General features: G+C 38.4%; 2 protein-coding genes across 2 annotated transcripts; one reads left to right on the forward strand and one right to left on the reverse strand.

Moving 5' to 3' along the window:
• Positions 1-22,319: 22,319 nt before the first annotated feature.
• On the reverse strand, positions 22,320-85,137 carry LOC137650192 (OTU domain-containing protein 7A-like). Its single transcript, XM_068383369.1, has 11 exons — positions 85,003-85,137; positions 80,097-80,179; positions 65,173-66,444; positions 54,366-54,539; positions 39,073-39,240; positions 35,599-35,730; positions 34,459-34,636; positions 32,918-33,044; positions 28,872-29,046; positions 25,350-25,525; positions 22,320-23,814 (listed from the first exon to the last, which is right to left on the reverse strand). The coding sequence occupies exons 2-11, from the start codon at positions 80,170-80,172 to the stop codon at positions 22,567-22,569; spliced, it is 3,726 nt and encodes a 1,241-aa protein (XP_068239470.1). The 5' UTR covers positions 80,173-80,179; positions 85,003-85,137; the 3' UTR covers positions 22,320-22,566.
• Positions 85,138-93,441: 8,304 nt separating this feature from the next.
• On the forward strand, positions 93,442-138,237 carry casp (Fas associated factor casp). Its single transcript, XM_068383370.1, has 16 exons — positions 93,442-93,585; positions 107,422-107,571; positions 110,766-110,909; positions 113,421-113,540; positions 114,620-114,744; positions 115,880-116,069; positions 119,295-119,384; positions 124,233-124,359; positions 124,682-124,827; positions 126,635-126,789; positions 129,007-129,143; positions 129,932-130,101; positions 130,897-130,986; positions 133,187-133,324; positions 136,632-136,709; positions 137,603-138,237. The coding sequence occupies exons 1-16, from the start codon at positions 93,550-93,552 to the stop codon at positions 137,681-137,683; spliced, it is 1,977 nt and encodes a 658-aa protein (XP_068239471.1). The 5' UTR covers positions 93,442-93,549; the 3' UTR covers positions 137,684-138,237.
• Positions 138,238-144,179: the final 5,942 nt, after the last annotated feature.

A 144,179-nucleotide genomic window follows, 5' to 3' on the forward strand; every position in this document is an offset into this window, starting at 1 on the left:
AGACTTTGGGCGGCTTGGGGTCAACCCACCATAGATCTCTTTGCAACCTCGCTGACCAAGAGGCTTCCAATCTATTGCTCTCCAGTCCCAGACCCAGCAGCAATACATATAGATGCCTTCCTCCTAGATTGGTCACACCTAGATCTTTACGCATTCCCACCATTCAAGATTGTCAACAAGGTACTGCAGAAATTCGCCTCTCACGAAGGGACAAGGTTGACGTTAGTTGCTCCCCTCTGGCCCGCGAGAGAATGGTTCACCGAGGTACTTCGATGGCTGGTAGACGTTCCCAGAAGTCTTCCTCTAAGAGTAGACCTTCTACGTCAGCCACACGTAAAGAAGGTACACCAAAGTCTCCACGCTCTTCGTCTGACTGCCTTCAGACTATCGAAAGACTCTCGAGAGCTAGAGGCTTTTCGAAGGAGGCAGCCAGTGCGATTGCTAGACCGAGGAGAGCGTCTACCATTAGAGTTTACCAATCGAAGTGGGAAGTCTTCCGAGACTGGTGCAAGTCAGTTTCCGTATCCTCGTCCAGTACCTCTGTAGCCCAAATAGCTGATTTTCTCTTATACCTGAGAAAAGTTCGCTCCCTTTCAGCTCCTACGATCAAGGGCTACAGAAGCATGTTGGCCTCGGTCTTCCGGCATAGAGGCTTAGATCTTTCCAACAATAAAGATCTGCAAGACCTCCTTAAGTCTTTTGAGACCTCTAAGGAACGTCGTTTGGCTACACCTGGGTGGAATTTAGACGTGGTCCTAAGATTCCTCATGTCAGACAGGTTTGAGCCTTTACATTCAGCCTCCCTGAAAGATCTCACTCTTAAGACACTTTTCCTGGTATGCTTGGCCTCGGCTAAAAGAGTCAGTGAGCTTCATGCCTTCAGCAAAAACATCGGGTTTTCGTCAGAAAAAGCTACTTGTTCTCTGCAGCTTGGTTTCCTAGCCAAGAATGAGCTACCTTCTCGTCCTTGGCCTAAATCTTTCGATATTCCCAGCTTATCGGAGATCGTAGGCAATGAACTAGAAAGAGTATTATGCCCTGTTAGAGCTCTTAAGTTCTACTTAACTCGTACTAAACCTTTACGTGGCCAATCTGAAGCGTTATGGTGTTCGGTTAAGAAACCATCCTTGCCTATGTCAAAGAATGCTTTGTCATATTTTATCAGATTGTTAATACGAGAAGCTCATTCACACTTGAGTTAGGAAGACCGATCTTTGCTTAAGGTTAAGACGCACGAGGTTAGAGCTGTAGCAACTTCCGTGGCCTTTAAGCAAAATAGATCTCTGCAAAGTATCATGGACGCAACCTATTGGAGAAGCAAGTCAGTGTTCGCGTCATTTTACTTGAAAGATGTCCAGACTCTTTACGAGAACTGCTACACACTGGGACCATTCGTAGCAGCGAGTGCAGTAGTGGGTGAGGGCTCAACCACTACAATTCCCTAATTCCATATCCTTTTAATCTGTCTCTTGAAATGTTTTTTAATGTTGTTTTTATGGGTTGTCCGGAAGGCTAAGAAGCCTTTCGCATCCTGGTTGATTTGGCGGGTGGTCAAAGTCATTTCTTGAGAGCGCCCAGATTAGGGGTTTGATGAGGTCCTGTTGTATGGGTTGCAGGCCTTGATACTTCAGCTCCTGGGAGTCTGTCAGCATCCTAAGAGGATCGCTGGGCTCCGTAAGGAAGACGTACTTACAAGGCAGAGTAATCGTCTAAGTCGACTTCCTTACCAGGTACCTATTTATTTTGGTTTTGTTATATTGATAACTGTCAAAATGAAAAAACTCTTAGCTTATACGATGTAAACATATTTAACTCTGGTCTCTACCCACCTCCTTGGGTGTGAATCAGCTATTATATATTCACCGGCTAAGTTAAATATTTAAAAATGATATTTTAATTATAAAATAAATTTTTGAATATACTTACCCGGTGAATATATAAATTAAACGACCCTCCCTTCCTCCCCAATAGAGACGCTTTGGGATGAGAAGAAATTGAAGGTTTTGTTTACATCCGAGAGTGGTATCTGGCCGACAGTTGGCGCTGGTGGGCACACCAGCAACCTGCATAGCGATCGCTCGCGAGTGTTTTATGTATGTGTCTGTCGAGCAACAGAGTTGCAGCTATTATATATTCACCGGGTAAGTATATTCAAAAATTTATTTTATAATTAAAATATCATTTTGCCCGCATTCAGAGCTAAACTATACTAGAGTTACGAGTCAGTTGCAATTTTTCACTTCCGTTTAGGGTTGTCCTTACCTGGTGATTACCAGACTGGGGTTCGAGTACTGCTCAAACTCGTTAGTTCCTCTGGTCACTACAACCTCACCAATTTTGTGGGCTAAGGATTGCGGGTTGGGGGAGCCTATAGGTCTATCTGCTGAGTCATCAGCAGCCCTTGCCTGGCCCTCCTAGGTCCTAGGGCAATTTCACTGTCCCTTGCCTCTGCCATTCATGAGCGGCCTTTAAAACCTTTAAAATTGGCTGTATGCATTTCTTATGAAACTGGTTATCTTTGTCCAGTATGAGATGATCAGTGTATTTTGAACAATCTGTGAACTTTTTCAGGTGTTCTTGATTTTGTATGTGGGATCAAAATTTGGTCACAGGAACTCGCAAAAAAACTTGATCCTAACCTTATAAAAACCTTGAATGTTAAGGTTATAGATATTAAGATTTCTGCAGAAATGTTTCTTCGTAAAGAATGTTAGTGGCGACAGTCCAATAACTTACTAATTTGCATTATCTTGAAGAATCCTGAATTTAAAATCAAGATTACTAGGTTGCTGGTGCTGTGAATTTCTTTTTTCGATAGGTTAAATATTGTTAGAAAACCAATCTGGAGGCTTATTTCAAACTATTTTGAAATGGTTTCCATTAAATACAGACCGAGTCAAGAATTTCAATTTAAGCATTTTAATTTTTTTATTGACCCACTGTTTTTCTTCACTGGCATCCCACCTCCATTAGTGTGTAGGAGTCAGCCAGCAATATGAATATCAGCTGAGATTCCATACTCCCCATTGATTTACAATATCAAGAAATAGGGAATACTTTAAACTTTAATGCAGAACAGAATGTGGTACCGATGTGGTTCCTTATCATTAACTGCTATATAATTTAATTTCTTTACTGGGCGCATGTATCTTTTGAAATGAAAGAAAATGGGAAGCTTTTTGGTAAATTTTTGGGTTGAACATTCATAAATTGAGCTTCTAGAAAAGAAGAAATTTGAACATCAGGAGACTAAAAGAGCGGGCATTACGGCCCGGCCATGAATACATTGAATTCGACTTGCATAAAGTCCAAAGCCCCACACCTTCAACTCTCATAAAATGAATAACGCAACTGTCAATGTCAGACACCAAAGACACAAGCACTATAAGGATGAGAGTAGGTGATGCGGTTGTCTGAAGTGAAGGCAGGCACGTCAGACCTCCTTCACAGCCAGAAGCATTGTGAGTATGCTCTTGATACAAGCAAGATGCATCATGTGCAAGCAATTGCCTAGCAATGCAAAATGACAATCTTTTTTTTTTTTTTGCTGTAAAGAATGAAATCAGAAGTAACCCCATATACAGTATATGACTTGGAAGTTTGTATCTGCATAGGAATAAATGAGATTTTACTAAACTTTACTATAGCGTCAAATAAGCTGATAAAAATTGTAGAAAGCTGATGTTAAATCTTTCTCTTATCAGTTGGGAAACTTCATAATGCCAAAGTTATCTCGCATCTTACAAAGCCATATATAATTAATGGCTCAAAAATAAAATAAGGGAAAAGAACACCTAGTTTGTGGGGATTAGATTTTGGGGATGAGTTTGTGGTGATGAGTTTGTGGGGATGAGTTTGTGGGGATGAGCTTGTGGGGATGAGTTTGTGGGGATGAGCTTGTGGGGATGAGATTTTGGGGATGAGATTGTGGGGATGAGATTTTGGGGATGAGATTTTGGGGATGAGATTTTGGGGATGAGTTTGTGGGGATGAGTTTGTGGGGATGAGATTGTGGGGATGAGATTGTTGGGATGAGATTGTGGGGATGAGAGTTTGGGGATGAGATTGTCGGGATGAGATTTTGGGGATGAGTCATAGGGGATGTTCTTGGCCTTATATTGCTGATATTTAATAAAAACCATGAGGTTCTTTAATACGGCAAACTGAATGTAGTGATGTCTTTATTTTTTACCAAACTCCTTCCTAACTTCAGTTTCATTCAGTATCACTTAATATGCACCATGAGATAACTATTTTGAGTGAGACCCCATTATGGTAACAATACCATCTACTAATACAAAAAACAAGGAAGTAATAAATTCACAATTTTTCCTAAGGAAATAATAAATTCACAGATCTGTTTAAATGTTTCAGTACAATTCATACCAATTTAATTTATGTTTTATACACAACTACATTAAACAATTTTATACACGGTACAATGTTATCCAATGTATAACTGAACATCAAGTAAGTTGAGATTCTTTTGGGGAATGTATTTTATTCAGATAAAGACAAACTTTGAATTTTTTTTCATCAATTACAGCTCTAAGACACATTAGGTCATGCTCTTAATGGCAAGATCTAAAATATGCAAAGACATGACTGAGTTGGTATTTACCAGATTTGATTAATTCTATATGATCACTGATCTTAGCAATTACCAAATACAGAAAAAATATATTTAAGTCATGCATTTTTTTTTTTAAATTTCCAAATGCAAAACTGAAAACTGGATATAAACTAGGAATAATTTATTTTTTTTAAAAATATATAGTTTTTATGGTTGCATAAGAACTGGCAAGGCATACTTAGCATCATATATAAAACTGTCGAGTTCGCTTGCAACCATTACTGCCAAACTCTATTAATTTTTTGTGAATCTTTACAAGTTTTCTGTGACAGCTGTTAAAGCTGAGCTTCGCTTACGTATCTATGGTCACAATAAGGTTCTTCGTTAAAAACTAACACTACACCCTGTAAAAAGTACAGTACTTATTTCTACATGGAAAGACTACTGGAAACTAGGAACAGTCATCAAGAGACAGCAAAATCTCAAACATACTGACTATAAAAGAAGTTGGTACCAAAATTTCCTCTGCAAGTACCACAACTTATGAGTTTCACACTACAGTGCAACAGATTCATTTAGCTAATTTTCCAAAACAACTCTTCTTGGAAATCCAGCACATAAAAGGTAAAATCACAAAATATTTTTCAAAACTATAATCACAAAACAGTACTGTACTCAAACTATTGCTTTAATGTACTGTCAGGTCAAAGATTTCCTCACTATGGAAAAATATAAAATGAGTAATGCAAGATATCATAAATAAGCTTGTTTGTTTCAATATGCAAATGTTATCTGCTCAAGAAACAGAATTCAAATTGGTAATATTTCGATAGAGTCCCACTCCTCCATTACCACTTACTATAGTCCATTTCTTTTAGCGATGCATATTTGCACCGACTCGCGGCGGTGCCCTTTTAGCTCGGAAAAGTTTCCTGATCGCTGATTGGTTAGAATTATTTTGTCCAACCAATCAGCGATCCGGAAACTTTTCCGAGCTGAAAGGGCACCGCCGTGAGTCGGTGCAAATATGCATCGCTAAAAGAAATGGACTATAGTACATAGGAGCTTTTTATTTATTCATTTTTTGGGAGAGCGAAGTGAGCACACATCAGAGCAAGAACCATTAAGTACTATGTCGAAATATTACCGAAATCTAATGGTTTTCCCTACGCCGTGCACTCGCTTTGCTCGCGTAAAAAGAAAAACATCAAGCTCCTATATACTGGCAAGCAGTAATGGCGGGGTGGAACTCTATCAAAATATTAGGCCCTGTCCACACTACCGGGCAGTCCCCGACGGGCAAACAGTGATACCTGACCACAATAGTTAGTAAGATTGAGGGTTAATTACGTCAGAAGCGGGAAAACCACAGACAGGGATCTGGCATCATAAAGTGTTGCCAGATCCCTGCCTTTAGTTTTCCCACTTCTGACATCATCAACCCTCATTTTCACTAACTATTGTGGCCTGGTATCACTGTTTGCCCGTCGGGGAATGCCCGGTAGTGTGGACAGGGCCTTACCTTCAAATTAACATTTGGATAAATCTAATAAGAAACTGACAAACTGACCTTGTGTTTATAATCCTGACAAATCCCTCGATACTTATTCTATAGATACATTTATAACTCTCAATTATAATTCCAAATAAAAAATACATGTAAAAATTTCACTTGATAAAAGCTCTTATCTAGACACATAAATCTGTGCTTTACACATGAAAATAAATATTTTGTACAAGAAATGAGTACAGTAGTAGTACAGTATGGAAGAAAACTGTATTTGAATACAGTTTATATGTATACAAAACTAACCTACTCATAACTGTCACCGAAAGGAAAGAACTATTGCAGAGCAAAAAACATCATGGCAGTTAATGTCATGTGCAACATACAAATTACTATTGCTGATTATTCTGCAGTTTCAGAAAAAAAAAAAGCACACAACTAGAGTACAGTATATTACGTCTTTACCGTAAGTCCTGGAAATAAGATGTCGTTACATCGTAATTATCAATATTCTGTACAGTAGCCTACTATACACTATGTGCTAATTTACAATAAAGTGTAACATGCTAATTACATTGATTTCCCTTCATCCACACTATCATATATATAAAAACTTCATGAAAACAGTATTTTACATTATAGTAAGTATCAACAAATGGCTGCACTTTTAATTCCTAACTTATTCATCTTGAACTAATTGTTATGAAATAGCAACCAGAAGCTAGAAATCTGAGATAATTTTGCAAAATATTTATGTAACATACACAGAAGAATATCATAAACCATGCTTATGAAAATATATTCAAACATGCCCTCAGACTTATATCTATATAAAGCTTTATTTACATAACTTATGTAGAATCATTATAATCTAAACGTGATACGTTTTAAATTATAATCTTTAGAGAAGCTTCCAAATACTGTACTATACATTAATTGTTGCCTAACATCAAACCTCTTAAAACATGTTTTCATGTTATTACAATTCAGCTTAAAAAAAAAAGAACTAATTTTTGCAAATGGGAAACTGATATTTACAAAACTGAGTAAAAAATGTAGCTGTTCATTTGCTAGCGAATGGGTTATCCTGAGTAAGGGGGGAGGTGGTAAAATTCCTAACCTGGCCTCATCTTTACTTTTTAACCCTCTTTACAGAATAAATTTAAAAGCAAACTCAAAAGGAGGGAAGGCACTACTTCATATAAAACATGCCACATCTATAAAATGAAATTTACTCTACAATAACATTGTATACTTATCAAATTCCAACCATGCTCACCAGAGTGAGATGATGACTACTGTAAGCTTGGTAGAGACCAATTGCTTAGAATCTCATCATATGTCAGAACCTGAAATCTAAATAAGTCAGTTTTCAAGTGGACATTCGTCGAGTACTCTGCAGTAACTTTGTAACACTAAACTATTTTGAACACAACTTACCCGGTAGCTATATATATAGCTTACTTCCCCGACGTCAGCTATATATATAACTACCGGGTATGTTCAAAAATTTATTTTATTAATGAAAATATCATTTCAACTGCTTATAAAGATTAATTTGATTCAAAATAAAGAGGGCTTGAGAGGCTCACCATATTTAAAAACTTGCCATTCACTAAGCCAAATAATACATAGTCCCTACCCAACATTAAGGCAGTAGGTACTAAGAGATATGTACTTTAATATTGCAAACACTACAGTGATTTCAAGTCAATCAATGCTAAAGGTCTTATTATACAAGTTAAAAGACAATACATAGCAACAATGTCCAATAACCGTGATATACTCATTAAAAATTCCAAATATGTTTCTATTTCTGAGCTTATAATTTAGAAAAATAAAAAGTAAACTTTGCATATACAGTAGTGTATTACTATAGAACTGGCACTTCTTTAATATTTGTTGTACAAATAAAAAAATCATACAGTAGTGTATTACTATAGAACTGGCACTTCTTTAATATTTGTTGTACAAATAAAAAAATCAATGAACAATGAAAAATATAGGATTTTAAGAACAAAAATCTAATTTTGATAAAATTTATTATTTCTATACTCAATGTTCATATTGCTTCTCTCTCAATGATGTTTCAATGCAGACATCAATCCTATATTAAAAATATCCTGTTTTCTTTCTTTGTTAAATAACCCCCCCCCCCCCAGTTAAATATCGAGTTAAGAAGGTTAACGGCATCTATCTAGGCATGGGTACTTCATAGTTGCTCTACTTTTGTCTCAAATACAAAACCAGAACATTAGCCTCTCAACATCACTTGTCAGTGGAGGAGAGGGGGTATGTTATGAAAATCAAGTGAATAAAGAAATAATGTAGTAAATTCTGTCAATACAATTATGTTTATTCCGTTGAAACTCCAGTGATGTTCATGCTAATGCCCATACTTTGATGGTGGTGGGTTAGTGAAGTAGAAAGATTCAAAACCAGAACATTAGCCTCTCAACATCACTTGTCAGTGGAGGAGAGGAGGTATGTTATGAAAATCGAAGTGAATAAAGAAATAATGTAATAAATTCTGTCAATACCATTCTGTTTATTCCGTTGAAACTCCTTTGATGTTCATGCTAATGCCCATACTTTGATGGTGGTGGGTTAGTGAAGTAGAAAGATAGGAAAGTAACGACCTAGATTGATGAACTTCACCCCTTACTTGCGACTAGTCTCGTTCAAGAGTAACCAATTATGAATTAAAGTAAAATTGTAATTCCTCCAGGTTTCTGATTGGTTTCCAAACATTTCCCCTAAAACTACATACTTATATTAACCCTTTTACCCCCAGGCTATTTGGAAATTTCCAACCTTTAACCCCCAGGGGTTAATTTTTTTCAAGCACATTTTGCAGTATATTTCTTTTAAATTGCTCTAACAGCCTTAATTTTTGTCATAGAGAGGTCAGGTTGGTCTCATTCTCTTGGAAAATGCCTGATGTTTCTCAAAAAATTATAAAAAATATGCAAAAAATAAATTAAATAGTACCAGTACGCCCTTTGGGGGTAAAAGGGTTAATCAACAACTTGAACTTTTTCATTAAGAGAATTAAAAGTACAGTATATCAAACCCAATTTAAGGAAATTTATTAACAATAAATTCCTATTCACACTATATCCCCAACAGTTATCATAGCACCCAATGTATAGTAATTTCCTAAAAAATTAGTTTTCTTTTTGATAAATCTTTGCAAAAACCGACTAGGTACACCAGTACGATGTTGCCAAACATATTTTCTAAAAGAATGATTTCGTCGCGGATTTCTCGGGGACACGAATACCGTGAGACATTCTACCGGGGGGTACTCCTAGGGTGGTGCCTGAGGGGGAGGTTAGAGGGGGACTAGAGATAGTCCCTGCTGGCTAATGGTCGCCCGAGGAGAACGATGTAAATCGTCTCAGTGGAAACCTAAAACCCGCAACTTTAACTTTAACACAGAAATAAAGAGAGGAAGCTGCACTTCACATGAATTGGACCTTCAAATCCTTCACCTGACTTGAATCTTATGATGAGTATCATCTCTGTCACTAAACCCTTGACAAGAGACAACAAAACATTCAAGCAAGAGGCTGCCACAAAGTCCTAAACCCACACACTAATTAGGAACTTTTACTTTAATATTTTAGTCTTGTCTTAATAAAAACTTCAACAGTTCTCTCAGAACAAAGAAATCTGCTCTCAGACATATCACTGCCTTTCCTATCCAAAAAAAGGGTAATATGAGAAAATTGAGGCTAACATCTAGTCTTAAAACAATATCTGGCTCTGATAAGTTGGTAAAGAAATAAAATAATCTTCCCATCTCCATAAAACAAGAAAAATATTTGTCGTCAATCAATGCGTTTAGTTGAAGCTAATGTAAAAATGAAAATTTTTGCTAATGCTAAAATAAGAACCATTTTAGCTGAGAGATTAAAAGAAAGATTTTACCCAACAGAAAACCTATTGAAATGGGATATTACTTTTAGATTCCAATGATGTGTTTCGCAAACCGTAGTTTTTCAATTGTAAAAAACTTGAATATAATGTCAATAAGAAGCAAAGCGGATTAGTCTAAGCCTAGGTACTTGAGCACAGTCTTAAACATGGACTTTAATCCTTTATTGCCTTGATATATAAGAAAACTATCCAAACTATTTCATACTACCGGAACATCCCTTGATTTGCACCAATCTAAATAACCATTCCAAAATCTTGATACAAATTATTGAATAACCGACTTTAAGAACCTAAGACAGACAATCCAGATGACCTAGAAAAACAATGTGGCTCTTAGAACATGGTGGAGAACCCATCCCATTAGCTGAAGAGAGTAGATATTTGGGTGAACTGACCTTGAAACTGGTCGTCTGAAAAGATTAAATTTGTTAAGCAACCTCCGTGGAGACACTGAAAACATAAGCTGCAAAACTATTCACAACCCTTTCTCTATAAACAAAATTCAGCCATATTTCCATTTTCTAAACCCTTGAACTTGCTTAACACAGTTCAAAATGATAGGAAAGGAAGGTTAAACTTGCAATCCTAGATTTGCCCAATCCTGGAACGGTCTCTCCAGCTATCATGTTAGTTCTGAAACTGGTGAGCAAAACATATCTATTTATTGTTGAGTGATGCTGAAAACATGTTTACCTTTGGCCCTCTCCACCAGCTCTGAATCTTCCAAATACCTTAAAGGATGAAAAACCATTTGTGTGGGAGTATCTGTAATTCCTCTTATCCTGGAACAAACAGGTAAATGAATATTTCCCTTAATTTGTCCAAGAATAAGGTGAATCTGGTATCAGCAACAGGGATTCCATGTCTGAAAATAATGCCATGTAATTACACATTACAGAATTCTGACCCTGAAGGACCTAAAACAAGGTTGATTGCTTTCTTTTACCACTTCTCTGATGGAAGATGATCCATACTTGCAACTTAGCCTTCCTAGAAGCATCCATGAAAAGAGATATCTGGAATCATTACTTCCACGGACACTCCCTTGGTTAAATGATGATCATCCCACCATTCAACTAGTTGTAGCTGGCTTTGCATAATTATGTAATGTTTAAATACTAGATGAACTCGAATACACATCAAGACCAGATCAAAGGTCATGTACCAATGCCATCTGAGGTGAAACTGGATAATACTTTAAGTGACTCAAAGAAACGAGATCTTAGTAACCTCGTCCCCATCCAACCAACATATTCAATTCTCTTGATCTTCTGTAACAAGAGGTAAATACCGAATCCTCTTTTCTCACGAAAAGGAACTATCCTTTTTATTCGTATATAAAGAATCCTTTAAGCTGGACTCATGATAAACTTCAAAGTAACCGTCTCCCCCCCCCTTCTCAGTAACCTGCATAACTATACTAGATGACCTAAATCCCTTCTAAAAACATGTTAAAAAAAAGCCAGTTTCCAAAACAACAAAATCCTGTTCCTAAATCTCATTTATTCAAGTCAGGAGCCATCATCCTGATGAATGCAGGAGGATCTGTACTGAGACTGAAGCACAGGGACAGAATAAGAATATCTTCCTATCATTACAAGATGAATGAGTTTTTTAGAATCCCAAAGAATAAGAATGAATAACCTTCTATCTGTTAAGACTTAAAAAACCAAACTCCATTCCTCATTGCCCTCAGACTAATAAATGATTTTCCATCAAAAACTTTTGCGATGACTGTAAGCCTGTTTAGATTTGAAATACGTGAATCAGATGTAAAACCTCCACTAAAGACAAAACTTTTAAAAACATATGCAAATGGCTGAAAGATAATATTGCACATTCAGACACCTGAAAATGGTAAATTAATAAGTAAACTATCATTCACAAAGAGCACTAGAGCAGATACCCCTAACGACCAAACCAAGTCAATCATTTGCCACAGGCATGTGGGCAGTTGGACCTCATATTATTTTGTGGTCTTATCAATCTTTAGCTGGAATATATTTCACACAGTTAAAAATCACTATGTGCTACTTAAAAGGTTAAAGGTGACTGGTTTCAGTTCCGGTTCCATCAGAATAGATGCTCACCAGAACGTCAGCCGGGCAAGCCCAACCCCCACTGTGGTGCCCTACCACAGCAGTAGCCTCCCCAGTAAACAGCTTAACCTCACGGCCCTGGGCGGGGATCGATCTCTTGCCATGCGAAATGCTAGGCAAACACGTTACCACTGTACTAGAATTTGTGAAACAATGATGTTGTACTTGGCATGACAACATACAATTTTAACAACATACTGTACTGTTTCAAAACTCCATGACCCAGATTAGAATGTTAGATTTAATTGTCGTTACACTTTGTTTTAAATTCTAGAAAGACTTATTTAGTTTTATATACTGTATTAAAGCTTAAATACCATGTTTTAAAACTGTCATCAGAATTTTCCTAACAGGATAATATATTACTATAACAAGGGGTCATTATTAATATCTTCTCTGCATAACCAGTGTTAATACATCAGGGAATATTTGCTCAATATCACAAATATTGACAATATACCACTCCTAATTTGTGGTCGCTCAAGGAACAAATCCAATATCAATTATACTCTATTGAATTTTTGATAACAGTTCCTGATGAAGCAAATCTTAAAAGTAACAGTTCTGTCTGTTACCTTAATAACTACCATATATACTTAATAGGCAATTGTGCTGTTCAATTTCACCATTTAGTGTATTCATAAGATATGAACTGTTAACATACATCATATACAAAACAGAATTTTAATAAAATATTTCTATACTCTATGTTCACATTGCTTCTTCTCCAGAAGCTCGGTTTATTAACATTTACCCATTAACATTTATAAAATATTTCCCAATCTCCTTTCCTTTCTAGTGATACATGCTATCGGTGATGTACCAATGTAATGCTTAATGGTTAACCCTTTTACCCCCAGGCTATTTGGAAATTTCTAACCCTTAACCCCCAAGGGTTATTTTTTTTCAAGCACATTTTTTCAAATTGCTCTAACAGCCTTAATTTTCGTCATAGAGAGGTCAGGTTGGTCTCATTCTCTTGGAAAATGCCTGAGGTTTCTCAAAAAATTATAAAAAATACGCAAAAAAATGTTTAAATAGCAGTTTTTTGCAAGGACGTACCGTTACGTCCATGGGGGTAAAGGGGTGAGTTTTGTGAAACGTACCAGTACGTCCGTCCTTTTGGGGCAAAAAGGTTAAGTAGCATACTAAATGTTTCCCATTCTTCAGTTTTGAAGTTAAAAGCATTACTGACTCTCCACACTGATGGAGGACACCAGGGAAGAAAACAGGTTAACAGAAATTTGAAATGTATAATGATTAAATTTCTAGACTTATTCACAATGAAATTAAGGAATTGAGAGGTATATACTGTATAGTTTAGAAACATCTGTCAAAATACTTCAAGGAAAAAGCCACATCAGAACCTACTGTACTTTCTAAACATAATTAAGATACAATAAACACTTATGAAAATCTGGAAAGGGGATGTGTCTTGACAAAACAACAGCAATGGGGAAGTTAAATAATGGGAAACTATATTATTACCATTAACCATTGGATTACTTCATTACTTTCATGGTGGCATGCATATTTCGAAAGGAAAAAAAGGGAAATTTCTTATAATTTTTTTTTTTTGAGTAAGCTGCAATAAACAAAGTTTCTGGACAAGAAACAATATAAACATCAGGGAGGTTCATAGAAATAAATTGCAGAGGGTCCCTACAATAAGAAAAAGCAATTATTTATAAGAAAAAGCAATTATTTATAAGAACAAGCCATTATTTATAAGAAAAAGCAATTGTTTTTAAAAGAGTTTGATGTTATAGTATCAATAGATAAGGCTACAAGGCATATTCCAAACTGTATCTATCTTCTGATACTTACAAGTTGCTATTTCATAACTAACATAATCAAACAATAAGCATACAACAGATTGTATAGCACTGAAATATATAGAAGAAAAAAACGTTAAAACAGCCAATAGCAGCTTACCAATGGTAGAGACTGTCCAACATTGTGCTTTTTAAGCAATGGTGATTTTATAAGGGTAAAAACTAAAAAGATTCATTATTGCAAACTATCCTCGAGTTTGTATATATCCACACAACTATACCTCAGCCGTCACTGCTGGCTTGCGTATCACAGAAATGACAGAAAAACTTGATTTACAACCATGAACTAAACCAAGGATTCTATAAAGCATTGTACAGTATTGTCTATAAACTTTATACTAAACATCCCTTGTTTGTTCTTGTTGAGTCAGAGTAAAAGGCTGAGAAATTTAAATAATACAATTTAAAATAAAAATAAGAATCTACATAAGAGTACTGTACAATATAGTTAGCAATTACTTGTCAAATCAACACTAATATTAAACGGAAATGAGTAACTGTATTAACAATTCTTACACAGCATTGAAAAGAGAAAAGCAGTGCAGAAAAGACTATGATAAAAGTATGCGGTGACTAAAAAGATCTTAAATATATATATGTATATAATATTCATGAGCATCGGGTGCCCTCATTTCATCAACATTGATTATTAAATGTTCGTCTGTATGGATGTGATACTGTATCTAATGAAATAAAGGGCTTTAAAGAAATATAAATTTTCACTGGTTATTGCATTAGTGCTTAAAACATAAAAGTAACAATAAATCACTGTGGACACACACACTCATTCTATTTTTTGAAAATAAAACTTGGTCTATTAAAATCTTTATTCCCAATCTGGCTAATTATCTCTGGCACCATCAATCGGTTAGTTCTTTGTGTATGTTGCATAAGATTTTTCATAATTCTGACTATCTCTTGCATTCGTATCTTCCCAGACTGTACCATCCTGTACTTGCTAAGTATGCAATTAATTATAACAGTCTCTCCTTCATCATTAGACTCGATACTACACAATATCCTAGAACTTTTATTCCAGCTGTGATCAGATTCGGAGAGCGTTTGGGGGGATATTTCGTGCTGCATTGTATTCCTTGTTCTAACCTTTAACAGGAAACTCTTTGGGAAAACACTGAACATTAACCCCAAAATGATCTTGGCTTGGCATTCATTACAAACCTCAATGATTTATGGTTTAACTTTTGCAGTAAAAAGAACTCTCTCTAATACCTGATTCTTGCCCAGGTCATCAAATGTAATATTTTCTGGGGTCTTTCTCCTACTACTTATATACTGTATCTTTTATTCCTATAAATTACCTCTGTTCTATCCTATTCCCCTAAATCTAGAGCTCTCATGTCCAGTCTACAAACTGTGGATACTTTGTACAGGTTATAGAAAATCTTTAATTTATGATATAATCTTTGCAACAATTTTTTAGTGTTTCACCTCCTATAGAAACAGAATTTTAATTTAAAAAATTATTTATATACTAATCTGATATTTATATTGCTTCTCTCTTGAGGAATAGATTTTATCGATGTTTAGCCAAAAAAATAAACAATTCCCATTTTCTTTTTATTCAAAAGTCTTGGACCTCTAGTACAATACTGAGACAATATAGTGGTTAATAGTAATAACCTTGGCGTGGGTATGCTTTGTGATCCACTTTCAAATTTGAAACTATTCCCCTATCCTTTTGATATATATGAATCTCATATGTGTACATTCAAATAAACCATATATATTTTTGATACATTAATGTCTGGATTCTCTTAAAGACCTCGGGATCAGAGCCCCAGGCGAAATCACACAAAGACAAGAGCTTGTGTCCGGCCGGGAATTGAACCCGGGTCGGCAAGCTTGTATAGACAGTGACTAAACCACTATACAAGCTTGCTGACCAGGGTTCGATTCCCGGCCGGACACAAGCTCTTGTCTTTGTGTGATTTCGCCTGGGGCTCTGATCCCGAGGTCGTTAAGCGAATCCAGACATTAATGTATCAAAAATATATATGGCTTATTTGAATATGAAAAACACATTTAAATGTGCAAAATTTATCATATGTGTACATATATAATTTTTTTATTCCATTTATTTCCAAGAAACTCTACTGATGCTCACATAACTGACTTTCACACGCTGGTGGTGGTGGGCAGTGGAGGAAGGAGATAGGAATTTTAAAAAACCTAAAATCATAAACTAATCTATTACTTGCCTCATAGTATAGTAACTCAGTAAAATAATTCATCACTTATTTATATACTTTAGCCAACACTGTGTATTCAGAATTTACACAATTAACTAATATAACAAATTTCTATCAGACCAGCAGCTACTACAGCACCTAATGCCTACCAATCTTGATTACAAAACCAGGATTCTTTAAGATAATGCTTGGCGAATACCGATTTGGTACTCAAAAGAAAGACTCCAATAAAAATTAGGAAAGGTAGATGTACTTCTAATATCAGGAACCCTAACCTTCTAGTTTTCCATGTGTCCTGGATCAAATTCCTCTTGAGCGTCTGTGACTAAACCTATAAGAAAATAGGACATAGCATTTTTGGATAGAAGACAATTTGAAATCCTAACTCTAATAAATAAATTATGAACATTACCTACTGCCAATTTCTGTAGTTTTGACCTAAAAATACTTAACAGCTGTCCAGGAAAAAGAAACCGTATTCTCTGACGTAAACACTAACTTCCTTTTCTAAAGAAGGAATATAAAAGAAATGAGGCAAAACTGTCTTAAAATCATTCTTGGGTCTGAATATAGGCAAAACGTACAATTCAAGATATTGCTTGTAGTTCACCAACATGTTTAGCTGATGCTAATGCCAACAGGAAAGAAAAAAGTCTTAGCTGTGAGAATCTTAACTGAAAGATCTTCCGAAGGTTCAAAATGCAAACCTTTTAAATATTGTAATGTGATATCCAGATTCCAAGATACTGCTCCGAGTACCAGACATTTATTCATCATCCAAAGGCCTAAATACATCTGCAATAATATATAACACAGATAAACCCAATCATAGATGCTTGAGTGTAGTACAGTATTAAGCATGGATCTTTAACCCTTAATATCTGAAATGGAGTTTCTTTTCATAAAAAGAAAAAAAAAAATCCAACATTATCCTAACTAGTCCTAGTCACTGACACATTCCTTGACTAGCACCAAGTAAAATAAACAATCCAATTTTTTTTCATACAGATTATTTGTAGACAGTCTTTTGGAACCTAAGAAAAACATTCTAGAGGACTTGATAAACCTCTTGCCTCAGAGAATATGATGGACAGTCTTCATGCAGTTAGATGTAGTGAGCTTGAGTTTGGACACAACACCCTCGAAAGTGATTGTCGAGAAGATTGGTTTTGAATTGTAACCTCCTCTGATACTCCAACAATAGAGACCACAGATTTCTTCCATGTCATCATTAACAACTACTTCAAAGACGGCAAATACAACTCAATTTTCTCCATTTGTTATTAGAATGATTCAGGTTCAACAAGTGTGGCTGTTCAGGTTACTTGAACAGTTGGGAATCCTGGTTAATTTGAACATTTGAACAACTCTCTTCTGGTTCCAACGTGGAAGATTCTGTATCAAGGGAATGGTTTCAACCTTGATACTGCAGCCAAAGCCATTGCTTTACTTGATAAGTCTTTAGCCAGGAATCATAAGATTTTTTTTTAGTTTTAGGGGTAAACGTCAATATAAACCAAGCATCCAGAGAGAAGCCATGTAAACATGAGGTTAGTATAGAAATAAAGAATTCTATTATTTAGATTCCATTTACATATATATATATATATATATATATATATGTGTGTGTGAGTGTGTGCGCGCGTGCGTAAGACATTGGATAACTTTTGAAACTAACACTTTGATCATCCTTGTGTTACTCATACTTCAATTAATGATGAACCAGTTTCTAAATATATGTATATTTTTTTTAAAGAAAAAAATTAAAAATAATTTCCCAGTTTTGATTAAAATCAAAAATTGCTTCAAAATAACGGTAAAGAGCTATCACATCATAATATATGTTGCTTGCCAAGACAAAAATTTTTACTTTCTTCAAATTAGTAAATCGTCACCCTCATAAACTAACTGCCTAAGTCATTTTTTCCACTTGTTGCGAAATAAAAAAAAAACCTTCTCCTTTCCTATTCTTTATATCATTGTATTGAGCTTCAATTAACAAATTTTAATTCACAAATTCTTCTGTTAAGAATTTTTGAATTGAAGCTCAACACAATGATATAAAGAATTAGGAAATGAGGTGGTTTTTTTTTTTATTTCCCAACAAGTGGAGAAAATGACTTAGGCAGTTAGTTTATGAGGGTGACGAAATTCACATTTAGCAAAACTAACAAGCTTAAATGTATTGTTGTTCTATATTGTATTAGCATTGTCCTTAGAATTCTTTAGCGTTTGATATAATTATTGTAGTTTGGACACCATGCTTTTCATAAAGCAAATATTCATGCAAGTCCACTCCAGCCTGAACATTAAAATACCTCTTCAATTCTTTGCATATAACTATTTAATTGTTACTTCCAAGTATCTTACCTGTTTCCTCTCTTGGTACAGTTTTATAGCAACAGGAAACGTAAGTTTTAAACAACAACTAATGATATTAAACCTCATAAGGAGTCAGCCACTAATGACAAACTGCAGTTACGACAGTGATCATACGAACGTGAGTCACAACATAAAAAGGCAATCATTAAGGCACAACCCACAATATTTCACAATGAATTTGCATGTAAAATCATCATATTTACATATGAAAATAAACCTTTACACAATCACTACCTTTTGAGATTCAATAGAACAATTTTACGTTTCACGGGACAGTACTTGGAAAATAATCCCAATGGAATCCTATTATGGATACTGTTGGGAACTATTTAATATCCTTACATGGATTGAATTCTACCAATAGTTTATCAATACATTTTAAATCTTCTATGTATTAATTTTGCCAATGAATAACCAAATATGAATTACTAACAGTACAGTCCATTCAAAACAAACAAAAGCACAGGGATAAACTTACTCGTTAAAGAAGCACTCACTCGATAACTGGCATAATTTATGATGATGTACGAGTGATAATACCGAAAGACTAAGTTTCTTCAGAGCCAGAAATCTCAAGTTGAGAACTTCATAATATGGAACATGATTACAATATTTAGCCAGAGATGAGGGCAGTAGAACAAACTTTAAAAGTAGCACCTCCTAACCTTAATAGAAACCAATCAACTTCTTTGAGATCAAATTACTATACCACCCAACTATATTTGACCACAGAGCTCAAAATTTTATTTCAAAATTAATAACAAATGAAAAATATATAACATACAAAACCAATGTTACAGAAAAATCTTCCAACATCCCATTCTCGACATCAAAATGAAGAAACATTTAAAATAAACTAGCATGATTTTTCAGCTTCCATTTCAGTATTAATTACCTTACCCAGAGATTCCCTAAACAGCATATCTTGTACTTTTGAATGTAGTTATAGGTATATTGCCAAAGGCAGGGAAATGTAATAAAAAAAAAAAAATGTGCATGCAAGCAATCCTTGATAATCACTTCTTACTACCTATAAAAGATTCTAGTCTCCAAAATTTCTTAAATGTGCTTTTCAAGCATAAGTTCCTCATGTATTACTTTTACTTTGATCATTGATGCATTTGTGGCTTTTACTCTTAAAAAAAACCATTTCTCTAATTTCTTTATAATGTACTGTTTGAGTTGCATTTCCCAAGAAAAAAAAATCATATGGCTCCATCTAATTTCATTTAGTAACTACTTTTTCTGCCATTAATCCATGGCTTTCTGCAACGAAATACCAATTCAACAATTGAGATTGAATGGCATATAAAGGGCTATGGAAAAGTAACAAGAAAAGGAAAAATGAAAACAAGAAATATAAAGATATTGGTTGATATAGGATCGATCTGCTGTAGAGCTTTTCATTTACATTAATAATACCAGTAATGTGGCAAAGTGCTGTGTTGCTCAGAGGGTGCATACTGATAGACTCCCTTACATCCCTGTAAAACACCAAATGATTTGCAATGCAAAAGGCCTCTTGTTCCTGCTAGCGAATGAGAGTATAAAAACCCACTCCTACGCATTATTACTTGGTAGGAGCGTAGAGAGGAAAGGTCCCTTTTTTTTCATTAGTTTATGTCGGCTACCCCCAAAAATTGGGGGAAATGCCTTGGTATATAGATAGACAGACTAGTGTATTCCTGCTGTTGTGGTAAAGTACAGTACATAGTTTGAGGGTATCTGGATCACAATCCCGACTGCCGTATAATTTTGACAACCACAAACCCAACACGCCAGGTTACCAACATACCCAAAATCCAGACAACCATTATCCCGAAATATTATTTTTTTTTCTATAGTTGACCCAAACGAAAGTAGCAGGTGAGAGGTTGAATGTTTTGTGTCGAATCTTAAAATTTTGGTTGTTTTACCCAAATTAGTCCTGACACATCCATGCCCCACCATTATTTCCTCCCATTGGGTGGTCAGTACATTACTTCATGAAATTAGGACTTACTCGCATGCAAAACGCAGAAGGTGGGAAAACGTCACTGGAAGAGCTCATATTGGACTTTATAGCAAAATTGAGAAGGTGCGAAAGGAGCAGCAAGTCTATATCAAATTGAATGCGCTCATCAAGATAAAACCTAATGAATTTCTTGATTTCTTTTCCGTCAATTTAAAAAAAAAACAGTTAAACACTTTTAATTAAAGTGTCATCTGGTGTTTCATTTAGTTTTGAAGCTATTTTTTGTTACGTATACATTTATCACAACTTTTGTTTTGTTGCTGTCACTACTTCATTTATCACTAGTTTTTACTATTTTTATTATTATTACATGTCCATGTGTTTAAAGCTATTTATCAACTGAATTATGTAAATACTTTGATGAACTTGTAAACCTGGATGAGAGTAGTTATGAGTGGGCTAGTTAGTATGCTAACTAGCTCCTTTTGGTATAAAAACTTGTCAATAAATTTTTTGAAACGTGAAATTCAAATATCTAAAAAAAATAAATTGATTATTTCCCCTTTTGGAATTTGTTTTTCCCTCCCTCCTCTAAATTCTAGTACATATGCACTAAAAGAAGAAAAAATAATCCTGCACTTTAATTTTTTTCTCTCTCAAGTTAATTACTAAAGATATGATCCTCTCCCTCTCTCTCTCTCTCTCTCAAGGAAATTGAAGATGATGATGATGATTATCTCAGTAGGATCAAGGCAATGGCCAAAATTGACCATGGCTGGACATGGTGACGTCAGTGCGCTAATGACGCTTAATTTGAGAAACTGTCTAATTGCTGAACCATGGCTGTTAAGAAAAAGACAAATTGTCGGGATTTTGGGTATGTCAGTAACCTGGCACGTCGGGATTCCGGCTATCGGGTTTATGGCTTTCTGAATTCTGTCCAGATCCCAGTTTGAGGAATTTCATTTTCATACACAAAATGCTGGTTAATAACTATATTAAAAACAAATTCTTTTAGCTGCCTCCTTAGAGTTTCCCTTGTGTGGCTAACATGACTTCTACCAAGAAGCTTCAATGAACCTTTCAATTAAATTCAACTTCAAATCTGTGCTGGCTCTTGATTTCTTAGGTTGTCTTGAGTGGATTGCTGTTAAGCATCACAAAAGAGGCTTCAGCCTCTCGAGGAGACCTTGTACAGCACCTTCAGAGCTAATCCACTGATGACAACCTTTTGAAGGTACATGGTAAGATAACGTAAGAGTGGAAAAAGTACTGAAATCCAACCAAATGATCAACCAATAACCTTTACCCAACAGAAAAAAATACATTGTTGAAAGTGCGAATGGAAATTTTTTTGCAAACCATCAAGAACTAATAAGGATCAAAGGAAGCCAATCAGCATAAAACCTACCAGAAACAATTAATGCCACCTTTCCGTTATAGATTTGCAGTAGATTACCATAACCCTGTCTTGGTCAATCTTATTCCTTTAATTTTTAGCTCACCCAGCTGCCTAGGACTTTACTTAATATTGTAAAATTAGTATTACCTGAAGATAGGCATGAAATAATTGCAGAAGTAGTTGTTTGTGAGCCTGAACACCGTGGCAGTAATTAATGTTTTTAATCTGATTTCATCTATGGCATTAACAAAAAATAGAAATTTCTGAGAAATAATACCCCTTGATAAAATATACCACAAATGCATATCATCAGTCAATAAAATATATATAATTAATATATATATATATATATATATTATATATATATATATATATATATATATATATATATATATATATATATATATATATATTAATAACACAAATAGTTTTCCTCTGCGAAATTCAAGGCACACTTATCCTTGACTATAGGATATATGTGATAAAATGACATAATAAAGATAAAGCATTAAAAATACCTCACCTATCATGGCACTATGACTAGATCACCTTACATAAAATTAAATTCAATAGATTCACAAACATCAAAAATGCCAACTAAGCAAATTAAAATAGAATTGATAGCAGCCATAATATTTTATACAACGCTTGTCAAAATTTATTTATAACTGTACAGATTTAATCTGTTGCACCATGACACTCTTTGGACTAATACGTATTGATGCATGTTCTTGATAGCACTGTGAACAGTATCCACCGGCATTGGTGCTACCGTAAAATCGGCAGTCTCGCGTTAAGCATGGCTGACTAGGACTCTCCGATCTCATATCACCCCTTACACAAACTGACACATCGTCATCAACAGCAACTGGAGTGAAAGTATCTGGAATTTCATTAGCCATTGTTGTTGTAATAATTGAAGGGGATGCAATAGCCGTGGCTGTAACGACCACAGAGGCCTGGCTCTCTACCACATCTGTCTCGTTACGATGAGCATTACTCTGGGCGCCGCATAGTGATTTTACGTTATTGCAATTGGGGCCAGTTGAGTTGTCACTGTAAAATGTTGAATTTGACAGATATATCGTACCATCTTTTTTAGTTGATAAAGGTTTTATGACAGGAATTTTATTAGCATCCATCACTGAATTTGCATCTAACTTTGCATAAAACTTAGACTTTCCTGCTCCATATTGTGCTCCATCTATTCTGTGTTGAGCTTTGGGCGAGCCGAGATTACTCGAAGTTTGCCTTTTATACTCCTGCTCTTCCTCTCTTTGCTTAGCATAACACGAAGAGCACATGTAAGCAGTGAGCGCAGTGCCGTACATGCTGCAACCAGGATTTATACATTCTACTGGTCCTTCCATTTCAACTTGATGTTCTAACTGTTCTAGTTCGAGCTGTATCATTTCCTCCTCTTGTCTTTTACGCATTTCTGCGTCTTTCTCAAACCTTCGACGGGCGGTGTTGAGATAGTTACGTACCATTTCTTCCTGGTACGCGTGTCGCTTTTCAGTGTGAATCAAGGCAGATAATATGAAACTCTGAGCAGATGACATTTTTAGCAAATGATTATTCTTGGATAAATGACAAGTTTTAACATAGTCATCTTTCTTTTTAAAAGAACCCGCTCTACCAAGTTTAGACAAAGTTCCAAAGTTCTTTTTAATTTTCTTTGACATAGTCTTACCTATGCTTCCAAACTGTTTAGCAACTGTCTGCAACTGTTTTGAGGCTTTACTCTTACTTGTAAAGATACCTGCAGTACCATCTGGATATGGGGGGCCCTCATCAGAATCAAAACTGGATTCGGAAGATTTCTTCTCAATTTCAGGATGATAATTTTCTGGTGACTCTACATCTTCAACAGACTGACAAGCTTCTAGGTAACCCGGAGGAATAGGAACCTGGAAGAAGAAAATTGTCACATATTCCAATACTTCTGTATCTAAAAGACCGCTAATAAAACATAAACATTATCCAAGTTTATAAATATTTAAAATCATATTACTGTATAAAGAATAACAATGCTCATTTAAATAACACAACCCAATAACACTGATTGTATAGTACAGTAACACTGATTGTATAGTACAGTAGTCTGTAATCAGCTTTAGACAGTTTGACCTGATAAAAAAAATTGGCATTCTCAGCTAGGCTGAGGGGCTGGAGTTGTGAACTTGAGGGGTATTCCTCAAATATCCATAAAAAACAATTTGATTGGAATATACAATTACTTTAACGTAGTCTGCACTTGGAAATTAAGAATCTTACAATCCAACAGTGGGTTTAAGCATTTTAAATTTATCCGTATTTAATTCATAATCATACAACTTTGTTATTTAAAAAACGAAACTATTTTTCTATAACAAAAATATGTATAAAATGAAAAACTTTTGAATGAAAATTAATTATTTCAATATATACCTGGATTTATGTGCTACTCCTTTAAAGAAGGGAAGAGCTTAATAATTACTGAATACTTAAAAAATATATACAAATGGTAAGAAGATTCGATTAATACCTCAGAAAAACAAATATTCCTGTAAAAAAAACACAGATGCCACTAAGGCAATTGCCTTCAGTGAGAATTATGTATATATATTTATATATATATATTTATATATATATATTCATCCTCTTCATCATCAAATTCCTAAATACTTAAAGGAGTCTACCTCATTAATCCTTTCTCCTTCCAATAATATTTCATCTTCCATTACATACTTGAGTAAAATTCAAATGGAAATATACTGTACACACCCTAGCCACAAAATACATAGAAATAAATCATGTCACGAGAGAAAAAGTAAGGGACATCAGTCAGGCTCGTAATTCAGTAAATCTGATTCACTGGCATGGGATTTCTCCTTAGACCCTCCTATCTTCCCTTGCCCTTTGGTATACAGAATGTGGGTGGCAGTGTAGCAATCCCACTGAGTTTTTGGGAAATGACATAACAAGAGAATACAGAATGTGGGTGGCAGTGTAGCAATCCCACTCAGTTTTTGGGAAATGACATAACAGGAGAAAATTTTATAATTCTTTGAGATAATATCAAGTTGGTCCTTGCAGTTAATAGTCTTTTATATTAACGGGAAAATACATTGAAATATTATACTGTCTGGAGGCAACTGTAAGGTGTCTAACTTGCCGTAAAATCCTCAATTGTTACAATACATCAGAAGACATTACCACAAAGTATTGGTCAAGTTACATCATAATTAAAAGAAAACTTAATAACAAAGCAATATGAATGTGACTATATACAGAACAATAATAGAGAGATGAACAAAACAAAAAAAATGAAAAATGTTATCATGGCCATATACTGTATACTCCAAGCTATTGTTGTAGAGAAATCAATCACCTAAATTATAGAAGGATCTAATTTGCATTCCCAAGTAAGCTAAAATACTGAACAACAGATAAAAGTACTAACCTGAGAAACGTCAAGGTACTCATTCAGAAGTCCAATTTTATCATGATTAGTGATGGTGAGTTTCTGTATCACAGCAGGATTTTGGTCATCATGACCCCAGACAAAGTCTTCACCGGGATCAATAACGAACTGGATAGGCAACAATTCATGGTAACAGTCTGTCACAGGAATCATAGCTGCAAAATACAATGCAATTAAAGGGTAATAAAGGCCTCCTTACTTATTTTATAAAATATTCTTATATTAACCCTTTTACCCCCAGGCTATTTGTAAATTTCCAACCCTTAACCCCCAGGAAGTTATTTTTTTCCCAGCACATTTTGCAGTATATTTTTTTTAAATTGCTCTAATAGCCTTAATTTTTGTCAAAGAGAGGTTAGGTTGGTCTCATTTTCTTGGAAAATGCCTGAATTTTCTCAAAAAAATTATCAAAAATATGAAAAGAAATTTTATAGCATTTTCTTGCAAGGACGTACCGGTACGTCCATGGGGGTAAAGGGATGGCTTTTGTGAAACGTACCAGTACGTCCTTTGGGGGTAAAAGGGTTAAATTAGTTTTGTTTGATTTGTTTCATCAAAGTCTCTAATGATTGAATGTACACCATAATTCTTGACACTAATGGTCTGAAGTTCACCTGCTTGCAAAAGAAAATCCAGGATATATTTAAGAGCCATCTGTACTGTATTGCTCTTTTATTTATGTCTACCATGGTACTTGCTCCAATTTTGGAAGGTAGCCAACATAGAAAAAAAAAAAATTGTTTTCTCATTGTTCCTTTTTGCCTGACAGGGACTCGGCCGAGTTTAGTTGGTACTGCTAGGGTGCCACAGCCCACCCTCCTCTGCTTTCCATCACAAATGAAGCTTCATATGCTAACTCCCATACTGCCACTACCTCAGCCGTCACCAAGGTAGCAGCAGGGCCTATCGGAACTGCCTCACAATTCCTTAGTCTTCACTTCTATTCCTAACATGCTCTTTTACCTCTCTCACATCTATCTTCCTGTTACCTAGGGTTTTCTTCACTCCATCCATCCCCTCAAACCTTGGTCTTCCTCTTGCAATTCTCCCATCAACTCTTGCATTCATCACCTTCTTCAGCAGATGACCTTTTTCCATCCTTACTATATGGCCAAACCACCTAAATACATTCATATCCACTCTAGCTGCTCATTCATTTCTCACACTCATTCTCACCTCACTTCTTCGTTCTTAACCTATCCAATCGAGATACACAAGCCAAATTTTTTAGACACTTCATCTCGAACACATTCAATTTCTGTCTCTCCATCACTTTCATTCCCCACAATTCCGATCCATACGTCACAGTTGGTACAATCACTTTCTCAAACAGAACTTTCTTAATTTCATTCCTAACCCCCTATTCTTTACCACTCCCTTCACTGCCCCCAACACTTTATATCCTCTATCTCAAATCAACACAGCTTCTCCTCATTGTCTGCAACCAATACAGTATCATCTGCAAACAACAACTGATTCGCCTTCCACTCATGATCACTCTCGTCTATCAGTTTCCATCCTCGACCAAGCACTACAGTATTCACCTCTTACAGTTCCATCAACAACCAAATTGAAAAACTATAGCGAAATCTCATATCCATATCTCAGCCCCACTCTCACTGGAAACCACTCACTCACTTCATTCCCTACCCTAACACATGCTTTATTGCCTATGTATAAGCTCTTCGCTGCTTGCAACAACCTTCCACAAATTCCATATAACCTCACCACATTCTACTTTGTTTCTCTATCACCTTTATCATAACTTTAGTGGTTTCAGTAATAGATTATTATTAACATTATTACTAGCTAAGCTACAATTCTAGTTGGAAAAGCAGGATGCTATAAGCCCAAAGGCTCTATCTGAAAAAAAATAGCCCAGTGAGGAAAGGAAATAAATGAACTACAAGATTTATGTCACCCTGTTCAACATAAAAACATTCACCGCAAGTTTGAACTTTTGAAGTTCCACCGAATCAACTACCTGATTAGGAAGATCCTTCCACAACTTGGTCACAGCTCGAATAAAACTTCATGATGGAGAAGGCATGAATATTAGAATTAACTGCATACCTAGTATTATGAATAGGATGGTACTGACCAAGATATTTAATGCAAAGAATGGTCAGAATTATGAAAAATCTTATGCAACACGCATAATAAACTAACTGAACGCAGCACCAGAGATTAATATCTAGATCAGGAAGAAGAGATTCAGCAGCTGAAGTCCAGACAGGTGAACAATACTCGAAACAAGGCAGAATGAAAGAATTAAAACACTTCTTTAGAATAGATTGACCACCGAAAATCTTAAAAGACTCTCAATACGCCAAGTTTTTGTGCACTTGAAGAAACAAACCTAATGTGTTTCTCAAAAATAAATTGTAATGAAGAATCACACCTAAAGTTTTAAAAGTCATACACTGTTAAAAAAACATTATCAATCCTGAGATCTGGATGTTGAGGAGCTACTGTCCTCATTCTACTTACAATTATACTTTGAGTTTTCTTAGGGTTCAACTTCATGACCCATAATTTGCACCATGCACTAGCTTTACCTAGATCTCTATTAAGGGATTCAGTAATCCCAGATATATATACAGGAGATGGAATTGATGCTTGTTTTCTAGGCCAAACCACATGTTACGTATATATTGTATGAAAAGTAATTGGTCCAGAACACTACCCTGAGGAACCCCAGATATTACATTCCTATAATCACTATGGTGCCCATCAACAACTTTGCAATCTATTACTTAAAAATTCAATAATGATGCTAAGAAAAGACCCACCCACTCCCAACTGTTCGAATTTGAAAACAAGAGCCTTAAGATTAACACGGTCACAGGCCAATCATATAAACTTCCTGACCACAATCAAGGGATATCTGTACAGCACTGGAGATTGTAAGGGCATCACATACTCCATGGCCTTTACGAAAGCTAAATTGCAAACTAAGGAAAAGATGAATACAGTACCTTCAGCAAACATATCAATTTTAACAAAAATTAAAATCTTACAGCCTATACACCAGTTTCCCTAATTTCATATGCAACATCAAAATATAACTTTATTGGTTCCACAGCTCAAAAACTGCATTCACTGCCTTAATATACAGGTAATGGTAGGGTTTATAACTGTACTAAAATCATTCTAAAATGTTACATTTCAATAGGTCAAGGTAAAAAAATCAGTTAACCCTTTTACCCTCAAAGGACGTACTGGTACGTTTCACAAAACTCATCCCTTTACCCCCAGGGACGTACAGGTACGTCCTTGCAAAAAACTGCTATTTAAATTTTATTTTTGCATTTTTTTGATAATTTTTTGAGAAACTTCAGGCATTTTCCAAGAGAATGAGACCAACCTAACCTCTCTATGATGAAAATTAAGGCTGTTAGAGCAATTTAAAAAAAAATATACTGCAAAATGTTCTTGAAAAAAATAACCCCTGGGGGTTAAGGGTTGGAAATTTCCAAATAGCTTAGTGCTTCAACTCACCTGGAAGCTGATTACCACTGCAGTCTTGTTGACTTTCCATCACAACCAGGGCTGAGAAATGTGCTGCATCGTAAGTCAGAAGTAACGGTGATCGCTGACATTCCCTTGGTGGACACTCCAATGGAAGGTAAATACCACCAAATGGAATAGGTGCCAGTGGTTCTCCACTTACATCCTAAAGAAAGGTTTGTTTTCTTAATAAGATCACTTTAAAAATAATACTGTACTTAATCAACCAAATACAGTGAATAGTATATTAATCTTTTGATTCATGACTGAACATTATAAATACATTACACTTTTGCTTAGAATTATACAATAATTTTCAATACATTCTTAATCTGAATCATCAGTAATACAGCACTCTGCATAAATTAACAATACTGCACTGTATAAACAATGATATTTTGAAAATATATGTTAATCAGTAAAATATTTGCCTTTAACTACTATTCACTAGAAATACTTATTTTACAAATTAAAGTAAAATTTGCCGTGTACTGAACATGATTTTAATGTCGTTACTAAAATGAAGTTAGATGAACTATAAAGTTATTGTATGATAATTTAAAGAGCATGAGCATGAATAATGGTGAAGAAAATACTCTCCTATTTTTTGGTGGAACCTCACTGAGAAAATTACATAATACTGTAACATAAAATAGGAATATAAAAATGTAGTGCTGTTCAACTTCTAAATGTTCACGTTGTCACTAAATGAAAAGAAATCCATCATACTAGGGGGGCATGTTCCAAATGTATCATTTGCGACTCCAAAATCAATTATAAATACTTTTCAAAATTAACTAAGACAAATAACAGCATAGATAAAAATTCAAAGTTCATACTTAAGTTTGCATTACAGTAATCAATAAAGAAAGGGAGTATAAGACAGTTAAGTGAAGTTAATTTCATCCCATTATGATCATTATTGAAATCTCCAGTACTGTATAAACTCTTAAAACTAGCTTTGGTTATTTGGGTCCATGTCATGAGTAGCAATTTTTCTAAAAATTATTTCAGATCAACCTTGATAAAATCATTAGCTCAGTACAAACATGACAAATTTTTAAAAGTAATTTGTATTTTTCCTACCTATACAAAAATGAGTCCTTTATATACGAGAATGATAAACGTGAAGCTGGAATACGACAGTTAAAACTTCACAATGAGGTTTGGGTAGCTTTCCTGCCAAGGGCGGGAAAACTTCGACCTCTCTACTTGCTCACTGAGTAGTCACTTTGACTGCAACTGGACTTTCTAGAGGGTTAGTGATGACAGGAAAGTACGAATAAAGGACTCGGGTGTGAAAAGTTAGGAAAATTACAAATTACTTTAAAAAATTTATTTGTTCTTACACAGATACAAACCATCACCCTTTACATCGGAAACTTATCCTTAAGCGAGAGGATTTTCCCTTTCCCTTCCATATCTAACTGGCTGGAAAACTAATCCTGGGATTTCTAAACTAGGACCTTGCAGGTAGTGAAAGTTCAAGTTCATTCTTAAACATAGTGCACCAGTGGTGTGACTATACCAGCGGGTCAACACCCTATGCAATAAAGGGCATTGAGCAGAAAACCTCTGTGTCATACTGCTGAGGCATATATATACTAATAGGTTTGTCTGGTCCCAACTAAGTCACAGTAGTATCCAATGGGTTTGAGTTAACACCATATAGCATATGAAAAATAAGGTGTTTGCCTGGTCACTGCACTCTCCCCCTTGTAAGGAAGTGTTTGGAATGACACTTCTATGTCATGTCATAGAAAAGCTACCAGTAAGGCGGGGCTTGCCTGCAGGCAAATCGATTCCGCTGACATAGTTTCTGATGTTATTGATCGAGACTTGAACTCTCTTATCGGGCTATTGGCCAAGGAGGGTTGCTGTCTAGTGAAAAGTGTCTCTTCCATAAATCTGAATGTAATAATGCTCTAGACCTAATGAAAAAGTTGTCTAATACAATATGGGGTGCAAAGAGATCAATTTCACTGATGATCTATAAAGCATTAGTGTTACCGGGAATATATTATGATCAGGATTTGAAGCTACTTTAAAGTCTTTAGATACAACACACACTCAAGGTCTAAGACTTTGCAGGGGAACCTTTAGATGTTCCCCCAAATATCTCAGTGCTAGGTGATATTGTGGAAGCCCCCTGGGACCTACATTGAGATTTTGTACTCATACAAAGTGCACCAAAGAGCCTCTCCACCCATTCTCCAAGAAAGATTCTCTTCAACCCCAGTGGTACATTTATAAATAATTGTGAACCACCATTCCCAATAAGAGAAAATAGGCTATTACACACAAGGAACAAAGGGAGTGCGGGTCCACATCGGGCTTGGACAAGAAAGCCCCACACGACTTCCCGGCCTTAGGCCCAGGACAACGGCGGGTATGCTCCATAACACACTATCACAGTACCACCAGAGACAGGAACGTAGCGGAAAATGATAAGAGAAAACTAATAAACACAAGGGAAAACACGAGGATTTAAGTTATAAGCGCGAAAGCACGATGGAAAGCACAACGGACCACGGGAAAACACACGTGGAACACAAGAGTCGGAGACACAAAGGGTCGTACTGAGATACGGAGAGCGTCGAGATGATATCACGATGCGACCAGAGAACTTACTGAAGGTCAAGACCCAAGCTAACATAAGGCCTGCCTCGAGACTGCCCTCAGGGCACGTATCCTTCCGCCTAGGCCTACCATTACAGAAAACGGAAGTAGGATAAACTACACAAAACTCTGGTCGGTTGAGAGGAGGTTCCAGGTAACTCCTAAGAAAATAGTTCGAGGTAAGTCCCTGTGTTGGAACAAATAGGCTATTACAATCTACAAACATCAGAGTGAACCTTATTGAACCCCCTTATTCAACAGCCCTTGGGAGGTAATTACATTACTTTTCACTATACAAACCCGAGTACTCTGCTCCAGTATGTATCTGTATAGGAATCATTTACATTCTTTTCACTATCTAACCTGTTTCTTTGCTTCGGGATTTATTCTTGTAGGAAAAAAAAGTGAGGGTTAGAAGTGGCACTGCCATGGAAGAGCATGAAGTGAGAGAGTGTACAGCACATGAATTATTAGTAAGTATTGAATTAATAATTTTATCTTAAAAATTAGGTTTACAGAATTCAATAGTGAAAATCAATTAGATAAAGTTGGGGACTTCAGCAAAATGGGAACAGGATAGATAGCAGGTAATGTGGGGAAGTCAGCTGCTGATGATCTGGGTAATATTATTATTATTATCATTATTACTTGCTAAGCTACAACCCTAGTTGGAATAGCAGAATGCTATAATCCAGGGGCCCCATCAGGAAAAATAGCTCAGTGAGAGAGGAAACAAGGAAAAATTAAATATTTTAAGAACAGCAACAACATCTAAATAAATACTTCAATATAAACTATAAAAACTTTAACAAAACAAGAATAAGAGAAATTAAATAGACTGGTGTGCCCGAGTGTACCCTCAAGCAAGAGAACTCTAATCCAAGACAGTGGAAGACCATGGTACAGAGGCTATAGCACTACCCATGACTAGAGAACAATGGTTTGATTTTGGAGTGTCCTTCTCCTAGAAGAGCTGCTTATCTTAGCTAAAGAGTCTCTTCTACCCTTACCAAAAGGAATGTAGCCACTGAACAATTAGAGTGCAGTAATTAACCCCTTGGGTGAGGAAGAATTGTTTGGTAATCTCAGTGTTGTCAGGTGTATGAGGACAGAGGAGAATCTGTAAAGAATATGCCAAACTATTCGGTGTATGTGTAGGCAAAGGGAAAGTGAACCGTAACCAAAGAAGGATCCAATGTAATACTGTCTGGCCAGTCCAAGGACCCTATAACTCTCTAGCGGTAGTATCTCAACGGGTGGCTGGTGCCCTGGCATATGCAAGGGTAACAGGCTAACTATACTGTTTCTTTTCAAACTAGGAATTGAGTGTCACTGATTTCACTGAGCAAGAAGTTTGGCTGATTGTAAGTATTAGGTATGTGAGAGATAATGTTGAAACAGTCTTTTCTATGGCATACCTTCAATGTCACATCTGCCACTACAATGATTGGACGACGCAATACATGAGCTAAAGCAAGAACATGTATTTCCTCAAGGCTTTCATATACTCGCCCAGTGCAGTCATCCCCTTGATTTGTGAGGAACCTGCGAACACAAGAAAGCATAAACTTTTAATATAATGCATACTGTATTATAGAACGTAGAAAATAGCTTTACTCATAGTTCAGTACTTACATACCATAGACTTAAGAGTACTATCAAATAAAATCTTTAAAGCAAATTGTCTGATTAATTCTTGTGAGTTGGCATCATAACAACTATAGTCCATTTCTTTTAGCGATGCATATTTGCACCGACTCGCGGCGGTGCCCTTTTAGCTCGAAAAAGTTTCGTGATCGCTGATTGGTTGGAATTATCTCGTCCAACCAATCAGCGATCCGGAAACTTTTCCGGGCTAAAAGGGCACTGCTGCGAGTCGGTGCAAATCTGCATCGCTAAAAGAAATTGACTATAGTAATATTTTGGCTCTGAAGGAAGACAAAGCGGACAAAATCATTTTTCCCCAAGGTTACACTGACAGATAGGGTTTGTAGCCCACTTAATGTGGTTAGCTGAAGCTAAAACCAACAAGAAAAGGATTTTAGTCGTGAGATCTTCAAAAGAAATATTTCAACTTAAAAATTTGGCACTTCTATATTATTATCAAAAGGGAGGAGATCAACTCTTTCAGAGCTGGCCTGATTAAATTTGGGAAGAAAGAATATTATTCAGTATATTAAAGCTAATAGATGAATAAAGAAAAAATATATGGTAAATGTGAGGTAAAAAATATAAATGAGAGAAAAATTTATGATAAATATAAATTTAAATCTTATCTATAAAGGCTATGTTTCTTGAAAATCTTTAGATCTTAAAAACAGAAATTCCCAGAGTCCAATAAAATGTCAAAAAACTTCCCAAAACATAAATAGATCTCTCTTTTCAAAACATTAATCACTAAAAATATGTTGTATGTTTAAAACAGTGTCGCACTCGCAGCACATGGTTTCAGCAACTATGTTATTAATTGCCAATACAGTCCCACTTAAAACACTACCCTAGGAGACACTAAAGCCAAGGTTGTACGATTCAGAATAAACATTCTCTTACACTAAAGCCAAGGTTGTACGATTCAGAATAAAAACACACTTTACAAGTTTGAAAGGTTCTTCCAACAATAAAATTTATAATAAAAATAGGGAGGTGGCCTCGAAAATCATTATGATATAAGGATTTTAGGACTGAATGCATCTAAGCAGTCATATGCCTTCTGAATGTCAAAAAATATAGCTACTGGGATTTGGTTTTGTTCAAAATCTCTACATATGCAATTTCCCAATATGAAAGAGAGATCAAGGTAAATCACTTTGATTGTGAGGCAAATTGCGATGCTAATTATATGTTATTACGACGTAAACACCATTTCCAATTATAATTTACCATTTTTTTTAGTAACTATCAGGCAATGAACATATTATCATAATAGAGTACAGGAACTTAAAACTGAAAAAAAGCTTACCCATTACTTAGCCTTTTAGATACTGGAGTAGGATCAATATTATTTTTTGCACTTCCATTTAAGTGGTTTCCTTCTTTCCCAGCAACATTGTCATCTTGACCACCACGTGGTGCACTTGATGCAAGTCTAAGAACGTTGGCCCATTCTGTGTCCCATTCCTCGTTACTATACACTAAGCCTGAAATAACATATACATACAGTAACTGGTAGTAACATCTAATACAAAATCTAATCAGTACACTATTTTAAAACTTACACAAATTATACAAATGTAAAAAATCTAATGACAAAGAAATTAAGAACACAAAAGATTGTATCTTCCAAATAATTTAATAAAATACTACAAATTGTACACGAGTTATAAAACATGTAAAATTCATTATAATCTCAAACTTTTATCATAATTCTGCATAATATCAGGCACTACAAATTCCTTGTTTACGATTGACTCCCTATTTGTAAAGACAAACTACTTATAAAGCAAAATCCAAAATATTAAATGAAGTATTATTTCTATGAATGTCTACAGGTGTCCATGCTGTTGCTCTAAAAGCTTTATTTCATTGCTGATTACCACTAAAACTAAAATATTTCTTGTTTCCTTGCCTTTCAAAAGACTTTTAAAAGATGTCTCTAGTGAAGTAATGAGATAATCTAGAAGTTAATGGCAATAACCGATCAAACCTATCCATAATATTGTTGGAACAAAGATTTTAAGTCCAAAATTTCCTTATTTCCTTTCCTCACTAGGCTATTTTTCCTTGTTGAAGCCCTTGGGCTTATAGCATCTTGCTTTTCCAATTAGGGTTGTAGCTAGGGTAGTAATAATAATAATGCTAGAGTCAATCTCGTTGAATATGCAGATTTTATGATTATTAACTATCCATTCAACCCTGGATCCATTTGTGTCAACATTAACACAATTTCCATCCCAGAGTGATTTATGGGCACTTAAGTCTCTAAATAAAGGAAATCTTCTTGCTTATTTACAAATTCTTTGGCTATTTTTTGCAAATTATAGTTGGATTATAGTTGAATGTATACTATTATAAATGTTAAAGGCGTTATCATTCTATTGTACTTAAATTCCTGACAATTGAATTTTGGAAGTGTTGAAAAATTACTGCAATAATTTCCTACCGGTTTCTCTATTTTGTTGTGCAACTTGCCATCGCCAGCGTCTCCAAAGTGGACGGCTATACTGACTCCTAGTCAAAAATTCATGAAGGGCTTTCCTGAGTGTAAGCAATCGGTCATGGAATCCCCACATTCCTGCAAAGTAAGACTAAATTAACAAACACATCACATAATGCACTAAAATTACAAGGAACGAGATGTCCAAAAAGCTATAAGATTATCATCAAAATGGAGAAGATTAACCAGGCAAATGATTCAAACTTGACTGTTACAGAGCTGACACAAATGAATTCTGTAAGGAATACATAAAGCAAAATTTAGATTAGATTTAAGTGATATATGAAATAAATTAAAGATAAAAGTCTGCCATAAATAGAATTCAAATTCTATCTATTAAACCTATTCTTTTTGAAAACATTAAATCAATTTAAAAAAACAACTCAAAATCCGATGAAATGTCAGACGTATTCATCTGATCGAATAATGAATTTGCCTTGTAAAAATTGCATTTGGAAAAAAAATGTCAAACGGTTAAAATTTCACAATTACTCCACTTGCAAACTACTATATCTCACGAGTTGGGCACATTAAAAAGCCTGGGGTGAATTCTGTATGACAAAAAGAAATTTAACTGTAGTGACTTTTCTATCTAGTCTGATGATTCCCCACAGAGAAACAAATGGTTTGATGTTTCAATTAGCTGTTTTCTGATTCATTATTCCACGTGGATTATCACTTTGTTACTATGAAATGCATTATTCCATCCATCCATATACCAAAGGCACTTCCCCCAATTTTGGGGGGTATGCATTATTATGGTTGCATTAATCTTAATAGGGAGTTTAATGCCAAGTTGTAAATGCAATTCTAATTAGCAACATCATCTCATTTTTCATTACCATCAACTCAGATGGGGACCTGAATACAAAACAGTTCAGTAGCTCTTTAAGTAACCTTAAACAGCTTTTATGGTACTTCTTGGATCAGAATACATGGCAAAATCACAAATTTTAAGTAATTTGTATTTTTCCTAACAGTACTTACCTCGAAGTACTTTCTTAGGAGTATCTGGGATCTCCTCCCATCTGACCAGAGTTTTGTATAGTTTACCCTAAACCCATTTTCTATGAGGGGTAACCTCAGGCGGAGTGATACGTGCCCTGAGGCTAACCCCAGGTCAGAGAGCATGCCTGCTCAGGTCTCGACCTCCAGTAAGTTCTCTGGTCGCGTCGCGATATCATCTCGCCGCTCTTCTAATCCCAGTGTGACTTTGTGTGTCCCCGACCCTTTGTGTCTCACGCGGTACCCACGTGATCCCATTGTGCTTTCTCTTTGTGCTTTCCCTGTGCGTGCTTGTGTCTCGTAGTGCTTTCTCCTACACCATGGAGCATCCTCGCCGTTGTCCTGGGCCTATGGCCGGTAAATCTAGGATTCAACCTGTCTTCAATTGTTTTACCAATGGTAGTTCATATGCAAGCACGGACATTTCAGTAGCTAATGAGATGAGACTTACAGTATTTTGTGTGCGCATACTGCAGTACACCCAGCACCAATTAAACATTTGGAGCCATCAATATATATATACTATAATAACCTATCCTTTGAATACTATGATGATATGAAGTAAAATAGTATTTCTTTGATAAATGAAAAAGATGGAGGCATATTCTTGCTTTCATCATGATCCACAATAGAGGGAAAAAAAGATAGGTGATTAAGGTTCATTATAACATCTACAATAATCTTACTGGGAATGGAGGTTCATGATTGTTTAAAAATACATCAATTTGGTTGAAGAGCTTCTTTGTTGGAGAATTGGTGGATCGGATCTTCAAAGTACAGTACTGTACTTGGCATTGTTACAAAATCTCAATGTAAGGACAAAGATAACACCCATTTTACTAGCTTTAGATCCTGATCCATAATATCGTCGTCGTCGGCGCCCACTCGTGTCCGAGTATTGGGTTCTGTCGTTAGCCATCAGCCTCCTGAGAAAGTGATGAAGAAGGGTGGAGGAAACGACTGAATGCCAGTAGCTGGGTATATTGTTTTGGGTGGTCGTGGCTTTGCAACGGCCACGCACACACACTTGGCCCACACTGTTTTTACCGCGGCTCAAGACATATGAGACAGGCGGCTTCTCCGATGTTGGTTGCATCGGGCTGCCAGGTTCTTGTTATGTCAAGGCCCGCCTTGTTGCCTGCCCGACAGGCATTGCCCTCTTCCGCCAGCGCTGGGAAGCTCCGCCGTTGGGGTCTTGTTTGGTTTGATTTTGCAGTTTTCCTTCTCCTAGCCTTTGAAGTAGAGGGGCTTGAGTGTCTCAATGATGGGCTGGGCAATGGCAGTGGGGTAGTTTATCCTCCCTGGCAGGCTCAACCATACCGCTAAGGCCAGTTCTGAGAGACCAGACCAAGACTGGACCCTATATCCATAATATAGGTCTATCATAATCTATACTGGATAAGAACAATGCTTCATAAATCATCAATAAAGTTGATCTAGCACTAAATATTGTAGGAGATAATTTTATCGTTGAGACCATTACTAAATTTAGATTTGATATAGGCTAAGACATACAGTATTCTTTTCAATTAAGGTGGGTATTGTATTGAACATAAGTTCGAAAAATTTTATCTTATCCTGGACTTAGATTTGAGAGTTATCCACTGGGAGATTTTAGTTTTGTTTTCATTAATTATTCTTGTATAACATTATTCCTTGAGTTTTTTTTCTGCAGGAAGTCTGAAGAAAACAGATGCAGTCTAAATTATTTACTTGGGAGGTTCATATTGCTTCTTCTTTAGAAGCTCGGTTTATTGACAGCTAACCACCTTTTTTTTTTTTTTTAATAAGCACATGCCTATAGTAAAATAATGAGACACTCCAAGTATCTTATTGTTAATTCAATCTCTCTGTCGTGTCACTTGGATAAACTATCTATTCTCGAGATTCCAGATTGTAATATGTTTTAGTGCATTTTAAGATGTCTTTCTCTGGATTTGCTAGCTATTACTGCATAGGGATAGTACTGATGGTAGCATCCTTGCCTGGTGATCGCCAGACTGGGGTTAAAATCCTGCTCAAACTTGTTAGTTCCTTTGGTCGCTGCAACCTCACCATCCTTGTGAGCTAAGGATATGGGGTTTGGGAGAGTCTATAGGTCCATCTGCTAGGTTATCAGCAGCCATTTCCTGGCCCTCATTGGTCCTAGCTTGAGTGGAGATGGGGCTTGGGCGCTGATCACTGATCATACGTAATATGGTCATTCTCTAGGGCATTGTCCTGCTTGATTGGGCAATGTCCCTGTCCCTTGCCTCTGCCATTCATGAGCAGCCTTTAAACCTTTACTAATACAGTAGTCAAATTCAAGGCAAAAATCCATGAATTTATTCATGCTCATGGTTTGAATATTGCAATAAATTCACACAGAGTTCTAAGTCCTAATTGAAACTTTAGACAAGGTAAACTTATACACACCCAAAGAAGCAGCATGTAAGAGGCAATTGCCATCACCCGTTGTTGCCAAAGGCCATAACCTTTGTGATGCACCTATTAATGCCCACCAATTTAGACGACCAGCCCCTTCTAGAGAAACTAGGGTTGAGGTTTCGATCAGATCTCGCTCCAAAAATAGACGAAATTCATCTGAAAAATAAAAGTAAACTTTAAAAATAGATATGAACATGCACACAATATGGGATATGCAATGAGCTTCACATTACTAATTATATATAGTGTTAACCCTCGATTTTCACAGGGTTAAGTACAGAGACCACTAGGAAGATCAAAATACTCCATAATTCTGGTGCCCTACTGTCACTTGACTCATCACCATCCTCACCACTGACTGCTCGTATCACCCTCAGTAACTCAAAAGAGTGTTTTTACTTAGTTAATTCACTATACTCTAGTTTATATTCTTGTACTTGTAAAGTACAGTAATGTACAATCTCTTATTTTGACACCCTCTCCTTAATAAATGCTTTTCAACTATCTATAACACTAAATAAAACACTACATTTCATTTCCCTTATAGTTTCATTTCTAATACTGTCTTGACATTTAACTCCAAATATTCTTCTGAGGGCTTTGTTCTCAAATCTACTAAATCTGTTGGACATTGTTTTATTGTCATACCACAACTCATGTCCATACAGTAACACCAATCTCACTAAAATGATATTTTAATTATAAAATAAATTTTTTAATATACTTAACCGGTGAATATATAATAGCTGCTACTCAGCGGCTCGACAGAAAACACACTCAAAAAACTCGCGAGCGATCGCTATGAAGGTTGCGGGTGTGCCCACCAGCGCCAACTATCGGCCAGATACCACTCTTGCATGTAAACAAACCCTTCAATTCTTCTCGTCCCGCTGCGTCTCTATTGGGGAGGAAGGGAGGGCCTTTAATTTATATATTCACCGGGTAAGTATATTCAAAAATTTATTTTATAATTAAAATATCATTTTTAAATATTTAACTTAGCCGGTGAATATATAATAGCTGATTCACACCCAAGGCGGTGGGTAGAGACCAGAGTTAATTAAGTTTACAGCGTATAAGCTAAGAGTTTTTGACAGTTATCAATATAACAAAACCAAAATATATAGGTACCTGGTAAGGAAGTTGACTTAGACGATTACTCTGCCTTGTAAGTCTGTCTTCCTCACGAAGCCCAGCGATCCTCTTAGGATGCTGAAAGACTCCCAGGAGCTGAAGTATAAAGGGTTGCAACCCATACTAACAGGACCTCATCAAACCCCTAATCTGGGCGCTCTCAAGAAATGACTTTGACCACCCGCCAAATCAACCAGGATGCGAAAGGCTTCTTAGCCTTCCGTACAGCCCAAAAAACAATATTAAAAAACATTTCAAGAGACAGATTAAAAAGGATATTGGAATTAGGGTAATGTAGTGGTAGAACCCTCACCCACTACTGCACTCGCTGCAACGAATGGACCCAGTGTGTAGCAGTCCTCGTAAAGAGTCTGGACATCTTTTAAGTAAAATGACGCGAACACTGACTTGCTTCTCCAAAAAGTCGCGTCCATAATACTTTGCAGAGATTTATTTTGCTTGAAGGCCACGGAGGTTGCTATAGCTCTAACTTCGTGCATCTTAACCTTAAGCAAACATCGGTCTTTCTCATTCAAGTGAGAATGAGCTTCTCGTATTAAAAAATCTGATAAAATATGACAAAGCATTCTTTGACATAGGCAATGATGGTTTCTTAACTGAGCACCATAATGCCTCAGATTTACCTCGTAATGACTTAGTACGAGCTAAATAGAACTTAAGAGCTCTAACAGGACATAATACTCTTTCCAGTTCGTTGCCTACGATCTCTGATAAGCAAGGAATATCAAAAGATTTAGGCCAAGGACGAGAAGGCAGTTCATTTTTTGGCCAGGAAACCAAGTTGAAGTGAACAAGTGGCTTTTTCTGTAGAAAAAACCGATGTTCTTACTGAAGGCATGAAGTTCACTGACCCTTTTAGCCGAAGCCAAGCACACTAGGAAAAGTGTCTTGAGGGTGAGATCCTTCAGGGAGGCTGAATGTAATGGCTCAAACCTGTCTGACATGAGGAACCTTATGACCACGTCTAAGTTCCATCCAGGAGTTGCCAAACGACGTTCCTTAGAGGTCTCGAAAGACTTAAGGAGATCTTAGAGATCTTTATTGTTGGAAAGATCTAAGCCTCTATGTCGAAAGACCGAAGCCAACATGCTCCTGTAGCCCTTAATCGTGGGAGCTGAAAGGGAGCGAACCTTTCTCAGATGTAAAAGAAAATCTGCGATTTGGGCTACAGAGGTACTGGACGAGGACACAGATGCTGACTTGCACCAGTCTCAAAAGACTTCCCACTTCGACTGGTATACTCTAATGGTAGAAGCTCTCCTCGCTCTTGCAATCGCACTGGCTGCCTCCTTCGAAAAGCCTCGAGCTCTTGAGAGTCTTTCGATAGTCTGAAGGAAGTCAGACGAAGAGCGGGGAGGCTTTGATGGACATTCTTTACGTGGGGCTGACGTAACAGATCTACCCTTAGAGGAAGACTTCTTGGAAAGTCTACCAGCCATTGAAGTACCTCGGTGAACCACTCTCTCGCAGGCCAGAGGGTAGCAACCAACGTCAACCTTGTCCCTTCGTGAGAGGCGAACTTCTGCAGTACCTTGTTGACTATCTTGAATGGTGGGAATGCATATAAGTCCAGAAGAGACCAATCCAGTAGAAACGCGTCTATGTGGATTGCTTCTGTATCTAGGACTGGAGAGCAATAGATTGGTAACCTTTTGGTCAACGAGAAGGCAAAGAGGTCTATGGTGGGTTGACCCCAAGTAGCCCAAAGACTCTTGCCCACGTCCTTGTGGAGGGTCCATTCCGTGGGTATCACCTGACCCCTCCGACTGAGACAGTCTGCCAAGACGTTCAAGTCCCCCTGGATGAATCTCGTCAACAGGGAGATGCCTCGATTTCTTGACCATAAGAGAAGGTCCCTTGCGATCTCGAGAAGCGTGAAGGAGTGTGTGCCTCCTTGCTTGGAGATGTACGCCAAAGTTGTGGTGATGTCTGAGTTGACCTCTACCACTTAGTTTCGAAGAAGCTTTCGAATATCATCAAGGCCAAGTGGACTGCTAATAGCTCCTTGCCGTTGATGTGCATGCTCTTCTGACTTGAGGTCCACAGACCCGAGCATTCCCGACCGTCCAGGGTCGCACCCCAACCCAAATTCGACGCGTCTGAGAACAACACGTGGTTTGGGTTCTTGACTGCTAGGGATAGTCCCTCTCTCAGACTGATATTGCTGTCCCACCATTTCAGGCATGCCTTTACTGGTTCGGAGACTGGGAATGATACCGTCTCTAACGTCTTGTCCTAGTTCCAGTGAGAGGCTAGATGGAACCGGATAGGCAGAAGGTGTAGTCTCCCTAGTGAGACAAACTGCTCCAGGGATGAGAGAGTCCCTACGAGACTGTTCCAACTCCTGACTGAACAAACGTTTTCTTTTCAGCATTAGTTGGACTTCGAGCAGGGCTTGTTCTATTCGGTGGCAGATGGAAAAGCCCGAAAAAAAACTGGACTGCGAATCTCCATCCCCAAATATAGAATAATCTGGGATGGGATCAGTTGGGACTTTTAGGTTGACCAAAAGTCCCAACTCCCTGGCCAGACTCAACGTCCAATGTAGATCCTGCAGACAGCGAAGACTGGACGATGCTCTGAGAAGCCAGTCGTCCAAGTACAGGGAGGCTCGGATCCCCGATAGATGGAGGGATTTTGCCACATTCCTCATGAGCCTCGTAAACACGAGAGGAGCAGGACTGAGGCCAAAGCACAGGGCTCGAAACTGGTACCCCACATTCCTGTAAACAAACCTCAGAAACGGTTGGGAATCCGGGTGTATAGGAATGTGGAAGTATGCCTCCTGAAGGTCGAGAGAGACCATCCAGTCGCCTTCTATAAATGCTGTCAAGACAGCCTGGTAGACTTCATCGTGAAGTTTGTCTTGACAATGAACACATTGAGCGCACTTGCCTCTTACATACTCCTGCAGTGAACATGGCTGCCAGATCATTGGAGCCATCCCTGAGGGACTTGTTCCTGCAGAGAACGTGGCTGTTCTTAGTTATTATTAGATATAGAATAAATAAGGTTTTCACAGAAACACTTTCGTAAGTTCTTAAGCCATATAATAAGTGAAAATAATCAAAACAAACGTAATACACTGGCGGAGCTGTGAACAGTGGCGGGCTACGGGAAAGACTGCTTGCAATAATACCAGATAATTAAAATATGAAATGCATGCCACATGAGATAATATAAATGCTACATAGTATTCCCTAAGCTCCAATAAACGAGAATACTTGCATACATGTATTCCTAACACAACATATATGCTGAATGTGTATTAGCAATAAAGGTACATATAACAATGATACAGTAATCATATATATGGAAATAATTATAATGATAATCCATCACCTCCCCCTCCCCTTTGCGTTCAATGAGCTATATGAACGGGTATGGCGTCTCGGTGAACGCCGATACTCAGCTTGAGTGCCACTTTGCTGTTGTTGACTAGTATCAGGGACAACATCCTTCTTCTTTGGAGATTGCTGTGTCTCGTCAGGCAAATGTGAAGGAGAATGAGGTACAGGGCGTAAGAAACGGCGGTTACGCCATAATATTCTTCCTGAGGGTAACTTCACGTGGTAGTCTCGTGACCTACCGATGCCCATAATAATGCCAGTCTTATCCCATCGCTTGGAGATAGGGTCTTGGATACGGACATTATCATTGAGTTTGAGTGGTTCCAAAGGGTGTGCATGGCTGTCGTACCTTATTTTGGCTGCTTCTGTATGTGATGCTACACGAAGGTCATATTCATTTGCTTTTTCTTGCCATTCCTGCTTGAATGATGATGCATGGGCTGGGATGCATGATCGAAGGGCTTGGCCATATAATATCTGCGCTGGAGAAAGGCCAGCATAGTTAGGAGTATTCCGTATTTCCAATAATCCTTTGTCGAAATCTTCGGTGTCGATGTTCCCAGAAGGTGCTACTTTTAGGATAAAATGTTTGACCTTCTTCACGGCTGCTTTGGCATGGCCATTACTTTGGGGATAGTAAGGTGTGGATATCACATGTTGAACACCCCATCGGGTAAGAAAATTCTTGAATTCTGAGCTGGTGAACTGAGGTCCACCATCTGTCCTCAGCCCTACTGGAACACCTAAGTCTCGGAAGATGTGACTGAAGTGTCGTGTTGTTACTTCCGCTGTAGTATTGGTACCAAATTTTACAACTACAGGCCATCCAGATAGTCTGTCAACATACACCAGGAAAGATTTCCCAGCAACACTGAAGAAATCAGCCGATACTGATTCGAAGGGACGAGAGGGGTTTTCGTTGCATAATAGTGGTTCCTGCTGTTGGCTTGGCTGCATTATCTGACATGGCTCACAGGCATGGACAGTATTTGCTATGTCTGAATTAATACCAGGCCAATATACAGTCTGCTTAGCCCGACGCTTAGTCGCCTCCACTCCACAATGGCTGTCATGAAGGCGTCTTAAAATGCTGCGTCGCATAGCTAAGGGAATTACTATTCGGCTACCATACAGAACAAGGTCATCATCGGTATATAAATCCTCCCTTATTTTCCAATAGGGTAGTAGGTCATTGTGGAGATTGTAACGGTGACTGGGGAATCCGTTGGCAACGTTCTGGAGGAGTCTTGTGTACGAGGGGTCCTCACGTGCTGCGGTGCGAATCTCTTCCAAGATAAGATCTTGTGTATCTGATGTCTTCGCTTCTGAAATTGCATCCACAGTCTTGGCTACAACACTCCTGAGGGAAAGATGGGTTTCACTATTTAACATATCATCTTCAGGCGTTGGGTGGCTCACCGGGGAACGTGAAAGGGCATCAGGGATGCAATGTTCCTTGCCTTTACGCCATACTGCAGTGAAGATATAGGGTGAAATTTTCTCTTTCAGACGCTGAATACGTGTGTTTTCTATTGCATCCAATGTATATGTATTCAAGATGGGTATCAGGGGTCTATGGTCAGTCACCAATGTGAAATGGGGCAATCCAAGTAAGTAATGGCGACATTTATTCATAGCCCAAACTGAAGCTAAACATTCTAGCTCAATGGTGGCCCACCTAGTTTCTGCATCGGCCAAAAATCTTGAACCACACTGGACCATACGGAAACGGCCTTCTCCATGGTCTTGTAGAAGTGCGTATCCTAAACCATATAAACGAGAAGCATCCGTTTGTAGTACGGTGGGGCAGGTAGGGTCGAAATGAGCCAGCACAGGTGGCTGAGAGAGAGCCTTTTTAACACTGGCAAATGCGGCATCATGATCTGCTGTCCAAGTGAAGGATCTCTTAGGGCTCATCAGCGGCCGAAGCGGATCTGCTGCAGCTGCAAGATTGGGTGAAAATTCTGTTAATTGGTTAGTAAGGCCCATGAATGACCTTAAATCTGTCAGATTTGCTGGCTTTGGAAACTCTGATATAGCTCGAACTTTCTCCTTGTCGGCTGCAATTCCATTTTCAGATAACGTATACCCACAAAAAGATACAGTAGGGCTAGCAATAACAAACTTTTCTGCATTTAAAGTGATACCATGAGTTCTACAGCGAGACAAAACTTTGTTGAGCCTGCATAAGTGAGAATAATAATCCTTATCATATACAAGGATATCATCCACAACCTTGACACAATGTTGGATGCCTTGAAGAGCGATATCACCTCTCCTGCAGTAGGCATCTCCTGAAGCGCTGAATCCCATGGGTGAACGACGATAGCGATACCGACCGTAGAGCGTGATGAATGTTGTAAGAGCTTGGTCTTCCTCTGCTAGTGGGATCTGCCAGTACCCACACAATGCATCCATGGTGGAGAAATACCTTGAATTAGGATCAATACTCCTGATTGCACTAAATGGTGATGGTGAAGGATGTGCAGGCCTTAAAACCTGTGAATTTAACTTGCTTAAATCTGTGGTGACACGAACACCACCTGTAGGTTTGGCCACGACCACTAAGGGGTGACACCATGGGGATGGTTGATCCCCAACAGGTTCAACGATGCCTTGTGCTACCATTGTCTCCAACTCGGTCTTAACGTCCTCTTGAAAAGCTAGTGGTATAAGACGCGGAGTGTAGATAGCAAAGGGTTTCACATCCTCTTTCAGGTGAATACGCATAGGTGGTCCAGTCATTGGCTTGAGTTGTGCTCCTTGATGAAACTGCTCCTTCGTCATTAGCACATCGCTATATTCCTTTAGAAAGTATTGCCTGGCTTCCTCAGGTGAGGATGTGGCTGGAGGCGGAGGAACGGACATTTGTTCACATGTATTAAGTTGGCTGACTGGGACCTGACTGGTTCCTGCTGAAGTCCTGCTAAGTTTCCTCTCTTGCATTTGACGTGGGAAGTCCCAGGGAATGATCCTTAGGTGGCGGAGGGCATCATAACACAGTAATGGTGTTGGGAGAGAACTAAGAACATCAATATACCCCTTGTATGAGATATCACCATAAGTCATGACGGCCTCCATTGATCCCAAGACGTTACCTTCCATGGGTGATCCATCGGCGTTGGAAAACTGCAACTCAGGGGGCGGAGACAATTCCTTGACATCAACACCTAATGCTTGTAAGTGTTGCACTCCAAAAACAGTGGTATCTGCACCGGTATCAGGGATAACGTTGATCTTCCCTGATTTACTGCCATATGTGACCTGTAAATTGATAGGTGGTGAGGGACAACTTAGGGGACGTAAATTAACTGAACGAATGGCTGGAGAAGATATCTTGACGGTGTTCAATTTGGTTTCCTTTAAATCTTTCGACTCCCTTAGTCCCTTTGACTTTTTCTGTGCACAACAAACATCATAGTGGCCAAATTTATGGCAAATTCGGCACTCCTTAGCCAATGCTGGACATGCGGCAGTATATGGGAAATGGCCAGTTTTAGCACAGTTCCTGCACTTGTGGGATACTGCCTTACATGTGTCACTATTATGCTGTTGACCACAATTCTTGCATCTGCTACTTGAAGGAGTTTTCTCTTGCTGATGAATTTTCTTAGGTTGCTCCGGTTTAGCAAATGCCTTCTTTAACTTCTTGTAGTTTGACACGGCACGCACTGAAGTCTGTGGAGCTTTAAGCTCTGTCGTTGTCTTCTTTGCAGCCTCAAAAGCCCTGCAAGTCAGCTTCACTTCCTCAAGTGTTGTTGTTGTAGGCATACTAATGAGCTTCTTGGTGAGTTCTTCATTCCTTATGCCAACCAAAATAGCATGTTTCATTTGGGCCTCCACACAGTTAACGCCTTTACATAAATCAACCTCCTCTGAGAGCTGTTGTAAACGAACGAAAAAATCTGTTAATGACTCGCCTTCTGCTTGCTTGCATTGAGTAAAAGCTAACCGACGAAGTGCTTCATTCTGCTGACCCTTTATATAAGTTTCGATATGAAATAAAACATCATCCAAAAGCATAGTTGAGTCTGGTGGAATACCCAAATTGTGTTCTAATAAGCGTCTCATCTCAACACTGAGACATGCCCTTAGCTGTATCAACTGCTTAGGTTGAGGTAAATTATCCAAATCTACCATAACAGCATAATCCTTCCATCTCTGCTTCCATTCTGTGTATTGCCTATAAGTAACATCATGGGTTAATGGTGGAGGCAAATTTACTGTCACCTTAGGTGTCTGCACAGCTGAATTAGGCACTTGGAGAACACTTGCAGACGATGGTGCTGGGGTAAGGGGCCCTATACCACTTGCTTAGGGTAGGGTATGCCTGGGACCAGTCATAGCTTCAATTAATGCTTTGAATTCTTCCTGATGTCTGACATTGTCTTCTTTTCTTCTTTCTTCATCCTGTTTTCTTCTTTCTTCATCTTTTTTATCCATGTATTCAAACATTTTGCTGATTAAATCCATGGTTGAAGGGGTTGATGAAGGAGAAATAGATCTTGAATGCGTTGGAGATGACGTCATGTCAGTTGGGGTTGGGGATGATGGGGGAGAAACCTCAGAAGTCTTTGGTCTCCTTCCTTTATCGTGTTTCGGCGGCATAAATAGAAAAATCTCACGAAATCAAAGAGAAAATATCACTCAATGCCGTCAGTGGTAACGTCACAATGACGTCACAAACGGTAGCCAATCACCGAGTACAATAGCTCGAGGCAACAGAGCTATGCTGTATCTGGTAACACTGTGACTGCCGCGGCTGTTGCATGCACAGCGAGTGCCGTTAGTCTCCCCTCGAACGCAGCTGAGTATGAATGTGACGCTCTTGTTCCGGCCTCTGCATATGGCCGACGCACATTAGCTCTAATCTCAGATTGCTAAAATAAACACAGCCCTATATAGAGTCACTGTAATCACAAAACAAAGTCACTGCCAGTGTATACATCCAAACAAAGTTATGGTTCACAACTGCTAACGAACTTGGTTACGATGAACACAAACACTTCTTGCATTGTCCAGGCCGGTTGGATAAGTTCACTAAATGATCAAAATTCACTTATGGCAAATCAATCACTGCGCCATCTTAGTTATTATTAGATATAGAATAAATAAGGTTTTCACAGAAACACTTTCGTAAGTTCTTAAGCCATATAATAAGTGAAAATAATCAAAACAAACGTAATACATTGGCGGAGCTGTGAACAGTGGCGGGCTACGGGAAAGACTGCTTGCAATAATACCAGATAATTAAAATATGAAATGCATGCCACATGAGATAATATAAATGCTACATAGTATTCCCTAAGCTCCAATAAACGAGAATACTTGCATACATGTATTCCTAACACAACATATATGCTGAATGTGTATTAGCAATAAAGGTACATATAACAATGATACAGTAATCATATATATGGAAATAATTATAATGATAATCCATCAGCTGTCAGATCATTGGTGCCATCCCTGAAAGCCTTGTTTATGCGTGACATAATTGTACAGCAAAACTTCAAACGCTCGAAAATAGCTCTGAAGTTGACCATAAAATCTTGGAGCGTCTCATGGCCAGGCGCCAGGGAGAGTCTATGAGGTTTGAGAAGTCTATCTGGGCAGAGGCAGGAACTCCCAAGCCGAGAACTTCTCTCGTGTCATATCAGACTCTCGCTCTATAAGCCAGCTTAAAAGTAGGGAAAGCAAAGGCTGTCTCCCCCAAACTCCTCCTGGTGATAAACCAGTCGCCTAGCAAACATAAAGCTCTCTTAGAAGAGCGAGAGAGCACTAGCTTATAAAACAACGGCTTCGAAGTAGCTAGGCCTAGTGTAAACTCTGACGTTTAGGCGAACGAGGAGCAGCAGTTACAAAAAGATCCGGACAAAGATCCTTAAAAATCAGCATGATTTATTTAAAGTCCATAGAGGGCTAAGCAGCTTTAGGCTCCTCTCCGTCTGACAGAGTCTTCAAGGGAATATCAGTAGGAGGGGGAACAGCAACTTCCTCATCTGAAGGAACCTTGTCCGACAATAGCCGAGTCTCAAGCAAGGGAGAGACCTACCGTGGTGGCAATGCTTTACAAGCAGAGTCCACACGCACTGGTGCATTAGTAGCGGACCAGGACGCAACGTCATGTAACTGCTTAACAGTCTGTGAACTGTCAACAACAACAGGTGCGGGAGGACGCTCGGCGTCCACTCGAGACTGTTTTGACTGCCTAGTCTGAGCAGTCAAAACAACTCTAGACTGCGGTAGTTGACGCTCAGCGTCAAAACAAGTCAACTCCGCTGGTTGGCGAACGTCCTGAACGTCAACAGGAGCATTAGGAAGCGACCTAACGTCCAAATGCGGCTGAAAATCAACACATGACCGCATCGAGTGAGGCTCTACATATCGTGACTGACGTGACTTAGCTACGCCAACGTCAACAGGACGCACAAAGGTTCGTTTGGGCGGCTGAAGGCCAGGATCTCGATGAGATAAACGGCTAGGATCAACGTGAACATTATCGGCAGAATAGTCTTCCATAAGGGAGGCAAGCTTATTCTGCATGTCTTGCCGTACAACCCATTTAGGATCAACGGGAATGGTTGCGGTAAGAGACGAGGGTAACGTCTGTGACTGCAAAACCTTGCCTACAAAAAGACTTTCGGAGCCTGTGTTACGCTTTTGTTTAGGCGGCGAGCAGTCTTCCGATGACTGCATAGGGTCAGAGCTGTCCTAATAGTTAAAACCAGGACGCTGGACCTGTCCTGAAAGGACTGACTTTCGCTTAAAGGGCCTCGAAACCTTGTTCCACGGTTTCTTATGCGAAAAGCCTTCGGATGACGAGGAGAAAATCGTCTCTCTCGCCTTATGGTAGGGGTGATCTTGGTGAGATACGCCTGATACCATAGAGGGAACGTCTGTTCGCTGATCAAGGCCTCTCGAACCCATAAGTCGTACGACATTACTTCTCCCCTGGGCTTGGGAGCTTGCAAGAGGTCTCGGACTAGGCGAACGACAGGCACGAACAGACGAACCCTCGGTCGCAACACTGATAACACTTTGCGCAATATCACTTTATCACTACGATTTTCTGTTTTGCACTTATTTCACTGAAATCGAATTTTTTAACAATTCACATTAGGTATGAATAAAACTGATTTCTACCTGAAGCACGCAATTCTACCCTCATCAAAAGGTTATAATTGCGAAATCAGTCGTATAATGTAAGCACATTAATACAAGCAAAAAACAGTAAACATATTTTAAGATAAAAAGATCAGTGGCTGGGAAAGAGACTAAACACTAGTTCATTCAAAACTACGTTTTCAATCTCTCACCATACAGTGCCTTGGGACGAGAATAAAAACTAAAAACATTTTATCCTTTCTCCCCGTACAGAGACTAGGGACGAGAGTAACTCGAGAACAACGTTACTCGCTTGGGACGAGAATAAAGATCGGAACGTTCTCTCTCCTCTCTCTCTCTCCGTCTCTATCTCTCTCTCTCTCTCTCTCTCTTGATTTCGCACCGAAGAGAAGAGCCCACTTACGTTTCGTCAATAAACAGGTTATTTGACCAAAGGAAAAAACTGAAAGGTTTTTCAATTAAAAAGTTCCTTTAAAATAGAATTTAAAACATTTAAGCTTTGAAAGAAGAATGAACAAAACGTCAGAATCGATTTACTCTTTCTGCAAAGTGAAACCGTGATACTCTCTCTCTCTATCGTAACGATAGAGCGCAAACTGCGTAGCATAAATAAACTAAACGTTAGTTCATCTTTGAAACAGTACGAAGACTATTCAAAGAAAATCTTTCATAAAATATCTACTAAAAAATATTCATTTAATAAGTTTTAAATCATTAGCTCTGTAAAAGTTATTTACGATTGAAAGGGCTCAACGTTGTTTAACTTCGGTTTCCAAGTTAGGACCGCCTACTCTCAGGAAAGGTCGCATATAAACAAATCATTAAAATTTATCTTGATGTTTATTATAAATGGAAAGCTAATCGAAGAGGCCTAATAAAGGCGGTTGAGATATAAAATATATAGAGGAAAATCTATAATTAATTTATAACGTGATAAGATAATTGCTAAAAGCCTAAAACACACTTCCGTACTAAGGGAAGGGTCGGCCATTTAAAAGTCAAAGAAAGTCCAAAAAACAATCCAAAGTCATCAAAAATTAAATCTATCCAAAAACGAGTTCAAGATTTAAGTTGAAGATAAAACACCTGCACTGCGAAAGCTTAAACCAAAATGAAGTACTTCACCAAATATGTTGAGAAAACTCCAGGTTCTACAGCGAGTAATGATACGTCTTGTCGTCAAGGTCGACAGAGAAGAATTGAAGGGTTTGTTTACACGCAAGAGTGGTATCTGGCCGATAGTTGGCGCTGGTGGGCACACCCGCAACCTTCATAGCGATCGCTCGCGAGTTTTTTGAGTGTGTTTTCTGTCGAGCCGCTGAGTAGCAGCTATTATATATTCACCGGCTAAGTTAAATATTTAAAACTGATATATAGTCTGATTTTTATATGTAATTTCAGGCGATTTGATTTTCAAATTTTACTTGACCTACACATTAATTGATTTGCTTTTTTCAATCTTTCCCTAAACTCTAATGCTAAAGACCCTGTATCGGAGATCCTAGCTACTAAATACTTAAATGATTCTACCTCATTAATCCTTTCTCCTTCTAATGATATTTCATATTCCATTGCATACTCCGTTCTCATCATCATCTGTCTTTCTTCTATTTAACTTCAGCCCAACCTCATGTGATATTTCATGCATTCTGGTAAGAAAGCATTGCAAATCCTGTGGTGTTCTTCTAACAAGGACAGCATCATCAGCGTACTCTAGGTCTGCTAAATTCCTATCACCAATCCAGTCCAATCCTTCTCCACCATCTCTGATTGTTCTACGCATTACAAAATCCATGAGGAGGATAAACATTTGTGACAACACATTCCTTTGGAGTACTCCACTATTCACTGGAAATTCATTTCATAAGACTCCATTGACATTAACTTTGCACTTGCTATGCTCAAGAACAGACTTAATCAAATTTACATATTTAAGAGGAATTCCATAATAACGCAGGACTCGCCACAAAATTGGCCGGTGCACACTATCAAAGCTTTTTCATAGTCCACAAATGCCATCAAAAGGGGACCTCTACATTCTATGCATTGCTGTACAATATGTCTCAAAATTAAAATTTGGTCAGTGCAACTTCTATCTTTTCTAAATCCTGCTTGTTCATCTCTCAGCTTTTCATAAATCTTTCTCTTCAGTCTCTTTAGAATAAGCATACTATATATTTTCATAACAACTGATGTAAGTGTTATACCTCTGTAATTATTGCAATCAGTCAGGTCTCCATTTTTTGCTATTTTTACCAACACTCCAAAATCCCATTCATCAGGTATTACCTCTTCATGCCACATTTTAGAAAATAAATCTTGTAAGTAGTTCTAGGAGTCACTTCATTTTCGGCCAGTATCATTTCAGCAGTTATTCCATCGTATCCAGGGGCTTTCCATCTCTTTAGTTTTTTTTAGGATAGCTTTGACTTCAAACACATTGAATTCATTCATGGGAACATCAAGGTCTTCTTCAGCTTCAGGTATATCAATCAAATTATTCCCTTTAGATCTCCTATTCCTAACCTCACTAAAGTGTTCCATCCAACGTTGCCTTTCTTCATCTTCTGTTGCTATAACAGAGCCATCTCTCATTTTGATGGGTATATGCTGCTGCTTCTTTGCCCCAGTTGAGATTTCATTAATAATTCTATGAGCAATTTTTACATCATAGCCACTCCCTGAATTCATAGCTTTGTCAGCCTCATCTGCTTTACTGTCTAAATAATCTCTCCAGTCATTCCTGGCTTTTCTTTTGACCTCACCATCAATACCTGAAACAAATCCAAGCAGTACAACATTCAAGTGTGGTACTAGGCACATGCATGACCCATGCAGGGGCAGGAAGGAAGGTTCAGAACAAACAGGTCCTTCTATAGAAGCGGAGTAATGGATTGTCGCGCAGCCAGTATTCCTCAGTCATCCTTGTTAGTTTTTCTTCTTACTCGTGAGAATGGGAGAATGAGTTGTAAGTTGTGCTTGGTCAATAGAGGCAATCCCATTTTTTTAGGAATACGACCATCTGTTGCCCCACACCCAGTCCAAGATTAACACAGTATCTTAGCCTTTCCACCTAACAATGCTACTGAGAGCGAGATATAATCTATCCCACAGCACAGTACAGTAGTACAGTTACTCGGTGAACTTTGCACTAGTCAGCACACATACTAGAAATATCACAAATTTTTAAGTAATTTGTATTTTTCCTAACATACTTATCTAGAACTACCTTCTTAGGAGTTACTGGTAACTCTACCTAACCGACCAGCTTTTTGTATAGTTTACCCTCTTTCCATTTTCTAAGGGGTCAACCTCAGGCAGTGTGATATGTGCCCTGAGACGACCCGGAGTCGGGAAGCATGCTAGCTCAGGTCGTCGACTCGTCAGTAAGTTTCTGGTCGCGACGTGACCTAAGGGTTCTTATACACATGAAGTGAGCTGCCAGTTTCTTTGCTTTTCTACCAATTCTATAGAAGGCTGATGTGTTTGTTATACTGTATTGCGCAACACAGGAAATGGGCCATAATCTATCTAAGTATTGAGTTTGTGGTGAAACAACAAGACAATAATTACTGTACTGAAAATATATAACCTTGAATGGATGATAATGAACAAAGTTTCTGAACACAAAACAACAAAAATACTAACCAGAATATATACTAAGGTCCGGAAGAGTAAATGTGAATATGGGGGTTTCTATGAAAAATGGCGTTTTGCTGGAATCTATTGCTTCCCAAATTTCTTGCGCAAATTCTGTTCGCACTTTAGAAACAATATTCACGTTGTCCGTAGCTTTGGAGATACCCCGGTTCAGTTTCTTATCTGAAACAGCAATAAAATAAAGCATGAGTATCTGATTTTGAGAACATAATATCTATCACAACTATTAGCATAAATTAAACAGCCATAACCAATGAGTCCCATTATTACTGTCCACAAGGTAATCACACATATAGTGAGATACTGTACATATCCTTATATCCATTACCAGTGGGACCACAAGGGTTTTGGGTATCTAATCCTTGTTACTTGGAACATAGCCCAAGCAAGTCAAACACATAGCTTAAGCAGGTCTAAAACATGAACCAAGCAAGTTTGCATCAAGTAAAAATTAGCTTACAACATGAACAATGTTGCATCAAGTAAAAATTAGCTTACAACATAAACAATGTTGCATCAAGTAAAAATTAGCTTACAACATAAACAGGATTTTAAAAATAAAATCTATTTGAACACTTACCCAAATTTCATTGTGTTAAAATTTAACAAATGCATCTTGGATGACAAACTCCAAAATTCAGGAGGAAAAAATGATTTTTTAATTATAAAATAAATTTTTGAATATACTTACCCGGTGAATATATAATAGCTGCAACTCTGCGGCTCGACAGAAAACACACTCAAAAAACTCGCGAGCGATCGCTATGAAGGTTGCGGGTGTGCCCACCAGCGCCAACTGTCGGCCAGATACCACTCTTGCATGTAAACAAACCCTTCAATTCTTCTCGTCCCGCTGCGTCTCTATTGGGGAGGAAGGGAGGGTCATTTAATTTATATATTCACCGGGTAAGTATATTCAAAAATTTATTTTATAATTAAAATATCATTTTTAAATATTTAACTTAGCCGGTGAATATATAATAGCTGATTCACACCCAAGGCGGTGGGTAGAGACCAGAGTTAATTAAGTTTACAGCGTATAAGCTAAGAGTTTTTTCATTTTGACAGTTATCAATATAACAAAACCAAAATATATAGGTACCTGGTAAGGAAGTTGACTTAGACGATTACTCTGCCTTGTAAGTCTGTCTTCCTCACGGAGCCCAGCGATCCTCTTAGGATGCTGAAAGACTCCCAGGAGCTGAAGTATCAAGGGTTGCAACCCATACAACAGGACCTCATCAAACCCCTAATCTGGGCGCTCTCAAGAAATGACTTTGACCACCCGCCAAATCAACCAGGATGCGAAAGGCTTCTTAGCCTTCCGAACAACCCATAAAACAATATTAAAAACATTTCAAGAGACAGATTAAAAGGATATTGGAATTAGGGAAGTGTAGTGGTAGAACCCTCACCCACTACTGCACTCGCTGCAACGAATGGACCCAGTGTGTAGCAGTCCTCGTAAAGAGTCTGGACATCTTTTAAGTAAAATGACGCGAACACTGACTTGCTTCTCCAAAAAGTCGCGTCCATAATACTTTGCAGAGATTTATTTTGCTTGAAGGCCACGGAGGTTGCTATATCTCTAATTTCGTGCGTCTTAACCTTAAGCAAACATCGGTCTTTCTCATTCAAGTGAGAATGAGCTTCTCGTATTAAAAAAATCTGATAAAATATGACAAAGCATTCTTTGACATAGGCAATGAAGGTTTCTTAACTGAGCACCATAATGCCTCAGATTTCCCTCGTAATGACTTAGTACGAGCTAAATCGAACTTAAGAGCTCTAACAGGACATAATACTCTTTCCAGTTCGTTGCCTACGATCTCTGATAAGCAATGAATATCAAAAGATTTAGGCCAAGGACGAGAAGGCAGTTCATTTTTGGCCAGGAAACCAAGTTGAAGTGAACAAGTGGCTTTTTTCTGTAGAAAAGCCGATGTTCTTACTGAAGGCATGAAGTTCACTGACCCTTTTAGCCGAAGCCAAGCACACTAGGAAAAGTGTCTTGAGGGTGAGATCCTTCAGGGAGGCTGAATGTAATGGCTCAAACCTGTCTGACATGAGGAACCTTAGGACCACGTCTAAGTTCCATCCAGGAGTTGCCAAACGACGTTCCTTAGAGGTCTCGAAAGACTTAAGGAGATCTTGGAGATCTTTATTGTTGGAAAGATCTAAGCCTCTATGTCGAAAGACCGAAGCCAACATGCTCCTGTAGCCCTTAATCGTGGGAGCTGAAAGGGAGTGAACCTTTCTCAGATGTAAAAGAAAATCTGCGATTTGGGCTACAGAGGTACTGGACGAGGACACAGATGCTGACTTGCACCAGTCTCGAAAGACTTCCCACTTCGACTGGTATACTCTAATGGTAGAAGCTCTCCTAGCTCTTGCAATCGCACTGGCTGCCTCCTTCGAAAAGCCTCTAGCTCTTGAGAGTCTTTCGATAGTCTGAAGGAAGTCAGACGAAGAGCGGGGAGGCTTTGATGGACATTCTTTACGTGGGGCTGACGTAACAGATCTACCGTTAGAGGAAGACATCTTGGAAAGTCTACCAGCCATTGAAGTACCTCGGTGCACCACTCTCTCGCGGGCCAGAGGGTAGCAACCAACGTCAACCTTGTCCCTTCGTGAGAGGCGAACTTCTGCAGTACCTTGTTGACTATCTTGAATGGTGGGAATGCATATAAGTCCAGAAAAGACCAATCCAGTAGAAACGCGTCTATGTAGATTGCTTCTGTATCTAGGACTGGAGAGCAATAGATTGGTAACCTTTTGGTCAACGAGGAGGCAAAGAGGTCTATGGTGGGTTGACCCCAAGTAGCCCAAAGACTCTTGCCCACGTCCTTGTGGAGGGTCCATTCCGTGGGTATCACCTGACCCCTCCGACTGAGACAGTCTGCCAAGACGTTCAAGTCCCCCTGGATGAATCTCGTCAACAGGGAGATGCCTCGATTTCTTAACCATAAGAGAAGGTCCCTTGCGATCTCGAGCAGCGTGAAGGAGTGTGTGCCTCCTTGCTTGGAGATGTACGCCAAAGTTGTGGTGTTGTCTGAGTTGCCTCTACCACTAAGTTTCGAAGAAGCCTTCTAATATCATCAAGGCCAAGTGGACTGCTAATAGCTCCTTGCCGTTGATGTGCATGCTCTTCTGACTTGAGGTCCACAGACCCGAGCATTCCCGACCGTCCAGGGTCGCACCCCAACCCAAATCCGACGCGTCTGAGGACAACACGTGGTTTGGGTTCTTGACTGCTAGGGATAGTCCCTCTCTCAGACTGATATTGCTGTCCCACCATTTCAGGCATGCCTTTACTGGTTTGGAGACTGGGAATGATACCGTCTCTAATGTCTTGTCCTAGTTCCAGTGAGAGGCTAGATGGAACCGGAGAGGCAGAAGGTGTAGTCTCCCTAGTGAGACAAACTGCTCCAGGGATGAGAGACTCCCTACGAGACTGTTCCAACTCCTGACTGAATAAACGTTTCGTTTCAGCATTAGTTGGACTTCGAGCAGGGCTTGACTGCGAATCTCCATCCCCAAATATAGAATAATCTGGGATGGGACTGATGGAGGGATTTTGCCACATTCCTCATGAGCCTCGTAAACACGAGAGGCGCAGGACTGAGGCCAAAGCACAGGGCTCGAAACTGGTACCCCACATTCCTGTAAACAAACCTCAGAAACGGTTGGGAATCCGGGTGTATAGGAATGTGGAAGTATGCCTCCTGAAGGTCGAGAGAAACCATCCAGTCGCCTTCCATAAATGCTGTCAAGACAGCCTGGTAGACTTCATCGTGAAGTTTGTCTTGACGATGAACACATTGAGCGCACTTGCCTCTTACGTACTCCTGCAGTGAACATGGCTGCCAAATCATTGGAGCCATCCCTGAGGGACTTGTTCCTGCAGAGAACGTGGCTGTCAGATCATTGGAGCCATCCCTGAAAGCCTTGTTTATGCATGACATAATTGTACAGCAAAACTTCAAAGGCTCGAAAATAGCTGTGAAGTCGACCTGTAAAATCTTGGAGCATCTCATGGCCAGGCGCCAGGGAGAGTCTATGAGGTTTGAGAAGTCTATCTGGGCAGAGGCAGGAACTCCCAAGCCGAGAACTTCTCTCGTGTCATATCAGACTCTCGCTCTATAAGCCAGTTTAAAAGAAGGGAAAGCAAAGGCTGTCTCCCCCAAACTCCTCCTGGTGATAAACCAGTCGCCTAGCAAACGTAAAGCTCTCTTAGAAGAGCGAGAGAGCACTAGCTTATAAAACAACGGCTTCGAAGTAGCTAGGCCTAGTGTAAGCTCTGACGTTTAGGCGAACGAGGAGCAGCAGTTACAAAAAGATCCGGACAAAGATCCTTAAAAATCAGCATGATTTATTTAAAGTCCATAGAGGGCTAAGCAGCTTTAGGCTCCTCTCCGTCTGACAGAGTCCTCAAGGGAATATCAGTAGGAGGGGGAACAGCAACTTCCTCATCTGAAGGAACCTTGTCCGACAATAGCCGAGTCTCAAGCAAGGGAGAGACCTACCGTGGTGGCAATGCTTTACAAGCAGAGTCCACACGCACTGGTGCATTAGTAGCGGACCAGGACGCAACGTCATGTAACTGCTTGACAGTCTGTGAACTGTCAACAACAACAGGTGCGTGAGGACGCACAGCGTCCACTCGAGACCGCTTTGACCGCCTAGACTGAGCAGTCAAAACAACTCTAGAATGCGGAGGTTGACGCTCAGCGTCAAAACAAGTCAACTCCGATTGTTGGCGAACGTCCTGAACGTCAACAGGAGCATCAGCAAGTGGCCTAACGTCCAAATGTGGCTGAAAATCCACACGAGACCGCATCGAGTGTGGTTCTAAACAACCTGACTGACGTGACTTGGCTACGCCAACGTCAACAGGACGCACAAAGGAATGTTAGGGTGGCTGAAGGCCAGGATCTCGATGAGATAAACGGCTAGGCTCAACGGACTTATCGGCAGAATAGTCTTCCATAAGGGAGGCAAGCTTATTCTGCATGTCTTGCCGTACAACCCATTTAGGATCAACGGGAATGGTTGCGGTAAGAGACGAGGGTAACGTCTGTGACCGCAAAACCTTGCCTACAAAAAGACTCGGAGTCTGTGTTACGCTTTTGTTAGGCGGCGAGCAGTCTTCCGATGACTGCATAGGGTCAGAGCTGTCCTAATAGTTAAAACCAGGACGCTGGACCTGTCCTGAAAGGACTGACTTTCGCTTAAAGGGCCTCGAAACCTTGTTCCACGGTTTCTTATGCGAAAAGCCTACGGATGGCGAGGAGAAACAACGTCTCTCTCGTCTTATGGTAGGGGTAATCTTGGTAAGATACACCTGATACCATACAGGGAACGTCTGTTCGCTGATCAAGGCCTCTCGAACCCATAAGTCGTACGACATTACTTCTCCCCTGGGCTTGGGAGCTTGCAAGAGGTCCCGGACTAGGCGAACGACAGGCACGAACAGACGAACCCTCGGTCGCAACACTGATAACACTTTGCGCAATATCACTTTATCACTACGATTTTCTGTTTTGCACTTATTTCACTGAAATCGAATTTTTTAACAATTCACATTAGGTATGAATAAAACTGATTTCTACCTGAAGCACGCAATTCTACCCTCATCAAAAGGTTGTAATTGCGAAATCAGTCGTATAATGTAAGCACATTAATACCAGCAAAAAACAGTAAACATATTTTAAGATAAAAAAATCAGTGGCTGGGGAAGAGACTAAACACTAGTTCATTCAAAACTACGTTTTCAATCTCTCACCGTACAGTGCCTTGGGACGAGAATAAAAAACTAAAAACGTTTTATCCTTTCTCCCCGTACAGAGACTAGGGACGAGAGTAACTCGAGAACAACGTTACTCGCTTGGGACGAGATAAAGATCGGAACGTTCTCTCTCCTCTCTCTCTCTCCGTCTCTATCTCTCTCTCTCTCTCTCTCTCTCTTGATTTCGCACCGAAGAGAAGAGCCCACTTACCTTTCGTCAATAAACAGGTTATTTGACCAAAGGAAAAAACTGAAAGGTTTTTCAATTAAAAGTTCCTTTAAAATAGTCTTTAAAACATTTAAGCTTTGAAAGAAAAAAGAACAAAACGTCAGAATCGATTTACTCTTTCTGCAAAGTGAAACCGTGATACTCTCTCTCTCTATCGTAACGATAGAGCGCAAACTGCGTAGCATAAATAAACTAAACGTTAGTTCATCTTTGAAACAGTACGAAGACTATTCAAAGAAAAAAAAACTATCATAAAATATTTACTAAAAATATTTCATTTAATAAGTTTTAAATCATTAGCTCTGTAAAAGTTATTTACGATTGAAAAGGGCTCAACGTTGTTTAACTTCGGTTTCCAAGTTAGGACCGCCTACTCTCAGGAAAGGTCGCATATAAACAAATCATTAAAATTTATTTTGATGTTTATTATAAATGGAAAGCTAATCGAAGAGGCCTAATAAAGGCGGTTGAGATATAAAATATATAGAGGAAAATCTATAATTAATTTATAACGTGATAAGATAATTGCTAAAAGCCTAAACACACTTCCGTACTGAGGGAAGGGTCGGCCATTTAAAAGTCAAGGAAAGTCCAAAAAACAATCCAAAGTCATCAAAAATTAAATCTATCCAAAAACGAGTTCAAGATTTAAGTTGAAGATAAAACACCTGTACTGCGAAAGCTCAAACCAAAATGAAGTACTTCACCAAATATGTTAAGAAAACTCCAGGTTCTACAGCGAGTATGAATACGTCTTGTCGTCAACGTCGACAGAGAAGAATTGAAGGGTTTGTTTACATGCTTTGTTTACATGCAAGAGTGGTATCTGGCCGACAGTTGGCGCTGGTGGGCACACCCGCAACCTTCATAGCGATCGCTCGCGAGTTTTTTGAGTGTGTTTTCTGTCGAGCCGCAGAGTTGCAGCTATTATATATTCACCGGCTAAGTTAAATATTTAAAAATATAACATTTAACCTAATTGTAAAAATAAATAAAGAGATGTAAATCTATTATAGATAGAAATTTAAATCTTATCTATTAAACCTATGCTTCTTGAAAAATGTTGAAATCTTAAAATCAGAAACATTCTCATAAAATGTCAATGTTTTCTAAGCAAACCATAAATCTATGTCTTCTAAATACTCTACATTAACAAAACAAGTCGTGTCACCCCTATAGCACAAGGGAACTATCTCAAGAGGTGTGCTCCTTATAAACTGATGGGTCATTCTCGAAATGAACTATTTGAAATCTTGCTAAAATCACTTCCGTCCTTTAGTCTTTCTGTTCTGATGATTCTCGTGGACAAACTATTGGTTTAATTTGTTTCAATTTATTATTCTATAATTCAATATTCCATATACAGTATCTTGTTATTTTGTTACTGTAAACTGCTTTACTATAACATAATCCTTAACCCTTTTACCCCCAGGCTATTTGGAACTTTCCAACCCTTAACCCCCAGGAGTTATTTTTTTTCAAGCACATTTTGCAGTATATTTTAATTAAATTGCTCTAACAGCCTTAATTTTCATCATAGAGAGGTCAGGTTGGTCTCATTCTCTTGGAAAATGCCTGAAGTTTCTCAAAAAATTATCAAAAATAAGCAAAAAAAAAAAAATGTAAATAGCATTTTTTGCAAGGACGTACTGGTACGTCCATGGGGGTAAAGGGATGAGTTTTGTGAAACGTATCAGTACATCCTGTGGGGGTAAAAGGGTTAATAGGGAGTTTAACACCTAGTTGGGATAATTAAAATTTTTTTTGCTAATTTAGCAGTAATCTACTTTTTAAATTTCAATATTGGGCAAAAACAAAGCATATTTCTATACTGTACTTACCCCTTGAGAATAGAATTTGTTAAGGAGCTCTTTGATTTGTAATACCAGTTGGTTCTCATGTTTAAAAGTTTAAAGACCCCTCATAAATGGCAGAGGCAAGGGACAGGGACACTGCCCAACCACCCTCTACACCCAAGCTAGGACAAAGGAGGGCCTGTCAATGGCTGCTGATGACTCGGCAGATATACCTTTGGGCTCACCCAAACAAACCCACCCTTAGCTCACAAGGATGGTGAGATTGCAGCGACCAAAGGAACTAACGAGTTTGAGGGGGACTCGAAGCCCAGTCTGGCGTTCACCAGTCAGGACGTTACCATATCGGCCACCACAACCCTATGCGTAACCTTTGAGGATTTCTAGGGCACTCCTCGAAACAGAATGACAAATTTATGATTCAACCTCTCTTCCATTGTTTCAACAATGTTAATCGCTATTCAAATGGCTTATAGTTCAGATGTAAATACTGATGCTCATGAAGAGAGAGACATTTTTTCTGAAGATGATATAGCACAACCAGCACCCATTGAGTATTTACAGCTCTCAGTATAAAGAGAATCATAAGGTCCTTTGAATATGTTCTAAGGCATGTTATTTATTTTTGTTATTACGATTATTAGCTAAGCTACAACCCTAGTTCAAAAAGCAAGATGTTGTAAGCCCAAGGGCTCCAACAGGGAAAAATAGCCCAGGAAAGGAAATAAGGAAATAAATAAACGATATAAGAAATGAACAATTGAAATGAAATATTTTAAAAACCTTAACAAAATTAAAACATATCTCATATATAAACTATAAAAGGACTTATGTCAGCCTGTTCAACTTGAAAACATTTGCTGCAAGTTTGAACTTTTGAAGTTCTACTGATTCAACTACCAGATTAGGAAAATCATTCCACAACTTGGTCACAGCTGGAATAAAACTTCTAGAATACTGTGTAGTATTGCGCCTCATGACGGAGAAAACGCCCGACTTATGGTGACTCGAAGTATAATTGTATTTCTTTGGTAAGAAAATAAGTTAGGAGCATACTGTCATATTCATGATCCACAATGGAGGAAAACAAAAGTAATTAGTGATAATTATCTGGGTTCATAAAATCAATGATCATTGAGGCCAACTGGAGAATGATTAAAAAAAATCACAAATTTTTAAGTAATTTGTATTTTTCCTAACATACTTACCTCGAACTACTTTCTTAGGAGTATCTGGGAGACCAGAATTTTGTGTAGTTTACCCTATTCCCGTTTTCTATGGGGGTTAACCTCAGGCGGAGTGATACGCGCCCTGAGGCGACCCGGGGTCGGAGAGCATGCTTGCTTAGGTCGTGCTCCTCGGTAAGTTTCTGATCGCGACGTGATTACCATCTCGCCGCGCTCTCCTGTCCCAGTGCGACCCTTTGTGTCTACCACGCGTTACCCACGTGTTCACGTTACCCGAGAGAGATTGCCAAGACTAAGGAAGTCAATCAGTTGATGCCTAACAGTCAGGGGAATCAAGCAATCCTTACAGAAGGGTTGGGGAATGCCAGTCATCAAGAACTCGTGTCTTAAATGTGTCCAATTCTTAGGTGAAAGACGGCAGTTTCCCATCTTCTAGGCATATCATTCTATTTCCATAGAGGTATAGCATTTGTGATCTTCTTCTGATCCACAGGATTCCAGTACTGTGGCCAAACATCACCAAGGGATTTTTGTATATGAAGCAAAAAGTCAATACACGAAAGTCGACATCTTCCAGGAAGTAATTTGTCTGCTGCCTCTTTTGCTAAATTTTCTGCCTTTTTATTTCTGCTGCTTCCTCCGATGCCTTAGATGACCGCGGAGGTAGCAGCAGTAGGGGATTCAGCATTATGAAGCTTCATCTGTTTTGGATAACGGGGGAGGGTGGGCTGTAGCACCCTAGCAGTACCAGCTGAACTCAGTTGAGTCCCTTGTTAGGCTGGGAGGAATGTAGAGAGTAGAGGTCCCCTTTTTTGTTTTTGTTTCATTTGTTGATGTCGGCTACCCCCCAAAATTAGGGGAAGTGCCTTGGTATATGTATGTACAGTATGTATTTCTGTACACCCACATGGGCTGGAACCTATCAAAACTTTACTTCCTTGCCTGCAGTGCTACAAATATACAGCCACTCTAAAATTTAAAAACTAAAGGGTTGGTTAGATTAAAAAGTCAATGCCTGCGAGATACTTTTTAACACTAAAAAGAGGAAAATTAAATTCTTTCACTATTGCTATTTTTTCAATAGCAATCAGGATAGCATACAGCTATGCTGTAAAGATAAATGATGCTAAAGGGAGAGCACATTTACAATTGAAAGAATTATACACCCATAAAATTCTCATAACGGTTATTTAAAACCCAATACTTTCCCTGAGCAGAAAGGCTAACTAAACAAAAAAGTATTAAATTATGATGCAATAAAAAGTATCTACTTCTCGTCTAGAGCTGCAACAAAGAAAACTAAAGAATGGGAAACTGCAAGCGTTATACTTACCATTAACCACTAGTTTGTCTCATTAGTTTACTGGAATTATGTATTTTTTGAAAGGAGAGAAAATGGACATTTTTTTTTAATTTTTGGGGTAAATGTCAATAAAATAATCTTCTGGAGAAGAAGCAATATGAACATTAGGGAAGGTTCATAGAAATAAAAATAAGGCTAAAGCAGAGAAATAATGCAGCTAAAAACTACTAACAATTTTTCAAACAGTCAAATAATATAACTATAGGCAATTTCTTTTAGCGATGCAGATTTGCACCGACTCGCAGCGGTGCCCTTTTAGCTCGGAAAAGTTTCCTGATCGCAGATTGGTTGGACGAGATAATTCTAACCAATCAGCGATCAGGAAAATTTTCCGAGCTAAAAGGGCACCGCTGCGAGTCGGTGCAAATCTGCCTCATTAAAAGAAATGGACTATAGTTTTGTGGAAATACTTACAATAGTCATACTCCTCTAGGTCAACAGCATCTGTTTTCCGTAATAGGGGCTTGGCAGGAGAACACGGTGCAGAGAGAGAAGGTCCAGCGTTCGATGCACAAAGCTGGGACATTTCTGGTCGCACTGCATGATCTACACTGTCTTCTAATTTAACAGACTTTTTAATATCTTGTTCAGCAGTACCTGTTCCTTTGCTACTTTTAACTACTACTCGACGACAATCACATGTACAATTAGTATCTTTTACACTAACACTGTTGAGGTATTCCCTCGACACTCCTAAGCTCGTATTTATAGGCAATTTAGTATCTTTAACAGATGATGGATCATTGTTGCTTGAATAAATAATGACACCTGATGGACCAGTGGAAGGCACAGCTGTTAATGAGTATGGTGATGAGTCTTTGGAAGCTGACAGCACATTTGAGGAAGATAATGAATATGACGAAGTACATGTACTGTTATTCGTTGTCTGAATGGGGATGGGCAGGGTTCCTGAGTGGTTGTTCAAAGATGATGGAGAGTAGTCATCGATGTAGATATTATTATTTTTACTAGGGTTATTATTAGGGTTATTTACACTTATTATACAGCTACTATTTATGGTAATTTGTGAAAGAGAAGAGATGGCATCATGAGATGAAAAGGAAGATTTCGTAGTGCTGTCAGGTACAGTACTATTCTGGCTGTCTATTAAGTTAACAGAGGTACCCCTGACTTTTTCAATGAGAAGAGCATTCTTCATATTGCCACTTTGAGATTTGGATAAACCTCTATTTATGTTAGGCACAGAAGCTGTTGGTGGGGAAACACAATGGGAGGAGTAATCAGACACTGGACAAGAATTATGAGCTTGTGTGAGCGAGCCACAAGTTTTCTGTATGGGGGGTAAACTACCTCTAGAAGTATTCATTCCTTTCTGATTTAATGACTCTACCAGCACATTTGCTAAAGGGATAAAATCTGGTCCCACAGGCGGTAATGGATGAGATGACGCTGCTTGTCCATCATGATACAAGTTGGAAAGTGTTCCAACCTTCCTCGCTCTAGGAGGTGGAAGAGGAGCCAACTTGGAACCCGCATGTCGACCTTCACCTTTATGTCTGTCTGGATTGGGCTTCAGGTCTAGTATAGGTTTCGGTGCAACTGGAGGCTTGACTGAACAACTAGGGTTTGAAGGGACAGGTCTAAGTTGTCCTGAGAGATGGAAGGAAGAGGGCCCCCGTAGCACCATATACATCTGCACAGCAGTCCTCACATCCCAATTTGCCCCTACGAGAAATCAACACATTAAAACATGAAATAAAATCTAGGTAATACGCTGTAAACATGAAATAAGTCTAATTAATGCATTGTAAACATGAAATAAATCTAGGTAATGCAATGTAAACATGAAATAAATCTAGGTAATGCACTGTAAACATGAAATAAGTCTAGGTAATGCACTGTAAACATGAAATAAATCTAGGTAATGCACTGTAAACATGAAATAAGTCTAGGTAATGCACTGTAAACATGAAATAAATCTAGGTAATGCACTGTAAACATGAAATAAATCTAGGTAATGCAACGTAAACATGAAATAAGTCTAGGTAATGCACTGTAAACATGAAATAAATCTAGGTAATGCAATGTAAACATGAAATAAGTCTAGTTAATGCACTGTTAACATGAAATAAGTCTAAGTAATGCACTGTTAACATGAAATAAGTTTAGTTAATGCACTATAAACATGAAATAAATCTAGGTAATGCACTGTAAACATGAAATAAGTCTAGGTAATGCAATGTAAACATGAAATAAGTCTAGGTGATGCACTGCTTGCATTATCAAAAAAGTGTTTACAAGTATTTGATCAAGAGTGCTTTGAAAAGTTCATTGCAGACACATAACTATAACTCACAGGAAATCAAGCATAAAAGTTTCTACCTAAGATGGAATTTGAATCTCCACCCTTGCCTAACAAATAAAATGTTCTCTAACTTCTAAATTCCTACCTAACCTTACTTGAAAAGACAATGTTCTTTATCTCGATTACAATTAACCAACAAAGCAGTGGTGTGATGAATAAATTACAACTTGGCTGGTTAACTCCCAACTGAATCCAATTTAAAAATGGTTTTATGAATATAAAATTAATGTTATGTACTATACGTCGTGCTCCAAAATGCAAAAGCAAGTAGATATTCATGAGAATGCACTGGAAGAAAGACTATAAAATTTTAATTGAAAAAAAAAAAAATCATTAGATTTGCATTTCAGAGTAATCAAAAACCAAGCTAATCCAAATAAATCAACAACAGAGGCAATTTTATATTGAGAAATCTAATTTTCAAAGTAATTACTTGTTCATAGCTATACAAACCTGAGTTTTAAATAGGAGTATGATTTAAGTAAAAGCTGAAATTACAATTAAATCATCAATGAGGTACAGTAGAGACAAACTCCTTGCAAAAAAAAAAAAAAAAAAAAAATATAAAAAAATTTCATAAAGTTTCTGACTCTGACCAGATCTCCGTGACTTGTCCGAAAGGGGTCTCCTTCTAGGCTCAGAACTCCTGTGAGACAAGCTTGAGTCAGACTCCAAGGAAATTCGACGAGTAGCCCTGACTGGAACAGTCGGGGGCTGTGGCGGTGGTGGAGCCACACCCAAGGACTTTTGCAGGGTAGTCAAGAAGGTACTGACCCATGCAGGGAACTCAGTACCCTTTGAAGAGTCCTGGGTTTCCCTTGAGAATCCAAGAGGAGGAAAACTTCTCCAAGGAAGAACCCTAGAGGGAGCCTGCCCAGACATAGGAGAGATACTCTGCGGCAACAGATGCTCCTTCGTCAAACGAAGAGGACGGTCCGGGCTAATAGGCACATTAGCACAACTATGAGGAGGCTCCTTAAACCCTTTTGAAAAATCGCAAAATTGCGAGATTCACACGCAAAATCGAGTTTCGCATTACAATGGCCACGATTCACGAGTAGAAGTGCTCGTAACACGAGCACTAGGAGCCATACTGGACAGAGGAAGCTTGGGGTATTCCTGTTGCTTTACAGGATCACCTATGCCAGGCGTAGTCGGCAATGAGGGCCTCTGAGTAGGGGCAACTCTAAGGGTTGGCAAACAAGTCATGGAAGAAGGCATTGTTAAGTGTTGCGTAAGCGAACACTGCGCAAAAACACCCCAGCCAGCAAAGGGCACTGAAGGGGCCTTAGCTGGACGTTTGTCTGTAGAATCAATTTCGGTCCGAGGTCATTTAGGAGAGGGACAGGTTGAGGGACGACGTGCTGATGGACTGCGTGTACGCTTACCTCTTCCTCTAGACAAGGAACGTAAAGACCTTGATCGTGAACACAAGATTTGCTATCGTGAACGTACTGTTCGTGATCGGAGCGTCTAGCTCTCAATCGAGAACAGCGTAAAAGTGATGAGTGCCTAGTTCGCGTACGTGAGAGTTGGCCTCGTGATCAGGAACGTTGTCCTCGCGAACGGCGCCCTCGTGAGCGTGAACGTTGCCCTTATGAACAGGAGCTTCGTCCTCGCAAATGAAAGCATCGTCCTTGTAATCTATCCCTGGACCTAGGTCTAGGATCAGTTGCTCATGATCGTGAAGAACGAGATCGCGAGACTTTGCCTTGAGAAGAGGAACGCCTCCGAGGACAGCGTTGAGACCGTCGGTCTCATGAGTGTGAAGCTCTAGAGCAAGAACGCCTTCTGGACGAAGAGCTTGGGATCACGATGAACTACGATCCTGATGATCTTCAGATTGTCGCAAACGACAATCAGGAGAAGTGTTCCGAAGGACGAGAAGATGGAGAAACTCGTCCCCGCACGCAACTGGGGGAAGGAGTACTGGTTTCTTGAAGATCATCACCTACAGCTGAAGTATTCCTGCAGGGACAAAATAGATGACTGAAGGTTAATGGACGACAATGTCTCAGGATGGCGAGTAGGATCTTTGTCAGCAGGAGGCCGTTGGAGGGGCGAACTAAAGCAATCGCCTCGTCCGCATGTACAAGGTCCAGGAGAGGGCGACAACTCGATAGTCCCTCAGAATAGTGCGAACGAGAAGGAGCTTCAGAAAGAGGTTTGGGGGTGCGATAGGAAGCAGAACACGCTTTCTTTGCCCCTGAGGGAGAAAGATCACACTTAGCATTCTTCTTCCTGAGCTGTCCAAACTTCTCCCATAGGGAGGCAGGTCACTCCCTACATTCTACACTGGGGGAACCCTACTCGTAACGATGCTCTTTACACAAAGGACACAGAGAGTGCGGGTCGGTACCCAGCGATGACATAAAGGTACCGCACGTAGCACCCTCGCGCCCAGGACAGATCCGCACGAAAGCGATCAGAAGCAAGCAAACCTGAAAAGAGAAAGAACGATTACAATGTCCAAGGACAGCCTTAGGAGAAGAGAGAGGAGACTTCCGCTCTCTACCGAGCCCCCAAAAAGAGTAACGTAGCTCACAGCTGTGAGAGTACATGTAGAGTCGGCTGGGTGCCCCCTAGCCACACCCGGCCTGACCGCTCAAGCAGTTAGGCAGAGTTGCCACCTCGCACTTTTAGTCTAATGGCTACCTTCCAGCTTTGCCAAAAGATAATCCATATAAATGACTACAGGTTTGTTAGTATGGGAACAAACCTTACCGGCCGTTGCAGCTATGCTGAAGTCATACTCCTATCAAAAGGTCGAAGGTTTATATTACGTATAAAAACAAATGCAATAGGCTACGGTACCAATGTACTCAAAATTACAGTTCTCATCCTAAATGCAATGTTTTATAGAAGCTTAACCCTTTTATCCCCAAAGGACGTACTGGTACGTTTCACAAAAGTCATCCCTTTACCCCCCATGGACGTACTGGTACGTCCTTGCAAAAAAATGCTATAAAAATTTCTTTTTTCATATTTTTGATAATTTTTTGAGAAAATTCAGGCATTTTCCAAGAGAATGAGACCAACCTGACCTCTCTATGACAAAAATTAAGGCTGTTAGAGCAATTTAAAAAAAATATACTGCAAAATGTGCTGGGAAAAAAAAAAAACCCTGGGGGTTAAGGGTTGGAAATTTCCAAAAAGCCTGGGGGTAAAAGGGTTAAATGGATGAGGTTAACCCAGTTAAGTATAATAGTCATCTCAAAGAGGATTGTTACACAAAGTGAAAACTCCCCCACACTGTCCTGTACATTCAAAGTTTGACCTGCAGACTCACAAGATGTTTGCATGATGGATAGCAATTAAATAATTCAAAAATTAAAAACTTGTAAACATAATGCTAATCATAACCCTTTTACCCCCAAAGAACGTACTGGTACGTTTCACAAAGCTCATCCCTTTACGGCCATGGACGTACCGGTACGTCTTTGCAAAAAAATGCTATAAAAGAAATTTTTTTATATGTTTGATAATTTTTTGAAAAAATTCAGGCATTTTCCAAGAGAATGAGACCAACCTGACCTCTCTATGACAAAAATTAAGGCTGTTAGAGCAATTTAAAAAAATGTTATTTTCATTAGTAAAATAAATTTTTGAATATACAGTGATACCTCGGTACTCGACCATAATCCGTTCGAGATCCGTGTTCGACCTCCGATTTGTTCGAGTACCGAATTTTTTTTCCCCATAAGAAATAATGGTATATATTCTATTCCGTTCCCAAGCACTCGAACAGGCCCAAAATATTAATAAAACGTGTACCTAAACAACAATAATTATCTAAATGTGTATGAAATTGGTCAGAAAATCCTATAAAACAATTTTAAACCATTTACTGTACTAAAATAAAACAATTTTAAACCATTTTCTGTACTGTAGTGAACATACCTTTGAGCAGCGGTTCGATGGCATACAGGGATGGATGTGGAGAGGATGGAAGGGGGAGGTTACTGCTTGGAAGGAGAGTCCCCTTCCATGATGTGGCGGGGTAGTTCTCCTTCAGGAGTTGTTTCTCTCTCCAATGAAAGGGTGGGCAGATCTATTTCAGGGGTTTCTTCTCTTCTTTGTCTCTTCTTTGGAGGAGAAACAGGCTTTGATGTAGCAGCTTTCTTTTCTTTTGTGAAAAACTGGTCTATTGTTAATTGTTTCTTCCTCCTCTGCAGTATTCTTCGAAAATGATACATGACACTATCATTAAACATATGCACTGCCCGGTTTGCTACTGCAATTTCTGGGTGGTATTTTTCAGCAAAAGCCTGCACATCTGCCCACTTGGAACAAATTTCATTGATGAGAGAACTTGGAACATCCTCCCTTACCTCATCCTCTTCTGAAGATTCCTGCTCCACAATCAGATCCTGCTGCTGTTGTTGTTGCAGGTGCAACAATTCCTCCACAGTCAACTCGGTAGAATGGCTTTCTACAAGCTCATCAATATCCTCCTTGTCGACCTCAAGCCCCAAACTCCTGCCCATGACAACAATTTCCTCAACGACATCAGTGTCATCAGAAATTACAGGGGTAGCAGTGCTTGGACCCGCCTCTGGTTGGAAACCTTCAAACTCCCTCTCTGTGACACATGATGGCCACAGCTTACGCCAGGCAGAGTTCAATGTCCTATAGGTCACACCTCGCCAAGCTTGGTCAATCATGTTAACAGAGTTGAGGATGCTGAAGTGTTCCTTCCAGAATTCCTTTAGGGTCAACTTCGTGTCACTGGTCACTTCAAAACACTTTCTGAAAAGGGCCTTGGTATAGAGTTTTTTGAAGTTTGAAATGACCTGTTGGTCCATGGGCTGGAGTATGGGAGTAGTATTGGGGGGCAAGAATTTGATTTTGATAAAGCTGTATTCTTCTTTCAAGTCATCCTCGAGACCTGGAGGATGTGCAGGAGCATTGTCCATAACCAGAAGACATTTCATTGGCAAGCTCTTTTCAATGAGGTAAGCCTTAACCTGGGGGGCAAACACTTCGTTTATCCACTCAGTAAAGAATTGTCTTGTGACCCAAGATTTAGTGTTCGAGCGCCACATAACTGGTAGTGCACTTTTACAAATATTATTTCGTTTGAACACCCGGGGGTTGTCCGAGTGGTACACTAACAAGGGTTTGATCTTGCAATCGCCACTTGCATTTGCACACAGCAACAATGTTAGCCTATCTTTCATTGGCTTGTGACCTGGCATCTTCGTCTCGTCCTTGGTAATGTACGTATTGGCTGGCATTTTCTTCCAAAATAACCCAGTCTCATCACAATTAAAGACTTGTTGTGCGATCAAATTTTGTTCATTTATGTACCGATCGAATTCCCCCACGTATTTATCGGCTGCAATTTGATCCGAACTAGCTGCCTCCCCATGCCTAGTAACACGATGAATACCTGTTCTATTACGAAACTTTTCAAACCAACCCCTGCTCGCTTTAAATGTAAATGAATCACTTTCACTGGTACTCGGACTTTTCTTCACTAATTCTTCATAGATATGCAACGCTTTTTCACAAATGAACGCTTCACTAACACTTTCCCCGGCCAACTGTTTTTCTTTAATAAATATTAAAAGCAACTTTTCCATCTCCTCAATCACTTGTGGCCTTTGCTTAGTTACCGCCGTAACTCCCGTTGCAACATTCGCCTTCTTAATCATTTCTTTATGCTTTAAAAACGTAGAAATGGTCGACTTCGCCATTCCGTATTCTACCGCTAAATCGGACACTCGTACACCATTCTCATATTTCGCTATAATTTCCTTCTTCAACTCGATCGTTGTTCGCACTGTTTTCCTCTTCTCCTTCCCCTTAACACTCATTACTTTCTTGGGACTCATTATGAAAGCTAAAAAAGCAATTAAAAGCACTGAAAATCACTAAATCACAACGAATGCTGATCGCGCGTTGTCTGAGTGACGCTCTCGAGAGAACTGATGCTTCCCGAACAAGCGAGAGTGGCCGAGATGGCGCGATCATCACAAAGCCCATGCGGTCGTCACGTGTTCGGCTGGTCGAGTACCGAATTTTTGGTCGAGCACCGCAGCAAAAATTTCTCGAAAATTTTGGTCGAACTCCGAATTGTTCGAGTATAGAGTCGTTCGACTACCGAGGTATCACTGTACTTACCCGATAATCATGTAGCTGTCAACTCCGTTGCCCGACAGAATTCTACGGAAGGGATACGCCAGCGATCGCTATACAAGAGGGGGGTGTACTCACAAGCGCCACCTGTGGCCAGGTACTGCAGTACTTCTTGTTGACACCACTTCAATTTTTCCTCGGTCCACTGGTTCTATGGGGAGGAAGGGTGGGTCAATTAAATCATGATTATCGGGTAAGTATATTCAAAAATTTATTTTACTAATGAAAATAACATTTTTCAATATTAAACTTACCCGATAATCATGTAGCTGATTCACACCCAGGGAGGTGGGTGAAAACCAGTGTACATGTATATCAAGAAGCTAAGTGTCCCGTATTTCATATTATCAGTTATTCAAAATAACAATGAAATTACAAGTACCTGGTAAGGAAGTCGACTTGAGCCATTACTCTGCCTTAAATAAGTTCGTCTTCCTTACTGAGCGCAGCGTTCCTCTTAGGAGGCTGAACAACTCTAAGGTGCTGAAGTATCAAGGGCTGCAACCCATACTAAAGGACCTCATCACAACCTTTAACCTCGGCGCTTCTCAAGAAAGAATTGACCACCCGCCAAATCAACAAGGATGTGGAAGGCTTCTTAGCCGACCGTAAAACCCATAAAAAGTATTCAAGAGAAAGGTTAAAAGGTTATGGGATTATGGGAATGTAGTGGCTGAGCCCTCGCCTACTACTGCATTCGTTGCTACGAATGGTCCCAGGGTGTAGCAGTACTCGTAAAGAGACTGGACATCTTTGAGATAGAATGATGCGAACACTGACTTGCTTCTCCAATAGGTTGCATCCATAACACTCTGCAGAGAATGGCTCTGTTTGAAGGCCACTGAAGTAGCCACAGCTCTCACTTCATGTGTCCTTACCTTCAGCAAAGCAAGGTCTTCTTCCTTCAGATGAGAATGTGCTTCTCTAATCAGAAGCCTGAATAGTAAGAAACTGAGTTCTTAGAACTTGGAAAAGAAGGTTTCTTGATAGCACACCATAAGGCTTCTGATTGTCCTCGTAAAGGTTAAGACCTTTTTAGATAGTACCTAAGAGCTCTAACTGGGCAAAGTACTCTCTCCAGTTCATTCCCCACCAAGTTGGACAGGCTTGGGATCTCGAACGACTTAGGCCAAGGACGTGAAGGAAGCTCGTTTAGCAAAAACCGAGCTGCAAGGAACATGTAGCCGTTTCAGATGTGAAAACAATGATCCTGCTGAAGGTGTGGATCTCACTTACTCTTTTAGCTGTTGTCAAGCACACGAGGAAAAGAGTTTTTAATGTGAGGTCCTAAAAAGAGGCTGATTGGAGAGGTTCAAATCTTGATGACATAAGGAACCTTAGGACCACGTCTAGATTCCAGCCTGGAGTGGACAACCGACGTTCCTTTGAGGTCTCAAAAGACCTAGGGAGGTCCTGTAGATCTTTGTTGGTGGAAAGATCCAAGCCTCTGTGGCGGAAAACCGCTGCCAACATACTTCTGTAACCCTTGATCATAGAAGCTGAAAGGGATCTTACTTTCCTTAGATATAACAGGAAGTCAGCAATCTGGGTTACAGTGGTACTGGTTGAGGAAACTGCATTGGTCTTGTACCAGCTACGGAAGACTTCCCCTTGAGACTGATAGATTCTGAGAGTGGATGTTCTCCTTGCTTTGGCAATCGCTCTGGCTGCCTCCTTCGAAAAGCCCCTAGCTCTTGAGAGTCTTTCGAAAGTCTGAAGGCAGTCAGACGAAGAGCGTGGAGGTTTGGGTGTACCTTCTTTACGTGAGGTAGACGTAGAAGGTTCACTCCTAGAGGAAGAGTCCTGGGAATGTCGACCAGCCATTGCAGTACCTCTAAGAACCATTCTCTCGCGGGCCAGAGCGGAGCCAACCAACGTCAGCCGTGTCCCTTTGCGAGAGGAGAACTTCTGAAGTACCCTGTTGACAATCTTGAACGGCGGGAATGCATACAGGTCGAGATGGAACCAATCCAGCAGAAAAGCATCCACGTGAACTGCTGCTGGGTCTGGAATCGGAGAACAATACAACAGGAGTCTCTAGGTTATCGAGGTAGCGAACAGATCTATGGTTGGCTGACCCCACAGGGCCCAAAGTCTGCTGCAAACATTCTTGTGAAGGGTCCACTCTGTGGGGATGACCTGACCCTTCCGGCTGAGGTGATCTGCCATGACATTCATACCGCCCTGAATGAACCTCGTTACCAGCGTGAGCTTTCGATCTTTAGACCAGATGAGGAGGTCCCTTGCGATCTAGAACAACTTCACGAAAGAGTCCCTCCCTGCTTGAAGATGTAAGCCAGGGCTGTGGTGTTGTCACAGTCCACCTCCACCACTTTGTTAAGCTGGAGGGACTTGAAGTTTATCAAGGCCAGAAGAACCGCCAACAACTCCTTGCAATTGATGTGAAGTGTCCTTTGTTCCTGATTCCATGTTCCCGAGCATTCCTGTCCGTCCAAAGTCGCACCCCAGCCCGTGTCTGATGCGTCCGAGAGGAGAAGGCGGTCGGGTTTCTGAACAGCCAAAGGTAGACCTCCTTGAAAAGAAAGCTGTTCTTACACCACGCGAGAGAAGACCTCCTCTCTTCGGAAACAGGAACTGAGACCGTCTCTAGCGTCATGTCCTTTATCCAGTGAGCAGCTAGATGATACTGAAGGGGGGGAGGTGGAGTCTCCCTAACACGATGAACAGGGCCAGCGATGAAAGTGTCCCTGTTAGACTCATCCACTACCTGACTGAGCATCGGTTCCTTCTCAGCATGCTCTGGATGCATTCTAGGGCTTGGAAGATCCTTGGGGCCGACGGAAAAGCTCGAAAAGCTCGACTCTGAAGATCCATACCCAGGGAGACAATGGTCTGGGATGGGACGAGCTGAGACTCCTCAAAATTGACCAGGAGGCCCAGTTCCTTGGTCAGATCCATAGTCCATCTGAGAATCTCCAGACAGCGACGACTTGTGGGAGCTCTTAAAAGCCAGTCGTCTGACGGAGCCGGACACAAGATCATGGTACTGCTGCACAGTCTGTGAACTGTCAACCATGGGGAAGCGAGGAAGTACAGTGACAACCCGAAGCTGTCTAGACTGTCTGGGTCGTACAGACAACTCCTTATCGGGTTGCTGAGGTTGCCGCACTGCGTCACAACAAGTCACTTCTGCTGGTTGTTGAACGTCTTCCCAGTGACACACTGACTCCGTAAACAAAAAAATCCTCTAACAAGGACCAAGCTTGGACTGCATGTCTTGCAACACAGCTCAAGGTCTATGGGAGCAGGTGTGGTAACAGACGGGGTTAGCGACTGAAGTGGAACCATTACCTTCCCTGGGAGCATGTTATGCTTATATAAAAGTCCATAGGAGGCTACGCAGCTAAAGGCTCCTCTCCAAATGACAGAGTCCTCAAGGGAATATCAGAAGGAGGGAGAAAAGCACTTTCTCATCTACAGGGACCATATCCGAGAAAAGCTAAGTTCTCTCAGTGAGGGTTTCACTGGTGCAAAAGCAGCAGACTAGAAGGCAACGTTATGAAACTGCTTGACAGTCTAGTGAGTTGGCAACAACCAAAGATGTGTGACTGAGAAGCATGCGGTAAGGTATGCAGAGCATGTTGTAAGCAGAGCATGCTGTATGCAGAGCATGCTGTATGCAGAGCATGCTGTATGTAGAGCATGCTGTAAGGTAAGCAGAGCGTGTTGCATGGCGTGTAACATTTCTCAGAAATTCCATGACCAGTGCTAGAGTGAGTAATATCGCATTACCGTCCATTGAAAGTGCACGTGCCGAGGGAAATGATTTAGACTGTTTTGTTGATGAATTTGATAGCCGGCATGATAATCGTAGAATTAAGCTACACTAAATGTACTATAATCTACTTCACCTCAGGAAAGGGAAACTCGCCCTGTTGGCAACACTGCATTACTTCATGCATGCTTGCATGGGGTTTAATATCAACATAATATTTACCTTACATTCATAACTCATGATTCATTTTTGTTTTGAAGATATTTTTGCCATATTTTGCGATTTTGTTAAAAATATATTGCAAGGAATACATATATATTTTTATATAAGTAATACAAATAACCTCCATTATCATAATGTTTGTGTAGGCATACATGTATATGATTACAAATGCAAGTTATGAAAGTAATGAGGTGTTATTATTGTCATTTGTTATTCCCAAGTTGAATGGGAAGAGGCTCAAGTTGAGGAGAAAGTGGCAGATGCATGCGTTGAGGTGGCTGACTCATAGCATGAGGTTGCTGCCTCAAGAGTTGCGCTTGCTGTAAGGGTTGCGGATGCGCAGTAGCAGGTTCCTGAGGAACGAGTTAAGGTTCCTGAGGTGTGAGCTGCGAGAGTTGAGGTAGCGGCTGCGCAGAACGCAGTTCTTGTCTCGCGAGTTGAGGTTCCTGAGGTGCTAGCCTAAGGAGTTGAGGCTCTTGCCTTGAGGAGGGTTGAGGTCGCTGCAGCGAGTGCTGAGGTGGCTGCCTCATTGATGGAAGAGGTTGTCGTACCTCAAGAGATTGTTGCCTCGCTGGTGGAACCGCAAGCGGAAGCGGAGGAAGTAAGGCATAAGATTCCTGCTCCCATTGCTGAGGTTGCCTTAAGGAAGGCGGAGGTTGCTGCACACCGCTGGTAACTGGCAACTCAGTACGCGGTAAGGTATCCTGAGGAACCTCAACATCGTACGCCTGGCAGACTGGACTGCGGTGAGGCGGAGCGATCGCAGGAGGAGGTGTAACCTTCTCAGCCTGACACTCACGCATTAAGACCGCAAGCTGTGACTGCATGGACTGCAGCAAAGTCATCTTGGGGTCGGCAGACGCTAAGGTCTGCTGAGGCAAAGCCTTAACAGAAGATGAGGTCTGTTGCGGCATCACCTTACCTCTCTTAGGAGGTGTGCAGTCACCTGATGACTGCGGAGAGTCAGAGCTAACCCAATGACTGCATCCGGGTTGTTGAACTCTAGAGGTCTGGACTTTACGTTTAAGAGGTCTTGAGACCTGAGTCCAGCGTTATCTCCCCGAAATTTCTTCTGCAGACGAGTAAAATAAGGGCTCAATCGTCTGCGGGTGGGAGTGACGGTCTCTGTAAGACACGCCCGCAACCACCGAGGATACTTCTGTGCGCCGATCAAGGCCTGCCGAACCCTTTTGCCCTTCGACATTGCTTCTCCCCTGGGCTTGGGAGCTTGCAAGAGGTCCCGGACTGGGAGGACGACTGGCACGCAAGAAGTACCCTCACGCACAACACTGACACACTTTGCGCTAATCACTTATCACTTTTGAATTTCTGTTTGCACTTATTTCACTGAACTCGAAACTTTAAGTGGTTTGTACCTGAAACACGCAATTCTATCCTTCTTTAAAAGTTAGTAATTGCGAAAACAGAATTACAATGTAACAGAAAAATCTAATGAAAGATAAATAATTCAGTGGCTGGAAAGAGACTAAACACTAGATCAAATAAACTACGTTTAAAATCTCTCACCGCATAAAGCTTGAGAACAAGAATAAACTCTAGAAACGTTTACCTTCTTCCCCTAAAGAGACTAGGGAGAAGAGCAAAAACGATAACAACGTTACTCGCTTGAACGAAACGTTTATCCAGCTCTCTCTCCCTCCGTCTCTATCTCTCTCTCTCTCTCTCTCTTGACTTAGAACCTGAGAGAAGAGCCCAATCATATATACTCGTTAAAACATATTATTGTTAAAGGAAAAAAACTGAAAGATTTCCCAAATAAAAAGTTCCTTTATTAGAATTAAAACCATTAAGCTAAGAAAGAATGAACAAAACGTTATAAACGGTTTACTCTTACTGCAACGTGACACCGTGAAAATTCTCTCTCTATCGTAACGATAGAGCGCAAGTTGAACGTTCTGAACGTCAACAACTGCAGAGACAAAACAAAACGTTAGTTCAACTTTGAAACAGTACGAGACTATCAAAGAAATTCTTTCAAAAACATTAAAATAGCATAATATGTTAACAGGTAAAACCGAAATGACGGGCTCAATGTTAATTAACTTCGGTACAAGAAAAGACCGCCTACTATTAGGAAAGGTCGAATATAAACAAATATAAAAATTAATTTAATAATTTTATAAAAAAAGGAAGTTAATCGAAGAGGCCTATAAATGGCGGAGAGATATAAAATAAATCTATAACTTTTGTGAGCAAAATTAAGAAAGAGAGTCTATACTCTCTTAGACACCAACACTTCCGTCTAAGGGAAGGGTCGGCCATTTAAAGGTGAAAGAGAGTTCATACTCTCTTCGTCACCATAATTAATCAAATTAATTCCAAAAACTAGCTAAGCTAATAATAAAACTTCCTGAATAGCGAAAGCTGAAATCTTAGAGCAATACTTCACCAAAAACCGTGAACAAGACTCCAAAATTATAAGCGTATCCATGAACGTCTTGCCGGAAGCACGAAAGAGGAAAAATTGAAGTGGTGTCAACAAGAAGTACTGCAGTACCTGGCCACAGGTGGCGCTTGTGAGTACACCCCCCTCTTGTATAGCGATCGCTGGCGTATCCCTTCTGTAGAATTCTGTCGGGCAACGGAGTTGACAGCTACATGATTATCGGGTAAGTTTAATATTGAAAAAAAAATTATACTGCAAAATGTGCTGGGGAAAATATAACCCCTTGGGGGTTAAGGGTTGGAAATTTCCAAAGAGCCTGGGGGTAAAAGGGTTAAATGAATAGTAAATTTTCTAAATAAAACATCTATTTATCATCAAATAAATAGTATTGTATAAAGGAAATGTGTTTTGAGTGAAACATATATACAGTAAAATATGAAACAAAATTAAAAGCAATTTGCATAAAATATCAAGCATGCTAAAATTCTATAGCATCGGATACATACTCTGTAGAATCTGTCGGGCGAGGATAGGCTCAGCAGGTGTGTGGGAGATGAACTCCCTCACCTTTTCTTCCTCCATCTTACACCTGTTAAATAAATTACTTGTATAGTAAAGGGTATTCAAAACACAATACATAATATATGAGAGAGAGAGAGAGAGAGAGAGAGAGAGAGAGAGAGAGAGAGAGAGAGAGAGACCATTAAAATTATCTGAGAGAGATTTACTTATAAAATCATAACAAAAAAGGAACAATTTTAATCCAAATATATTATCATTATGTAAAAGTCAATTGCACAACATTGACAATGTTAGAATGTAAAAGTGTCCCTTGTCCCATATGGCAATTATTCTTATGTGAAATTCTTATTGTTTTACAATAACGCAGTTCACCTATCTCTCCCTCAGTATATTGCAAAATTGTAAAGTTATATGGCAAATTTATGTCAAATTCTTATAGTTTTACAATAACGCAGTTTACCTATCGCTCCCTCAGTATATCGCAAAATTGTAAAGTTATATGGCAATTATATGTCAAATTCTTATTGTTTTACATTAGCACAGTTCACCTATCTCTACCTTAGTATATTGCAAAATTATAAAATGTTATATGTAAATCTATATGGTGGACCTGCTTCATATCAGGGGTTTCTGAGGGCAGATAAGATTTAGATTTTTCATATTTTAATCATATAATTTCCCTGTTAAAGGCTAGAAGAGAGAATCCAATATGACCTGATTACCAAGGAAATATTATTAGCCCTGCTCTAAGGCCTGTGTATCAACGAGCAAAACACAGGCTCATTTTGTATAAGGGAGACCCAAAAGTTCAGGTTCATTTGAACTTTCCACAACACCTCAGTAGTTGAAAGTCATCTACTATGAGTACTGTAACAGGCAGCATACTAGAAAGGATCAGTGTATACAAAAAATACTCCACTCTACTGTACTAAGCTAGGGAGAAAGGAGGGTTTTCGGACTACATAGCACTTCTGCCATAATAAATTCATCCTTTGTCAAAATGACAAATTTTTTCCTTAACCCTTTTACCCCCAAAGGACGTATTGGTACGTTTCACAAAAGCCATCTCTTTACCCCTATGGACATACCGGTACGTCCTTGCAAAAAAATGCTATAAAAAATGTTGTTTTCATATTTTTGATAATCTTTTGAGAAAATTCAGGCATTTTCCAAGAGAATGAGACCAACCTGACCTCTCTATGACAAAAATTAAGGCTGTTAGAGCAATTTAAAAAAAATATACTGCAAAATGTGCTGGGAAAAAAATAACCCCTTGGGGGTTAAGGGTTGGAAATTTCCAAATAGCCTGGGGGTAAAAGGGTTAACAATACGAACCTGAATCTGTTACTATAGGAGATAGATATCAGCAAAGCTGGAACACAGTAGTTAAAACTTTAATGACGTGTAAACAACCGGCTAGGTAGTCCACCTGTCGGGTCTCCCCGCTGGCTCACTGACAACTCGCTAAAGATACAAACGGGGCGTACTTGGGAGTTAATGTTATCGGGCAAGTTTGAGAAATGGACTCAGGTTTGTATAGTTAAGGAAAATAAAAATTATTTCTAAAATTTACCATTTTTTCCAACATAAATACTGACCCTTGATAAATAATGGTAAAACTAACCTTTTCTTCTCTATAAATTATTCTCTGGGATGCAAAATAAATCCACAAAGAATTACAAAAAAAAAAAAAAAAAAAAAAAACTGGCATCCTATTCCCATAAAATATTTATTTCACTCTTGCTTACACTTTATAAACCATACATTCGTATTTTTGTATATACCTTGCGATCTAAGTAGGGGGTATGGGGGCCTTGCCTGCAGACTAGGTCTGTGACCTGGTCAGGTTTGTGACCTGGGAAGGGGGGTTTGGGGTGTCTCACCCCTGGTTAGGTCTCTGACCTTGGAACTACTAGGTTAGGTTAGGTGGGGTGAGTTAGGTTCTCTGACTTTCAATGAATTTCGTAAGTGTTTGATAATGACGTTTTTTTTTCTTTTTTTCCCCCACTCAAAGTCCCAGGTTCCCACCTTTGTCCCTCGGGAAGGGGGGAATAATGGGAGAACGGTTTACTGGCTGTGAAAATGAAGGTCAAATTTGTTGAAAGCACAATATTTACTGTAGGAAAAGTAGTTTTTTCTATTGGAAATGTAGTTCCGTGTTGTTCTATAATTTTACCCTTTCCTCTAGGTAAGGGTAGAAGAGACTCTTTAGCTATGGTAAGCAGCTTTTCAGGGAGAATAACGCTCCAAAATCAAACCATTGTTCTCTGGTCTTGGGTAGTGCCATAGCCTCCGTCACTGTCTTGGGTTAGAGTTCTCCTGCTTGAGGATACACTTGGACACACTATTCTATCTATTTTCTTTCCTCACAGGGGTATTTTTCTTTTCCAACTACTGTTGTGGCTTGGCTAGAATTCATAATATTTTTCATTTTCTGTTAGGAATATTGCGCTTAAAGATATATTTACCTTTTCATACGCTTGTTTTCTTTACTCGGGTTAACCTATCTCTGAAACTAATAATACATTGCATCATAACGGGGGTGGGGGGATTGCAGATAGGTACTGTATTATTACCATGGGATGTATGTATGATAGCGGCCACCTGTGAGTATGATGACGGCTGAATAAGAATACGGCAGTGTACGAGGGGTCACAGGCGGCGTTAGCCCCCCCGATAGGTAAGTAAGAACAAGGCTTGTAGGTTAAGGTGGGGGGGGGAGTTAAGGTTAGACTCAACTTTTTTTAATGGAGCACAATTGCACTGACTCGTAGGGGTGCCCTTATTATTATTATTATTATTACTTACTAAGCTACAACCCTAGTTGGAAAAGCAGTATGCTATAAGCCCAGGGGCTCCAACAGGGAAAATAGCTCAGTGCGGAAAGGAAAAAAGGAAAATAAAATATTCTAAGAAGAGTAACAACAATAAATATCTCCAATATAAACTATAAAAACTTTAACAAAACAAGAGGAAGAGAAATAAGATAGGAGAGTGTGCTCGAGTGTACCCTCAAGCAAGAGAACTCTAACCCAAGACAGTGAAAGGCCATGGTACAGAGGCTATGGCACTACCCAAGACTAGAGAACAGTGGTTTGATTTTGGAGTGTCCTTCTCCTAGAAGAGCGGCTTACCATAGCTAAAGAGTCTCTTCTACCCTTACCAAGAGGAAAGTGGCACTGAACAATTACAGTGCAGTAACCCCTTGGGTGATGAAAGAGTTTCCTGCTAGCTGATTGGTTAGAATTATTTTGTCCAACCAATCAGCGATTAGGAAACTAATTGAAAAAAATTGACTATACTGATGTCCATTTTTAATGCACGGTGCAGGAAATGGCCGCTGATATACAAAGGCTCCACTATCATTATTAGCCTATAAACAAAGAGGAGTCTTGGGTAAGAACATATCTCTTTTCTAATCCTATCATCTTGTTAAGCAACTTTATAATTTGAAAATTACAGGTTCTGAGAGTTATCAATGCCTAAAACAGTTCAAAATACAAAATAAAATACACCTACGACACATCTTTCGTTAGTTATTCATAGTTACCAGCTGACCTTTGCCTCAAGTAACCTGAATTGTGCTTTGCCTCGATTGATTGATTGATTTCAAGTTTTCAGGTATCCTGACATCTAAGGTCATTGCCGCCGACTTTGCCTCGAGTAACCTTAATTGAGTTTTGCCTTGAATGGGTGTATGTATGATAGCAGCCACCTGTATGTATTATTATGTCTAACTTAGAATACGGTAGTGTAAGGGGGGTCGCAGAGGTCACTAGTCCCCTGTTAAGCAAGTAGGAAAGGACACGGCTTGTAGGTTAGGTTAGGGGGGGAAAAATTTGGGATGGCTGATGTCCATTTTTAATCAACGTGTGAGTGTGACGGTCTGAACGATCCCCCGGTCTCAGAATTCTCCTTGACATTGTATAATTGTTATTTTACGCCATTAGCTCGCTTCGCTCGCATGAAAATAAAACATCAAGCTCGTATGTACTGGCAAGCGGTAATGTTGAGCTCCGCACGCTAACATTACAGGAAAATAAAACATCAACCTCGTATGCACTGGCAAACGGTAATGTTCGCACATGCGCAGATCATCAAGGAGAATTCTGAGACCGGGGGATCGTTCAGACCATCACAGTGAGGAACTGGCCGCTGATATACAAAGGCTCCAAGCTGTGTTTCGAGTAACCTAAATTGACCTTTGCCTCACATAACCTGAATTGAGATTCACCTCGAGTAACCTGAATTGACCTTTGCCTCGCATAACCTGAATTAAGATTCACCTCGAGTAACCTGAATTGACCTTTGCCTCGCATAACCTGAATTAAGATTCACCTCGAGTAACCTGAATTGACCTTTGCCTCGCATAACCTGAATTAAGATTCACCTCGAGTAACCTGAATTGACCTTTGCCTCGAGTAACCTAAATTGAGCTTTGTTTGAGTAACCTAAATTGACCTTTGCCTCGAGTAACCTAAATTGAGCTTTGTTTGAGTAACCTAAATTGACCTTTGCCTCACAACCTGAATTGAGATTCACCTCGAGTAACCTAAATTGACCTTTGCCTCGAGTAACCTAAATTGAGCTTTAACCTAAATTGACCTTTACCTTGAGATTACTCTAGGGTAGCCTGAGATTACGTCAACGCCCTTTACAAAGCTTTAGCGTGAATCTGATCGTTAGTTTAATATATTATTGCATAATAAACAGCCATTACAATTCAAATAACACATGTGACGCAGTTAAATTTGCTGCGCTGTCACAATTCCAGTAACAGGAATAGGAATCGGGATCTATTGTTCAAGAAATCCAGGACAAGGCCATGCATATACAAGGGTCCTGGGCGAAAAAGGAAATACGGCAATGTAAATCTCGTGTTGCATATACCTTTAATAAGGCGTCTTCGATGGATTGAGCACCTGATAACGAAGAATTAGGTCATAGTCGTTGAACAATGTCGAAGTAAGAGACATCAATTACGACTTTTGTCTCGCATCAGCTGATTCCTTATTGTCAGCCATGTTTACAAATTCTTCTTCTTCTTCTTCAATTGGACCGTTTTCGATTATATATCTTTAGAATATCGATTATTTTTCATATTATTTTTATTTTTATGAAGGAAAGAAACACTTTCATTTATCTATAATATTTTACTCATGAAAAATGATATTTGTATCATTCTTTAAGAATATCATGGGGAGTGTGAAGGGATTAAGAGGAGCGTTCCAGTAATGAAATCGTGTTCTGGTTGTATTGCTACAATGAAGTTGAGTATTTGCAATAAAATACATTATTTAAATTTAAAGTATCATGATAAATCACCCCCATTATAAAATATATATTAATTTTGTGAAAACAGTTTAAGAATAATGAGAGTAACTTCTATTTGCGTATTCCAGGAGCTGGCAGCTCCTATAAAGTTCACGTGGCTAATTTAGAATGAAGTTGCCTTTTTTTAGCACTACAAGTAATTGGGAATGAAGCTGCCTTTACTTAGCTTTAAAAGAAATACCAATGCTCTCTCTCTCTCTCTCTCTCTCTCTCTCTCTCTCTCTCTCTCTCTCTCTCTCTCTCTCTCTCTCTCTCTCTCTCTCTCTCAAAACTTAATTTTACAAGGCCGTGTCCTTGGTTTAATTTTATCTCTAAATATATTAGCATAGCATCTTGCTTTCCCAACTGGGGTTGTAGCTTAGCAAGTAATAATAATAATAATAATAATAATAATAATAATAATAATAATAATAATAATAATAATTGGAGTGTCAAAAGGTAAAATTTTTTCATGCATCCAGCCATACTAGATTCCTAGACGATATGACTAATTATTATTATTATTATTATTATTATTATTATTATTATTATCATTAGCCAAGCTACAACCCTAGTTGAAAAAGCAAGATGCTATAAGCCCAAGGGCTCCAACAGAGAAAAATAGCTCTGTGAGGAAAGGGAAGGAAATAAATAAGCGATGAGAAAAAAAATTAACAATAAATTAATCTAATTTATAAATATGACTAAAAGATCTTAGGAATTTTGCGTATCACATTCTATAGTTTGTGTTAATTATCGAATCCACATTATCAAAACACTGAGAGAACAAGAAAGTCTTAAGTTTCTTCTGGAATTACTATATTCAGTCTTTCGGGTATCCAGTGGGAGTTTGTATGATTTTGGGCCACGTATTTGAAATTTCTAATTGTCTACATTAGACAAATATCTTATCTTCAATCATTTTAAAACAGCTGTAACTTATCTCTGATAAATATAGCATTCTTCTTTTCCAACTAGGGTTGTACTAGCTTAGCAATTGATATATATATATATATATATATATATATATATATATATATATATATATATATATATATATATATATATATATATATATATACATATATATATATATATATATATAAATATATATACATATATATATATATATATATATATATATATATATATATATATATATATATATATATCCATATATATATATATATATATATATATATATATATATATATATATATATATATATATATATATGTACACACACATATGTATGTATGTATATATATATATATATATATATATATATATATATATATATATATATATATATATATATATATATATATCATCAGCCGTTACTAGTCCACTGCAGGACAAAGGCCTGCCTCAGACATGTCCTTCCACTCGCGTCTGTTTATGGTCTTTTTGTTTTAACATATACCCGCAAATTTTCTTAGTTCGTCAATCCATCGTCTTCTCTTCCTTTCCCATGATTCTTTTGTAATCTCTAGGGACCCATTCTGTTATTCTTAATGTCCTTTTTTTTGTCTTTTAGCATTTTTCCCACCATTATTCTTTCCATAGTTGTAATTAGTTTATATTCTAAGGCTATTGTAAGTCTCCAAGTTTCTGATGCATAACTTGGAATTGGTAGGACCATCTGATAATGTTTTTGTTCTTTGGAGAAAATAGCATTTCACTTTTCATAATTTAATTTTGTTTTCCAAAAACTCTCCTTCCTATGCTTAGAGAGAGAGAGAGAGAGAGAGAGAGAGAGAGAGAGAGAGAGAGAGAGAGAGAGAGAGAGAGAGAGAGAGAGACTTATTATAACGATAAACAAGAGCAGAACGACAAAAATAAAAATATTTGTGAATCATCATCATCATCTGAGAGAGAGAGAGAGAGAGAGAGAGAGAGAGAGAGAGAGAGAGAGAGAGAGAGAGAGAGAGAGAGAGACTTATTATAACGATAAACAAGAGCAGAACGACAAAAATAAAAATATTTGTAAATCAGCATCATCTGAGAGAGAGAGAGAGAGAGAGAGAGAGAGAGAGAGAGAGAGAGAGAGAGAGAGAGAGAGACTTATCATAACGATCAACAAGAGCAGAACGACGAAAATAAAAATATTTGTGAATCATCATCATCATCTCCTCCCACGCTTATTGACGCAAAGGGCCTCGGTTAGATTTCGCCAGTCGTCTTGATTTGAGCTTTTAATTCAATACTTCACTCATCTTCTCCCACTTCCAGCATCATAATTCTCAGCCATGTAGGCCTGGGACTTCCAACTCTTATAATGCCTTGTGGAGCCCAGTTAAAAGTTTGGTGAACTAATCTCTCTCAGGAGTGCGAAGAGCATGCCCAAAACATCTCCATCTACCCCTCACCATGATCTCGGTATTATGAAAATTGCAGGAAGTTAATAAAGGCATGGTTGAAATATGAAATGCGCTTCCTTATCCCAGAAGGAACCAATCGGAAATCCCAAAATGGTAAAAATCAAGAATTTGGGGAGTGTTCTCGTACTGATGTAGGAGGATAATACACGGAAGAATGTGTCTAAAAGGCAGATGATTGAACTTACCTTTTAATGACAGTAGTTAATATAAAATAACACGAAATAGGAACGCATCCAACCAATAACAGAAGTGACACACTTACCACCGTTTACACTTACAACTACGTGATATTAACAGCTTCCACCTGCCACCTTTCGTAATGTTGTCGCCTACCATTTTGGGGAATCCAATCACATAAGAGGGAGGGATGACGTCACTCGCATTCGCCAATAACAACTGCCACGATAAATTAACGGCGTTATAGCTCACTTTACGAATTAGTCTATGAACCACCTACTGTGCTCGGTTCCTTCCGCCAAGGAAGCTACGTCGGTTGAGGGGAGGGAATGTGAATGCAAGCAAACTTTAAAGGATGCGTAGAGAGGAATCGAAATCACAAGCTGATCTTCCAGTGTTTGAATATATAGGCCTATGTTGTGGAATGATCTTCCTAATCGGGTGGTTGAATCAGTAGAACTTCAAAAGTTCAAAGTTGGAGCAAATGCTTTTTTGTTGACCAGGCAGACATGAGTCTTTTTATAGTTTATTTATGACATATTTGTTTTTGATGTTGTTAATAGTTTATATATGACATGTCTGTTTTGACGTTGTTACTTGTTTTAGAATGATTTATTGTTAATTTGTTCTCTTCATTTATTTATTTCCTTATTTCCTTTCCTCACTGGGCTATTTTTCCCTGTTGGAGCCCCTGGGCTAGTGGCATCTTGCTTTTCCAACTAGGGTTGTGGCTTGGATAGTAATAATAATAATAATAATGTGTAGAAATCACGAAAGCTGACACGGGATGAATATAAAATGTATTATAGCCACGAAAGGAAAAATAAAAGAGACTTGATTGGAGTTAGTACTTTCATCCACTCAGGACATTATCAGTGAGTTTGATAATGTCCTGACTGGATGAAAGTACTAACTCCAATCAAGTCTCTTTCATTTTTCCTTTCGTGGCTATAATACATATAGGCCTATATACATGAGGCTTGGCACTTCCTTAACCTAAAATAACTCGACATAGAACTACTTGTTCTATTTGAAGTATTTTATGGAGATCTGAAAAAAAGATAGTTATTTTTACAATAGTATATGAATCCGTACCCCTAAACCAAATACATTTTGGGTAGCGAGTAAGCAACACTGGCTAGACAGCACTACATTGAATCCTTCTCTTTGGTTACGGTTCATTTTCCTTTTCCATACATATACACCGAAAAGTCTGGCCTATTCTTTATACTCCTGTTCTCATACACCTGACAATACTGAGATTACCATTTTTTTTTCTCTCAAGGGGTTAATACAATTGCACTGTAATTATTCAGTGGCTACTTTCCTCTTGGTAAGGGTAAAGGAGAGACTTTAGCTATGGTAAGCAGCTTTTATAGGAGAAGGACACTCCAAAATCAAACCATTGTTCTCTTGTCTTGGGTAGTGGCATAGCCTCTGTACCATGGTCTACCACTGTCTTGGGTTAGAGTACTCTTGCTTGAGGGTACACTTGGGCACACTATTCTATCTAATTTCTCTTCCTCTTTTTTGTTAAAGTTTTTATAGTTTATATAGGAAATATTTATTTATTCTAATGTTACTGATCATAAAATATTTTATTTTTCCTAATTACCTTTCCTCACTGGGCAATTTCCTTGTTGGAGCCCCTGGGCTTATAGCATCCTGCTTTTCCAACTAGGGTTGTAGCTTAGAAATTAATAATAATAATAATAATAACAACAACCTATTGAAGCCCTTCTCACTCAAATTCGTATAAGATCTCTTGTCCCTCAATGCGTCAAGAAGTAAAGAAAATTGCAAAAGAATTCAGGGTCCCCTTTCCCTATCCCTTCTTTGGCTCCAGTTCAAATGCCTCGGTGCACTTGGGCACATTATTCTCTCTTGTTTCTCTTCCTCTTGTTATTTCGGAGTTTTTTTTCTTCTTGTTATTTACAAGTTTTTATAGCTTATATATGAAATATTTTTATTTTATTGCTATTATTGTTCTTAAACTTCTTTTGTGATTTTTCCTTATTTCCTTTCCTCACTGGGCTATTTTCCCTGTTCGGGCCCTTGGGCTGATAGCTTCCTGCTTTTCCAACTAGGATTGTAGCTTAGCAAATAATAATAATAATAATAATAATAATAATAATACAGAGGCTATGGCACAACCCACGACTAGAGAACAATGGTTTGATTTTGGAGTGTCCTTCTCCCAGAAGAGCTGCTTACCATAGCTAAAGAGTCTCTTCTACCCTTACCAGGAGGAAAGTGGTCACTGAACAATTACAGTTCAGTATTTAACCCGTTGGGTGAAGAAGAATTGTTTGGTAATCTCAGTGTTGTCAGACGTATGAGGACAGAGGAGAGTATGTAAAGAATAGGCTAGACTATTTGGTGTGTGTGTATGTGTGTGTGTAGGCAAAGGGAAAATGAACCGTAACCAGAGAGAGGGACCCAATGTAATACTGTCTGGCCAGTGAAAAGACCCCACAACACTCTAGCAGTAGTATCTCAACGGGTGGCTGATGCCCTGACCAACCTATTACCTTATTGTTAATGTTTAACAATAAACTTCCATAAAGCACAGTGGAGTTCTTATAAAATGGAGTAGGCCTATGCGTAATCACACTTAGGTTTGCACTAGAAAATCGTTCAACTCTACAGTTATATTTATTTCCATTAAGCATAGCTTAAATATGTAGGCCTATAACATCTGATTAAATAAACAGTAACTGACGAATCAAGACATTAACAGAAAACGGGACATGTAACTGGCAGGTATTTCATTTTAATTATATAAGAGCAAAATTAAACGAGAAAACTTTTAACGGGTCTCCTACCTAAACATTTTAGAGGACACACAACACTATCATCATCATCTCCTCCTAGGCCTATTGGCGCAAAGGGCCCTGGTTAGATTTCACCAGTCGTCTCTATCTTGAGCTTTTAATTCAATACTTCTTCATTCATCATCTCCTAATTCGCGCTTCATAGTCCTCAGTCATGTAGGCCTGGGTCTTCCAAGTCTTCTAGTGCCTTGTGGCACTCCCAAAAGAGAAATTAGTTTACCAAACGTTCAGCTGGGCTCCACACACAACACTAGAATTAATAACAATTTAAGTCGTAATATATAGGTTACATTTTTTTAAAGAGTGAATTTGATAAGAACAGTTTCATTTTTTTTTTGGTAAAATACGGTAAAATATGTAGAGAAATATATCTAAAGAAATAAGATTCAATTTTTATCTTTCCAGAAATGCAGTCTATCATGAGTAGGGAACAGCTCTATAGCCTATAGACAAATAGGACAGAAAACTCAAACTAAAACTAGAAATAAGACGGAGTTTATGATGATTGAAAGGAAAAACGCATAAGAAACTTGGGTGACATCCAAATATATATAAACAACTCGATCCCGATATCTAGAAAAGTTTCCAACTTCAGGTGTCTCTCTCGACTGTGAATTATCCCAGTGTTCAAGTGAATAATATATTAAAACCGCTGAATATCATCTTAGAAACATTGATTTTATGAAGAAGTATCTAACTGAATATTCTGTAAAGACTGTGTTATTACCAAGGTGGATAACTACAACAATTTATCCAAAATAAATGATAAAACATAATAAACAGAGGGGCAAGACGACAACTCATATACGAATCGAATAACAGTGGTTGCTTCATAAAACTAAAATAAAGTTTAAGATATGTGCAATGACTCATCAAGTTACAAGAACCGGACGTCCAAAAATATCTAAGAGAATGATATAGTTCGTGCAACGCTGCAACCGAATCATATAGACATGAGAATAGTTACAGATGGTTTTAAATGATTGAGACCAAGATGTATGTCTTAAATAGATTCTGAGGCTTTCAAATATGCGTACCCAAGTATATATATATATATATATATATATATATATATATATATATATATATATATATATATATATATATATATATATATATACAGATGGTTTTAAATGATTGAGACCAAGATGTATGTCTTAAATAGATTCTGAGGCTTTCAAATATGCGTACCCAAGACTAATATATATATATATATATATATATATATATATATATATATATATATATATATATATATATATATATATATATATATATATATATATATATATATATATATATAGATAGATAGGCCTCTCTCTCTCTCTCTCTCTCTCTCTCTCTCCCTCTCTCTCTCTCTCTCTCTCTCTCTCTCTCTCTCTCTCTCTCTCTCTCTCTCTCTCTCTCTCTCTCTCTCTCTCTCTCTCTCTCTATATATATATATATAATATATATATATATATATATATATATATATATATATATATATATCAAGCTCTCTCAGTAAACATTTAAAAGACTGAAGATATTAAGTCTTTATTGTTTTCATAGTGGTTTAATAAATGTGGATTGACAATAAAAAAATCAAGTATACAGTGATACGCAATATACCCAAGAATGTATAATATAATATTGTATGTCCTGTAATGCGTAGGGTTCCTTTGTATGACAGGACTCCCTAGGGACCCAGCCCTTGAAGTAGAGTAATATTCACTGGCCCTTTGTGTCTTACGACGCACTTGTATTAGACTTGTAAGGTACAGCATTAGCATGACTTGAATATTGAAACCAATAAATATAATATACTTATTATACCATTGCCAATTAATAAGGTGTATAATACATTATCCTTTAACTTTTGTAGTGGAGGAAATATACGATTTTATTTATGAAACACCTTAAAATCTGTCAAAATTACCATTGTACAAATGAAATTAAGGACATGACGTCACGTTTTTGTGAAAACATTCAGGACAAAGTACACGTCCGATTACGCTATTGATTTAGAATGACTGATTAGATTTTAACCCTTACGCTTAACTCGGTCCTTCAGCTCATCAGACTAACATATATATTATTAATTTTTTTCTTGACGAATTTAAAAACATTTATTTGCGGAAATATTCTTAAAAAAACATTGTTAGATATTTATGAAAACTATCAGAACAAAGTACGCATCCGATTATGTTACTGCATTAGAATAGCAGATTAGATATTAATCCTTACACTTTACTTTGACATCTAAATTATCAAAATAAATAAAATATATGTTAATTAATTTTATAAAAAGACTTTTATTTGAAGAAATACTAATAAAAAACCTGGTTAGAAAACTGAAAAACTAAGTTGAAGCCAAAGTCGACGTTAGATCGGACTCCGAAGGAGCCAGCTGGTGAGGAAGACTCGAACTATACCAACAGTGTTGCTAGATATGTAGATTTATCCCTAGATTTGGGAATTTTGAATGTCAGATGGAGATATTCTGTACAAATTTCCATGAAGGAGAAACAAAAGATAAGTAAAACTTTATATCGTTGCAATTAGTTTACTTGAACTTATATGAAGTATAGTGAGTCATTTCTATATTAGTAAAGCCTACATGATCGGAGGTAAAATATATTTGAGGAAATGGGGATATTTTGGGGTTGTTTCTGGGGATATTTTTATCATAAGTTTTGGGGATTTTTACACTACCCCATCTGGCAACACTGACCACCAAACTAAGACAAACAATGGCCAACAGGGATGAAATCTTAGCCAATTTCCAAGTATGTATACTGATGTTTCTGGAAATCGTGTTATAATAGACACTATTTCTAATTTTTCATCATGCAGTAGCAATTTTGTGTATATTTCGTAGATCGTCTGTCAAAGAATTAAGGCTAATTCAAGTCTGTCCAAAAGTTGGGGATCATTTACGGAATTTTGGGGGAACTTGGATATAAATGACATTTGGAAATCCAATAGTTGGATTTTGTTGAGTGAATTCCCACTGGGAAGTTAACGTGTATTACGTAGGCTGGTAGACCTAGGTACAAATCTAGGCAAAGAAAATCCATCATAATTGTGTTAGGGTAAGGTTAGGCTAGGCTAACCAATGTTGTTTTATTATACATTAACACAATTTTTCCAAAACAGGTTTTTACCAACTTATTTCAATTAATCATTACTAGTACATTATCCTGTCTCATAACCATCAATTGCTGTATAATAATAACCGAGATAATCGGATTCTAAGTTTGTACGATTGATAACACCGGTGTGACAGTCTGAACGATCCCCCAGTCTTAGAATTCTCCTTGATAATCTGCGCATGCGCGAACATTACCGTTTGCTAGTGCATACGAGGTTTACGTTTTATTTTCCTGTAATGTTAGCGTGCGCAGCTCAACATTACCGCTTGCCAGTACATACGAGCTTGATGTTTTATTTTCATGCGAGCGAAGCGAGCTAATGGCGGAAAAGAACCATTACACAATGTCAAGGAGAATTCTGAGACCGGGGGATTGCTCAGACCGTCACACCTGAACGCTTTTGCGTAATTTGTCAGTGTATGGAGAGCATTGTCTCGTAACCGTAAACGAATACAGATAATGTTTAATCGTGAACATAGAGAGCATACGGCAGAGCTTAGCAATAAATCATTAACAATTGAGTTAGGAGGTATTTATAATACAATGGGTAAAATTATAATTATGGACAGGGAAACAATTTGAACAGAATTATATGTTTTTCGGATACAGATATATTTATGTATATTAGATTTAGGGTTGTATTGTAGTGTATTACAGGGCCATGTCGAAATCACACCCTTTAATACAATACAAATTTACCAAATTTATTATTTATTTGCAACAAAAATTAGTGTTTTTAATTAAGGAAACGGTCGTTTTTCTATAGGGAAAAGTTGATATATACTGGGAAAGTTTTCCCTGTCCATAAGTATAATAAAACCATACAATGAATAGTTATGAACGACTTCCTAGAAAATGAGATTGAAAGTCACGTTTTCTATGTATCTGGAAGTCTTGGCAAACAGTCTCCAGAGTTTTGACAGTTCCATTGCAGTACTATTACTCGGTTTTGTGTATGGTGATTTCTTTTATTATGATGACTGGATTTTTATGATGAAGACTGGGGGATGTATGTATGATAGCGGCCACCTGTATGTATTATTATGTCTAACTTAGAATACGGCAGTGTAAGGTGGGTCGCAGGGGCCGTTCCCTTCTCCCCCCCTCCCCCTGTTAGGTAAGTAGTTAAGGACATGGCTTGTAGGTTAGGTTAGGAGGGAAAGTTTAGGTTAGTTGATGTCCATTTTTAATGAGCATGTGAGGAACTGGCCGCTGATATACAAAGGCTCCAAGACTGGCAGAAACAACAAAGTATAAAATATTTAATTTGAATATCATGCAATTAGACATACATTGTTATGGTAGTTGACCAACCATGACTCAGAATCTATGGAGATCCGCTTGAAATCCTTAAAAATAACGTTCAAACCTATAATTACACCATATTCCTTTTTTTTAAAAGCCATGAAAGATATTAACACTAAAAATTTACCTAATATTGGGGCAAACACCGGTAACACAATGGATTTTGACCATATTCCTGTTTTTCAAAGCCATAAAAGGTATTTTTGAACATATTAAAAATTTACCAAATATTGGGGCAAACACCAGTGACAAAATGGGTTTATTGGGCCAATAGTAAAAACGAGTGATTTTTAGCAATGATGATGGTCAGAAAGGCATAAGAAACAGAAGATATAACCAATTGGAAAAATGCATGGTTCATGTATGTGGCTGCAATTTATATTATCATAATTATCTATGGATCACATCGTGCCCCTTTAATGGTTTTTGCTCCGCCATGGCTTGCTACGCTCGCAAAATTAACTCTATCTCGTTGCTCCACTGTTTTGGAAAGCGGAATATGGATGTGCAGTGCACGCCAATCACTTGGGTCACTATTCTGGAGATTTTTTTAAAAATTTCACATGATTAACAATAGCTATACAGCATACAGACCAGAGGGCGTTTTTCAACATAATGACTTACCGAAACGGAGGAAGTTCCACTAAATTTCAAAATAGATTGTACTTCCCATTTGGAGACGTCTTCTTGTGACGGTAGACAAGCTGGAACTGAAGTGGAGGCTGAAAGAAAAATTACTTGCAAAATATCTGGGAATTTTTGCATAAATATTTGGATGCTCTTAAAGGTTTAAAGGCTGCTCATGAATGTCAGAGGCAAGGGTGAGTGACATGACATTGACCATACTACATATGATCAGCATCCAAGCCTCTTCTCCACCCAGGCTAGGACCAAGAAGAGCCAGGAAATGGCTGCTGATGACTCAGCAGACAGACCTTTATGCTCCCCCAAGGATGGTGGGCATCCGTACCTCACAATGATGGTGAGGATTCATCGACCCATAGAACTAACAATTTTTGAGCGGGACTCGGACCCCAGTCTGGTGATCACCAGTCAGGGACGTTACCACATCGGATACCAGAACCCTTTAACCCTTTTACCCCCAAAGGACGTACTGGTACGTTTCACAAAACTCATCCCTTTACCCCCATGGACGTACTGGTACGTCCTTGCAAAAAAAATATTTAAAATTTTTTTGGCATATTTTTGAAATTTTTTTTTAGAAAATTCAGGCATTTTTCAAGAGAATGAGACCAACCTGACCTCTCTATGACAAAAATTAAGGCTGTTAGAGCAATTTAAAAAAAATATACTGTACTGCAAAATGTGCTTGCAAAAAAAAAAAAATAAAAAATAACCCCCGGGGGTTAAGGGTTGGAAATTTCCAAATAGCCTGGGGGTAAAAGGGTTAATTGGTTAAAAGGCCAGGGAATAATTACATCATAAAGAAAACAGAACAGCTGGCAAGAGCGAATGCAAACAATGCATGCGTAATAACCCACCATCAGTCTCCCAAATGTAAACAATGGACTTAACGTCAGAATTAGACTTCATTATTATCGTTATCACTTGCTAAGCTATAATCTTAGTTGGAAAAGCAGGATGTTCTATGCCCAAGGGCTCCAACAGGGAAAAATAGCCAAGAGAGGAAAGGAAATGAGGAAATAAACTACAAGAGAAGTAATGAACAATTAAGATAAAATATTTTAAGAATAATATTATAATAAATCTTTCATATATAAATTTATCAACTTAAAAGAATACAAGATGAGAAATATTATGCCCGATTGTACACTCAAGCAAGAGAATTCAACCCAAGACAGTTGAAGACCATGGTACTGAAGCTATGACACTACCCAAGACTAGAGAACAATGGTTATATTTTGGAGTGTCCTAAAAAAGCTACATACCATAGCTAAAGAACTCTTCTAGCCTTAAAACCCGCCTTCAGTCTCCCAAATGTAAATTATAGACTCCATATTTTGATTGACTGATATGCAAGTTATTATGCCCCAGTCCGCATTAAACATGGAGAAAAATGTCAAACTAGCCAGCACTCGTCCATTTCTTGTAGCGAATTCCAGTTTAGCTAGTAATTAAAGTATCAGATATTAACCTTTTTACCCCCAAAGGACGTACTGGTACGTTTCACAAAAGCCATCCCTTTACCCCCATGGACGTACCGGTACGTCCTTGCAAAAAAATGCTATAAAAATTATTTTTTTTCATATTTTTGATAATTTTTTAAGAAAATTCAGGCCTTTTCCAAGAGAATGAGACCAACCTGACCTCTCTATGACAAAAATTAAGGCTGTTAGAGCAATTTGAAAAAAATATACTGCAAAATGTGCTGGGAAAAAAAATAACCCCCTGGGGGTTAAGGGTTGGAAATTTCCAAATAGCCTGGGGGTAAAAAAAAGGGTTAACCACAGTAGAGGTTAGAATGAATTAGTTTAGGTATACTGTATGCCCACAAACTGTTTTTGGTAATGAATTAGTGTAAATATACTGTATACTCATGAACCATTCGTGGTAAAGACTTTGTGTGAATATACTGTATACGCGTAAACTTCGTGGTAATCATGGTGAAATACAGTACTGTACTGTTTTTCAATATTAAACTTAGCCGGTGATCATATAGCTGTCAGCTCTGCTGCCCGACAGAAAAACCTAAGGACAAAATACGCCAGCGATCGCTATACAGGTGGGGGTGTACATCAACAGCGCCATCTGTCGAGCAGGTACTCAAGTACTCCATGTCAACACAGAACCAATTTTCTCTCTGTCGTGCCACTGGCAAGACCTACTAAATACGCTGTCACTAACTGGATTTGTTTTCACAACTATTTGGTGAAGTACACTATTCTAGTTTTGAGCTTTCGCTATGCAGGGGTTTTATCTTCATCTCAAAATCTTGAACTCGTTTTGGATAGATTTAATTATGGTGACAAAGAGAGTATGAACTCTCTTTCACTTTTAAATGGCCGACCCTTCCCTTAGACGGAAGTGTGTTTAGGTTTTTAGTAATTTTGCTTAACACGTTATAGATCTATATATTTTATATCTCTCCGCCTTTATTAGGCCTCTTCGATTAACTTTCCATTTATTATAAACATATAAAAATAAATTTTTATGTTTTGTTTATATGCGACCTTTCCTGATAGTAGGCGGTCCTAACTTGGAACCGAAGTTAATCAACGTTGAGCCCGTTATATCGTATTTAGCCTTTAAAGAATTTAAAACTTTTTAAATTTAATGTTTTATGAAAGAATTTCTTTGATAGTCTTCGTACTGTTTTCAAAGATGAACTAACGTTTAGTTTTTTTAGACTACGCAGTTGTTGACGTTCAGGACGTTCTACATGCGCTCTATCGTTACGATAGAGAGAGAGTGTATCACGGTTTCACGTTGCAGTAAGAGTAAATCGATTCTGACGTTTCGTTCATTCTTTCTTAACTTAAATGGTTTAAATTCTATATTAAAGGAACTTTTTATTTGGAAAACCTTTCAGTTTTTTCCTTTAGCCAAATAACATGTTTTTTTGACGATATATAATTGGGCTCTTCTCTCAGGTGCGAAATCAAGAGAGAAAGAGAGAGAGAGAGATAGAGACGGAGGGAGAGAGAGGAGAAAAAAACGTTCCGTTCAAGCGGGTAACGTTGTTCTCGTGTTACTCTCCTCCCTAGTCGCTGTACGGGGAAGAAGGTAAAACGTTTCTAGGGTTTTATTCTTGTCCCCAGGCTATGTGCGGTGAGAGATTGTAAACGTAGTTTAATTGAACTAGTGTTTAGTCTCTTTCCCAGCCACTGAATTCTTTATCTTTATATGTTTTCTGTTTTTGCTAGTATTAATGAGCTGCATTATACGACTGTTTTCGCAATTACTACCTTTTAATGAAGGGTAGAATTGCGTGTTTCAGGTAGAAATCAGTAAAAGTTTCGATTTCAGTGAAATAAGTGCAAAACAGAAAATCGAAGTGATAAAGTGATATGCGCAAAGTGTTACAGTGTTGCGTCCGAGGGTTCGTCTGTTCGTGCCTGTCGTTCACCTAGTCCGGGACCTCTTGCAAGCTCCCAAGCCCAGGGGAGAAGTAATGTCGAACGACTTTTGGGTTCGTCAGGCCTTGATCAACGAACAGACGTTTCCCACACAAAGACGAGAGAGCCCATTTACTTCTCGTCTGCGGAAGAGCTTTCTCGTAAGAAACCATGGACCAAGGTCTCGCAGCTTATTAAGCGCAAGTCCAACGGCCCAGTTGTAGCCACTGGGTCAGTTCGGACTCGCTGCAGTCTTCCGACGACTGCTCACCTCCTAAGAGAGGCAAAGCGGTACCGCAACAGGCAGTAACACCGTCTGTTGCCGCACCTGCTACTGTAGACCCTAAGTGGTCTTTGCTACAGTCTATGCAGACACAGTTAGCATCTTTTATGCAGGAGTATCGTGCGGAGAAGGTTGACGCTGCACCCGTTAGCCTACAACCAACCAAGGTTGTGCGTACAGTAGACGCTGACGCTACCTGCTCCCGCACTCCGCCTGTGAGAGTTCCACCACCCATGCGCAGTGTACCCTGCCAGCCGCACGTTGACGTTCACAGACGCACGCTACCCTCCGTTGACGTTCGCGAGTTACCACAACAACAGGAGGGTGGAGTTAAGTTGCTTTGTTTTGACGCTGTGCGTCAACCTCCGCATTCTAGAGTTGTTTTGACTGCTCAGTATAGACAGTCAAAGCAGTCTCGAGTGAGCACTGTATGTCCTCACGCTCCTGTTGTGGTTGACAGTTCAGTTGTTGACAGTTCACAGTCTATCAAGCAGTTACAGGACTTTAATTAAATCATGATGATTTTTTAAGGATCTTCGTCCGGACCTTGTAACTGCTGCTCCTCGTTCGCCTAAACGTCAGAACTTACACTAGGCCTAGCTACTTCGAAGCCGTTGTTGTTAAGCTAGTGCTCTCTCGCTCTCCTAGAGAGCGTTACGTTGGCTAGGCGACTGGTTTTTGCACCAGGAGGAGTTTTAGGGATACAGCCTTTGATTTCCCTTCTTTTAAACTGGCTTATAGAGCGAGAGTCTGATAGGACACGAGAGAAGTTCTCGGCTTGGAAGTTCATGCCTCTGCCCAAATAGACTTCTCAATTCTGGTAGACTCACCCTGGCGCCTAGCCAGGAGACGCTCCAAGTTGTTTACAGGTCAACTTCTCAACTTTTGTCGAGCCTTTGAAGTTTTGCTGTACTATTATGTCACACATAACAAGGCTTCCAGGGATGGTAAATGGTTCCGCCTCAGTCGCTAACCCCGTCTGTTGCCACACCTGCAGTCCAAGCTTGTGTCCTTGATAGAGGACTTAAATGCGGAGAAGTACCTTCTGGCCAACAACCTTCCAACCGGTTGGTTGTGCGCCCTGTTGCGCTGAGGTATCCTACTCGCGTCTGCCAGTTGAGGTGGTTCCTCCACCGATGCGACCCAGTGTGGGTTGCCAGTCGCACGTTGACGTTAAGTGACGCTCGGAGGTGGTTGTTGACGTTCAGTGTGTCACTAGGAAGACGTTCAACAACCAGCAGAGGTGACTTGTTGTGACGCAGTGCGTCAACCTCAGCAACCCGGTAGGGTGTTGACTGCACAACCCAGCAGTCTAGACAGTTTCGGGTTGACGCTGTACTTCCTCGCGCACCCATGGTTGTTGACAGTTCACAGACTGTGCAGCAGTGCCATGATCTTGCGTCCGGCTCCGTCACGCATCCACCAGTGCGACCGGATTCAGCGAGTCAGACGTTGCCCACTCCGTTGCCGTTTCCTCATCAGTTTCGGATGAGGAACCCTCTGATGAGGACGTTGCTGAACAAGACGATCAGCCCCCAGCCCTGCTATCCATCCAGAAGATGCTGAAGAAGGAACGCTGCCCAGTCAGGCTGTGGATGAGTCTGGTAGGGACACTGTCATCCGTGGATCAATTTGTGTCACTAGGAAGACTACACCTCCGTCCTCTTCTATACCATCTAGCTTTTCACTGGAAAAAGGACAAGACGCTAGAAGCGGTCTCGATCCCGGTTTCCGGAAAGTTAAAGTCTTGTCTGACTTGGTGAAAGGACTATATTAACCTTAGAGAGGGTCTTCCCCTGACTGTTCAGACTACCAACCACGTTCTCTTCTCGGACGCATCGGACGTAGGCTGGGGTGCGACATTAGACGGTAGGGAATGCTCGGGATTATGGAACTCGAGTCAAAGGACAATGCATTTCAACTGCAAGGAGCTACTGGCAGTACGTCTGACCTGGAAAAGCTTCAGGTCTCTCCTTCAAGGCAAAGTGGTGGAGGTGAACTCGGACAACACCACGGCTTTGGCGTACATCTCCAAGCAAGGAGGGACCTACTCTCTGACATTGTACGAGATCGCAAGGGACCTCCTCACCTGGTCAAAAGGTCTAGACATTTTAATAGTAACGAGGTTCATCCAAGACAACTTGAATGTCATGGCAGATTGTCTCAGTCGGAAGGGACAAATAATTCCAACAGAATGGACCCTCCACAAGGATGTATGCAAGAGCCTTTGGGCCACCTGGGGCCAGCCAACCATAGATCTCTTCGCAACCTCGATGACCAAGAGGCTCCCAATATTTTGCTCACCAATCCCGGACCCAGCAGCAGTTCATATAGATGCCTTTCTACTAGATTGGTCACATCTAGATCTATATGCATTCCCTCCGTTCAAGATTGTCAACAAGGTACTGCAGAAGTTCGCCTCTCACGAAGGGACAAGGTTGACGCTAGTTGCTTCCCTCTGGCCCGCGAGAGAATGGCTCACCGAGGTACTTCGATGGCTAGTAGACGTTCCCAGAACTCTTCCCCTAAGGGTGGACCTTCTACGTCAGCCACGCGTAAAGAAGGTACACCAAGGCCTCCACGCTCTTCGTCTGACTGCCTTCAGACTATCGAAAGACTCTCGAGAGCTAGAGACTTTTCGAAGGAGGCAGCCAGAGCGATTGCTAGAGCAAGGAGAACATCCACCCTTAGAGTCTACCAATCGAAGTGGGAAATCTTCCGAAACTGGTGCAAGTCAGTATCCGTATCCTCGACCAGTACCTCTGTAACTCAAATAGCTGACTTTCTCTTATATCTGAGGAAAGAACGATCTCTTTCAGCTCCCACTATCAAGGGTTACAGAAGCATGTTGGCATCAGTCTTCCGTCACAGAGGCTTAGATCTTTCCAACAATAAAGATCTACAGGACGAAGGAGCGTCGTTTGGTTACACCTGGTTGGAATTTAGACGTGGTACTAAGATTCCTTATGTCAGACAGGTTCGAACCGCAACAATCAGCCTCCCTGAAAGATCTCACCTTAAAGACTCTTTTCCTGATATGCTTAGCCACAGCTAGAAGAGTCAGTGAGATTCATGCCTTCAGCAAGAACATCGGATTCTCATCCAAAACGGCTACATGTTCTACAACTTGGTTTTCTAGCCAAACACGAGCTGCCTTCTCGGCCTTGACCAATATCGTTCGATATTCCAAACTTATCGCATGGTTGGAAATGAACTAGAAAGAGTCTTATGTCCTGTAAGAGCTCTTGAGTTCTATTTAAAAACCTTTACGAGGCCCGTCTGAAGCTTTATGGTGTTCAGTTAAGAATCCATCTTTGCCTATGTCAAAGAATGCTTTATCCTATTTTATCAGACTGTTATTACGAGAAGCTCATTCCCATCTGAATGAGGAAGACCAAGCTTTGCTGAAGGTAAGGACACACGAAGTTAGAGCTGTCGCAACTTCCGTGGCCGTTAAACAAAATAGATCTCTGCAAAGTATAATCGACGCAACCTATTGGAAAAGCAAATCAGTGTTCGCGTCTTTTTATCTTAAGAATGTCCAGTCTCTTTACGAGAACTGCTACACTCTGGGACCATTCGTAGCAACGAGTGCAGTAGTGGGTGAGGGCTCAACCACTACAATTCCCTAATTCCATAACCTTTTTAATCTTTCTCTTGAAATGTTTTATTATTGATTTTGGGTTGTCCGGAAGGCTAAGAAGCCTTTCGCATCCTACTTGATTTGGCGGGTGGTCAAAGTCATTTCTTGAGAAGCGCCTAGATTAGAGGTTTTGATGAGGTCCTTTAGTATGGGTTGCAACCCTTGATACTTCAGCTCCTAGGAGTCGCTCAGCATCCTATGAGGATCGCGAGGCTCAGTAAGGAAGACGTACTTAAAAAGGCAGAGTAATTGTTCAAGTCGACTTCCTTACCAGGTACTTATTGATTTTATGTTTGTTATTTTGAATAACTGCTAAAATGAAATACAAAATACTTAGCTCTTAATGTAACACATAATGCTGGTCTCTACCCACCCCCCTGGGTGTGAATCAGCTATATGATCACCGGCTAAGTTTAATATTGAAAAATGTTATTTTCATTAGTAAAATAAATTTTTGAATATACTTACCCGGTGATCATAAATTAAAGGACCCTCCCTTCCTCCCCAATAGAGACCCAGTGGGCAGAGGAGAAAATTGGTTCTGTGTTGACATGGAGTACTTGAGTACCTGCTCGACAGATGGCGCTGTTGATGTACACCCCCACCTGTATAGCGATCGCTGGCGTATTTTGTCCTTAGGTTTTTCTGCCGGGCAGCAGAGCTGACAGCTATATGATCATCGGGTAAGTATATTCAAAAATTTATTTTACTAAGGAAAATAACATTTTTTCATATTTTTTATATTTTTTTTAAGAAAATTCAGGCATTTTCCAAGAGAATGAGACCAACCTGTTCTCCCTATCACAAAAATTAAGGCTGTTAGAGCAATTTGAAAAAAATATACTGCAAAATGTGCTGGGGAAAAAAATAACCCCAGGGGGTTAAGGGTTGGAAATTTCCAAATAGCCTGGGGGTAAAAGGGTTAACCACAGTAGAGGTTAGAATGAACTAGTTTAGGTATACTGTATGCCCACAAACTGTTTTTGGTAATGAATTAGTGTAAATATACTGTATACCCATGAACCATTCGTGGTAAAGACTTAGTGTGAATATACTGTATATGAGCAAACTTTGTGGCAATCATGGTGAAATACCGTACTGTACTGTTTTGATACGTGTCCATTTGTATCAGTTCTGAAAATTTATTTGTTCTGGAAATTCATAGGGGGCTGAATGTACTTTGTTTGGACAGGCATAAGCTTTCTTAATACTTGTTCATTTAATTTTCTTTATGGGGGAAAAGTTGCCCATAATTTTCTGAAACACAATATGAAGCCAGTTTTACAGTGTATGAAATATTGTGATGTAGTGTTATAGTACCTTGCCATTAATAAAGCTGATTGAGAAGCAAACACAGGGTTGAGACTTAGTTGTACGGTAATCTGAAGATATGGAAATGCAAGGGTGGTGTCGCAGCAGGGCATAACCCCCTGGTAGGTTTGTAGGTAAGTTATGTAAGTTGGGGGAACCTTAGGTTAGATGGTGTTCTTGTCTTTGTTTCCATTTTAGAATGGGGATTTTCAATCATATATTTAGAAATTTTACACCTGGTCTGCTCCAATCAACTATGTAGGCACGTAGTGAGGACGTCTTTTCCCTAAATTTAAAATTCCCAAAGTATCTGGGAAAGAATTATCCAAACTCTCTGGAACATGAAAATACATCTAAAAACTTATTTCACTAGGGAACAACATGATGATTTTGGCTCTCCTCCTACCTAGAAATTATAAGTGTCGATTTGCAGATATGCCACTTTTAGCATCAAACGTAACTTGAGTTTCTCAATTTCCTTTTCAATGTTTATTGGTTAAGCTCGGAAGCAGCTTTTGTTGTGACCAGATTGAAGAATTATTTTGGGTCTCACAACGTTGTACGGTTGCGTTTTGGACCAACCAGCGCTTCAGTGATTTGATTCTAGCATTTACGCTCTCTCTCTGCTTTTGGTCACAATGACGTTCAGTCGTCCGTTATCGACTTCCCTCCAGTACTTTGTGTGGTACTTTTCCTTAATCTCAGAATGAGCGTTAAACCTCAAGTGTTTATACAAACCTGGAATGGTCTTGAAGGTTGCCCTTTTAGCATCTGCATGAGCCGAGTGAAAATTGATCCTTGTCCTTTGTGTGCTACGTGTTGTGGAAAGAGATACAGAGTGGACTCCCCTTGTGATATTTGGCGGGAGTAGTCGCTCTCCCAATGGGAGGAGTTTAACAGCCGTAGGAAAAAGAAAGGTAAACGGAATCGTTCCTCTTCGACAGCTCCCTCAAAGGGAGGCAAGTAGCTGAAGCCTTTTTCCAGCCCTGAACTTTCTTTGTCTGATCCTTTGTTATCGTAGTTTCCCAAGAAGCTTATAACAAAAGATGGCGACTGACATTACGGACATGAGTTTATTGATGTAGTGTACCCTGCCTCCATAGTGAGATCAAGAATACTACTAGTGATCACAACCCTTCAGCATCTGCTTTTATTCAAACTAAGGATGATACCTCGGTGGAAGTGCCGCTGATATCACAAGAATGTGAGAATCATGCTCGTTTTCCATCTCCTTCAACGAGTGTGTTAAGGTCCTACGAGCGAGCAGTTATTTATTTCAGATGGGAGTGTGGGTTCAGGGAAACTTCTCTTTGGTTCCAGAAGTTTCCCTTATTCAGTACAGGTAATGCACTTACTGTATACTGTATCCACAATGTAACCCCCTCTAAACGCACTTCTCGTCATTCTATTGCTGTAAACTGTGTGCGTCCTCATATGCCTCCTATAGCCTTGGATGATTCTTATTCCCTTTCAAGCCTCGCAGGCTTTTGCTCGACGTCACCCACTCAAGGGGATGGAGGAAGGTCTCTTTAGGCTTCGTCCCTAATTTTGTGGCTAAGACTCGGAACTCATTGACATTGTATCTGAATTTTTTCGCTTTTCAGATTTCAAGCCTATGTGGGGTAACCAAGGACCCTGATCAAACTCTACTGTGTCCTGTTAGATCGTTGAGGTGCTACCTGAAGTGTATTAGGTCTTCCAGGCCTCACCTGTGGTAATTGTTCATTAGCCCAGGAAGAGCAAAGAAGAAAATTTACAAGATCATTTCCTTCTGGCTCCGTGAAGTAATTTCCCGTTCCTTGGAATCTTCCGTGGAAGGAAGGACTCGAGTGAAAGCCCATGACATTGCTGACCCCCTACCGGCAGATAACTACCCTGCCAATTATTAGTAAAAGACTCTGGTTTCTATAGTTAAGAAAAATATAAATTATCTTGCAATTTCATCATTTTATCCTTCCGAATTTATTCAGACCAGCTCTGTAAGTCAAGTTGGTCTCATTAAGCAAGGTAATCTCCACCCATCTTGGTTCATTTAAATTATTTCAGTTGTTATTGAATTATGAAAATCCAAAAGGATGACGGGGGTCCTGATCATCAAATGAGTTGCTGATATTTACGTTTATCTCTTTAACCCTTTTACCCCCAAAGGACGTACTGGTACGTTTCACAAAACCCATTCCTTTACCCCCATGGACGTACCGGTACGTCCTTGCAAAAAAATGCTATAAAATTTTTTTTTTTCATATTTTTGATAATTTTTTGAGAAACCTCAGGCATTTTTCAAGAGAATGAGACCAACCTGATCTCTCTATGACAAAAGTTAAGGCTGTTAGAGCAATTTAAAAAAAATATACTGCAAAATGTGCTGGGAAAAAAAATAACCCCCTGGGGGTTAAGGGTTGGAAATTTCCAAATAGCCTGGGGGTAAAAGTGTTAACCCTTTTAACCCCAGGCTATTTGGAAATTTCCAACCCTTAACCCCCAGGGGGTTATTTTTTTTCCAGCACATTTTGCAGTATATTTTATTTAAATTGCTCTAACAGCCTTAATTTTTGTCATAGAGAGGTCAGGTTGGTCTTATTCTCTTGGAAAATGCCTGAATTTTCTCAAAAAAATAAAAAAAAAAATGAATTTTTTTTTTTTTTACAATATGTTTTTGCAAGGACGTACAGGTACGTCCATGGGGGTAAATGGATGGCTTTTGTGAAATGTACCAGTACATCCTTTGGGGGTAAAAGGGTTAATAATATTGCTTCGGGTATGTGCTGTCAGGTGGATTGATAAATGGTTTTAAATTTGCTGTACTCCGATGTCTGGATTGTAGTAAGCATCGTACATTGTAATGTACAGTATATTCTTATATTTTGCATTCAGTTGTAATTATCTTACAGGCTTGCTCGGGCATAGAAGATGTGGGTGAAGCATTTATGCATTTGGAGGCGGCCAACTGGAATATGTTGGAGGCACTTCAGATGGTGATGCCCCAGGAGGCAACTCCTGCCATAACTGCACCTCTACCACCCCTGCAGTCTATATCACAGGTTAGTAGTTTTGCCCCTTTTTGGAAAATCTTTGAAACCTCTGATATGTTTTGATGTGCCTGGTATTCAAAAATATTTTAATCATGTTTATCAGTATCTAAGAATGGTTTAGACTTTAGTAATGATTTTTCTATTTGATATATACGTTTGCGTCAACGTCATCATAACTCAAAAATAGCTATTTTTCATGAGAGCCATTTTAATCAATTAAAACGCTCTCAAATTAATGTATGTCGTTAGGACATTTAGCGCCTCAAGCGATCAATATTTTAGCTACAATTATGACACTTTTGCCAAAAAAATTAGCATTTGAAGATGAATATGTCTACATGGATAACTCAAAAATAAATTTTTTTTGGTTATGACGTCGTTGTCGCAAGCGAGCGATATGTACTGTGATTATTACCAATTGCCGGTTCAAATAAAAACTTTAGTATATTAGAGAGGCTTTTAGCAAAATAATCTTGGAGTCACTGGAGTTTTTAAAGTACTGTATAGTTGTATTTTAGTTAGGCTTCACACCATAACCAAAGTTTATAATGGGCTTGTGTTTTCTCTTGAAGTATGCTATGTTTTTAAAAATCTGGAAGTGTTATAATGAAGTCCACCGTTCACTGTGGATTTGGGAACTTTGAAATACAACATAAAAAATTTTTTTTAGGACAAAATTAATTTTTTTGCTACACGAATACTAACCTTCGTCTTTTAATAGGGAGTGAGATTTCAGTGAATCTGGAAACTGCTATTAAAATTATAACGAGGTATTGATAGCATCCTGCTTTTCCAACTTGGGTTGTAGCTTAGCCAGTAATGATAATGGTAATAATAATCGGGGAATTGAGTCGATGGAACTTTTAAATTCAAGCTTGCAGCGAATGTTTTAACATTGAACAGGCTGACATAGATCATCTCATAGTCTAGATATGTCATCAGTTATAACATTGTTACTGGTCTTAAGGAATTTTATATTAGTTATTCATTACTTATGTAGTTTTATTTATTTCCTTATTTCCTATCCTCACTGACCTATGTTTCCCTTCTGGAACCCTTAGGCTTATAGCATCCTATTTTTCCAACTAGAGTTGTATCTTAGCTAATAGTAATACAATAAAAGTAATCCATGAGAGGAACAGTGGAGACATGAGTCTTTTTATAGTTTATAAATGACATATTTGTTTTTGATGTTGTTAATAGTTTATATATGACATACAGGTATCTGTTTTGACGTTGTTACTTTTTTTAGAATGATTTATTGTTAATTTGTTCTCTTCATTTATTTATTTCCTTATTTCCTTTCCACACTGGGCTATTTTTCCCTATTGGGGCCCCTGGGCTTATAGCATCTTGCTTTTCCAACTAGGTTTGTAGCTTGGATAGGAATGATAATAATAATAAAATGCACTAAAAATCCTAACTCTTGAGGACGGGGCTGTTTCAGGCGGATGCGTCACAGAGATAAGATAGTGACCTCTTGACAAGCTTCATTTGTTGCTATTAACCACTAAATTATTTCATTACTTTACTAGAGGCATAAATCTATTAAGAGGAAAATGGGAATCTCTCTCTCTCTCTATCTCTCTCTCTCTCTCTCTCTCTCTCTCTCTCACACTAGAGGCATAAATCTATTAAGAGGAAAATGGGAATCTCTCTCTCTCTCTCTCTCTCTCTCTCTCTCTCATAAATCTTACTAGAGGCATAAATCCATTAAGAGGAAAATGGGAATCTCTCTCTCTCTCTCTCTCTCTCTCTCTCTCTCTCATATAAATCTTACTAGAGTCATAAATCCATTAAGAGGAAAATGGGAATCTCTCTCTCTCTCTCTCTCTCTCTCTCCGCATCTAATAAAACTAGGCTGGTTAAAAATGAAAGAGAAATACAGATATGATGTATGTATTTTAATCTTTAAGATTTTAAGAGGTATTTTACCAGAGTGGCTATATAATCTTCAGACTGTAAACTCCATTACCAGACAGGCTAACAATTTGTTCGAAAGGAGAGTTCGAACTGATATGGGATCGAGAGAGATGACAGTGAGGGGTCCCCATTTTTGGAACAGTATACCAGTCTCTTTAAAGGAAACTAATTCGTTACCGTCTTTTAAATACAAATTAAAGAAACATCTTTTAAATGGTATTTGATCTTTATATTATATCTAACATTTAACATTTTAGCTACTTATATTTATATCTATATTTAAAAATGTTTTAATGTGTTAGTTTAATTTTACCTTTGAGCTTTAAAGATTTTTATGATGTTTTATGGTTTTCAATGTTTTAACAACTTATATTTCTATCAAAACTTTTAACGTTTTTGGAACAGTATACCAGGGTCTTTAAAGGAAACTAATTCGTTACCGTCTTTTAAATACAAATTAAAGAAACATCTTTTAAATGCTATTTTGATCTTTATATTATATCAAATATTTAATATTTTAGCTACTAATATTTATATCTATATTTAAAAATGTTTTAATGTGTTAGTTTAATCTTATCTTTGAGCTTTAAAGATTTTTATGATGTTTTATGGTTTTCAATGTTTTAACAACTTATATTTCTATCAATACTTTTAATGTTCTAATAATATTGTTTTTTTTATGCTCTTAACGTTTTAAATGCATATGTTTTTATCAATACTTTTAGAACTATTATATATTTTGTTTTTCTCCTGACTTTTATAAGACTCGTGATTATAGTTTTAAATGCTTTTTTTTTATTATTATTATTTTGAGTACGTATATTTTTATCAATACTTTTAAAACTTTTATATTATGTTTAGTTTCTCTGTGTACTTGATGCTATGTATTATCCTTAACATGGATATTAATACCCAATGTATAAATTGGAAATAAAGAATTATTATTATTATTATTATTATATTACTCTCTCTCTCTCTCTCTCTCTCTCTCTCTCTCTCTCTCTCTCTCTCTCTCTCTCTCTCTCATATAAATCTATTAAAAGGAAAGAAAACGGGAATTTCCTTTTAGTTTTATGGGTATGTGTCGATAAAACCAAGCTTAGAGAAGCCATATGAACATAAGGGTAGGTTTATAGAAATAATGTTTTGATTTTTTACCTTCGTGAGTACACTGTAATATTTCTTGGTATCCTTTAGGTAAATGATTAATATGCTTGATTATATGAAAGAAAATAATTTTAACTTTTTAATTCTTTTATTTTTATTTTATCTCTTTGTAGCCTGAAATTATAAGTGTAGATTCGTCTCCCGAATTATTGATACCACCTCCAATTCCACCACTCCCAGCAGCTGTTCCCTCTACATCAGCTTTATCTCATTCCTCTTCATCTAATACTACCCCAGTCATGGATGTAAATATACAGGTGAGAAGAACTTTTATACAGGAGTATTTTTTAAAGGTAAGTTATTACTTTTTATATTATTAATGGAGAGCAGAGCAGCCTTTACGTAGTTAACTTTGCAATATATTATTCATCAAACAGTCTTGGTCACCTACAGAGAATTGTAATAATTCCATAAGAAAAAATAGAAGTTTGGACTATGTTAGTTTTGGACTTTCTGCTAAAAAAAAAAAAAAACTCAAAAGAAATAATGTTTAAGAGTAATGGAAGGAAGAAAAACCAAGAAATAAATCTCACTTTGGGTAACACTCAAATCTAATTCAAAGATAAGGTAAACTTTTTGTGTTTAATATTTGATTCGCACCTCAATGGGAAAGGGCTTGTATCTCATATCAAATCTATATGTAATAATTTTCTAAACTTATTGAATAAGTTATCTAATACAATATAGGGTCCAATGAGATAAACTTTACTGATGATCTGTAAAGCATTAGTGTTATCAAGAATAAGTAATGGTAGCTCAAATATGGATCAAGATCTGAAGCCACTTTGAATTCCTAAGATCTGAAGCCACTTTGAATTCCTAAGATCCAATACTCATTTGGGGTCTGAGACTTTGTGATTAAATCTTTAGATCTTCCCCCAAATATCCGTGTATCATGTGAAAGTGAGGAATCACCCTTATCTTTACATTGGAATCTTGTATCAACGTGAAGTGCATTGAAGACCCTGTCCACCAATTCTCTTAACCCTTTTACCCCCAGGCTATTTAGAAATTTCCAACCCTTAACCCCCAAGGGGTTATATTTTTTCAAGCACATTTTGCAGTATATACTTTTTAAATTGCTCTAACAGCCTTAATTTTCGTCATAGAGAGGTCAGGTTGGTCTCATTCTCCTGGAAAATGCCCAAAGTTTCTAAAAAAATTGCAAAAAAAATATTTAAATAGCATTTTTTTGCAAGGACGTACCGGTACGTCCATGGGGGTAATGGGATGAGTTTTGTGAAACGTACCAGTACGTCCTTTTGGGGGTAAAAGGGTCAACAAAGAAGTTCTTGTTCAACCATAGTGATGTACTTATAAACAATCATGAACCACCATTCTCCATAAGGACAAAGAGGCTATTATAAATACAAAGATGAGAATGTACATGATTCAACAATCTCTCCTCCATCTTGTATCATAAAGAAAAGAAAAAATATGCTCCCATTTTTTTTATATATCCAAGAAGTATAGCTATGCTCCGAGTCACCGTAAACAACATGCCGTGGAACGTATTCGAAGGAAAGGACCTCATTATGCTATATATACTGATGGCTCTAAGTTTCCAAGCGGTGCTGACTTTGCCACAGTCCTCAACCAAAATAAGTCGGTTCTCATTATCCATTGAAGCATCAGTATTTAAATCTGATATGCAATTTTACTATGCAATTGACATTACTGAAACTGTTGAAAATGGGGAATATCTTAAGTTTGTCATCTATACTGAGATCCTAAAAGGTTATTCTTATAAGAACCAACTAATATTGAAAATCAAAGAGCTCCTTGAATTTTATAAACAAAAGGGTTAATGTTGAAATATGTTGGATTCCAGCCGATGATGGTGCCATTGTTGATAATGTAAAAAATGATGTTGCTGCAAATTTAGCAATATATTTACCACAAAATGGCATTAAACTTTCTGTCTTAAAGCATTTTATTGTAAGAAAATGGCGAAAAAGTGTGGAATTGTGAATCAGAAAATACATACATACATATACCAAGGCACTTCCCCCAATTTTGGGGGGTAGCCGACATCAACAAATGAAACAAATCAAAAAGGGGACCTCTACTCTTTACGTTCCTCCCAGAAAATATTAAAGCAAATAAAACAAATCTTTCCTTCATGGGAATCATCAAACCAGAGGGATAGAAGGATGGAGGTAATAAAAGTATCCTGTGGCTTTTTAAAGTTCACACCTTATGAAACTCTCCGAAGTGCAGTCAATGTGTCATTATTTTAACCATCCAACAAATATTTTGTGAATGTACTGTTTTTTAAAACTGGGATTTATGTTTTGGAAAGTAAGAAAATTTCAACTTACATATTGTCTGATTCTGAGTATTTTTCTGTTTTTAAGATTTTAAAGTTAGAGAAGTACAAGGTTAATAGATAAATTTAGATTTATATTTTATTTTTAGTAAGATTTGATTTTTATATTTTATCTCTCAAATTTATTCATGCCAGCTATGTAGAAATCAAGTTTTACTCATTGTGCCAGTAAATCTCCATCCTTTAATGATAATGCAATGTTATGATGTCCCTCCCCTAACTATATAAAGTAATTGAAGATTAAATTCTAAGTGGGTACATTCTTATTCAGTTGGTTCTTAGGAGTTCCATTGCACTGTACATTGATGTGATGAATGTGGAAACCTTTTGTTTCTTTACTACATGAAATTCATTTTTAAAAAGGTTGTGTTGGCATGAAACATCGAGGGATTTTACAATTTGTTGCGACTTCTTAACCACAGCTAGTTTTGCATTTTAGGTTTTATGTGATGGGGCATCAGAAGGAAGCTCTTTCCCACTAGAGCTACCCAGTTCAACGTCAGTCAGTGAGCTCCGTACAATGCTTCACCAACTTGTTGGTATCACACCTTGTAACCAGGTAATAAGAAGTTTTGATTTTGTAAAATTTTCGTCTTAACCCTTTAACCCTCAGGCTATTTGGAAATTTCCAACTCTTAACCCCCAGGGAGTTATTTTTTTCCCAGCACATTTTGCAGTATATATTTTTTAAATTACTCTAACAGCCTTAATTTTTGTCATAGAGAGGTCAGGTTGGTCTCATTCTCTTGGAAAATGCCTGAATTTTCTCAAAAAATTATCAAAATTATAAAAAAAAAAATTTTTATAGCCTTTTTTTGCAAGGACGTACCGGTACGTCCATGGGGGTAAAGGGATGGGTTTTGTGAAACGTACCAGTACGTCCTTTGGGGGTAAAAGGGTTAACACTCAAGTAGTAAGAGTTTATTGTTATTTTAGGGAAAGAGATATTCCCTTCCAATTAATTATTTTTGCCTAAGTGAAGAGTCAAGAAGAATGCGTACAGGAGCTTAATGAATTTCCATCCTTTGAACGAGAGAATACTTTGACGTTCCAGCTTTGCCGAAAGTAAATAGCTAAAGGTTTGTATTGTTAAGAAAAGTACAAACTATGTCCAAATATGTCATGTTATGAACAATTAAAATAAAATATTTTAAGAACAGTAACAACATTAAAACAGTTCTTTCATATATGAACTATAAAAAGAGACTTATGTCTGGCTGTTCAAAATAAAAACATTCCCTGTGAGTTTAAAGTTTTGGAGTTTAATAGATTCAACTACCTGAATAGGAAGATCATTCCACAACTTGGTCACAGCTGGAGTAAAACTTTTAGAATACTGTGTAGTATTGAGCCTTATGATGGAGGAGGCATATCTATTAGAATTAACTATCAGGACATAAGAAGTTTGGGGGCAGTACATGTGGTTTAAATTGACGCCAAAGAGGAAAAAGTTTATTTTCTATTTCAAAGTAAAAAATAGGACACTCCGGGATGAAAAGCATTTCATTATTGAGGAGTCAGTATCGAAACAATGTATATTAGCATAAGAATTCTGTTTCTTGCTCTTCCTTATTTTGTTCTATGTTGTAATTTGAATAGTGTTCTATTATTCCCTTATATATTTCATATATTTTCTAGATCTTGGAGGGTTTTAAGAAGCCAGTTGAAGACAGTACAGTTATTACTCCCGCTCTCCTTCCTGAATCCCGAACTCTAACCTTAAATGCTCAAGCTGCAGTCACATTCGATAAATTTTATGAAAGGTAAGAAAACTCTTATTTGTTTAAATTTTAGGCCTTTGAATTTAGCATAAACCGTATTAACCCTTTTACCCCCAGGCTTTTTGGAAATTTCCAACCCTTAACCCCCAGAGTTTTTTTTTTTCAAGCACGTTTTGCTGTATATTTTTTTTAAATTGCTCTAACAGCCTTAATTTTCATCATAGAGAGGTCAGGTTGGTCTCATTCTCTTAGAAAATGCCTGAAGTTTCTCAAAAAATTATCAAAAATATTAAAAAAAAAACTTGAGTAGCAGTTTTTTGCAAGAACGTACCAGTACGTCCATGGGGATAAAGGGATGAGTTTTGTGAAACGTACCAGTACGTTCTTTTGGGGGTAAAAGGGTTAATAGATGAGGTTTGTATCTCTAAACAAAATGTAAGTGAATGATGCTTAAAGGATTTTATAGTATTTTCATCAGAAAATTAGTATTCTGATTCATAATACAGTACAAAGATTTCTAAACTCCCTCATTTTACCAGTAATAAACAAATTTTTCCTCTTCATTTTAGCAGCAGTAAACAAATGTGTTCATTTGACCATTACATAATGTTATGGGATGACTGATACCCATTGATTGAGATATAAATCCCTATTATTTCAAAGATTCTAAAGCCAGAATTCAAATGCCATAATGTTTTCGAAGTGCAAGTTTCTTGACAAGAAAAAGAAAAATACAATATCAAGTTTGTTATTTCATATTAGAACCTTTGTAGCTAGCCTTTTATGAAGGGTTGTGGTCCTTAGATACTTTTGTTCTTTAGTTGCATTTCAAAGGTTTTGAAGAGTTACATTAACCCTTTTACCCCCAGGCTATTTGGAAATTTCCAACCCTTAACCCACAGGGGTTATTTTTTTTCAAGCACATTTTGCAGTATATTTTTTTTAAATTGCTCTAACAGCCTTAATTTTCATCATAGAGAGGTCAGGTTGGTCTCATTCTCTTGTAAAATGCCTGAAGTTTCTCTAAAAATTATCAAAAATATTAAAAAAAAATTTCAATAGCAGTTTTTTGCAAGGACGTACCGGTACATGCATGTGGGTAAGGGGTTGAGTTTTGTGAAACGTACCAGTACGTCCTTTGGGGGTAAAAGGGTTAATGTTTTAATAATTTTTTCAGAATTAATGGAGCACATGATGATGACTACCTTCTACTAATACATGATGAAACTAATAGTAAAGATTATAGCCTGAGGTTTCCGGGTAGTAAAAGAATACGCGAGATTAAGACCGACATTCACGGCTTGACTAACATAGCTGTGAGACATCAACAATGGACAGGCTGGCCTCCTAATGTGGATGAAGAGAAAGTGAGTGTTGTTTGGGTTTTCTCTTAGTCTTAGATATGTAACATGATTTCTATTGTCCCATTCAAACAACTGGGTCACAGTTAGACAACGGGTTGTTGTGGCCTGATTAGTAATGTCTCTGCCTGGTGATCGCCAGTTGGGGGTTCGAGTCCTGCTCAAACTCGTTAGTGCCATTAGTGTCTGCAACCTTACCATCCTTGTGAGCTAAGGTTGGGGGGTTTGGGGGAGCCTATATGTCTATCTGCTCCCTGGTCCTAGCTTGGATGGAGAGGAGGCTTGGGCGCTGATCATATACTATATGGTCAGTCTCTAGGGCATTGTCCTGCTTGCCATGGCAATGCCACTGTCCCTTTCCTCTGCCATTCATGAGCGACCTTTAAACCTTTAAACTGTGTTGCACATACCTGGTCCTGGATGTGATTTCTCTCACTCTTCCTTGTAACCCCATTAGTTCAGTTACTTTTTTTTGTCTTTGGGAATTTCCTGTCATGTTTACTTTGCAGTGTCTTCATAATTTTATTCCTGCTTTTATTTTTATTTCATATCCAGTTAGTTGTAATATAGTTAAAGTAAATAGATTTTTTATAGTTTGTAATCAGGAGAGTGGTGTATTGCTTTACCCACTAAGTCACTGTAAGTAGTATTCCAGATTCTTCATATTTGTACTTTTTTCAATTAGCAGGTTTTTAATTTTAATCTTTTCATTCATTTATAACTTTTCGTAGTGAGTTTTTTTGTTTGGTCTGGCTATTGTCATATTTCAAGGTTAATGATTATATTTTTCTTTTTGTAAATCTGATTTTTACATTTTGTTAGTAAATCAAACTAAAAATTTGCCCTCTATCTACTGTATAGTGTGTTGGTATTACATTTTTATTATTTTTCTTTGTTTTAATTGTCGCTTATGTCTCGTTAGTGATTTATACTTGTGTTATTATAGACTTGAGACCATATGGGGTGTGCAGTTCTTATAGTGTTGTGTAATTGCTTTTCGTTTTCCTTCTGGCATGTGACCTGCTGATTACCGTTACTTATCACGTTTATAGGGTCTGCATAGGTAAGATAATAGTTTGTATATATCTTCACTGGACAAAGGCCCGATCTGCTATTATATGCCATATCGAGGCAAAATCATTCTCAACTCTCATACAAGATGTGCTGCGGCCTTCCGCACATCTCTTCTATCTTTGCCTGCCTCTCCTATGTCCTCGGACAATTCTTCCTAAAGCTGTACCACTTGTTGGCTGTTTAGCAACAATGAGGAAGAAGGAACTTCGCTCACATTCCCACAGTCTCGGCATCATTTGATGGTTTGCTTTCTAACTTGGACATTGCTCATTCTTCCTGACTCCCATGCATGATATTTTATCTACATCCTTGTCAGTTCTATCTACTTTCTAGAAATCTCCCCTGTTGTAAATTTTGCTACTTCTCCAGAAGCTCGGTTTATTTAACCATTACCCATAAAATTTTTTCAATTTTCTTCCCTTAGTAAGCACATGCACTTAGTAAAGGAATGGGTATTCTAGCGGTAAGTAGGAACTGATGTGCCATACCGGCTGCTGACCAGTCTTACTCAAGATTGTTTACTCAATACTATGTATAAGAAGTCTCCCCTTGATGTTTTTTTTTTAACCATTACTACATGGGAGTGTGTACAGGAATTGATTCTGGAAGTCCAATATTCACATTCCCTTGGTATATTGTGGTGTGGGCAATACTTTGATTTAAAGTAAGTTTTCCCCACGATACCTCGCATGTGGTAGTACTTTGTAACTGCTACTGACCAAATTATCAGTGCAAAGTTGTAAAGGGAACTTGTTGTTAGCTCAGGGGAAAGCCAGGGAAAACTAGGGTAATTGATTGCAGCGCGGATGACTACAAGGACAATCCTCTACCTTTAGATAATTCACATAATCTGCCAACTTTCATTAATTGAGCTTTTTAAGCTATTGACATTGCTAGCTTACTTTGTTAAAGTTCAGTCCAGTGAATTCTCTCTGGTCCCACCCGCTACGTTGCCAACCTAACCTTAGCCTCATAGTTAAGTCTAGTTTTCAAGGTGTTTCAGTAAAAGTTCTGATTGTAGTTTTGGCTAAATGGATCTCTTCAATGTACTTGGATGCGTGTGAGATGATTAAGCCTACATACGTTTTAAAAGCCAGCAGAACATCTTGCCCATTGTGGTGAGCTTGCATCTTGGCAACTTGAAAAAGTCGCTAGTCTTTTGAGTCGAGTAGAATGAACATCTGGTGATTTCAACACCAAGCTGCTCCAGCTTCAGCTTGTAAAGCATGGTCAAGTCAGCAAGCTTGAAAATGAGTGGATGTGTAAGTCACAGCATTTTTCTTCTCCCAAATGTAGGTAACTAATTCGGAGAAAGCAAATAGATATGCTTTGTTGCAGTGCTCCTTTAGGTATGCACGTTCTTGGTGATACCATCCACCAGGTAAACGGTAATAATTTACTGTTTCTGGACATTTTCTTCTATTCTCTTATTCAATTGCATTGTCGTTGGTTCTCTAAGCTCTGCTCCTTTGATCTGATAAAAGAAACATTCTTGGGTTTTAGCGTTTTGAACTTTTTAGGTAATATTACTTCTACTGCCCTCATCACTGTTACCTGCAAAGGGTTGACCTTTTATAGGCTGTACTGAACTTTTTGTTGTTAAATACAATCTTGCAACTTTCATGATATATTGCCTTCTTTTGTCTCAAGGTTTCTTCTGTTCCACCACCTTTGTCAAGTCTTGGAAGGTCTAAATTGATTAGCAGGTCATTGAACAAGTGAATAGGGATATTCTTTGCCAGCTTCATATACCCAATCCCTCTTTTGACAGGATTGGCTATAGACAAGTGTGGGTCCAATCAGTGTCCCACAAGTTTACAATGAAACTTTTAGTCCTTTAAGGCGAATATAGATCCATGCTGAATTCTGTACTCAATCGTATAGGATTAGGTTTGTCCATATCTGTTATTATTGTGAATTTGTTGAGGTCTTTTTGTATTAAAAACATCCACTAGTCAGGTGTATTTTATGTACTTCAGACATACAGTATTGTTATATTTGAAAGGTTAGCATGAGCTAAATGCTTATGTGAACTACATGCACAATATTTTAATTTGCTTTGGGGAACATAACACAAACATCATTTGCGTATAGAAACAACAAATATTATTGAAATTCCAATTTTTCTCAATTAATATTTCATGTAATATTTTTCAGGCTACTTTAACGTCATCAGGCATCGCAAAGCAACATCATTTAACAGTAAGGAAGGTTACCAAAGATCGTACACCAAAAACCCAAAGAAAAGTAAGTTGCTAATTTTTAGGGAAAGTTTTTTCCTCTTAAGAGTATTACAGTAGTTAGTTTAGAGCAGTATAAGTGATGAAAGTGTGCAAATGGTGAAAATTTGAGACTTTTATTAAGTGTAAGCGGGTTATCACCTGATAAGATTTGAAAATAGTTATTCTTTAATCTGTGCCCAACTTGACCTGAAGAATGAGGATAATGGTTTTTTTTACAATGATTTAAATGGGAAAAAATGTGTTTGTAATACCTGGAGTAAGGGAGGATGGAGAGTAGTTAGTATGTTCTTAGTGAAAGAACATTATATTTATTGATTTGTGGTTTCTAAAGCAAAGTATCCTTAAATATACTTTGGAAAGGAAAAATGTTCTAGAAATTACTGAATTTTGAACTAGTGTAGCGTAGTGAGTAGAGTAAGATTATATGACAATTTCAGGGGAAGTAGCCTTTCATTGAATAGTTTAAGAAATATCAGCTTTTAGATACTGTATATAATTTAATACAATCTTGTTACTTGAAATCTAGCAGCTGTCTCCAAATTATTCAAATGTTACAATCCTTCTGAAATATAGAAAATGGCAGTCACCTTTGTCCTTGAAAGAACAAAACCATCAAATACCTTGATTTGCAGATTAAGAGTTTTAGAATCCAATGAAAATCACCTGAAGAATTACATAAGCTTTAAAAACTCACAGGAGAAGCTCGTCCTCATGAGACTGAGGGGAAGCCCTGTCCAGGGAGTCCTGGAGTGGCATGGGTCCTCCTGGCAAAGCACCTCTCTGTGAGACCCCCCCATCCTAGTCAACCAGGGAGGCTCTTCGGTGGTGGTTAGACCCAAGGAACACCCTAGAATGGGTCTCCCTCTTGGATCCTCCTCCGGAGATGCTTCTGTTAACAGATACATCCAAGGAGGGATGGGGGCCACATCTGCCAGCATAATCAGCTCCTGGCTAGTACAGTTGTAACGTGGGCGCCTAGCATTCGCATGACAGCAGATACATCCCAACCCGGTACCGTGGGTTTAAGCTGTTTGCCCAGCTGACGTTCTGGTGAGCATTTATTCTGATGAAAATTGAACTGAAACCTAACGCCTTTCACCTTTTGGCGGTGTCTGGTCTCTGGAGGAGAAGGCTCCCTGCATAAATGAGCTAGAACTGGTAGCAGTTCAGAGGCCCCTCCTCGAGTGGGGGACCTCGTCGGAGAGAAGGAGAGTAGCCCTGATGTGCAGCATCCTGATGTGCGTCAATGCTGCCGTCGTATCCACAACCTGGCAGCAGAGGTTCTGCCCTGGGATGATCATAGCACATAGGTTCGATTCTATACAGAAGTGTGTTTGTAGTGTTTAAGCCCAAAACTTGGAACTGGTTCAACAAGGATGATGACGTTGTGTCGTCCGCTGAGCGGAAAACAGTTCTGGGGTCTTGATTTACTGCTGAGAATTTAAGAACGTTCCCTCAGGGCTCGCCCTCGAGTGGAGGTCGTCGTCACAGGTTGAGGGGTTCACTCTTAATCCTCCATTGGGTCTTATGGCTTCCTTGTAAATTCCCTTCAGGAAATAATCCCAAGGACAACACCATCTTCCCTGACGGATAGGTACATACAGCGGCCCTGGGGCAGTTCTTCTTCCTTGGGGGGTTGAATCTAGGCTCCTTCAAGCAGATCTCAATGCTGATGAAAGGATTCGAGCTGGCATGTTCTCCCATAGCTCTCAAGATGGTGTTCCTCCTCGCCTTGACCTCGTCCAAGAGAGTAGGTGATCTCCACAGACTCTCAGTGGATGTCTCACTTTTACGGATGGAAGGAGCTGGTTTTCAAGTTCATCCCCCTCCTTCGGTGCAAAGACGCAGAATCCAGAGGTGGTAGACCTGCGGTTTGACGAGTGTTCCATCCCTGCCAACCCCAGGACAAATGATCCAAAGGATCTGCTGTTGTGCCCGGTGAGAGCGGTGTGGAAATACCTCTCCAGGACCGCCACTGTCCGCTCTACTATCAGGAACCTGTTTGTGACTACGGGGAAGGTGAAGAGGGTGGTCCCGAAGAACACGATCTCCTTCTGTGTCCGAGAGACAATCCGCATGGCGTACTCGGCTATGGGTAAACCCTGCCCCAGGTCCGCCAAGCCTCATGACATCAGGGGGCATCGGCACCTCGCTGGCCTTTGAAAGGAACATAGTGGTTGGCCAGGTGCTGAGAACAGGCATATGGACGAGACAATCGACCTTCACAGCCCAGTACCTCAGAGACTGTTTCTTCAGGTCTCAGGAGGGGTTTAAACTCGGCCCCGTCATGGTCGCACAACAGAGGATCTAAGGGCGTCCTGCACATGACACAATGCATATGGAGTGGTGAGGGATAGAGCATCTCAAAGCCCTATCCCCCCTACTTACCATGGTCTACTCCAGGAAGGAAGATGATGATGTCTTGGCGAGTGTTCCTCTGACTAACCCTGTTTTACATTTGCCTTAATTGTAGCACTTTTCCCTGACAGGCCATATCCCTCTCCGCAACCCTCATAACTTCTCCTACAGAGGTCTCTTCCCCACCTCCTAATTCTTAGGCTCCTATAACATTGGTCCGTGGTAAGGATTCGTGTGGGAACAAATGACAATTTCTAAGAAAATTATATTTTTCCTAACATATTGCTAATAGTTTGACTGGCCCCCATCCTTCCCTGCGGTAGACCCTAATGATAGAAACCATTTTCCGGGACATGGGTAGAATGGCGGGTCGCGACCTGGGAAGGTTGCCTGAGGCATGCTGGGAAAAAAAGTGAGCTCAGGGTTGCACACTTGGAGAGGGGTTTTGGGGGTATAGGCCTGTTGGGGGGGTTTAATTCTGGTCAGGGAGCTAGCGCTCAGGGGTTCTCCTATAAAACTGGTCTGTGATAAGTATGTATACAATTTTCTTAAGAAAGTTTCATTTTTAGGAAGAGATACCATTTCTGGGATTAGAGATTTTTTTAAACCATTTGTGAGAGCTGTGGTGCTCTAGTCAACTACCTGATAATGTTTGGACTAAAGTAGTGTCAGTATTCCAATATTAGCATGCGGAACTATTCTCGAGTGAAAATATTAGCCCTCGGATTCCAGGGATCGTCCTCTTTATTATAAATACTAGGATTCTTGGGATTCTGTCCGGTTTACCTGCCACTGTAAATAAAGTGGGGGTGATTGTATTCTTGAAATGCTCTGTCCCAATAATTGAATTCAGCTTGCACTTGAGACACTAATCATAGTGGTGCCATCCCATCATGGTAGGGTTGGGAGTGAACATTTAGGAGTCAGCTCTCTCAGGTGTCATTGGCGGAGAAATTAATTCCATGAAAAGTAGTGAGGTCTTTTATTATGTCAGACAATCTATTATTTTCTTTCTTTTAAACTTACTCTTTTTTCATATGGTTTGTTTATTTTTTATTACTATTCCCTCTCCCCCTAAAAATATAATAGAGTAAAATTGATTTGTTCCAACACAGAATACTTACCTCGAAATACTTTCTTAGGAGAGTCTGGAATCTCTCAATCACCGACCAAGAATTTTGCGTAGTTGCGCCCCTATCCGCTGCCTCTCAAGGGCATTCCAGGGCGTAAGGATACTCGCCCAGGTGCAACCCAGGTCGCGCGTGTGGCCATGCTTGATACCCAGTTAGCTTCTGGTCGCGGCGTAGATAACATCTCGCCGCTCTCGCTTATCCCGGCCGTTCACCTTTTGTTCCCACGTGATTACTTTGTGTTCTCACCCCCTTGTTCCATGTGTTCCCGTGTGTTCCTTTACCTTGTGTCTCACGTATTCCCATTGTGTTCCTCACCTTTCCCTTGTGTCGTTTGTGTTCAATTTTGCCATGAAACCTCAGCGTCGCTGTCCCGGGTCTCAAGCGGGTAAGGCTTGCGGGGCATGGGTCTCGCTGCCCGGGGTCGACCCGCATTCCTTGTGCTCCTCGTGTCGGGGGAAGAGGTGTTCCCCGGAGTTGATGTTTCTTGTACTCTTCGATCGAGTGGCAAACCCCAGACTCTGTTGATGACGTCTGTTAGTTTGAATAAGGAAAATTCTGTTGAGAAACTTGGCAATAAAAAGGTGCTAAAAGTATTGGGGATAAAAATTAGAATATGGAAGTTCTATTTATTCCTATGCGTATACAAACTTCCGAGTCATTTATATGGGTTACTCCAGGTCTTGTTTTCTCTCTGACAGGGCAATTGTGACTCGAAAGGAAACTACACATCTCTTGAAATGTACATGAATACTAACATTGGGAAGATGTAACCTAGGAGGGAATGTAGGTTTTCAGCAAAGGAAAATGCTATAATCCAACAATTTGAAAATTGCAAGTTTCATAAGTGAATGATGAAAAATTATTTTTGGAAATAGTAGGGGCCATTTCAGGAAAGCAATGACTCAATTTTCTGTCCAGGTGAAATGATGCCACAATTGACCTAAACCAATGACTATCCTTCCCTAAAACTGTTGTGAACAGGATATTGCAATTCATGCAATAGTAGCATAATGATCATCATTTGTAAAAGGCAATAGCAATAGAGTAATAATAATAATAGGGAAGTGGGGAATATGGGGAAAGGAAGAGTACCCCTGGATACAATCCAGTTTATAGCTCAAAGGCAGGTATTTGGGAAGGGAAAGATTAAGGAAATAGGGAGAAAGAGAAGTACAGGAGAAGAATAAAAGAGAGGGGCAGACCCTCTTGCGATATTAGGGAATTGGTATTATTATTGTTTTACACATTTTTCATGTAAAAGGCTAATATTCTTTGTTTACTCTTTATATTTAAGGTGGTTCTACACGTAGATTGAAAGAGTGGAAATTATATTGTTATATTTTTCTTTATACTTTAATTAGGGGGCAATGGAAGTTGATGAGAATAGTTCTGGTGATGAATTTGAGGATGCGCCTGAGCTTCTTAATGATGACGACGATTTCCTGGACATGATGGATGTTCCTGCGGCCAAAAAAACACAAGCCTTGAGTGAGTAGAGAGTCAAATTTGTTGGTCTATCGGATGTAGAAAATATTGGAAATTTAAATGTTCCTAAATATTGTAATTAAATATTCAATTTTTTATATATATATATATATATATATATAGTTGAGTTGAGCATTTAAATTGTTGGTTGGTTCAACATCTACAAAGTTTTAAGTCTGTATGCACACATCACTTTACATTTTCAAGACTCAGCAATAGTTTTTTAAAAAAGAATAATTAGTTTATGTAAGCTTGAATTTATAACCATATATGTACTTCAGACGAGCGAGCATTTACACTTTTCTAATTCAGTATCTCTCTTCAGTTCCTGCAGACATTGATGATGAAGTAATGGGGGTCATTCACTTCTCCGAGGAATTTCGAAATCGTTACGGAAACTGTGTTCCTATGTTTTTTCAAGGTTCACTTGAAGAAGCTCTTAAAGAGTCTGTTCTACTACCAGCAAAAAATGTAAGATAGTCCAACAATTGAACTTATAAACGTCTTTTTTTATATGTTCTTTAAATTTGTGATATGTGGTTTAATAAAGACAGGGGAAGCAATGAGTCTTGAATCAAGTGTCAGGGGGAATCTGAGAATAAATCTGAGCTAAAGCAAAGGTATAGGAACAAATAGAAGCAGGTGATTTGCCATAGTGAATGCCGATGATTGTGGAAGAGCAGTGATGGTTGATTGATATGGGCATTTGGGAGTTATATGAGAGAAGAGGCAAGTCTGTGAAAAGGTAAAGTAAAAAAATTTAGCATTGTATGTGTTAACAATTGGAAAAGACTTCAATTGTCTTATGTAACCAAGATGGAGAAGGTATGATTAAATGCGTAAGCTAAGTTTCCTTTAATGGACATACAGTATATAGATTTTGAGTGAGAATGGAAGAAAAAGATTACGATCTGTTGGGTGTGAACTTATTGCCTATATATTTAGACTTGTTTTAAGATTGAATATTAATAATAACATTTATATCTATACTTGCCTGATGTTCATATTGCTTCTCCTCCAGAAGAAAGAGACATTTACCCCCAAAATTTTGATACAAGTTTCCCCATTTTCTTTCCTTTCAGTAGACTCAGGTCTCTAGTAAAGCACACTAATGAGACACACTAGTGGCATGATTCTCAACCTGGGGAAGCATTAGTAATATCCAGTGGGGTGCATGTCTAGAAAAAAAAGGCTTCTTAGCAAGTCTAGAAAAAAAGGCTTCTTAGCAAGTCTAGAAAAAAAAGGCTTCTTAGCAAGTCTAGAAAAAAAGGCTTCTTAATTATGAAAAAAAATCTTTCATACATAACAATCCCAACTCTGATACTAATTATGTTTAGGTACTAAGAGACACTAGTAGACAGAAAAAGAGCAACATTAATACAAAAGAAAACTAAAGCAGAGGATATTCTAACAATATGTAAGAAGATGAAATGCAAATAAGCAGGACATATAATGAGAATGACAGATAATAGATGGACCTTAACTCTTTGGAAATTTCCAACCCTTAACCCCCAAGGGGTTATTTTTTCCCCAGCACATTTTGCAGTACTGTATATTTTTTTTTAATTGCTCTAACAGCCTTAATTTTTGTCATAGAGAGGTCAGGTTGGTCTCATTCTCTTGGAAAATGCCTGAATTTTCTCAAAAATTTTTCAAAAATATGATAAAAAAAATTTTTATAGCATTTTTTTGCAAGGACGTACCAGTACGTCCATGTGGGTAAAGGGATTAGTTTTGTGAAACGTACCAGTACGTCCTTTGGGGGTAAAAGGGTTAAGAATAACAATGGGTTCCTAAAGATTGTAAAGGAAGCAGGGGAAGAGAGAGGATGATCGATTAATGAACTAAGGAAGTTTGCGGATGTGGACTGTCACAGAAAGACCATAAACAGACAGGAATGGAAGCACATGTCAGAGGCCTTTGTTCGGCAGTGGACTAGTAAAGTAATAAAAACATCTATATGAATTTATATTTATGTAAAGTCAGGGGAAATATTACATACAAATGAATAAATATCTCCTATGCAAAAGACTCGGGTTTCTATATTTAGGAAAAATACAAATTACTTCCAAAATTGTAATTGTTCCGGCGTATATACAAACCCTCCGCTATTTATAGGGGTATACTTTCGGCGTAGCTGAAAGAATACCCCTATAAATAGCGGAGGGTTTGTATACTAGGAAAAATACAAATTACTTACAAATTTTTTATTGTTTATTGTTAAAATTCTTTTTATTGATCAGAGAAATATGCTAAAGTATTTTTATTTTCTTTCCAGAGGAAATTGTTAGCAGTGTATTTGCATCACGATGGTAGTGTCCTCTCCAATGTGTTTTGCTCACAAGCACTATGCCAATTGTCAGTTGTAGATTATTTATCGGCTAGTTTTGTTGTCTGGGGATGGGATCTTACACATGAAACAAATAAAGCGAGGTAATGTATTTTTTTTTTCTCAAATACAGTATTCCGTAAAGACACTAACTTTTTTCCATAAGGATACTGACTTTTTCACTTGATAATATAAATATTCATTATTTCAATAATTCTTCCTGAAATTCATTAGCTATTACTGTGTTTTGAAATGCAAGCTTTTCTTCATTGATATTTAAAACACAGCTGTCTACTCTTACAATACAAGCCCTTGGACTTATACCATCCTGTAGTGTAGCACTTTTACAGTTATCGTTCAAATCAACTGTTGAATAATTTATTATCATCTATTGTTGCCTTTGGCCTACAGTCCTGGGAACATTCGGAAAAAGCTCTTTGCCAGTTTCTAATGGCGTACCATATTTACATACATATACCAAGGCACTTCCCCCAATTTTGGGGGGTAGCTGACATTAAACAAAAGAAACAAAAAGAAAGGGGACCTCTCCTCTCTACGTTCCTCCCAGCCTGACAAGGGACTCAACCGAGTTCGGTTGGTACTGCTAGGGTGCCACAGCCCACCCTCCCCCGTTATCCACCACAGATGAAGCTTCATAACTCTGAATCCCCTACTGCTGCTACCTCCGTGATCATATTTAGCTTAAGCGAAATAAATAAAGCTCACATTTGTTTGACTTATGCTGGAGTTATCCTGTGAAGGACAGGGTGTCGTTTAGTCTCTTTCTCAACACTCTCCTTTCAGCAATTGGTTATTACAATAGGTAGTAGGTTGGCTAGGGCACCAGCCACCCATTGAGATACTACCACTAGAGAGTTGTAGAGTCCTTTGACTGGCCAGTAAGTTCTTCATTGGATCCTTCTCTCTGGTTACGGTTCACTTTCCCTTTGCCTACACATACACCAAAGAGTGGTCTATTCTTTACAGAATCTCCTCTGTCCTCATACACCTGACAACACTTGAGATTACCAAACAATTCTTCTTCACCCAAGGGGTTAACTACTGCACTGTAATTGTTCAGTGGCTACTTTCCTCATGGTAACGATAGAAGAGCCTCTTAGCTATGGTAAGCAGCTCTTCTAGGAGAAGGGCACTCTAAAATCAAGCCATTGTTCTAGTCTTGGGTAGTGCCATAGCCTCTGTACCATGGTCTTCCGCTGTCTTGGATTAGAGTTCTCTTGCTGGAGGGTACACTCGGGCACACTATTCTATCTAATTTCTCCTCTTGTTTTTTTAGTTTTCATAGTTTAAATAGAAAATATTTATTTCAATGTTGTTACTGTTCTTAAAATATTTTGGTTTTCCTTGTTTCCTTTCATCACTGGGCTATTTTCCTTGTTGGAGCCCCTGGGCTTATAGCATCCTTTTCCAGCTACAGTTGTAGCTTAGTAAGTAATGTTAATAATAATGTCTTCGGGATACAATTTAACAAATGGGGCATAGACACCACAACCTCGCTCCTTCATGAGCTGGTTGGACTGTCTTCACCAACTTTTCCATCCATCCATATACCAAGGCACTTCCCCCAATTTTGGGGGGTAGCCGACACCAACAATGAAACAAAACAAAAGGGGACCTCTACTCTCTACGTTCCTTCAGCCTAACCAGGGATTCAACCGAGTTCAGCTGGTACTGCTAGGGTGCCACAGCCCAACCACCCGCATTATCCACCACAGATGAAGCTTCATAATGCTGAATCCCCTACTGCTGCTACCTCCGCGGTCATCTAAGGCACCGGAGGAAGCAGCAGGGCTTACTGGAACTGCGTCACAATCGCTCGCCATTCATTCCTATTTCTAGCATGCTCTCTTGCCTCTCTCGCATCTATCCTCCTATCACCCAGAGCTTTCTTCACTCCATCCATCCACCCAAACCTTGCCCTTCCTCTTGTACTTCTCCCATCAACTCTTGCACTCATCACCTTCTTTGGCAGACAGCCATTTTCCATTCTCTCAACATGGCCAAACCACCTCAACACATTCATATCCACTCTAGCTGCTAACGTCAAGAACAAGTTAAATTGTAGTGTTTTTTAAATTTTCTCATTGAGAAGCTCGCACATCAGAAAAGTAATAGCTAAAGAAGTTCAGGAAAGTAAAGAAATAATTTTATAAAATTTTGTTTGTTCATTACAAGAAATTCAGATGTTTAGTGTACTGTTTATAAAAATAAAGTAATCTCATACTCATATTTACATAGTCCAAAATTATGTGTTTAAATCTTTTCAGGCTATTATGAATTAAGTAATTATTGTGTTTCAGGTTACTGAACCTTGTATCGACACACTTTGGTGCAATGGCTGCATCTACAGTTAGAAGTTTTAGTGTTGATAAACTTCCTGCTCTTTTGGTCATAACACGCACAAGAGGGATGATCGAAGTGTTATCTGTTATTCATGGTTTGTATGGAATTATTCTTCGCACTTCGACAGTGTCTTTGTATATAAAGAGTTAATTAAGAAATTTAAGAAGTTGTAGTGATGCATTCAATTTGGCAGGGTTCTTTGAGAAAAATTTCATGGCATTTGCTGAATTATGGCAAGCAAAGTCATATTGCCAAGGTGATAAATTAGAATCTATAAATTAATTATCTCTCTCTCTCTCTTTTTTTTATTAATGGTTTCTCCCTTATTTATTTATGGTTCTTCAGGTTGAGCACTTCCTTTTAAGGAAATTATATAGATTAATACCTTGTTACTGTCTAAAATTAATTTTACTACTAGCTTGTAGTAATGCGATTATAAAGGGGACATCTTTTTAGTCTTATTTTTATGTTAAGTCTTTCTGAAACCTCATACTGTTCAGTATTTTGCCTAAATTTAAAGGGGGTTACTTTTCAGTCTAGGATGGGGGTAGTTATGTAGTAATGCGATTATAAATGGGACATCTTTTTAATCTTATTTTTATGTTAAGTCTTTCTAAAACCTCATACTGTTCAGTATTTTGCCTAAATTTAAAGGGGGTTACTTTTCAGTTCAGGATGGGGGTAGTTATCCCATCTGCCCTAATGGAAAAAATAATGATTTTGGTATCCAAAGAATGAACAGGATGGTACTACAATTTAGTAATTTTCATTGATCAAATGTTACGAACCTTGCGTAATTTAGTTATTCATGAACAATAATTTTTTATTAACTAGGTGTTCATGTGTTACCTGTATATTAACTTCAAGAATTTGAATTTACAGGTAATGCAGTGTTAGATGAAGTCATGACCTCGTTATTACATGCAATGGAAATGTTCGAAGAGCAGAGAGCCACTGAAGTTCAGGAAGAAGAAGCTAGAGAAGCACGAGAGGCAGTGAAAGCAGAACAAGACGCGGCGTACATGGAGTCTTTGGCTGCCGATAGAGCAAAGGTAGAGACCCGTTTAAGCCTGCTATTGCATGTTTTTATACTGTGAATTTTGTTTCAATTTTGCTATCGACTGTGTATATAATCTTGTCATGTTGAATAAACCTCACTTTCATTCACCTCCCTTCCCTGTTAGTAATTAATATCCTCCTCTCTCAAATGAGTATAGATAGACTTAACTTGCATTTATTTAAGGTAGAGACCTGTTTAAGCTTGCTATTGCATGTTTTTATACTGTGAATTTTGTATCAATTTTGCTATCGACTGTGTATATAATCTTGTTGTCATGTTGAATAAACCTCACTTTCATTCATCTCGCTTCTCTGTTAGTAATTAATAGCCTCCTCGCACAAATGAGTATAGATAGACTTAACTTGCATTTATTTAAGGTAGAGACCCGTTTAAGCTTGCTGTTGCATGTTTTTATACTGTCTGAATTTTGTGTCAATTTTGCTATCGACTGTCTGTATGTAAGCTCTTTGTCATGTTGAATAAACCTCACTTTCATTTATCTCGCTTCTCTGTTAGTAATTAATAGCCTCCTCACATGAATGAGTATAGATAGACTTCACTTGCATTTATCTCGCTTGTCTGTTAGTAAAATGATCTCCTCGCACAAATGAGTATAGATTGAGGAAATAGCTTCAAATGTTCATTGCGAATTAAATATTGCTGTTAGTGTCTAATAATTGAAATTTTAAGCTAAATTATGTGTGGAAATATAGATATGGAATACATTTATGATAATGTAAAAAGTAATGCAAACCTTGAGAGATATTTTCTTATTATTTGGTAATAGGCAGCAGCCAAAAAGAAAGCAGAGATTGAAGAGAAGCAGGAAAGGGAGAGAGTAGAATCGCTTAAGCAACAAGAAGAAGCATTCAAAGAGGTAAGGCATTATTACTTTGTTCCTGATGCTACAATCAAAGAATTGTATAAGTTATAATGAAAATGTTTCGTTAGATGATTAATATGGACCCGCCCGAGAAGTAGTTCACTCGACTTCAGTGGAGGGTTGGATTTAAACCCAAAACAAGTAACAAGAAACAAGTAACAATTACCAGCAAATATTTTTCAACAATGTTGTCTTTTACCTGAAGCAATGTGATATCCCTATTTTGAGCGAAGAATGAATCATGTATGCTTGACCCTTTTATTCACAAGTGATTTTATATCAATTGTATGTGTTTGTGAGAACTTGGCAAAGATGAAAAGGATACGTAAATGAACAAATAACTTCTCTAACCTCATTCATAGAAATTCCGAAGTTAATTTTTTTAAGTGTAAAATCTTTCTATATATAACTGATTTGCAAAATATTGCATTTCCTGTATCTAAAATGTATAGGGGTGGTGCTTCTCCTGTATAAGCTTATTGTAACCTAGTGTCTTATATAATCCTACTCTGCATACACAGTAATATTTTTAAAATTCACAGTAAATACTTTGATTTTATATTTATATTTTTGTCTGTTTTATAGCATATTTCATTCATATTATATTTAAGTTGGTCTTGAATAATGCCAACGAAAGTTCCTTAAAGCCACCTATGCAACTGAAACTTTTCTTGGGACTAGTAACGAAAGTTCCCAAGAAAGTTCCTTCTTACTTCTGGTTGGGAATATTTTCATACAGAAGTACTTTATTTTTTGTGATTATTTTTATGAAAAACTGTCATCTGACTAAATTATTTTTTAAGCACCTTAACAAATTATTAAATGCTAATTTAGCTCAGACTCAAAAATTAATAGTACCTAAACTTAAATTTTATGCGAGCTTTCCTTTTATTCATGATGATTCCTTTAGACAGAATACTTTGCAAAGTATTGGGATGTGTTCAATCATGGCTAGCTGTGTTGGGTTTTAGCATTCATAATCCTAAGAGAAGAGTGTGTTATAGACCTGTCACCCATCATCATCATCATCATCTCCTACCCCTATTGATGCAAAGGGCCTCGGTTAGATTTTGCCAGTCATCTCTATCTTCGGCTTTTAATTCAATACGTCTCCAATCATCATCTATAGTGTATCAGAAATTTTTGGCCCCATTTACAATGTTAGGTTTTCCTTATGATCTTTTAAAAAAAATGTCATTTCAATTAGGTTTTCCTTATGATTTTAAAAAAAAATGTAATTTCAATTAGGTTTTCCTTATGATTTAAAAAAAAAATGTAATTTCAATTAGGTTTTCCTTATGATTTAAAAAAAATGTAATTTCAATTAGGTTTTCCTTATGATTTAAAAAAAATGTAATTTCAATTAGGTTTTCCTTATGATTTAAAAAAAAATGTAATTTCAATTAGGTTTTCCTTATGATTTTAAAAAAAAATTTAATTTCAATGATAAAATTTCCTATTCCTTATTCCTATACTCACGTGATGTTCATAAATGCTACTGCTCCAGAAACTCAATTTATTGACATTTACTGCTATAATTTGTAAAGCTTTGCAATTTTTATAGACACTTGCCACCAGTAGAGTAATGAGGCATTCTAGCAGACAATGACAAGAATGCTATTTCAGTTTCAATGCTGAATTATTTCCTGTCCTGTTGACATTATAAGTCAGTTGAGAGGAGGGTAGGCTTGTACAGTATATGAACATCAGATGAGTATAGGAAATAGATTTTATTACTAAAAATCCATTTACAGTATTCCTATAAACCTCCCCTGAAGTTCATATTGCGCACTCCCGTATGATAACCCTTTTACCCCCAAAGGACGTACTGGTACGTTTCACAAAACCCATCCCTTTACCCCCATGGACGTACCGGTACGTCCTTGCAAAAAAATGCTATAAAAATTTTTTTTTCATATTTTTGATCATTTATTTTAGAAAATTCAGGCATTTTTCAAGAGAATGAGACCAACCTGACCTCTCTATGACAAAAATTAAGGCTGTTAGAGCAATTTAAAAAATATATACTGCAAAATGTGCTGAGAAAAAAATAACCCCTTTGGGGGTTAAGGGTTGGAAATTTCAAAATAGCCTGGGGGTAAAAGGGTTAATGAAGGTGGGATTCCAGTACATATAGAATTCATTGTTTGTTTTAGTTTTAGTGTATTTATATGATGCATTATGTATATTTCAGGCTGTTAGAGCATCCTTAGAAACAGATATCCCTGATGAACCAAGTTCAGATTGCTCAGAATCCATTTCTACATTGAGATTTCGAATTCCTGGTGGGGAAACGTTTACACGCAACTTTTTAGCCAATACCAGTCTTCAGGTTAGTGTAGTATTTTTCTTTAATACATTGCCTGTTATTAATTACGGTTTTTGGTCAAATTTCTAATTTCTAGGTTCCACAAGAGACAGACCAGTGATTTGAGATAATTTGAGTGATTTTTATTATAACATTTTTACAATCGGACAATTCTAAACTTTTACAATCTGACAATTCTAAACTTTTACAATTTGACAATTCTAAACTTTTACAATCGAACAATTCTAAACTTTTACAATCGTACAATTCTAAACTTTTACAATCGGACAATTCTAAACTTTTACAATCGTACAATTCTAAACTTTTACAATCGGACAATTCTAAACTTTTACAATCGGACAATTCTAAACTTTTACAATCGTACAATTCTAAACTTTTACAATCGTACAATTCTAAACTTTTACAATCGGACAATTCTAAACTTTTACAATCGGACAATTCTAAACTTTTACAATCGGACAATTCTAAACTTTTACAATCGGACAATTCTAAACTTTTACAATCGGACAATTCTAAATTTTTACATTCGGGCAATTCTAAACTTTTACAATCGGGCAATTCTAAACTTTTACAATCGGGCAATTCTAAACTTTTACAATCGGACAATTCTATCAAATATCTTTATAAATGCTATGAAATCTTATTTCTTTGGTGTAACTGAGCAATGTAATTTTAATTTGGTGATTTAGTTGAATTACTGGTTTTCATGTTGTACAAAATATCAACCATTGCATGTACAGTAGTCTTATAAAGATATTTTCAGAAATCATAAGTGAAAGTAATTTTAAGCGCAACACCATTGGTATTTAACAGTTAATCCTGTTGATAAGGAGTTATTCATCGAATAGGCTAAATAGAAGAAAGCCAGAGAGGATGAGAACAGTATGTAATGGAAGATGAAATATCATTGGAAGGAGAAAGGATTAATGAGGTAGAATCATTCAAGTATTTAGGAACTATGATCTCCAATACAGTGTCTTTAGAATTAGAGATTAGTGAAAGATTGAAAAAAGTAAATCAGACAATGGCTAGGTTAAGTGAAATTTAGAAATGGAGATATGCCTATAGTATATAAAATAAAAATGGTTTTATTACCTTTATCATCAGTTTATTTCATAATATGAATTTTTTCATGTATGTCGGCGGTTATCGTACCGAGGCCAAGGCTAGCCTACGAATAAACCACTAAGAATTCATAGTTTGATTTTTGTAATGTTGATATAGAACAACCACCAAATCTTTTGGGTGGATGTTAGAGTGTAAAGGTAGTCCTACACGTAGAAATGTATGGTACAACAAAAAGGATACTACGACCCTTTATCTTTAAGAAACAACTGTGAAGGATTAAGAAATGGAAAATGTTGTAGACAAAAATTAAGACTCAAGGATTTTTGTTCAGAACGTCTGGTTGAATGGCGTTCATGCTCAACAGAATGGTGCTCACAAGTTAGAACAGACGTGGAATTGGGCCGTTCTTTTTACTTTTTTGGGGGGGGGGGGCCTGAAAATAATTTCATGACAAAAGGTAACTTTATGATTAATGGGTTAAAATTAATAACCACTGAATTATATCCTTTTTGGTACTTGCCTTACTTTGTGTGTAATTTCCTGCTAAAATGTCCACATACATTAATACTTCAACTCTTATGTATGAGATCTTGCTAGGGTCGCTTAGGTGAGCCTAGATATTAAAGGCATTTGTTCCTGTGCAAAATACAAACTTTCCACTCTTTACTGATGAGTATTATTTTGGCGAAGCTGAAACCAGCCGATAAGCTTTTTGTCAAGGTGATACTACCCACCGCTAATTAGCGTAGGGGGGAGCGGGTAGGTTAACCCTCGCGCTCACACCAGCACAAGTGACTAACAGTCACTTTTTATAACGGTTTGGTAGAATAAAGACTTAGTCTTCCACTCCCGCCAACCCCTTTTAAACGGTTGGGGTTAAAGGAAACTGGCCTAATGCTTAATAGTTTTCCTTTTGAGCTGCCTATCTTACATGGGTTTCCCGTGCGAGGAAGGTAGCAAGAAGCCTATGGGCTCTACCTCTGCTGCTCACCCTACGTTCGCTCGGCTTCAGCAGGCGAGCATGAGCAGTGGCTAACAGGAACAACTCGGAGTGACTTGTCACGGGACCGTGTCTCGGGAACGAGTTTCGGCTTCATTCCGGAGTGTTCAGGGTGCTGCTCCTCTACCGGGGTTCGCCCAAAGGTAGGAGATGTAACTTGTACAACCGGGAGGTTCACCTCCAAGTGTTGCGCAGTCCGACCTTCCGAGGAAGAACGATGCAACACCCTTCCGAGCGGCAGCTCCCTCATCCGCGAGGTGATGCGCCATCGGAAGGAGGAGATAATCGATCCTCTCTCTTGTGAGAGGAGAGATCTTCTCCAACACCCTTCTAACTAGCGGTGGGTAGTTACACCTTGACACAAAGCTTACAATCTGGTTTCAGCTTTGCCAAAATAATACTCCTCGGTAAAGAGCTCCAGGTTTGTATTGCCAGGAAAAATACAAATTACTTCCAAATTTGTAATCTATTTTGTATATGGTAATGATTGGTACTTTACATGTTTTCATATAATAGTGTACATGTGAACTCTTAACATGGCAACTGGGATTACTGTATATGTCTCTGTGAAGCATAACTTCATACAGTACTTGAGCAAGTAGGTCAGAGAAACAAGTTAGAATAATTAACCTTTTTCTAAAAGTGTTCATATCCAGTAACATTTTGATTCAACACTGGAGACTCTTAGGGTGAAGGGTTTAATATATGAACCAAATTTATATAAGGAAATATTTTAGATCTAAATAACTACAGTAGTAAATATGTGTGTTATATAGTCATCAGTAAATATTTGTCATATGATATCAAGAATTTTATTAACATAGTGTAGTTGAGTAAAGTTAAAAGAGTACAATTCTATCGTGTACATTTTGTATAGTTGTGAAATTTAATTGCATTATATCATGGTTGGTGTATTAAATAGTCTCCTGTATGTTAATCCTTGGTATCAATTGGGTATCATACAGACACTTAGAGTCACTGAAAAATACCTTTTAATATTAGAAAGGATACAAAGCAGCCGGGCTAACTTCTGCCAGACACACAGTGACGCTTACCAAAAAAAACATTACAGAAAACGTGCGTGGGGCGCACTTGATAGGGGTAACTTATGTAACACTGTACAGTAATTGCTTGATTATTGCTGATAACAGCAGGGAATGCTCTTTCAAACTAAATTTAGATTCTCTTGTATCTGAGCTTGTATCTACTTTAATGGTGTTCGTCATTCTTCGTAACCTTCAGGTGCTGCTCAATTACCTTCATGTTAAAGGATATCCTGCTGATGAATACAAGTGTCTTCAGTCGTGGCCACGCAGAGATGTAAGTATGCTATTTCCTTTAGTTGGACATGGTAAAGATACTGTTGAAGAAAGAAAAGCAAGATTAATAGATGAGGATAAGAAAGCTGAAGTAAAAAAATTAAATTATGATAATATTTATTTTTAGGCTCAAAACTTTCATACTGTATTGCTTTAGTTTCTGTATGATTGGTCTGGTGTTTGTAACCTACAGGTTAATACTACGTAAAGCTATATTCATTGTATTGAATTAACCCTTTTACCTCCAAAGGACGTACTGGTACGTTTCACAAAACACATCCCTTTACCCCCATGGACGTACCGGTATGTCCTTGCAAAAAACTGCTATTTACAATTTTTTTTGACAGATCTTTGATAATTTTTTGAGAAACATCAGGCATTTTCCAAGAGAATGAGACCAACCTGACCTCTCTATAATGAAAATTAAGGCTGTTAGAGCAATTTGAAAAATATATACTGCAAAATGTGCTTGAAAAACAAATAACCCTTGGGGGTTAAGGGTTGGAAAGTTCCAAATATCCTGGGGGTAAAAGGGTTAACCCTTTTACCCCCAGGCTATTTGGAAATTTCCAACCCTTAACCCCCAGGGGTTATTTTTTTCCCAGCACATTTTGCAGTATATTTTTTTTTAAATTGCTCTAACAGCCTTAATTTTTGTCATAGAGAGGTCAGGTTGGTCTCATTCTCTTGGAAAATGCCTGAAGTTTCTCAAAAAATTATAAAAAATATGAAATAAAAATTTTTTATAGCAGTTTTTTGCAAGGATGTTCCAGTACGTCCATGGGGGTAAAGGGATGAGTTTTGTGAAACGTACCAGTACGTCCTTTGGGGGTAAAAGGGTTAATATTAATTTAAGCATTTTCTTCAGTAATATAATGTACTTTTTTTTTTCAGATAAGTTCTCTAGATACATCTAAAACTCTATTGGATTACGCTCTGTATCCTCAAGAAACACTGAATCTAGAAGAACGATGAGTAGGGGAATTAGTCGGATGGTTTGAACCAAGTGTTGTGGAAATGCTGCTGTGAGAGCAGTTGTGTCACCAAAGCCACCTGTGATCTGTTTTTGGGGAGGGAGGTTAAAGGGGGTCGAATTATTGGGTAGACTCCGTCATGTAATGAATGAAGAAAGCCCAATATAAGTATCCATGTATAATTGCTTTAAATTAAACACTTTGAATAAGACGTGGCTTTATATACTTACTAGCTCATTATCGCTTATTCAGAAAAGCCTTTTTCACCGTCAGAATCCTTGTGCTATTTTTGGATAATACTGTGAAATCCTATCTTTTTCACCTGATTATTATAAATATAGAATAAAGTTCATGAAAATTTATTGTCATGTTCTGAAATTTTTTTACTGAGTGATCAAGATGTTCAGCCTTATTACCTGGACAAGTAAAGGAAGTATAAAGTGATGTATCTTATGAACATATCAGCATGTTTTAAATGCTGGTGTAAATATTGCATGGACCTTTTATCTCCGGAAATTGAGAGTATAGTGATTTAGAATAAATTGTATGAACTGATGACTTTTGATTCCTATCTTAGTGAAATATATCTTCCAATCATTTGCTTTAAGATGGCTCGTAAAGAAAGTTTTCAAAATTAAATACTCCGTTTTGCAAGTTACAATAAGGAATGCTGTACATTTTATACTATCATCAATGTAATGAAGTACATAATTAAGGTTTAAATCTGATAGGAGAGGTCTGAATAATTCATTTCAATGTGATGAGCCAAGTTTAGGCTAAGAAAATAAGGAATATCAGATTAAAGGATATTAAAATATAGGATGGAAGGGGTAAGGTTGAAGTCTGTCCACATACTGCAAAGAACCCCTGGCATTGGTACAAGAAAGAAAAGGAAATTTCATCGTGTGATAGGTAAATACAGACCATAGCAACAATTAAATTGAAATTTAAGAGAATATTCCAGAAACTATAAGCAAAAATATAAAGAATGTCACGGCATGAAGTTAATGGGTTTATATGCATATGACTTGTACTCGGGAATTTCATGTTTTTTAAAGTACGTTTATTCCTGAAAATCTACTTTGTAATCTAGAATTATTTCTTTAAGCAAATTATTAAGTCAAACCTAAATACATGATTTGGTATTATATTTTATTGAAGAGGTTCTTAATGTATTATTGACTTGAATATCTAATCAATATGAATTGTTTTATGCAAGGAATGAAAGAAATTTATAACAATTGTTCCCATACAAACAAATCTTATGTTATTTATGTGGATTATCTTTTGGCAAAGCTGGAAGGTAGCCATTAGACTGAAAGTGTGAGATGGTAACTCGGCCTAATCACTTCGAGTGGGTAGGCTGGGGAGTGGGGGATACCCAGCCGTGTCTATATACTCTTACGGCTGTGAGCTATGTCACATTCCTTTTGGCTTATAGAGAGCGGACATCTCTCCCTCCTCCAATGGCTGCCATTGACTTTGTAATTTTTCCTTTCTCTTTTCAGGTGTGCTTGTTCTTCTGATCGCCTTCATGTGGACCTGTCCTGGGAGGGAGAGTGCTATGTGTGGTACCTTCATGTCATCGGTGGATACCGACCTACACTATGTATCCTTCATGTAGAGGGCATTGCTGTGAGCAGGGTTTGCCCTGTGTAGAATACAAGGCAGTGGCCTGCCTCCCAGGCCACCTCCCTACAAATCATTACACCATGCAACTGACCGAAACCTCGCTTTGAAGACGGCGTTCCTACTCGCTTTATCCCCGGCAAAGAGAATAGCGAACTACATGGCGTCTCATATGACATCGCCCTTTCAAGGGGATGGAGGGAAGTGACACACTGTTTCATCCCCGAGTTTATTGCTAAGACTCAAAATCCGGCGGAAGTGGACCCTAGATTCTGGCCCTTTCAGATTATGAGTACGTTCTGTAACCAATTATTATTATTATTACTTGCTAAGCAACAACTCTAGTTGGAAAAGCAAGATGCTATAAGCCCAGGGACCCCAACAGGGAAAATAGCCCAGTGAGAAAAGTAAGCAAGGAAAAATAAAATATCTTTAGAACAGCAACAACATTAAAACAAAATTTCCCATATAAACTATTAAAAAATCAACAAAACAAGAGGAAGAAAATAAGATAGAATAGAGTGCCCGAGTGTACCCTCAAGAAAGAGAACTCTAACCCAAGACACTGAAAAGCCATGGTACAGGGGCTATGGCACTACCCAAGAATAGAGAACAATGGTTTGATTTTGGAGTGTCGTCCCAGAAGAGCTGCTTACCATAGCTAAAGAGTCTTTTATACCCTTACCAAGAGGAAAGTAGTCACTGAACAATTACAGTGCAGTAGATAATCCCTTGGGTGAAGTAGAATAGTTTGGTAATCTCAGTTTTGTCAGGTTTATGAGGACATAGGAGAATCTGTAAAGAATAATCCAGACTTCGGTGTATGTGTGGGCAAAGGGGAAGGTGAACTGTAACCAGAGAAAAGGATCCAATGTGCTACTGCCTGGCCAGTCAAAGGACCCCATAACTCTAGCGGTAGTATCTCGACGGGTGATCCAGATCAATTGTTACTGTGCCCAGGGAGGAGTTTGAGATATTATTGGCCCGCTATCACCTGTCCCCCAAAAGTCCTGCTTGCAATCAAAAAGTGACGAAGCTCATGGCTGTGAGAGTGTATAAAAAGCCGGCCAGGTACCCCCCAGCCACCCCCGGCCTACCCACCTCGCACTTTTAGTCTAATGGCTACCTTCCAGGTAAGTCGAAAGAAAATCCACATAAATAACTACAGGGTTCTATTAAGCTAGGGAAAAATACAAATTATCTCCGAATTTGTGGTATTTATGTTGTTAAATGCATAAAATAAAAAATAGGATTAAGTTTTGTCTGTAAAAAAAAGAAATCAATAGAATGTTGCGAGTCGCAACATTCTATTGATTTCTTTTAAAACAATATTATTTTGCGGTCATTTCAAACTTGATCTACTTTTTTTCTATAAGAGAAAACTCATTTCTCAAATGTTACATGGCATTGGATGTTTTGCCTGGAAACTTTGAATAAAATAGGGTTGTAGAATTTAAGTAGTAATCACGGGCTATTACAATAACTACATTTACCTAATTTACTTTAGAAAAACTTCCTAAATTCAATGGAAAACTTCCAAAATCCAATTGAGAAAGCTACAATAACCTAAGGTAAAATCAATAAGTGTCTAAGAAGATTGAAAGCAAAGAAAGCTACAAGACCTAATGGCCTAGAAGATGAAGTTTTGAAAGCACTGATGGAAAACAATTTTAGAAACAATGTGTCAGGCACTGTTTACTGAAGGCAAATAGGAGATGACAACTGTGTTAGAAAGTATGGGTTATAAGAAGTAGGCTCTACTTTGTTTACGCATATCTTTCATTGAATTTTTTCCTCCCCTCACTCAACCCATGGAGGTTGTAGACATAACTTTCAAAATCGCCGAAATCTCTGGCCTTAGCTGCAGACGTGAAAGCAAAAGAAGAGAAGAAAGCTTTCAGAGTTGTTCAAGACTGTTCTTTGGGCTTTTACAGTCTACTTCTTTCTGAAGTTAACTGCAGGGTGAGGACTGGAGACCCATCATCGACCTCTGAACAAGTTTGTTCTTCAAATCCATCCCATTCAAGATGAGATGGTGAGCATCTTAAAGAGAGGAAGACTTCATGCTTTCAAACCAACCTGAAGGCTGCATACTTCCAGATACTCCTTCTTTAGTTCTGCAGAAAGTACCTCCGCTTTGTCCACAGGAGAATAGTGTACAGTACCAGTTTAAAGCTGTGCTTCCAACTGCCTACGGCTCCCAAAGTGTACTTGCAAGTGTTTATGCTGGTCTTATATCTGAGGCCACTTGAATGGGTTTCACCTCTTAAGGTGTCTTGACTACTGACTAATCCTGGTGTCCACCAGAAGGCAGTTGCTTCAGGATTGAAACAGAATGCTGTCCTTTTGTCATGATTTGGATAGCCTGATCAAGCAGAAAACAAAGTACATGGACATGTTAATAGACATGGCGGCAGCAGCAAATTTCTACCCTTCAAGCGACCACATCGCCAAGTTCAGGGAAGTAGCGCACCCTTTCCTGCAATGTCTTCTGGAAGCACTTCTAGGAGAAACTTTTTCTTCATGGATGTCTCGACCAGCGCTTGCTTCAGTAGTGTCTCAAGGGTCATTTATCGGCAACCAGAAATCTCAAACAGGAAGTATAAGATAACTTTTTCTGATATCTGGGTGACGGAACCTCTCCACCGGAGTTCCAAACAACTCCCCACCTCCAATGATGATGCTATTTGTGGACACTTCCAGGCAGGGTTGACATGTTTTGATAAAAAAGAAATGGGAATTCTATTACTGCCACAGAAATATTATTGTTACTATTACTGGATCATGAAAATATCTTTATTATTATTCTTGAAAGTAAAAACAAACGTCTGTAAAAAGGTTTGTTCATGGCCACCCATATCCTGAGAAGTGTCCAGTATAGCAGTGGAAAAAGCAGTAGCCATATCAATAGCAAAAGGAGTACTACAGTCCATTTCTTTTAGCGAGGCAGATTTGCACCGACTCGCAGCGGTACCCTTTTAGCTCGGAAAAGTTTCCTGATCGCTGATTGGTTAGAATTATCTCGTCCAACCAATCAGCGATCAGGAAACTTTTCCGAGCTAAAAGGGCACCGCTGCGAGTCGGTGCAAATATGCATCGCTAAAAGAAATAGACTATGGTGGTAGTAGTATTGGTTGTAGCAGTTTACTGTTTTATGTTATTGCTCTTTTTAAACCCATGTACAAGACTCGCGTTTTCAAATTTCGGCTCTGAAGAGAGAGAGGCGTGCCTTAATTCCTGTTGTATTCCATTTAAGGATTATAATTACTACAGCCAAAATTAACTAATGTACCTTAGCAACAGTAATTGCTTTACAGAAGGTGATATTGTTGATTCGATAAGCTACTTAGCGGAGAAAAGGGGAAAACACTGCCACAATTATGCTTGGTGTTGTAATTGTCAACAGCAAATTAAGAAAATAAGAGCTAAGGTGTATTGTTAAAATTAGTTTTAAGTTATACTTCATCTTTCATCTGTACACTTTATTCTTGCATAAATCTGGACAAATATGCAAGGGCTTGTAAACAGGTACAGTAGATAGAAATAATGGAATATACCTGAAAAAAGGCGATAGGAAGTGTCATCAGGACACTGGAGAATAAAACTTCGTAAAGTCATAATGAAATAGAGCAAAATACAAAGCATAGCTTTATCTGTACATTTTGTATACATGAGTCTGCATTGAGTTATTGAATTCCAACCTGAATGTTGTGATAGAATGTCATTAGCCAGAGAATCAGGTTGCAATGCAGTTCCTCGCTTACTCGTCGCTTTCCAGTTGCAATGCAGTTCCTCGCTTACTCGTCGCTTTCCTCAGAGAAAAGAATTAAATTTTCCCTTTAGAGTCGATCAGAATCGCGAGATGCAGAAACATTAAAACTTATTTTGCAAGAGACAAAACATGAAAAAGATTTCCACAATACTCTCAAGCAGGAGCGAACTGCATTAGAATCCCCAATTTTATTTCCGAATTCCTTATCAAGGGCTTCATCAGCACAATTATTAATTTCCTCATATTCTTTAAGCAAAACTGGTCATGTCCCCTAATGAGACTGGAATTCTCTTAAATAGCAATCTACTGAAACTTAATGCAAAATTAGATTTCGTACGTTCAACGCATCATGTCAAATAGTTACCGGTACACTTGAATTTACATGAAAAATCCATGCGAAAACAAAACAAAGAACTATTCATATACAATACTTTTACTAATGTTCTTTGATTCGCTTGTATTTTGCTGACGGAGTGATTCTTCATTGTTTAAGGTTGGGGTAGCCTATTGCAAATGTCCTTACCTGCCTGGTGTTTGCTCAGGTTCGATAGTTTCTTGTATCTACAACCTCACCCTGCTTGTGAGCTAAGGATGGGGATTTTTGGGAAGCTTATAAGGTCTACATGTTGAGTCATTAGCAGCCATTTCTTGGCCTTTCCTGATTTTAGCTTGGATGGAGAGGATCTTGGGTGCTGATCATATGTATATATGGTTGGTCTCTAGGGCATTGTCACTGTTCCATGCCTCTGCCGTTTATAAGCGAACTTTAAACCTTGCCATCTCTTTCATACTTTCAACGCCCTTATTTCTAGGATCTTATATGTTGGGTTCCTTATTTGGGATGTGTGAATGATATTTTCTAGGAATGGGACACTGGAAATATTTTAAAACGGATTTTGACCGAAGCGAAAAATCTATTTTTGGGTGAGATGGCCAACATTTCCCCCTCGAAGCGTAAACGCTAGGTGGGGTGCAGATGGCCATGTGACGTGTTATGTCCCCTGTTGATATACGATATTCTAAAGGGAAAACCCTTAGAGTACTCGCTCCAGAAGTTAGAATTCTGTGAAAACCTTTAGTTTAATTCTCTGGGAAT

This window comes from Palaemon carinicauda, chromosome 11 (assembly GCF_036898095.1).
Source record: "Palaemon carinicauda isolate YSFRI2023 chromosome 11, ASM3689809v2, whole genome shotgun sequence".
Classification (NCBI taxonomy): Eukaryota; Metazoa; Arthropoda; class Malacostraca; order Decapoda; family Palaemonidae; genus Palaemon; species Palaemon carinicauda.

Bases quoted from the DNA above. Each gene is read 5' to 3' on its own strand.
- casp (XM_068383370.1), top strand. From the start codon at position 93,550: ATGGCCAACAGGGATGAAATCTTAGCCAATTTCCAA. The intron at 124,360-124,681 runs GTGAGTAGAGAG...ATCTCTCTTCAG, and splicing joins CAAAAAAACACAAGCCTTGA to TTCCTGCAGACATTGATGAT. The intron at 126,790-129,006 runs GTAATGTATTTT...ATTGTGTTTCAG, and splicing joins CATGAAACAAATAAAGCGAG to GTTACTGAACCTTGTATCGA.
- LOC137650192 (XM_068383369.1), bottom strand. From the start codon at position 80,172: ATGGAGGAAGAAAAGGTGAGGGAGTTCATCTCCCACACACCTGCTGAG. The intron at 34,637-35,598 runs GTAGGAAATTAT...ATGTTATTTCAG, and splicing joins ACAACAAAATAGAGAAACCG to GCTTAGTGTATAGTAACGAG. The intron at 29,047-32,917 runs GTATGCCATAGA...ACCTTTCTTTAG, and splicing joins TGGCAGATGTGACATTGAAG to GATGTAAGTGGAGAACCACT.